The sequence below is a fragment of the Mchenga conophoros genome, linkage group LG19, assembly GCF_057382185.1.
Source record: "Mchenga conophoros isolate Kocher_MC1m ecotype Shallow Benthic linkage group LG19, M_conophoros_male_GT1.1, whole genome shotgun sequence".
NCBI classification, from domain to species: domain Eukaryota; kingdom Metazoa; phylum Chordata; class Actinopteri; order Cichliformes; family Cichlidae; genus Mchenga; species Mchenga conophoros.
This window is the reverse complement of record NC_140544.1, coordinates 21,627,921-21,772,099: the sequence shown is the minus strand read 5'-3', so window position 1 is coordinate 21,772,099 and position 144,179 is coordinate 21,627,921. Positions and strand designations below refer to the sequence as shown.

The window sequence follows — 144,179 nt, the reverse complement described above, 5'->3', positions numbered from 1 at the left end:
AACTGCACTTGTTTTGTTTCACCTATTAATAACCAGAAAAACAATTTCCATCCTGATGTCACAATGACGTTTCCTGCCAGACATGAAGGGGAATAGAAACACAGAATGACACTGAATAAAACAGCTTTTATCAAAAATTCATAAAAATGGCATCTTTACTAACAAATAAGGATAGAAAGCAATCACTAGTGGAGGTTTTTCAACTTTGGCCACTGTTATGTCAGGTATACTCCTCTGCCTCTCTGAATGCAAAGCTAAACCAACCATGTTGGAGCTCTAGTGGTATCAATCTTCTCATCTACTTCTTATCTTGAACTTAAAGGCTTTTGTCACGATAAAAAAAGAACTATATCTCTGAACTGACTCATTAGTGACTAATGCCAGCCCAGCTTACGCCTTAAAGTGGAAGTTGTAATTCTGATCAACTGGAACCATTACAGTTTGTCTCAATGAACAGATAAAATTTTGTGACAATTTTGATCCGAGTTATTTTTTGAGTCAATTTACCTTTGTGCTTGGACACTAATCACTAGATTACATCTTGTTACTATTTCCAGAAAAACTTTGAGGCTGCTTAAAAGGACCGAATATGTGTATTTCCTCAAGTACTGTTTTCATTGTTTTTAAGTGTTTGAATTTTCAAGAACTCAGAGGAAATCTCCGTACACGGAAGCAGCTAGCACTTAAACACTGTTTTTATTGAGTTGACAGGCATATAAAAACCTCTGCAATAAAGGCAATATGACTACTATATCTGGACCCCCACGCAAACACGCAGACAACAACGACAAGGATTAGATCTTAGAATAAAAACACAAGCCAATGTTTCTCACCACCTACACCCCCCTGTGTTCACTCTCCAGTCCGGGATTTGGTGTGAATCTGGGTTCCAGCAGCTGTGTCGTGGGCTGCAGAGACCTCTTGGTCTCCAGGCCAAGTTCCATGTCCGCTCTGATTATAGCACTAGAACAATGCGGGCCATTGTGGAACAGTTAGTCTGGAGCCTTTTCAGTTTTCTCCATTTCCTTCAAACACAGTCATTCACACATATACACACAAAACAGCTGGAATGGACTAAAGCACTGAGAGAATCACTTTAGGGTAAAATGTATGGCATTTTTTCTTTCTTTCTTTTTTTCCCTTTTTCTGAATGAGCATGAAATATAGTTGACTTGGTCCCTGGTGCTCAGGCAACCTGCCAAGACTTGAAGCAGGCAGTTGAAATTCATCGCAGTTAGGCACACACAAAACATGTGCAGTCACATATACACGCACATGCGCTCATGCACATACACCCTCACTGCAGGAGACCTCAGGCCACAGGGGAAGAACAATCTCACATGCCACACAGTGAGGCTCTCTGCAATTAGACAGTCACTTTATCACACTACAAACTTCTCTCTTTCCATCGCTCTCCCTCCCTCACACACACACACATACACACCCAAACAAACACACAGAGGTGTAATCACTCACAAACACACTGCCAAACTCAAAACTGCTATTATCTGTCATTAGGGACTCACACACACACACACACACACACACACACACACGGTTAGAAACACATCTCGCAGCCTCACATTCTCCATAAGCAGTCAGCTTTGTGCCACTAGCCAGCACGTTACAGCAAAGTGCAGTAGCATGAGTACAGAGAATCCCCATTATGAACAGAGACGTTTTATGTTATGTCTGTCCCTCAAGGGGAAGAGAGGGGAGAGCAGTCATGACCCCTTTGCCCCATAGCCTTTGACCCCTTACCCTGGGGGTTCAGTGGTCATGCTGAGAGTCAATGATGTACACAGGGGTACATAGAAGCATTACCCTTTATATGTGTCCTCGTGTCTCCCCCTTCACCCGTATTTCCTGGAGCACATCTTGAGTTCTACTGTTCTGCATGTGGGCTCATTTCAACATGCAACCTAATGCACATAAGTCACTTTTAACACATGGTTACAGGCATGCAGGGTGTATTTATTTATGAAAAGACACAGTGTATCACTCACATTTGCTGTACCCTTGTATTTACAGAGTAAGCAACTCCATTCAAGCAGTCACTGGGAGATAGTTTCGGACCCAGAGAGCAAGGCTACGATTAAAATTGTTTACATGGTTTTTTTTTTCCCTTTCCAAAGACTAGTATGCACTTTTATTTTGATGTTTACTTTTGTAGGTGTTGGCCAAATTGCATCTGCTGCTTAGCAATTGATATTTTAGGAAATATATTTTATTTTTAGCTTCCTTTGACACCCAACACATGTGGCCGCAACTGAATAAATCATCAACTAAGAGACTCATAGTGTGAACACCGATAGTGATTGGTCAATGAGAGTCATCCTTTATTCTTTCAGCATGTTTTTGACTGCCGCAGCAAGAAATAAGAGTTGGACAGGACAGCACAGAAAGGCATGGTCAGACTCACTCTAAAGCATGGGCAACTGACTCTGTGTATTACCTGATGAAGCTCAGAGATTATTTGAGTTTAGCCACAGTAAATGTTGCATTTTTTCTGTGGACCGTGATACATCTTATAGAAGTAATTTAAAATAAATTCACTGTATTATTCTGAGAGAAACTTACTTTGGGCACAAAATGGAATTTTTAATCAATTTCAAAAGACCCAAGACAATAAAATAGGAAACACAAAGGTTAATAAACAACCCTTTTTTATGTTAGGTCACTAAAAAGCTTTAAAAATATGTAAAAGGGAGTACATCCTTAATTGTGAAGGGTTCAAATCCAAAAATGTACGGGAACAGCAGCTATTTTATTATAACCAGCTGCAACTGTTTAGTTTCTCACTTAACCTGCTACTTTGCAACTTTTTCTACTTCTTTTGCAACTTAATACAGTTAACTACTGATTCATATCTCAACTCTATATTATAATTATAGTGCTAATTTTCACTTACCTTCAGACTAAGCTATTTTTTAAAATCCAAAGTAGCTAGTGTAAGAGAACATGATCTGCCCAAGTAAAGGCTGATGATGTGCTCATCTGCTTCTTTCATATAAAACCAGTGTGTCTCAAAAAATGAACTCTCTCTGTGGAACAGGGAGCAAAGCATGGGGGAGTAAAGTTCAGGAGATGACGCCAGAAAAGATAAACAAATGCAATTCAACTTGACATCATTTCCTTTGGTGTAAACATGCAGATGCAAACAGTGCTAAGACCAGATGGGATGACTTGGAGTGATTTGAACAGATACATAAAATGTTTTACATAAGATGTATGGAGTGCATGTCTACATGTGTATATGATTATATAAAGCCGTCCATGTTTTCCAGTCTCTAATGATGCAAATGGAAGCGACTTTGAGTTGAACCTGCTGCCACTTCATATCAGTGTCTCCTTTCAGTCTTCTGATCCGTATAGTTGCCATTAAAGACACTAGAGTTGTCTGGCTGATGTTGGGATACGTCTGGCCCTGCCTGTACACCCTGAGCTATTTCTCTTACCCTATAAAGCTGGTTTGGTTTCAAACAGGCTGCTACAGGTCCCCGCATCTGGGATCAGGACTGGGAGACATGGAGCGAATCTTGCCTGTGCACTGCTCTGTGTGTGTGTGTCATTGTGTGATTGCAGATAGTGAAACAGATTTGCTAGAAAGGGCAAACGTGTTGCTGCATGCTGCTAGGATCTGCTGTTTTCTTTTCAGTGAGTAATACTGTAAAATAATCTTTATATAACATCTTCTCAAAAAAAAATAATACAAAAATAAAGGCATTTGGAATTAAACCCCTAAAGCAAATAAAAGCAAACCTTTGTATATATGTAGTAAATATATAAACCTCCAGTCAAGAAGGAAAAATGTGTATTCCCTGAATGGCTGTTGAGTTGTTTCTGGAGGTAACTGGCGGTTGATCAATGAAAGTAGAGACATAGAGCATGCTGCTTTGGTTGCCAACTGCTTGTTGCAGTCACTTGTAGTTGAATAAAGACACTGACATATGCGAAAAATCTCACGAGCTACTACAGTAGTTGTAGTAAAACTTGAAGAAGTGCAATGCAACCCAAAAAAGGAGGCTGCTTGAGTTTAATGTAAAAGCTGGAACTTTAGAAACACGATGGCTGGAGCACAGAGGCAAAACTTTTATATTCAAGGTGAACAGCTTCTGTTTCCAGTGTGTGTTGCACTTTTCAGTTTCACTACTGCTGGCAAATAGTTTGCGAATAAAGAGAAGTCAGCAACGTTCCATTCCAACTACTGGTGGCCGCAGTAACTCATTAGTGACCAGTGTACAAAGCAATCATAGGGAAGGTGTCCGTGCAGCACCATATACCTCTTTGTGACCAGTTTTACACTAGTGACTTTCACAACCTCAAAGAACCCTCCCGAACTGGTCACAGAATGCATGTTTTTCTCTAGCACCTGGTAGTTTCTGGGCCTGAGGCTTTAAAGTTCTCTTTTTTCTTATCTCTCCCTTTGGCACTTTTTTCCATTAAAAAAACATAAAATAAATAAAGCTTAAATACTAACTAGCTAGTTAAGTGGTAACAAGCTTGCTAGCCCAATTAACACATTTACCATTATCCCCAAAGGGGCGGATGGGGCAGAGTGATGTATAAATAATATCCGAATTTAACAGGGAGCCAATGTTGTATCCTCCAAATGATACTAAGAATATTAGACAGTGAAAAGCCATATCTCTTCTGTGTTGGTTGATTTTGCTTTAATTATATAGGGATGCAGTAAATTACAGCATACAAAAATATGATTTATATCAGGGTTTCTTAAGAAATTAGGTCAACCAGCAGGGCGTGTTTTCTTGTTTTACTTGCCTTATCAGGAGAGCGATTAGAAGAATTGCTCACAACTTTCTTAGTATGAGTATGACTATCCTGCATGACAAAGCATAACATCTGCTAATAAAATTACAAATTTGCCACTAGGTGCATTTGTTAGATCCTGAAACCCTCGACTGGCACCTGATTGTTGTCTTTCACAGGAGGTTCCCCTTGTGTTGTGGAACACTAGCTGCTGAAATTTCCATTTTCCAACCACTTTAGAAATAATTCTGTCACACTGGTTTGACACCCGAGAGTGAAAGATGAACCTTGACCGTGGAAACGCCGGTAAACAAAACAACTTCACAACCACAAATTCCATTTCCTGACTAAGCTGGAGCATTAAACCATATCACAAAACCAAGATAAAAACAGCATTACAAACACTTTGAATGAAATCCAATTTAGCTAAATAACAAAGAGATTTTCCTCTTATGAATCAATCCATTGGACAATGAAGTCTATGCTTTTAAACACAGCTATAACTTGCCCCAAATGACTTTTTTCAACTATATTTTTGATTTAGTGTTTCTTTTTTAGTCACAAATGTTTACAGTAACTATGGATAAGCAGTTTTACAGGCTTCTTCTTCTGATAAACATGATGGAAAAGTATATTTGTGTATAAAGAGTCATATTTATATTGTATTATATGTAAGTAATACAATTTAAACTGGTAAACAGGTGTAAGCTGTGAGTGAAAATGAGAGAGTGTGGCTCCTAATATGTCTGTGGTGAAGATTAATAAGAATAAAAGCTGTAAACATATATTTCAACCTAATAATAACGACATAAAATCAGAGCTTAGCCTTTCTACTCCTCTGTCGGGAGGTGATTGTGCAAGGCACCCTTGCATCAGACACCCTATGACAGGTTTGATAAGAGTTGATGGACGTGATTGCACTTCATGCCTCAGGTCCTCGCAGTTTGGCAGGGTTGCAGTCAGGCAGGACCAGACAAGCTGCAGCTCACAAGAAAGGACATGATCACGTGATCGCAGGATAGGATTTGAGAAAGCGTACAATAAAACTGCCTTTTCTAGAAGGGTCAGAACACAGGGTCGTCTAACTCTGCAGCTGCCTCAAGTAGTTCAAGTGAGTTCAAGTGGAGTAATCACCTCATTTACCGCAAGCCCGTTTACCTCAAAGAAAACGTTTTTAATTACATGCAGTCACATGTTGCACGAGTAGCATGATGTGCACTGTGCTTGAACAGGATAAAAACAACACATGCAGTTGGGTGTGTCTGAGTTATTATTCTCTTCATAGAAATTTCTCTGACCACAATCAGCAAACACAGGTATCTTCTTCTGTTGCCAAAATTGTGTCATACTCTTTATTTGCACAGCTCATGAAGAAGTAACTGAAGCTTAATCTCCTACAATTAGGACATGAAAGATTCAGAATTCAGAAAAGTGCTAGCAGACAAGTGAAAGAGATTGTTGGTATATACAGACTGCATTCATTAGCTCATTACTGGCTTCATAACACCCAATTTATCATGTTTTAGATACATTATTTAAAAATACTACAAATACTGGTGACGATTTTCCACAGAGTAATTTAAAAATATTTAGGTTGTAGTTTCTAGATACATTTTTCTTTAGTAGGAATGTCAGCTGTTGGTGGCAAATTAATTTTCGATCTATAACTCAATCAAAAATGTGTCAGTGTTCCGTTTTAAGACTTCAAACCCTTAACGGAAAGAAAATGATGGCCACACGTGAGAAACTGAAGCGGGGTTGCCGACGCTCACACCTCAGATGTGTGAACAATGCTTTTAGTGTCATTCTCTTACAGTTATGCTGTTCTAACAAATTTCACATCATATAAAGAGATAAGAGAAGCATCAAAACAAAACTAGATAGACTTTAACAGATGTTTTTTTCCTTTTTTTTTTCTTGACATCAGGCTTGTTCCACTTTTCAGCACCAACACCGGTCACAGTCTGGTCTCTGGGGAAAAATTAGTATTCCCGCAACCCCCAGTAACCCCTCGACTGGTTGGCGAGAGGACAAGGGGGATGCTGCACGAAAAATCTCCATGCGATTATACGTTGGTTACTAGATGGTTGCCGTGGTCACCCGTGGTTTGCGTGAAAGACGCTGACTTGTCTGAAGACAGCATTCATTTACTCTTAAAGCTATAGTGAACCTGTGAAAAGTATGTTACAACGTGAAAACATCTGCTTTCAAAGTAAAACTTGGGCCTTACCACAGTGACCAACACATTTCAAAAGGCACAACTTGTACTTTGAAGTTTCACCACCACTTAGCGAGGAGTTTGCAGGTGTTTGCAGGCAAATTAGCATCTTTAATATGAACTATGAGTAACTACAGCAAACTACTGTGACTATGGTAGTCTTCTAGCAACCGAAGCAATCACCAGGAGGGTTTTCAGTACCTCTTTGCGAGCAATTGCATGCTAGTGACTCACAGTGACAATCGCCAACCAGTTGTGAAATATAGATTTTTTTTTACCTCAGAACTGGTGTTTGCCAAATAGTCGCTGACAGGTCTCTAGGCCTTGCAACTCATGACTCAAGGCAGCGAATTAGCTTAAGACCAAAAGGTAAATCACAGTCTACAACTGACAAGACAAGTGAGCTGTCACATACACAAACCTAGGTGTACAATTAAAGAAATTAACATTATTATAAACTAATAAACTGTTTAATGAGCAGATTTGAGCTGATAAACACTAATGAATTAACTGTGGTATTATTGTGCTGTGGAACATAGCATCAAGGCTAACATTACTAGCTTGACACAGCTAACAGAACAACTACAAAGTGGATGTGATGGCTCTAAGTGGGACTTTTTTTAAAATTTATCTTTCTTTATTTTTTAACATAACATTGTCCCAGTGTAATAAAATGTGAAGTGCCCTGGCTGGCAACAGTGGGTTAGCTTACTAGTACAGGTCAAAAGCTGGTTAGCCAGACATGCTAATGATTATAGATTTTACTACGTTAGAGCAAATCCAAACTAAAAAAGAAAAAAATTTGAAAATCGTAATTATATATAATTCCAAGCGGGCATGTTTAACATGTTTAACAAATCTGAAGTTGTTAAGCTGCAATCAGACACCTCCTGTAAAAGAGTGTTTAGTGAACACAACCGATAAACTAATTTCTCTAGCATAACTTTCAAGTAGGTAAAAGACCATTCCCAGAAAATTAGCTCTCTTTTTCTTTCGTGTAGCCAATTAACTCAAAAAGTAGGCCTGAGTAATTCTGCCATCGGTGTTACAGTTTATAGCCCCGAGACAGTTAAAGCTGGTGAGGGCGTTGCTCTTTTAAAGAAGAGATAACTCAGCCCATGACAAAGGTGTTTCAGTGCCGAAACATGCCTGTGTACGCTTCCTTTATTTTGACATAATAGAAAAATCAATCAACAGGAGACGGCCGCGAGGTTTAAGGTAGGAGTTTGTGAGGGTTTCAGCCAAGGAAACGTGTTTCAACAAGGAGATTGTATAAGCTTGTCACATATGACCTGGTTGCTAAACAAAATAACAGTTTCCACGCCCAAGATCTCCCATTCTGCCAAGTGTGTGTGTGTGTGTGTGTGTGTGTGTGCTGTAATTGGTTGGCAATGTGTGTTAGCATATATCTGGTTTCTAAATGTTTTCAGCCAGATTCTAGGGGCTTTGAAAAGAGAAAGAGAAAGAGACCGTGCCCATCCATCCTCCACCCGATTTCCACAGTACATTTCAGTTTCTTACCGTAAATGTGTGGTTAACCAGAAAAAGCTGTCTGTGGGGCCAGAGCAAATCTTGAGGGAAGTGCATTTTGAAAAATCTAATTTTTTGGTAAGATCGAGGGCATTGTGGATTTGCTCCTGCTAAGGCTGCGAATCACCCAGGGCTGTGATGATTATTATTATTTGAGTTGTGCATTTGTATGAGGATTACGCTCATATATGCTGCCTCTCTTTTGCTCCTTTGCTATACACGAGTGCAGATATTGAGGAGGCTAGAGCGTGGCTGGAAAGATAGAAGGCCAAAAACAAGTCTGTGAATGAAAGAAACAGATAGCAAAAGAAAAGGAGTGTGAAGAGGGAATGACAGAACCAGCACGAGTGCGCAGAGAAGGGGATGGGGGGTGGGTAGAGGAGGAGGGAGTGACTGAGCATTGCTTTTCAAGAGCACAGAGAACAAAGGCTCTTTTGTGCGTAGTGCTGAGAGAGTGAAGTGGAGCCAGGGCTTAGGGAGTGTTTAACAGTGTACACCGACTGCATTCCTGCAATGTGATTACAAGACGCTTTTAATTTATACTCAGGAAATGGACTTAACTCGTTCCTTTCCTTGCATTCCCTTACACTCTACCTGTTCTTGCTTCCCTTCTTAATTTTGGTTATTTGAGTCTTTTAATGAGCTCACTTTCATCCAGTTAAGTCCAAACAGAACAGAAATTCGTTTTATATCAAACTTAAAGAGGCTTAAAACTATAAACATCCATAAGCACAGTGTATTATCAAAGTTTAACGGACTTCTTGAATACATTTCCTTCCTCGTTCATGAGCCAGATATTCTTAAACATTTGCAGTGTTAATATTTGTGCACTTGCTGGCAGTAAATGCTGTGTTTCTTGGTCCATTACAGCCACCGCAATACGGATGCAACGCTGTGCTGTATAAAGCTGATACGGCTAACGTGTTACCTCATCAGACATCCTGCAGGAAACATTAACATTCACTTAATGGCGAATGCTGGTATAATAAACACATCAGCCGCAACATTACAACCATTAAACCCCGTCTGTGGTGTCCTGGATCTGGGGAGTTTCAAAGCCAGGTCAAGGGTTCTTGAGCACTTTTTGCAGAGCGGTGGTTATGAAGAGTGGATTTGTGTTAATACCATCAGCAGTCAGAGGTTTTAATGTTGTCGTTATTCAGTGTATGTGGCTGTTTAGATGTTTAATGCTTCACCAGCTTCACCACTTCATTGCAATCTTCAACTTTTAGTAGGCAAAGACAGACAGACAGACAGACAGACAGACAGACAGACAGACAGATAGATACATACATATTGAAAAACAACAGTTTCTCCTTCCACACTAAAAATATCCCAGCATTGTTTACAACCAGAGTGCCAAAACATATTTCTGCCTTCATTATCCAATTTAGCAAATGACATTTGGGCCTCACAGTCTCCTGACTTGGCTTGCCGAGTCAGATTTTCCTGCTGAAGGTGGAACAAGAGAGGGGAAATCTGGAGGATCTGAAGGCTGAGGTCAGGGCATGTGGATGTCAACCTATGGCCTTGCTGCTGCAAAAAAAAACAACCCAAAAAAACAGTCCCTGTCTGGAAGTGATCATCACAGCTGCTTGTTATCAGGAGGGAAACATCTGATCTCAGATCATTGGCTTTCCTCCTCCTTCTCATCACTCTCTGCTTCTCTATCGAGTTGGGACGGAGACAAAGGTAAAATCTTGGTGTGTCCTCCTTCCATGAGACTGGCCACTAACTGCTTCTTTTACAGCACACTTCCTTTCCTTTTTGTTATTCCACCCCTTACCCCACCACCCACTGTATTCATACATTCAGATGTAAGCTGAAACTCACATTTCTCCCTGCTTTAAATCCTCCCCCTTGCTGAGTGATTTACTTTTTTTTTCTTCCCTCCCCTTTCTCTCTCGACATCTTTGCTCAGACCTCGTTCCAGTAATGAGGCTCTGCATTGTCCAACTCAATCTCAATCTTCCATCAAACGCTGAGGAAAAAAAATATTTCACTCAAAGTAAAGAAAACCAGGGGTGGGCTGAGAAAGAGAATGCATGAAACAAGAACAGAAAAACTTTTTGAAAACTCTTTTAAAAGCAGAAATGGCCAGCTCCCCACCCACCACCAGATTAGCTTTTCTTCAGAAAGACGGTATAAAGATTTAATTAGCCAACCGTTTCTGTAAGGCTCAGTCTTTCCCCTCCTTTTTTCTTTTATCTGTATTTCAATATGCCCACTCTGCATTTTCCAGACCACCTAAAAACCTTAACTCCATCATTCTGTGTGTGTGTGTGTGTTCTTTTCTTTTGCCTAATCAGAAATCCAGGTCTTTCGTGAATGGAAGGTTTAAAAGGGTGATCTGGGTGAGGAGGGAAAGGGTTTCAAATTGGGAAGGAGGGTGAAGGGGGTGTTACAGTATATTGCCCATCAAAAACAATGCACGTTTTATATTCAGCAGGGATTAAGCATCCTATCAACACGTCTGGAGTGTGTGAAGAGCCACATGAGGAGCTTGTGATTGTGTATATGTCAGGCACATAAGTAGTTTTATATGTATGTTCATGTGACTGGACAGATTTCTCATTTATTTTGACTACACTGACACAAATGCAGCTATATCAGAAAATGCATGTTACTTTAAGCTTCTCTCATCTGCACTATTTAACCCCAATGATTTTATACATCAAAGGATCTTTATGTCTGTGGATGAGTACTATTTGCAAGGTAAAAGAACAAAGTTCCATAAAAACTTTCATAAAAGCCTCTGTAGCATGCTTTACAAAGCTGCTCAGGGCTAGGGGGCTCAAGGCTAGATTTAGCACTAATGGTAAAATATATGCAAATTGTCATGCAAACTGTCAGCAGTCAGGCATGATTTGGGGTAATGTATAGCCTTTTTCCACCAACATGGTGCAAGTGCCTAATCTAGAACCAGTTGCATCCATTTCCATCAAAAAGAAAAAGAAAAAAATCACTGGTGTGCCACAAAATTACTGGGGCCAAAGTTGAAACAACTAAAGTTAGTGGTTATGGTCTGGGCTACCACAAGAAATTCAGCATGATTGGCAGATGCACCGGGGCAGAACTGAAACTGGATGGGCACCATTCTGATGGAAGGAGGTGGTCTGCTTCGTGTCTTGAACAGATAGAAGGGTGTGTGAAATTAAAAAAGACAAGCCTCTGGGTTCTGCTCCATCAGACCCAGTATAGTTGTGCCAAAAATCTACGAACTCCTGATGTATGATTTTTCGCATAAGCTCAGAAGAGACTGTGGTGGCCTGTAGTGCCCTGACAGCATTGAACTCAAAGTGTTTTTACCTTGTAAAACAAAGCATTAGAGATCTGATCTGGTGTTTCCATAAGAATACCTAAATGTCCAACTAACTATAAGTGATTGATTGGTTAAAATAAAACAAAAAAGCAGATACAATAGTCATATAAACTTGGTAATGATACTTTGAAAGCTGAGTCACACATCCATTCCTTTACCTTAGTACCATATTTAGATTAATACTAAAACTGAAATATTTACAATGATGACATTTGATGAAATAGTTTGTTGCGTGCAATGCACCTACCACAAATGATCCTTTTCAGTCTGTTTTGTAATCTGTAGGTGTAGGAGAAGTATTTGTAGATCTAAAAAGGGCAAACCACAAATGGAGAATATAACATGCTGATGGTCATTCTCAAAATGTAGGTTTCCCTCCCCACCACTGAAGAGTCAAATCTTCAAAGAGTTTCCTTTAGGGACTTAAATAAGGGCCAGCATAGTTGTGATACACTGGATACCAGATAGTGCGGTTGGAGAAACACTAATAGGGGAGGAAAATCTCTACCAGACAATATAATGTTCAACATTTTTGCATCTGGAACTGGCAACCAAACTACTTGAGTTGTTCATCAACGCAGGACTTTTTCCCCGCTTTTGAAATTTTATGGTGCTAAGATAACCATGTTTCAACACTTTCATGGAAGCAATACATAAATTTGGGGGATTTGTGATTAAACCCCTTTGAATACAGTATGTGGAACAAATCCCATTTTAATAGGTGATTGTTTTTGTGCCCGTTGGAAAGTTCACAGTTTCTCAGCAAAGTCTAAATTGCAGCTGAGGTTAGAGGCCGAGAAGCAAAAGAGTGAAAGAAAGAAAAAAAAAAGCAAAGCGCCAAAAGAGCTGGACAAGTTTGGAGGAGACAGCTCAGTGTGCCGGAGGGTCTGTTTTGTCAGTTGAAGAGCAAAGCAATGAGGGAGTAAAGGCGGGAGGACGGTGGGTGGGAAGGAGGCACGGTGAAAGTTAGTCTGTATGAAAAGTTTTTTTTCTTTTTTTTTTCCACATCAAAGCTCGGCCTGGCAATAGAATTAAAAAGAGGCAATCTGCATTTCCATAAGCTCCTCTTGACCCTCCTGCAACCTCCCCTAACCACCACCCCCTCTTCCACCCCACCTTCATTATCCTCCCACACACCTCAGCTAACCAACAACCATTCTCCTATTTGCGCCAGCAAGACCATGGTCATTTATTATGTTATTTTACCCAAGAACTCCTGTCCTGATCCACGTCTTCCCTGACCTTTCACCTCTTCTGACACCTTTCTGAGGAGTTCAACCCTAAACCAGTTTTAGGTAAGTACTCTTGAATGGGAGAAACCTAAATCAATTAAAATCATCTCCATAGAAAAGTTCCCTTTTAATATATTAGATGCCTTCAGGAAAGAAAGAGAACAAGTCCAGTTGCAGAAGTGTATCCCTGCATCTGGATGATAATCTTCAGATAAGATATGTTGCCAAGGCACAAGCTTGATACCACATATCTATGCAATTTTCTAACTAAGCCCCATTCTGTAAATGAGCACATTTACCAGAACATAAACATTTCAGGATACAAAAATTGGATGGTTTGTGCATGTCTGTGTCTAACTCATCGCTTCATGGACTTAAATCTGTCTGTCATTCGTCTGCACACTGTAAGTGTCAACATGACATCTCCAAGACTACATTATCAAACAGTGGATAAATTAGAGAAAAGAGAAAAGAAAATTATTCCAATAATTTGCTTTACAGGAAACTGTTTGGCTGTAATGCTAATTAGTAAATGGTTGCAAACTAAAATGCTAACATGAAGTTGAAAACGGCAACATATAAGCTAAATATCTGCACATTAGTATGGTCACTGTCAAAATGTATATAGCATTTAGTTCAAAGCAGTGCAGTACCAAGGACGAGTTCAGAATTTGCTTTAAAATCTCTTCTGAATGTCTTGGTAGCTAGGTCGCCCATCATGCTGAAAGATGCTGACTAGCAGATTTTACTCTAAAGGTGAACATGCTATGTTTCCATATTGCGGCACATTTTTTTTCACTACAGCTTAGAAAGTAAATGTTTAGTGTCTGAAGACAGGTCGTCATCTTCCATGCAGACAAGCAACTGTAGCAACTAGCGACCATCTACTAGCGACCAAAGCAATCGCAAGCAAGCTTTTGATGAGGCACCGTCTTTGCCCACAATTTAACCTAGCGACGCACTCTCATGCAGTCATTCAAGATGCTGACTGCACACTGCTGGAAGCAGATGACTTAAGTAACTGCCGAATGGCGATTGGTTGACAAGTAGGGCGCAATAGAAAAAGGAGCGATAATGGAGTTTACTGGGAATAGGGGAACTACAAAAAAATCTCCAAAGATTAAAAAAACCACTTGGTTTCACAGCTCTTTTTGTGTCATAACTTCGGTCTCCTTCTGGATCACAGACCAACAACAACATGTAGAAATCAACCATGCTTTGTACACTGCCACCATCTGACAACAGAGCTCACTGCAGGCAAACGCCCAGTCGCTAAGCTGGAGCGGACAGTGAACGTGCTCCCTCTGCTCGACCATAAAATTAGCTTAACTAACATAACTTCCTCAACTGTTTCATTATAATTACAATGGCTGCTAGCATAGCTTTAGACTCTTAGTCCTTTTATCTCGTAAGTGAAATTTCTATATTTTAGCGTGAAGAAGATTATTAAAAAGAGAGATGACTAATCATCTAAACAGATAATTGGCAGTGTCACTGCTGTCTAGTTCTAAACTGCACATTTTTAACTGGATTAGACTGATTGTGCTGGAATTATTTTTCCATCCTCAACCGCAGTACTTATATCAGACACTCAAATATAAGACGGTTTATAATTTTTTTTATTTTTTTATTTAGATAGCACTGCAATTACTTGACAGGTGTAACCTGAAAAACCTGATCAACTGAACTCAATGGAAAACGCCACTCTAAATAAAGAGAATCCTCTGTACACATAGGTACAGTTACAGCTGTACATATTCATCTCAATACATGGCGGGTTTTAGCTGTGGGGGTTAAGGGGAGTGCTTGTTGAGGTAAATGACATCATGCTACAAAGTTACATGTCTGCTTGCTTATTTCCCCATACATGTTACATTTGTTTGTTCTGACTATTGCTGGATTGTACTGGTTTTTGTTTGTTTTGTTTGATTGATACTGTGGTTTCTGTTGGTCTACTTCAACATTTTGGGCCATAGCCAGCTCACGATTGCCACTGACTTTTTTGTTCACTGCATGTTAGTGGCTTCCAGATTAAAATCAGCCCCATTTTTCTCAGTTAAAATGTTAAGAGTAAAATGTTTTTGGCCACAGATTCACCTACTTGGGCCAATGTGACATCTAAAGTCTGACCATGTAGCAAAAATACTGCAACTGACTTCGCAAAGGTTATGCTAAGGTTATGCCTCGGATATGTTTTAAGATTTGAACGTGTACTTGAATATAATAGTTCTGTTAATCCCGTTTAGTGACTTTGCACAGCCATGTTTTGGCATATAAAAAAAGCCATGTTGCTATATTTGTCAACCTTTGCTGCCTGCAATGGGCCTCCCACACATCATCTTTTTCAAAGTCTGATCTTTCATTGTCTGTAGGTGCAGTAGACGTGTTTACAGATCTAGAAAGGGCAAACCACAAATGGAGACTATCTAAGAGAGGCTGATGGTCATGGCCAAAATGTGGGTTTCCATCCCCATCACTGGAGACTTAAACCTTGAAAGAACTTCCTTTGGGGGTCTAAAATAAGACCCAGCATAGCTGTGATGCATTGGGTACCACAGACTGTGGTTGGCTAGAGTGATGTGGTTGGAAAGCACAAACAGGAGACGACAAATGTCAAGAGAGAAAGTGTTTACGACACTACGGAGGTAGAAAGACAGCGAAGTAGGACGTACAAGACAAACACAAGTCAAAACGATACCATCACTGTATATTGTGACATTAAGTTATTAATTCAGTCAAGATGCTGAATAAGCATCATGTTTTATGGTTTAAGCTAACCAGAACTATACCATAAGAATAATAATCATTTGGTCTTAGAGTCCTTTTTCTAAATTTGAATGACCTTAAAAGCCTATGTACCCTTAGTCTTAAAAGCCTTGAATAAAAGATTATACACTTGATAATACTGAAAGTATAGTATTAGATTTTGAACTTTATGTGGATAACATGAATAAACATTTTTGTCATCACACAACAAACAGTTACCTGTATTACCCCCTGCCTCAGTTCATGGGAAAAGTCAGATGAACAGAAATAAACAGCTGCCGAGCTGTTTTGCACCAAAAAAGATGATTATGATATTTGGGAAGGTACATAAATCAAGAGTTTTATTGACATTTTAGAGAGATAATTTATCTGAAAATGACTCTGTAGTGCTTTTATAGTGAAATACACTGCTTGTCCGGGACTATGCTGTTTACTTTGTAGGAAAGATTATGCAAGTTGACTATGAAGATTACTGCAAGGGTTACTCTTTAATGAATTAGGTTTATATGGCCCACTAGAGGCAAACAGGCTTTTTTTTCTCTCTTCTTCTTTCCTCATGTTGTGCATTTTCCATTGTTACACCTCTCTGACCGGTCTTCCCCATGTGATGTTGTGTAATGTATGGCGCTGGCAAAAGGTCGGCAGCCTTAACCCAATTTCCTTCGGGGTCAACCTTCAGGATCAATAAAGTTTTATTGAATTGAATTGAATTTAATATTATATACAGCTATAATATACATGATATAATATTCAAATCCTTTATAAATCAAATATGCTAAATTGCAGCTAATTTATAAATCCAATATAAATCCACCAGCTATGGAGTAAAATATCTGCCTGTGCCGTTTCTAAATACGTTGAATAAGTTCACTGGGTAGTTACTAAGTTTGTGCTATAGAGATATTGTGGTTTATTTTTTTCTTGGTTTGGTTGGGTTTTTAGACTGTGGTTAGGAAAAGAGGGTTTGGACCCATGATGGTTAACCAGACTTAGAAAGCCCCTTATGAGTGAGGGGAACTGTAGAGGTCGGTTAATTTTTATATCTGATAATCACTATGAGTTGGCTCTTTCCTATTATTTCTTTGTTGTTTCTCTTTCCTATTCTAGTGTAAAATTACTCATTCAAGCAGTGTAAATGTAGAGCTAGGCTAATGTATGTAGACATGTTTCTGATATGCACTGATATTGCTTTTTTTCTTACATTACACACGCAAAGTTGCAAGATGGTGAAGTAGAGTCAAGTCGTGTCTTCGAGTTGCAAACTAGCTTCTGAAATACCTTAATGGAAACTTAATAAACAACAACCTCATCATGTTCAACTTTCAGTAAATCTCTGATACAAGAACTGCAAACATGTGACCTGGAAAGCGTAGCAATATGAAAGATCCTAAAACTGAAATGAAGATGTGTACACACTGATAATAGCGCTGCAGCAAGTTTTTCAGTTTCAGAAGTTTATCAAGTCAATGAAGTAGAATATGTATCTATCTCTGTGTGATTGTTTTGACAAGACAGAGTTGTGAAATCACCAAGTCCAATTTACATCACTGTGTCCCAGTAAAACAATGACCTCATGGTTCAATCGTTTTGTGTTCCACCTGGCAACATAATCACCTAACTTGCAGTTTTCAAAGCTATCATTTTCTTAAAGTGGTCTTATAGAGCAACAGTTTCACTGGGTTTCTGAAGGTCTTTCAGTGTGTTTCTTTGGACATGGACTGCTTTTTCAGTCCAGTCTGTGTACCTCACCAGTTTCAGACAAATATTTTATTATTTGTTAGGTCTTTTAATGCTGGCTTATGTATCATTAAAGCATATAAAAGACACCTCACTTAAGGGATGTTCAAGTGATTCGTCTCTTGAAGGTTCTGTCTATACATAACAAACAAAGAACCGATTTTAAACGATGTCTTTACGCACTTTGTTTAGATGAATCTACAAAACATACCAAAGATGACATAACTTGACGTAAAATTATGTCAGCACAAGTTGATTACCTGAAAGTGTGGCATACACCTGCGTTATCTGCAATGTGAATGCAATGAAACTGAATGAGTGGGGGGGGGGGGGAAAGAAGAAATTAAGGGTCTAAAAAATCTGTCTACAGCAGATGAAAATTATCCGAAGTAATGTCCTTAAGAAAAAAGACATCACAACCTGTGATCCAGCTAATGTTGTGGTGGTGTGGGGGATTCTGTCAAAGTCTTTGAAACTATGAAAAGTACCATCAGATTTTGATCTGACCTCAACATTATTGAAGCAGTGTGCCAGTATGTTGACAGAGAATTGAAAAAAAGGCAGCCAACATCCAAAGAAAAAAATTTAATGTCCTTCAGAAAGTGTGGAGAACTGTTCCTGAAGAATACTTAGAACATTACAAGAAAGCTTACTTAAGTGAGTTCAGGCTGTGTTGAAGTCTAAAGTTGGTCACACCAAGTCTTGACTTTCAAGTTCATTAGAAATGTACAAACTCAAAACAGAAGAAAATAGATGGATGGATGCGCATGTTTCACATGTTTTAAATCACTGCACCTAGTTTCCATTTTCCTAGGTAAATTTTCCAAAAAGGAAGCTTTTTAAAGCATCTGCTTTTTCTAAAGTTGTTTTTACATGTTTCTTTTAAAGACAATTACTAACATTATTAAATGAAGATGTCTGGTAAAACTAAAAGCACGTGCCTGGCACACTAACCTGATAAGGACATTTTGGAAACTCCAAGTGAAAGTCCCTCTTTATTTATTTTATGGCTAAGTCAGTAATCAGTCTTACATGTTAGATCTCTTTTGAAACACGGTGTACACATTTGAAAACACCCCCACAACCACTTCTCTGTTTAGACAATAGCAGGATTTGGAAAATACGGGTGCACTCGTCCAGATTTCATGCTTCCTCAATCACAGTGTAGAGGTGTTGACCCTGGCACTGCTGTGCTAGCTCTCGAGATACTGGGCTCAATTCAACCCTTAAGGCCCTAAAATATGAAACACCCCATTGTGTACAAAACAACTCTGTCCTCTGTGTCTTCTTCCTCCAAGCCGCTTTCGTCCTCTCTGTCTTTACAGTGTATTGAATTCTCAGCCATCACTCATGCGACTGACACTGGAATGTGTTGGTTGGCATAGTTCACTCAAGAGGGATTTTCAGGCAAAACATTATTCAAATGAGGTGCAGTTTTGTTTTGGAACTTCTAATACACCTGTCATTTATTAAGTGGCAGAATAGGTCAACAGACTTTTGTCTCTGGCATGTAATCATCCTTTGTGCCTCTCGCAGAGGCACAAAGGATGTCTTTAAATGACTCCAAATGAGATGAAATCGGTAAACTGCTGCAATTGTTCAGTTGCCTTTTAGTGACTCAACAGTTGGACTCTTTATTGACCACAACACTGATCAGAGCACTAATGATAAAAGAAATGAAGAGCAACAGACCTTGTACCAGCAGAGCAAAATGGGGTTTGCCAAGGCTCAGAAAAACCAGAAGTCTTTGTAATAAAAGACTCAAAACCCTTGTTTACTTCATCAAAACAACAGGCTGAAAACGCAAAATGTCCCGTTCCAAAAAGACAAAAGAGCCACATGTATTTTATTTACGAAAAGCTCAAACGGGAATGAATAATAGATCAGTTCAGGCTATCCTAACATAACCCCAATGAGGAAACGGGGACATTCTGGCTTTTAGACAACATTTTAAACAACAAGGATACCTGGTAGCTACCTTAGATGGTAGTGAAGCTCTAAAAATAGATATGAATCTTCATAAATAGGAGAGAGCGTTGTGGGCGTGTCTCGGTTTACCTCAGCTTGGAGTCCATTGGTTGAAGTGTGCCAAACCCTTGTATCGTACGAGATTAGGCAGGGCCAGGAAATCTAAGGGTGGCTTTAGTGTACAGATCAAAAACAAGGCTGAGCTCGGAGCCTACAATAATTGACTGCTCCCTCGCTGCTCTACATTTAACACCTGGTTATTGTTCTTGCTCAATGAGACTGTGGAAATGTTGACTGCGAGGACTTTTTTTATACATCTGACTCTTGTCATTAACTCTTAATAGCAGTTTTATGTTAAAAAAAAATATAAGGATGGATACAAAATTCAAGCAACAGGTGATACAGATCCTCGGAAGTTAGTGAGGATTTTTTTAAAGCAAAGAGAGTGTACATTTTGATTTAAAGTCATCAGGTTGCTGCAAACAAAAGTTCAAAATCTAATGCTGCACTTCCTTAAAACATGGCTTAGTTCAAAGCCTGGAGTAGTTTGAATTTAGGGGGTTTCTGATTGTTTTGTTTTATTTGCCATCACAGTGAAGGATTAAATGTTTACATTCACAGCATTTAAAGAGGGTACTGAAACCTCTCCCACTTGTTTTCACTTTACTGTAGTTCCTTTTCTCTTTCTCAGATTCACAAGAAACTTTTTCCACTGAAAGACCACAAAACACTTTACTGTGGGTGTGTTTTGTTCATCCCACCATAGTGATTAGTATCCTATAAAAAGCAACCAATATAGAGTATATCAAACATATATAAAAAAAAAACTGCCTCCAATTTCATGTTTAAGCATCATTTTTTTGATTCACAGTCTTACCCAGCAAATACAAATACAGCAAGTGGGAAGGGATGTGTTAAGTCAGACGTGCAATGCATATTGAATGCAAAGTAGTTTTTAAGGGTATTTGCAGCACACAGTGCAAGAAAAAGGAAAAGGTTTATGATTTGGAAAGCACTAATCACAGTAGTAACTCCAGCAGTGTCAGGAAGCTGGTTACTGGCACTTAAGGAGCTCTCTAAAAACTCTATCAAACGCTACACAACTGAGAATATTTTCTTATTTACCAGCGAGTGAAAGAGTGACATGAGCTTCACTCTCCAGTAACATCCTCTAAATCACCGCCCTACGCACACCTGGGAGTAATTTGCGAGCAGTATGGGCTCTGATGAATCCGTAACAGATTTAGATTTAACAATCCAAATTGGATGGATTACACAAACAGAAGACAAGTGCGCCTCCTCGCCTGGCTTTGCCCCATCTTTGTTTAACTGCGATACCGCTGCCACCTTCATCATCGCCATCATGCCCTTCCTCCCAACACTCAACTGACCTGTGACCCAATCTTCCACATCACTCACGGGTCATCAGTAAGAAGAAAGGAGATTTAACGGCTAAGTTGGCTCGTGAAGGCCCGTGGAGGCGGGGGCCGAGCATGTCTCGGAGAATTCCAATCTTCAGCTGACTCCCCCTTTTCTTCCCCTCCCACTGCGCTTTTCTGTTCCCAGTGAGCACCAGAGAGAAAACATCTCCCCTCATTTTTGAGGATGATTATTGGGGCTGGAAAGCACGTCTGTCAGGAGTCTACTGATGAGGAACAGAGACGCCAGCTCTCTCAATGCACGATCTTGGAGAGGCACAGCCAATGATCTGTGGGGAAAAATAACTTCAAAGAAGAGTCTGATATTTTAGAAAACACGCACATTTGCTTTCTATCAGCACCTCCTAAAGGGCAGTAATTAAGCTGAAGTAAGTTGTTCTATAACATTATTCTGTGATCAGTGTTGGGTAACTTAAACTCGAACACCCCTTCTTTTTTCTTGCCCACTTTAGTCATATTATCCATAAGTTGTGCAGCAGCTTGTAAATGTCCTTGATCAAATTTGAATTAGCGCTCATTGCAGTTGACAGACATTGAATGTTCTTCATGCACAATTGGCATTTCACTGCTCTTGCCTTTTATTTAGCCAAAAAATTTAAAGTAATGTGAATATTTCCAACACTGGCCCCTTTAATGCAGCTGCCTGCAACGTGCATAGAGTGCAACAGAAGCTAGTAGGGAACAAAGGGAAATACGGCAAAACTTTAAATTGTGTATCTAACAAAGTAACTACTAACTGATTAGTGCAAAACTAAAATGTTCCGTTACTAATGAGTTACTTTACAACAAGTTACTCCCCCCCAGTACTTTCTATTACCAAGTACGCCACCACAAAGTCTGGATGCAATCACAAACTAAGCCAGTTAAGATGTTACCCATCAAAGTGGCAAAAATGCACCATACTGAATTTAGGGGACCACAATTGTTAGTAGGCCTCAAGAAGTTACTGATCTCAGCCAAGAAGTCCGGTACACAGCTTTGTGGAAAATCCCAGCCTGTCATTTCTGCTCTTCAGGTTTCTATGGATTAAATTAAGAAGATTTTAGATATTTATATATGTAGCTTGTTTAATTCTTAGCAAGAAAGCAGATTTGCAGCGCTATTCCTTTCTGTAAATCAACAAGTGACTTTACTGAGCTGGATGGGCCAACTAAGCATCTGAGGAGTGAAATTATGTGTTGTTGTCTAAGAAAAGAGACCAAAAAGATTAAAGGATCAAGCAGGAAATCACAAATGCAATCCCATCTTTTCTCTAAAGAGCCTCACATCGCCCATTGAGAGGGAAAGTCATTGGAGGGTATTTGTTCCTGCCAGGATTCCTCAACTCACTGCTTCACTTCTGAAGCAGCGCTGGCATTGCAGAGGTAGGGGGGTTTAGCCTAGAAGCAGGAAGGAATAGTGAGAGGGGCTTGTACAATTATTCCAGCTTGATCAATAACGCTATTAAACGCTAATGCATTCAGTAGAGGCAGACTCAATTTGATTGTGAAGCTTTATTTGAACATGGCAGGAAGCAGCAGCAGCAGAATCACATCAAAGACGGGCTTTGTGAGGAGAGGACCAGATTAGGGCCTCTGACGCAAAGATGGACCTAGCCAAGAGGAGGCCATGAATGCATGAACACACACACACGCAAGCCAACACACTGCAAAGGCATTCAATCTATTTTCACATTTTCCGTTCGCCTTTGCTGGATGGCTACACACACAGCTATGCAGAAGCATATGTGCCTGCACATCATCTGCACCCCAACACACAATACACCACAAGATTTATGCTTGCTATTACAATCTAAAGATAGAGGCAGCTCTATCAATCTCCTTATCCGAAGCTCAGCAAACAAAAAAGGTTGTAAAACTTCAGCATCATTAACATTTTATTTAATTTATACTATGATTAGTGGTTGTAACAATCCTCTAGGTAATCATTTCAGTTATAAAAGTGCTTTTTATGTTAGTCTTGCATTCAAAAAACAACTTGAAACCAACATACGTTTGTTTTTTACACTTTAAGGAGCAGCTTCAGTGTGTTTTCCAGTACTTTCTTGTGTTTCCAACCCGCCTGCGGCACTTTGCTCCAAGTCCATCTGTTCATACTGATGACATAAAGGTTACAAATATATAGTTTCACATTTGTTAATAAAGGCTTTGTAATTTTATAAGACAGTTCGGCAACTAAGCTTCTAGCTAACATCAGCCAAATAGTGCATTTGCTGTGGACTGCACACATTAATAGACATTTGATGCTTCGGTGGCTATTCACAGCAGCATGCTGGGGAACAGCAACTAACTTCAAATTAACAACATTTGCCATGTTTATTGCAGTGCAGGAAGAAATCAACTGTGTTGCTCAGTGATGTGCTTTTTTTTGTGTACTAAAGAATATTTATGGCAAATGGGAATAAGATGTATCAGGTTTTTATTGTATATCTTGATCTTTGTGGTACTTGTTGCCCATAAGTATACAGATTCTTAATAGACAGAAGAATCTGGAAGAGTTTCTTTAATAGTCCCCGCATGATGATCGCACAAAGAAGGCCCTGCATTGGCTTTCATGGCTGCGGCCTATGTAGCGTTTGCATGTTGTTTGTGTACTCAGCCTTTACCCCACAGTCCATAGTTGTGAATTCAAGCATTGTCTCTTTATGTTGGACCTGTGATGGACTGGCAATCTGCCCAGGATGTACCCTGAATCTTTCCCAGTGGAAGCCGAGATACTTTCCAACCTCCCTGCAATCTTGAATTGGGTCAAGCAGTTGAAAAACTGTGTGGATAACCAGAACAACGAAGCTCCATGATTTAGATATACTGTGGCACAAATACCTTTAGCAATACTGGTATGGGAAAATCCACCGGTTCATTGTATTCTTTAGAATCAAACAGCATCCAATATACGGTCTGAAAGCAACTAGTCGAGCCTGACCAAGGTCATGTATAGTCATCCAGATGTTGTCATTAGATTTGCATCTGCCACACCAGAAAAGCTGTGCAGGAGAGGACAGAAAAAGAAAATGTTCATCTGAGAAGCTTATGAAGCACCTGGCTGTGCTAAAAATACAGACCCAGTAAAGTGGGTTAATGTCGCTAAAAATGAATATTCAACTACAACAAAACAGAAACCATGCACACTCCCACCCCTCCTCCCAATCACCCCTCACTCCCACCTCCGACGTACTTTACGATGCCCTGCTTCCTAATAAACATTTGTGGTGTTTGGAATCCATTAGGAGCAATATCCCACTTCTCAAAACATCCTGGCTCATTCTGGGGGAGTGGAGCAAGGAGACGGTGAGCCGCGGGAGGGGAGGGCCTCAAATTTCCATTTCTATTAAAGGCAGACGCAGGGGATTTCAGCCGAAAGAGCAGGAACGCAGAAGAACAGTGTACAGTCCGATACTGACGTGACAGAAAAGGTGATATGAGTGGGGTTGGTGCTGATAACAGGAAATGATCTTTGAATTTAAGTTTTTATGTACAGTGCAACAGTTTGATTACATATTATCATGGGTTTTCTTTCTGAAAAACACATTAAAGTGACTCTAAATTCAAAACACACTAGACTCACTAGGATCATAGAGCTCTTACTTTACATTTAACCCTATGGACAGGGTCATACTTTCGCACAGGGAAGCTGGTTGTAAAGAAACTTGGATCACAGCAACACCAAACTGTGAGAAGTCTTGCAGAGTTAAGAACCAAAGATCAAACTAACAGGAGCCACATGGAACAATGAAATGTTCCTCAAATAAAACAAATGAACCATGTAGGTGTTGACCCAGTCCTTCAGTTAGTGGCCATAAATCTGTTTAGCACCAGTTAGCCAAGGAACTTTTGTTTTCTTAGTGCAGTGTTTGTTGTGATTCTTGGTAAAGGACATTGAAACGTGTCTGATTTCTTTCCTCCTGGGTTGATTGGTTTTATCAGAATAAAACAACATAGAAGCAGAACTCAATGCCAAGGCCACGGGACTAAAACTGCTTTAAAGGATCTGAGAGTTCACGCTTGACAGAACTTCTATTTTCTTTTCTTTCTTTTATTATCTTCTCCTTCTCCCCTGCTTCCCCCTTTAAACTTACAGGTATTGTTAGGTACTGTCACACACTGCTCTTAGTCATATGTATTCCCACCATATCAGTTCTAGTGGGTGTTATCCAGCTCCAAACAAACCTTTAATCCAATTCAGATAGCAGGCACTCAAGTGTCGCAACAATTGTTCCCACTGTGTGAAAGTAAGCCACAATCTAAAAAACACAAGAGCTGCAAGACAAATGTGTGGCCAAGCGCCAACAGTGGGAGGTACAGGAGCGACGGGCCTGAGATTACAGACAAAGCAGGAGTAAACACTGCCTTCAGATAAAAACACAGTCGGGTACTTTTAACAATAGTTCTTTCCTGGTGGGGAGTAACACCAAAGCGCCTTCCTGCATGCGCGCCCCCTTGCATGCGCCCTCACTTCCTGTGGACGCTCAGACATGTGGCTCGCCGGAGACGCGTCAGCACTGACCGACTCTATGTCCCATCAACCTCTGACCTCTGAGCAGCTTTCTCACACACAACAATGGCGAAAACAGAAGAAGCACTTAAAAGCGACAATCCAGCAAAAACGAAAAGAGTCGCCTTGCATATACAGTACATGAACACAACGAACAAAATACAAAAAGTCTTTGTTCTTCGCATAAACTCCTCCTGTGGCAGGTGGGCTCGTCTGAATTTTCCCTGTTGTGTTGTGGTCATGGTGTCCAAAAGAAATACATTTTAGGCAAATAAGCCAATGCCATGATTTGAATCTCTGTGTGCTTATTTTTTGCAATGCCAAAAAAATCTCATTGATCAAGGTTTAGTTCATTAAACTCATTTTCTACAACAAAATAAAAATCCTAATCGTCTCTGTTCTGTTTTTAATTCAGTGACATCACATACTGACATTTTGCCAAAGCACTTTTGTCTAAAAGATATGAACAAGGTTGAGCTGATGCTGTGATGCACCTGGTCTTAGCGAGGCTGAAAGGAGTCTCACTTCCAGCTCGTCAAATATGGACATTTCTTAAGGATAGGGGTAAGGATAAAGGCGGGGTTTGCCTTTAAGCTTAAAGTGCAGAGTTAATGATGTAAAGAGCTATATTTTCACCACAGACAGTATAAAATATGGATGCAGCTTCCTTGTGCTTTAAACCTGCATTCTATATGAAGGCCACCAGATGGCGATGGCTGTGGTTGCCTATGGAAATACATCCTTTACAATTGTTTCCTAACAAGTTTATGGGCTCAGTCACCCATCTTGGGACAGGCTGAAAAAAAATCATTTTATAAAAACATTCAAAATTATGTTGGGGTTTTTTGCGGTATGAAACCATTATCCTCATTGGCTAACAACTTATTAATCACAATTTGACAGCCAATGAGAATGCAGCCGCACTGTCAGACCAGCCGCTCCTTGTCACATCCATTTTTTTGAAAGGAAAATGGCAGCAGACAAAACGCTACATTCATCTTTTTTTAGCCCAAACTATTATGTTTTTCTTAATCTAACCAAGTAGTTTGTGTTACCTAATCCTAACCAAGCAGTTAGTGAAAAACACACAAAATTTAAAAAAAAAACGAAATACTAGAAAAAAGGAACTTTTTAACACAGGGCAAAATCCCAAAGTTCAAAGCACAGATTGGATATTTTGGTGGAAAGTAGATGAAATACCTGTTCAACCAACAGTAAATTCTTTTGCCACTATGCTACTTGAAAGACCTGTTCCGAGGTTTCTTTCTGTAAAACACACGTTGCTTATTAGTTGTAGTTCTTTGTTTCTCGGGACACGTAAGATTAAAATCATCAGTGAAGTAGAGGTTAAACTCTTCTGTGGTGCAACAGCTTACAGTCCATGTCAAATGTGATTAGGGGCCAAACACCAAACAGTATTTTTTTGTGAGGTAACCAGCTTATCCTTTAACGTAATTCTTAAATATTACTGTAAACGTAACCAGCTGTAGCTATCAGATAAAAGCAGTGGAGTTTACAGCACAAAGAAGTCTTTCCTTTTGAAATAAAGTGGAGCACAAAATAGATATACTCAAGTAAAGTAAGTGCGTGAAAATGGCCCTTGAGTAAAGGTACCTAAATATAATTAATTTTCAACAGTGGAAAACACACACCAGGTCCCACAAGACATCCTTATCATCAGAAACTCTTCTCATTCCCACTCCCACTCACTGATTCCTGCTTTACTTGCCTCCCTTCCAAATAGCACAATCATCTCAAGGGGCAAACAGTTATCTAGAGAAGAAATTACAGTTCAAACTGGTTAACTGATTCATTATGTTTGTCTTGCTTTCATAAGTTCTGGCAACACATAGTCGACTGACATGAAAAAAAAAAGCATATTTCTGGATGGCACATCTCTACGGACAGCTAAAAGCCTCTTTGCTTCTAAATCATAACTATAAATGATGTTTGTGCGCTCCATGCTTTTATGATTTGGGCTGGGGAGGGGGCTGAGAATCGTAAAAAGAAAAGAGAAAAGGAGAACACAGGACTTGTGGGTAATTGTAGTGGAGGGTGGTGGGAGAGAGAGAGAGAGGGAGAGCGTATGGGAAAGACTCAGCAGCCAGATGTGTGAGGAATGTTCTGGCTGCTGCAGCGTGCAGAGAGGTGGGTGGATGCATGGGTGGGTGGGTCGGGTGAGCGAGCGAGCGGGGGGGAGGAATAGAAGACCGGTCGAATCGTTAAAGCCTGCAGATCGTTAAAGAGCTGTCAAGCCTCCAATGTTTCACTGTGTATTTCACATCATCTCATGATCAGCCTCACCTTACATGTTGGACTAGAAAGTGGGTACATTTACTCAGGTACTATAATAAGATACTTAGTATCTTAGTAGTATTTCCATATTATTTGAGTGGCCTTTAGATTGATTAGGCTAAATCCTTCCCCTGTTACTGAAGGTCAACAATGGTCTGAAATGTAAATCCCACCTGTCTTTTCCTTTTTCATAGTTAAAATGCACTAACAGTTATGCAGTGGAATTTGGTCGACTCACGTTGGAAAGTTAAGCAAAAAGTGTTACTTCTTGATATTTTAATTATATTTTGCCAATAATGATTTTGTGCTTCTCCTTAAGTACGATTTTTGGTATTTTAAGCCAGTGATAGTTCTCCCACTGATGCGCACAGCTGCATTACCGCAGGCAGCCTATGGCGATCAATCTGGAGCCACAAGAAGCTGGGCATGTATTTACACAGGCTACCCACAATGCACCTGGAGAGCTCAACCTGCGTCACAGTCTGATAGCGTTTTTAAGAAAAGAATAAAAAAAAGCACGCCCTCCATCTGCTTCTCATCATCGTCATCCATCTCGTCTTCCTCCCCCCGCTCTTGTCATCTAGACTCTCTGTTTCATGCTCTGCCTCACCAATTCATCCAACCCTCTACCACTACCACAACCTCTGGAGCTGTGGCATGGATAAATAGGCCGCAACAGCTGGGCCTGAGTCCTGAGCAGGACCACCCCTCCAGACTTGACCAACAACACACCCTTTTCTTTCCCACAATGACCACCAGCACCTCTATCAGTCTGAATCCACATGTTTTAAAGACAGAACTTGAGAGAAGGTTCCTTGTTACTGCCTTTGTTTATGTTATGATTTATTTGGGTGTGGGCGTATTTTTTATTTTTATTTTTTTCATTTTTATTCATTGAAATTTACCTTAGGTGTTGATAAATGAGCGTCCAACTGCGTAGTCTGAGCTCATAAAGGGTTTGTTTACACTTTCAAAATGAAGAAATAAAAGAAAAGATCCAGGTTTTGACTTACAACAACTGCACAAAAGAGTATTTTCCATGTTATCGCGCAAGTGCTTCAGGACCATACACAAATATACCCAAAACGTACATGGTTCCAATAAATTCTTGATTGCGCCTTTAAGTTGAGAGCGTGTTGTTTGTTCAGCTGCTGAGGGCCTCAGAGAAAAACCAGGGGAGGCCGCAGAGAATTCATACCTTCCATTCATCACACGGCGCGAGGGGGGGGGGTTAAGAAAGAGCAAGGAAATGAAGAGACAAGAGTGTGTGTGTGTGTGTTTTTTATGCTCTGCTGAGTAAGAAGAGAGGTGAGCTCAGCTTTCTGACAGCTGGCCTGAAACCTCTGCTTGGATGATCTGTTCATGTGACGGTTTTGCTATAAGTTTGCTTATATTTATAGCCGATGCCCTTAAAAGAAAGTGGGTCATTTTCGTGTTTAAGAAACTGATGAATCGGGCACAACAAATACAGGTAAATATGCTTTTTCACTACTTAACAACAGGATGCCACAATCATACTTGTACAGTATACATAAGGCTTTGTTGTGTGTCAAATCATATTTACACAGCTACATGAAGTGCACTACAAGAACTTGCATCAGGTGCTCATAATGCAAAAGACCTGAATGTTAAACTAGCTTCACCTCCAACTCTTTGGAAGTGTAAAATGGCCAGCTACGGGTGGTTACTGGCTTGCTAAAGGATTGCTAAAGCCGCATTAACACAGGCGTAAGGGCCTAACTGGTCAGTGACCACTGATTGCTAGAGAAAAGCGTGAATTCTGCAACTGATTGGTGAATGGTTGCTGGTTGCAAGCATGAACTTTGTCACAAGGAGTTACACCACGGTGCACCAAAAGCCTTCTTGAGAATGGCTTGTTTGCTAACATGTTCCAGCGTTTGTCACTTTTTTTTGCATGGAAGACTGATTTGTTTGCAAACACTTGCCATTTACTCTCTAAGCAATCTAGACACTTCAAAGTAAAAGCTGCACCTTTTAAACATGTTGGTTTCTGAGGTAAGGCACAACTTTTAATCTGAAGGCAAACATTCTCTGTTTCTAGCTTATGTTGCATTTCTGCTGTTTCACCACAGCTCAGAGTGTAAATGGGGTGTGTTTGCAATCTGCAGCTGGCCAAAGCAATCATAAGGTTTTCGGTGCAGAACCTTCTTTGTGATGGTTTTCACCTAGCAACAGCCACCTACCTCCAGCAACCACTCGCCAAATACACATTTACTCCAGAGGCTCTCAGGGGGGTCCCTTATTGGTCTCTAAGCCTGTTTGACTGAGACACAACACAACTGTCATACACAACTGCACAGTGCATCATGTCCTACAAGGGAGTGTCCCAACTGTTTAAACTGAGACACAGCTGTTTCAAGTCTTTGTACTATGCCAAACTAAGAAGCAGTTCGCTGTAGCTTTATGCAATCAATATGAGAGCGGTATCAATCTTCTCATATAATTCCCAGCAAGGAATTTTTCAAAGCAATAATTTTCATACGGAGCTGGAACGGAACGTGTTTAGTTTGGAATTGCATAAAGAAAAGAAGCCAGTGCGCACAGCTACGCTGGCTTACTCTGCTGTTCAAAATTAAACTTTACACCATTTGGAGCTTTTCTTAAAAAGAATTGAAGTCTAATAAAAGACTTCAATTCTTTTATTAGACACTGATGTCACAAAGTAACACACAAGTTGTCCTTTGGCACCGGCACACAGTGCTGGCTGTAGCAATATTGGACCATGAGGACTGAAGTTCCTTTTTCTTAAAGAGCAACAGACTCTGTTGGGGAATAGCTCCTTTCCAGAATTAACTTACAAGCTTAAAAACAAAACATAAGTGCATTTAAATCTGGCTTTCAAGGGTCCCAAAGAAGCACCACTGCGTTATTAGCTGTCTGTGAGGCCTCTCTTTGTAGTATGATGGCCTAGAATGTAACATCACCAACACCACAGGACCCATTATATCGCTCAGATGTGATGGGTGCATTGTTATAGTATGTTATAGTATTATAGGTATTATAAATCTTTGTAACTGCATAGCTGTATTAATGAGGAAACATACAGTCACCTTTTAAGTCTCTCTTAAAGTTATCAACTCAAAAGCTGGAACCACAACTTGTATATTATGTAAGCTTGGGTTATCACACAAAAGACTTGAAAATGCACACAAGCGAGTGATGAATAATCGCTGCTGGTTTGTTCATCTGTAATTTCAAGTAGCTCTCCCTTTACTGTCACTATGATTCAACCTGAGATGCATCTCCATTGTGTTCCCACTTCCCCAGTCATGTCCAAGCATTGCTTCATCTTGCTGTTACTCCATCTTGCTGTTACTCAGTTGCAGCAGTGCTTTTACACAGCTGTCTCATCAGCACTTCTCACTTCCTCAAAATCACAACTGAAAAAAAACACACACACAAAAAAAAAAACCAACAAGATGGCTGACCTTAGATCACGAAGAACACAGCCACTGTGGTAAAGAAATTATTCCAACCACGTGAACCACGCTGCGCCCAGAACAGCTGTGGGCTTTGCTGATTCAACACAATTCTAACGCTTTTAAGGTTTTCGTTCTATTTTTTTTTTTTTACCATGTTTGGAGTCAAATATTTTGACATAATCACATTTTCTATCATACCAGCGCCTGTCGGAGCCGAGCCCAGGCCAGGGAAAAGGAACTGGGACAGGAAAAATAAGGAAAGGGCGGGAAGCAAAAAAAACACACAGAGGAGTTGTTTTGAGAGCCCCAATCGTTTATTACCCTCGATTTTCAGTGGCTGAAATTTCAGCCTCGCTGTGAGGAGAAACTCGAACTGGTGGTCCAGCTGTCCACAGCCTGCCAGAGTCAAGAAAACCTCCACTGCACACGCTCTCGCAAACCCACTCCCACACTTTTCCCCCCCTCTCACGTCTCTCTCCCAGCCAGGTAATCAATGGGCAATGCACACCCAAACACAACATGGTACTCGGAGAGATCGGGGCAGGCTGTTGTGACATGTAGGCCATACAAACAAATCTGTCACACGGCTCGGTGACCATGTTCCCGGTTGTATGTTTTAGAGCAGGCGAAAAAAAAAAAACAACCCCACAAATATTCTTCAATATTCAAATAAATTAATATTCTGTGTTTTGCATTTCCCATTGTCGGGAATCTGTTTTTGCCACATGCAAATATAAAAAAAAGATCATATTGTTTACTGTTTTAGTATCATTTTAATTTGCCGCAGGAGAAGGTCTCAGGTGGTTTCAATACAGAGCGAATACAGTGGAAGTGAAGACAGAACAAGAAGCTCCTCTATTGAGCTACGGCTTTGTTTAATGGGGTCATGATCTGTTATCCCAGAAGCTCTCTCTTCTCTTCTCTATCTATCACAGAGTGAATAAAGAACACACTGACCATACAGTGACTCATCATCAAAGCCTCTGCCACACACTGGGAATTAGCGACCTTGGGCACCTGACAATAAGATGTTGTCCAATCTGCTTGTCTTATCAGTCTCCAAGCAGCCTTTCTATATCTGGGAAACTTATCATCAGGTCTTTTCAGGCTAAACTCTCCCACAGCCTCCGACAACTTTCCTCAGCTCAGACACAAGGAAAGATATGCAACCATGGCAATGTGGAGCTTAGCTTTGATCTGGGACATGGTACAGTAAATCAAATCAACTGCGTTCCTTCTTGTGCTACTTTATTTATCTTCAGCACTTTCCATTCACTGTTTAAAGTTACTTAAAGCTGTACAGGTATGCATCTTTTGAATGTAGGTATACCTTCTTCCTTTTTTTTTCAAACAGTTGCTATTTTAGCTTTTTTGGGAACAACTTGTACTTTCCTCCAAACTGGACATTACAGGCGAAGAATACGTGTGCATCTGGCTTTTGAAAGCAAGTGTGTAAGAGTTTAAAAATGCATCTGTTAATTTTTTGGCCACTTACCACTGTGATGTTATTCCCCTAAAAGCTGCTGTGAAGAAAACATTTCCCTATTTGCATATGCAGTAGACACAGAGCATTAATTTGGAATTGTGGTCACGTTCAGTTTCAAGTTTCCTTTGAGTGTTTGCTGTAGGTTTCAATAACTTGGAGGGAAATGCCATGTTTCACTGTTTTGGTGCCGCTAAAGGACAGCTGTTCAATCGGAACAGCTATGTCCTGGTGAAAAGGAGACAAAAATCACTGAAACAATCAGCTGAAAGGCACTCCTTTAAATGCTCTGCAAAGGGAAAGCTGGTCTGTCAATAACTTTCTGTGATTAAATCTACATGATTTCCTGTAATCTGATTCGTGTCACATTAAATCAGTGCGCCCAAGTGCAGGAGGCAGCTGCTCGGGAAGTTAAGCAACAGTTTAGCGGCGAGGATGCAGAGCTCAAGGTTGTTTAATTCGTACTGAATCAGCACAAAAATTTCTAAAGAAATCAGCTATTGCGAGAGAGGGGCACAAGACACGTGCATTTGGAACTGGTGACTTCAAAAGGACTTCTGCTTCAACTGCTGCTATTTGGTGATGACAGTGTGTCAAGTAAGGGGAAATTTATCAGCAAAATATAAGGAAGAAGAAAACTGGTAGCTGTGGCAATGGGTGATGAACAAACCCAATGCCAAATTAAGTACGAAAATTACTGCAAAAGCTTTATTCGGGCCTCCAGCTCTGTTACTGTGAAACACAGCTCTGTGCCTGGCAGTGTCCTAACAAAGCAGCCAACATGAAGCCAAAACTGCAGTTCCTTTGGTGACCACTTGGGAATGGTGCTATTATAAATGTTCATGTTAAAAGGCAAAAAATAAAGATAATTATGATTAGTTTCCCCTCAGGACAACTGCACTGGGGTGCATTTCTATATAATCCCATTCAAATTATATTAGAGGTTAAATTTAAACACTTTTAGATTTTTTTTTCATTAGCCAAAAGTAGCATTCTTTTCAATGCTAAAAGGAATTTGGGTTGTACTTTGCTAACCAGGCTAGCTAGCCAGTGCTAGCGAACATTTAAAACTAAATCTCTTTTGTGCGCCTTTGAAAAGCCAAGATGGTGACATTCAAGCTGCTCCATCAAATTAAGCTAATGGTGCCTACTTCCATCCTTTATTTACAGTTTATTTTATTTTCATTTTAATATAACAAAACCATTGTACTTTAACCTTTAGTCATTTTTTTCTTTTATTTCCATTATTATCAGCTTAATAACAGTAGTTGTTGATTCCTAATGACTTTATAATAATGATTACAGCGTGACATAAAATATGTCACATTGAGGCCATCTTACAATGGTGTCGTTTGCTGGTTTTAGAAGTTTGTGATGTCGGTAGTGGCAGAGCAAAATGCAGTGCGGAAGAGGGTACAGGGAGGAGGAACACGGTTCATGGTCCAGCAGATGTTTTAGCTTTTGGGTTTTGGCTAGAAAAGGGCAATTAAGAGCTGCTCTTAATGAGGCTGGCAGCCACCCCATAAACTGTCTGGTTCAGCGAAAGAATTGCTCATTAGACTGAAATGCCCAGAAAAACACCCACCTCCCCCGATCGCCTTTACCCACACTGGAACAGGAAGTGATGGATCAGACATTTGAAATATTGTAAGCCAGCATCAGACAAAGTTGCTTTCTGTTATGTCTGGCTTTAAAACACTAAGTCCTGTGCGTGTGTGTGTATGTTCATAAGTGCGCGTTTGAATGTGTGTCCTTGTCTGCTGGCATGTTTGTTGCACACCAAGCCAAGAGTGGTAATGATGCACATTTTCCATGAGGTAGCTAACTGCGTACCTCCAGGATTAAAAGGCCAGAACAGCCAACCGAACATTACTGATGAGATTGGTAACATTAAAATGCCAAACAACCAAAATAGACCCCGCTCTGATCTTCAGATGTTGTTTTCCCACCCCCTACCCCCAATTTCTGTGCGCCATAAATTTCTAATTTAGCTAATAAATAGTAAGAACCACAGCAAGGACTCCAGAGAGCTGGCTTACAGCTGGTTATCAGTCAGACACAAATACAAACACAGATTTTATTCCCTCCAGTCACCCACACACTTCCAAATCAGGACTCCACAACTGAAAAGTACATTAGTTACGTAGAACACAAATTTGGGGTACCCGAGTTTGTTTCATTCCACTGTATCCTTGTACTCCATTCAAAAGTGCTAATACAGTGATGGCTCTGCATAAATGTAGAAAAGTATTTATTGTTTCAGTAATATTTATGCAAAACGCCAAACATCTTTTTTCCCATCTAGCATTACAGCAAAATAATTTTTGACCAGTGATCAGACAAAGCAATAACAAAGATGTCACTTTAACTTTCTGTAGTTGTGATGTGCATTTCTCAGTATTCCATTCATGCATCCAGCCATCTATTTTCTTCTGCTTACCCAATTCAGGGTCAAAGGGAGGGGTTTGATCATATTCCAGCTGCCACAGGGCGAGAGGCAGGGCTCACCCTGGACAGATTGCCAGCCCGTTGCAGGGTTTCAGTATTCCCATAACAACAATCTGATGAATTGACAAAATATTCAGCAGATTAATGTTCCTCCATTGCTGAAGGATTCTCCACTCTCACGCTATCTGACGAGGCCTGTCCCCGGACCTGGCTGGCATCAGGAGCCCCTGGCACGATGCTCCCTATTGAGTCTTGACAAAAACTAGGTCACTTGCAAAGCTCCTGCTGGACACGCGCAGTGGAAAGAAAATAAACGGGGCAGATGAATGGAGCTCGACTGGAGGTGGACGGGCTTCCTGCGAGGGCCTCAGAGGGATGCTGAGAAGGAGGTTAAGATAATGCAAAGCGAGTAATGTAATGCTGTTTCTGTTATTCGCTATAGATGTGGAGATTATCGTCCTTCTGATATCTAAGTCTTCCGTTCATTGTTCCATATTTTGTGTGCGATGTAGCTGTCCAAACTTCCTCCTGTTGAGTTCAATAACATTTATCTGATCTCATAAATTATGCAGGAATTTCAAATCCCATGTCTCTTTTATAAGGCATCCTCCCTTCGCTCCAGTGGTTAATGTCTGATAGCAATTAAGCTTTGGGGAACAAACAAAGATACAACACATATGACCTATTGTTCACAGCACCGCGAAGCCTACAACAAGTTTGCTGCGCACATGTTGTTGTCAACACCACAAAGATGGGGCTTCTAGAAATATGGAGTGGAAACCAGCCGTACAGGAAGTGAGGAGAAAAATGCTCAGACGAAAGACAGGAAATCAGGTGACTTTTATTGTTTGGTTTTTTTGGAGGGTTTTTTCCCTTGTCGTGTCAAAGTAGGAAAAGATGCAGTAGTGCCAAACAAAACAGGACAAATAACACACCTGAAAGAGCCATATTCCTCCCAGTGAAAGTGAAGCACTGACGTTCTCAGTCAACAATCTGCAGAGTTATGGAATCGATCCCTGCCCCCACATCCTCCCTTCACCGTGAGCCTGAAGCGTATGTCTGCCAGATGTCCATAGCAGAGAGGGGGATATGAAAGAGCCAAAGACTGGCTAGAGGTGTCTTATATCGGAGGAATTATTATCCTAACAATATAACATGCCGTCAGTCCCTCCAGGAGTACCAACCCTAGATTTGCATTACAACCTCATCCCTATCACTGAGCTGACGTTTCAGAAGGACGACAGACAGATAGACAGATAGACAGATAGATAGATAGATAGATAGATAGATAGATAGATAGATAGATAGATAGATAGATAGATAGATAGATAGATAGATAGATAGATAGATAGATAGATAGATAGATAGATAGATAGATAGATGTGTGCTGAAGTTCAAGAAAAGCAATGCATAACTCCTACACTGAGCTAACATGCGCAGCTCAAAAAAAGATTCCTGAAATCTGTTCTTGAGCTTTTGCATGTTCTCGTAAGCTACATACACGTAGAGAAACCTGATCCACCGACTTGACTGGAGTTGTACTATGTTGCTCACATGTATACAGACCCTGCTAGATGGATATCTACCCCTCAGCCCCTAGAGCATTCAGTGAATAGATGAGGAGGAGGGTAGACAGTACCTGACATTTACTTAGTACTGCAGGATAGACAGGGCATTGTCTTTGCTGAAATGAGAAACTCTGCCACAGAAGGGCGAGCAGAGGAGAAAGAGGGCAGTGTCAGACAACCTGAGCTCAATCTAATGAAATAATAGCAAGTGCTCTGATGTGGATATCTGGGATATCTAGACTTTATACCCCATTGTCAAACTCTTTCTCGACCTTGGGAAGGGGGGTGACACAAATAGGGTGAACTCTGCTACACACACTCACTTTCACTGCCCCAAAAGGCGACACAGGTCGAATTAAACAAAACTACCTTTAACACGAAGCCTCTGTAAGTGTGAACACAGAGAAAGAGATTTCAAAGATTTGGCTGAGATGGCACTGATCAACCTCACAGGCTCATCAGGGCCCTGGGCTTGTTTTTCTGATTGTCTGTTGATAGCTAACAGAGAGGTAAACAGGCAGAAAGATGGAGACAAGCAGCACATGTGGCAAGCAGAAACAAACATACAATGTTAAGTCCAAGTCCAATAGCACACAATGTCTCCCGATCTGGATTACTTTCCCGCGTCTGTGGAGCAAGCCAGACCAACATGCTTCCACAAAAACAGCACGAACCACTCAGCATCCATCAGAGAAAAAAGAGGAAGGGAAAGAAGAAGTCAAGAGCTGGTGAAAGGAAGTGAGACTGAAGCCAGCAAAACATCTGTTCTAGATCCTTTTTAGAGAAGTCCGACCCCTTCTTACAGAGTGTTTTGTTTGTCCATAGGTCAAACACACACACACACACACACACACACACACACACACACACACACACACACACACACACACACACACACACACACACACACATACACACACACACACACAGATATATATCTATATAAATACACATGCACAATGAGGTGCTCGGAGATGTGTGCACACAGAGGGAGAAGTTAATAAGTCATCAGAACAAGGTTCCATATCTTATTGGGCCTTGTTTTAGCTGCTAGTCCAGGAGAATAATAAACGGGACTGACACAAATCAGTGTTATCTTTTCACTCATGGGGGTGGATGGAGCGAGCCAAAGAGACGAAAAGAGACAAAAAAAGAACACAGGAACAAAAAGGAGGAGAAAAAAGGAGTGAATAAGAGAATGAAAAGCCCCCTTCTGACTCGCAGTGACCCACATACATTTGCCCAGCTTTTCTGGGGCTCGCTCTCTCTTGGCAACCGGCAGCCTCTGTGAAAGAATCCCAGCGTTCAGCCAAAGGCAAAGCCCATGTGAGGGTAGGGGAGGGGAGGGGTGAACGGCAGAGAGCGAGAGAGATGTGGACGGATGGACACGAGGCCCCTCCTTCTTCTCCCAAAGGCCTGTTGCTACTGGTGACCAGCGCTCAATGGATTCCTCCAGATCCAAGAAGGCTAAACAAGCAGCGCCGCAGATTGCAAGCAAAAAAAAGTAAAACTAAACCATCAAAACACCCTGGTATGAATATATAAAATTAGAATTGAAACAAATAAAATGTTCATGTAAATGCATTTGTATTAAACACCCCCTGTTATAATATATCAATATGACATGATCAGACTTTTAAAAATCATCCTTTAAACTGTTTAAAGGTTACCAGAGGTAAAGGCTTTTTTTGATGAGTTTATGGCCTCAGACACAAAATTTCGGTCATACTGGGCAAATAATTAAGGCCATTTTGTGTCAGAAAAGAGGATTATCGGTGGTATACTCACTGACTAACGATCTATGAGTGACAAGGCACTAGTCAATGACCACAGGGTTTCACAGTTAGATCGATCCCTCAGTCATCTTGTCTGGTTTCAAAGCACCAAGACGGTGATGGTGAGAAGGCTCATCTTGAGGTTTCAGAGCTAGACTTCATTGACCAATGTGTGATATGCCCATCTTTTATGCTGCGTATGGCAGTCGGATTTGCTATGATCTATGGGTTGGAGATGGGGGCACTAACAAAGGATGTTGAATGTGGAGCTGCCAGGCAGGAGGAAAAGAGAAGAAAAACGAAGGACATGCAGAGGGTTGGTTGGTGTGACATACGAGGATACAAAAGATAGGTGAAGATGGACTGCGGGATGGACGGTGACTCCTAAAAGGAGGAGCTGAAAGAAAAAGCACAGAAGTGCCAAAACTGCAGTTCCGTACGTGGTCACTAGTCTCCAATACAAGTCTGCAGACTCCAGTGTTACCATATTTAACTTCTGTTACAAAAAGCAGTGTTTGTTTGTGTGTATAGCTAATTTCTCAAGTGTAGTGGGCTGTTTTTTATATTACTCAACACTTCAAATTAAATAAAAGCTTAAAGGTAACATTATTAATGGCGTGTAATTGGACCATCACAGTTGACTGCCCTAACACTCTCCAAGTAGCCGTGTTCTTGTAGAAGGAAATTCTAGTATTTCTATAAATCTATTAGCAAGAATTTGTATCTATCTTAATCTGTGTGATGGATCCAGACAGTCTGTAGATACAGCTTGCTATTAATTATATTATGGTAAAATAACAAGCTGCCTAAACTTCTTTAAATTCTTTAAAATTATCTGAATTTTTATTTACTTCCTGCTTTTAATCAGATGTTTAATGAAATCTGCATCCTAATTGCAGCTGTCAGATAGTGTGATGAAATAAAAGCTACACCTACATCTATCCATGTTCATCTTTATCTGATTCAAGGAGAGCAAAAAGAGACAAAACTGCATTATCTTGGCATACTGGTTTTCCCGGGACAGAGCAGCAGCTGCAATCAGTGAACAAACTGAAAAGAGACCAGTAGAAGGTTTTAATAGGGCGTTTGATTGGGGTGTCCAGACTTGTCGCCTAATGATGGATGAATGCGGAGCCTTCTAAGCAACAGTGACATAATCAGAGAACTGTAGGTCAGCTAGTGACAGCTGAGTGGCTGCGGCTGAGCAGGAGAATGGGCCCTTTCAGCTCCAACGCTCACGGACGCTGATCCAAGTTCATTAGCAGTCAGACTGGCTACAGGGCCTGTTGCAGGCTTCTCCAAGCGACACACATGACACACATACACATGTATCAGCAAGCACTGACACACTGAACATCACATAACAAGCAGCTTTTTCTTCTTAAAGTGAATCCGTTTTTGTTCTTAATGGTCCCAGGCTGTGAATTTTCTCCCCTCTGCTCGCCTTTTAATGGCTCTGGCAAAGCGTTTTATCTATAAACAATAAAAGGTTGGGGCTAAAACATTTTTCTCTGGTTTGGCCCCTTCACTACTAATCATCTATACACTCTCCCCTCTTTTCCTGCCATTAAGCTACAATTGAGCCAAAGCCGCAGCCCAGCCAAAGAACCTGATAGTCGTGGAACCCATGCAGCTCTCCCCCACCTTGGAATGCATTTCTGCTGCGCTGCACTTTTCGCCATCCAGCAGGGAATGGATGCAGCCCCCCCCAAAAAAACCCCACCCGCACCCACCCACTCAGACGCAAACACAACACCACTTGCTTTTGGCGAAATTGCCCCACAAACCTCGCTAGGCCAACAGTATATGCGCATGAACTGACTGACACCGAGCTGCAGAAAGCATCTGCGTACATTTCACTCATGCAACTGTCAGCTGTAATTAATTCGCTTTAATCTATTCATGCCCAAACCTTTTTTATAGCACTTTGCACTCATAGCACTAAGTCAAAGAGACATTTTCTTGTCTTCTGATTTTAGCTCTGAAATGATGATTCTAATTCTGCAATATTTTAGAAAAGTTAAAAAAAAAGAGCAAATTCTTGAAGCAGGGCATTGTTATTTTCATCCTATCCCACTACATATCTCCCAAACCACTGGGCTATACTTATCTTTACATTTTGGTGTTCATTCTCTTACACCAGGCCTCTCCCACCATTGCAGACTCCAAATATCAGGGTTTAATAGCACTAATTTAAACTCAAAAGCCTCACACAATCACGAAGAGCCACAAGCACTCACACCCTTCTCCTCATAAATGACCACAACTGAGTGGAGACAAATTCCTCCCCCGTTACACTTTTCAGCCTCCCTAAACCACAGCAGGAGTAATCATGAAGAAAACTACTCCTCTGGCCATAGAACATTTCACTTCATCTTCAACCCCCTCGCATTTCCTTTCTGGTGCATCTTTCACCATACTGTACTCGACTCACTTCTTCCATCACGCCCACAAAAAACGCCGACCTCGCACCCCTCATGAGTGGGCCTGCAACCCTGTAGCAGTTTAACTAGAGATGGAGGTGTTTGGACCAAGAATAGATGCGACGCATCAGTGCTCTGAAACTGAAAATGGCAAAGCAGAAAGTCCAGAAAACTGACATGCATTCCTACAGCGAAGCCCCCCCCCCCCCCCCCTTACCCCCTCCATCTCCTGCGGGAACTATTCTACTGCCCCCTGGTGGCACAAACCCACAATTAGTGACATTGCACACCTCTTTCCCACAGTACAGTAACACCAAACCGTCCTACACAGTTCATTCACTCTCTCTGTGATGACTCAAACTATACACCACATTCAATCTGTAATTACATATACCCTAATGTGTTTACCTCATATTAAAAGGCAACTCGCCCATGCTCAGGTAAAGTCAAAGGAGCTGCGGGGTCATCGTGTGACCAAGGTTTTCCACACCCTGCCACGCTATACCTCACACCCACACGCCTGCAGAGCAGCAGATTGTTTCATGAAGGCATCAACTGGGTTACGACCTGATTATAGGCGTAATGGATGTGGAGGCAAAGAAAAAAAACGACACCTGAGACTGCTCCCCTCACCCTGGGGCCTGCCATTCTGTAGTGGGACTGTGTATGTGCGTGTTTTTTACAGTCATTTGAGCGTGTGCTTGGATGTTCGCCTAAAAAAAGTTTTTCTCAATTTTAAGACTCACTTTAATACATAACATGAGCGAATTCAGCATTGTTTTACAGTAGCAGGACATAATAAAACCTCAAATCAATGAAAACCCACAAAGGCACCACCCAATAGGGCGAAGGAAGGTATGTTGGGAAAGTTTTGCTGCTCAGCAAACATCAGGCCCTTGGTTTGAATACCTTAACAGGAAGAAACCTCACTATAGACAGACATGCAATAGATGCTCTTTGTACAGAGCAGACAGCCAAACACTGTAAACACACATAAACAATAAGGATTTGGGACAACATTTAGCAACAGCCTCTTCTCCACTATCATCCCTGTTGCAGACGGTGGTAAATGAGGTAAACCTACGGCTGACAGTGTAGTTGCTTGTCACACTTAAACTGAACCAGATTATGGCCTATAGCCAAGCTGAAGTTGTGGGTGTGAGTTGTGCACATAACTTAGATTCTCCGCTCTGCTTGTGGAGTTGTTTTCTGAAAGACTTCCTGTATTACATACTCCACTTACATAGTCATTTCATTTGTTATGCTTAAAGGTAGTACTTGGAAAAGTAGACATTTCTACCAGCTTGAAGGCTTTGCATTCATCTATTGTTTTCACCTTTCTTAGAAAGATAGCAGGAAGATAATTTTGAGTGAGATGTCTATCTGCATATGTAATTTGTAAATGGAATAGCCACATACCACAACTAAAAACTGCACAGGTGCACAGCTCAACCAGGAATGAAGGGCGAACTCAAAGATAAGAGGGGTCTGACCCTTGACTACTGCGTAAAGGCAGAAAACAGTTAGGCCAAGAGGCCGTATAATAAACTATACACTCATCTGGTGTTTAAACCTTCAATAATTATCAGCTGTGATAGCCCAGCTGTTAGTCTTCATAATGTGTTTGTCTATGTGTGTGTGTGTAAGCGTGCCATCATGGGAAAATGTGGTCATAGAGACACTGTACCGAGAAATCCAGCAAAGACAGTTCTGAGTATTCGGCTGGTGTGCAGTGTCACGCTTGGATACCTCAGAATTGACTTGCTTTTACTCAAAGTGATAGCATCATAGCTACAAAGTGTGACAGCTCAAATTGAAAAGCAAGTATGAAATGCACTGACTCACAGATACTTTCTGACATTTCCCACAAACCCTGAAAGTCAGTGAGTGTATATTTAGATCGAATGCAGAGTGTGTCTGCATGTGTAGGTGTACATCTGTCTAAGTGCTAAAGCTGGCATGCTTAAACAATGCTAAAATGAGCATGTGTGTGTGTGTGTGTGTTGATTTTCCTACAGGCCCATAAGCACTGTGGGGTCTTTTCCCCAGCCTGCATTTGAGTAAGTTATAGGCTCTGGCTGCAGTATGGGGAACATAATAGTCTCATTGACTCAATCACAAGCTCTAACCTGCCAGCCTGCCAGCTTTGTGAGCAAGCTGCGGAGTGAGCATTATTGTAAAAAGCCTTTTAAAAGTGCTATTAGGCCACATTAGATGCATGTGTGGCGTGTTAGTTTGAATGGGTTTGTACTGAACAATGTTGTTTTCACACATTGGAAAGAAGGTAGTACATCATGTAGTATATCAGTTCAGACAAAGAGCAATTTCGCTGACAGACTTCATGGAAAAAGAAATCACGAATCAGTTTTCTGTGCTTCTTTTTCCCGTGTTCAATTTTGGGTTTCTGCTTTTATAGCTCTGAAAAATATAGAGGTATGCATTCCAGTCGCTGTTTGGTCACATACTGGGTGCATAAGTGCAAAATTAACACAGTGACAATAACAGGATACAGGATCGGGATAAACTAGGGCTGATACACCAACACGAGAGCAAAGAACTAGCTCCTCTGCGCACATCAGAGAGGCTACAGCTGGCCAATCTACATGCTCACAATACACCTGCATGAGTAGACATAGCTGGTTACTTATCAGTAACAAGATATACAAGGGGAAAAGAAGAGGTGTAGGTGAAACCAAAAGAAGAAAGTCCTCTATTACTTGTACAAATAGTCCTTTCCTATATTGAGCACACAGAGTTCACCAGCGATAACAATCTATTTAGACACACAGCAGCACAACAGGTAGATTGATAAAAAAAAAATGACCCCATAAAATGTTTTATTTTATTACTTTGTTATGCAAAAGTATAAACTCCCAGTTGGCAAAGCTTTAACTAAATGCAAAGTCGCCTAGTACCGGCCAATTAAAAAAAACTACTGCAGCTGCTTACGTCTTAAATGTCCCACTGTCACATAATCACCTGGTGACAGATAACAAGTAGTGATGATGCCACAAAAAACAAAAAAAAGTATGGTCTGTTGCTGGTACTATGATTTCCTGACCTTTTATGAACATTTCTGATTATTTGCTAATTTTGCTCATTGTGACTGTGAATTGTATACTTTGAAAGACAAGACGCACGTTTTTATGATGTGAAAAGAACGGCCACAAAACACAATAATAACTATAATACCAATCACAAAGACTCCTAGACTTTTCATGGGTATTCTGGGCAATGACTCATGTCATCACACACTCGTAAACTGAATGTGGGTTAGAAAATACACAGATTTATTGTTCTTCCTAGAATTGCTATCGCTGTCTACAGCAGTTAGACTTGCTAAATATTAACAAGATCTAAGAATAAAGAAGAAAATCTTTTGAAGTCTTTTGTGACTTTTGTGTGTTGTTAGAAATTTCACATAAGCTTAGTGCCAGTGCTGCCTTTATTGGAGATTATGTATGGGAATTTCAGGAGCGGGACCACGCCTCCAAACACGCTCCTTCCGGTTCTCATCTATATAGGTTCCCCCAGTTCTGCAAGCTGTTCATTCTCATTTACGTGCCCCACCCTCCCTCCCTCCCCTTTTCAATTCTTTAACTTCCTCACTTCTATTTAGTACATGGGGATCTGCCAGGCCCAGGAGCCGTCACCAGTCACCTTCGAGGCCTTCCCCAAACCGCAGCTCAAGTCATGTCCAAGCATTCACCTTCACCTACTAAAACGCTGTCAAACCTAAATGAGGACGTGGGCCCTGCTAGTGAAATTCTTATTGAAACTCCTTCACATTGATCATCCACTGGAATCTGGTTCCTTTTCTCTGTTGATATCACTTAAGTTACTTCCTTTTGTTCTGGTTTGTTTTGGGGGGGGGGTTTCATTCCTTGTATTTCACCCTTAATAAAAGTTTCTGCATGAAGATTTTAATTGATTTTTGCCAGCTATCACTCCCCTTTTGCCTTCAGCACAAAGCATTCTGGCCAATTTTTCTTTGACTTCCTGCATCAACAAGGAATCCTCTCACAGAGAACTGCTAGTCACTGGGTATTTTGTCTTTTTCAGACCATACTCTGTAAACCCTAGAGATGGTTGTGCAGGGAAATCCCAGTAGATGTGCAGATACTGAACTACTCAGACCAGGCTGTTTGGCATTAAAAGTAACTTAAATCACCTTTCTTCTCTATTCTAACACCCGGTTTGAACTTCAGCAGGTCTACATGCCTAAATACGCTGCCATGTGATCAGCTGATTAAATGAAAGTGAGTGCATACATTTAAATATTTGTATTGAGTGGTGCAGTTTTTTTCCTTTCCCATAAGGGAATCTCCCTGATTTCCCAAATCCATTTAGAAAATCTTTGAATGTATTTTTCAAATCTTTTTGAAAAAGTCTGGGTGGAGTTCTTCATCCTTCATAAGACGTTTAATTTAACTTTAACTTTAGAGTAAACGTTGCATGATCTGATAAAGTCCTTGCTCCAAAAGTGCACAGAATCTTTATAAAGATGCAATCTAGCCTCCTATATGGAGTAACAGATACAGTCTTTAGTGGTAATGTTTTCCATATATCTATAAGTAGAAGTGACTGTTTTTTCTCAGCCTTGTGAGTTCCAGCTATTGAATCCACACAGGACCTAAGGGCCAAGTAAAAGTCTGATTATGATTCCTTTTCCTTCTGTCTTTATCAACTTTATCATCTGAGTTACACATTCATGACCTCCCTCTTGAGGACAATAAACATTAGTCAGAGATATTTCAGGTTTTTTCTACAAACAAAACGAATCTTACTTCCTTATCCCCTGTGCAGCTTACCTTTTGTAAAGGCATGTGGACTTGCAATCATAGAAGCAATCTGTTTTTGAGTTAGGCAAGGACAGACATTCTCGTGCATATTCAAGTGATTAAAGAAACTATTTAATATAGGTATTAAACAGATCTAAACTTTCTACAACGGAGTGAGTGGAAGTTGTGCTGTGTTGTAGCTGAGAACTTAAGGCAGAGCAAAGTTAACACTTAACTATCTTTGCTTCGTGATTATCAGTTAGAATTAGGACAAAGATAATTAACTACATGTTTAACAAGGGGAAAATCCCAAATATTTACTGTTTCCTACTTTCCATATGTGAGGATCTGCTTATATATATGAGAACACAGAAAATAGTACTAGAAAACAAAAAAATCTCTATATGTCTTTCTGTTTCTTTGACCATAAACACCTCCACTGTGATCGGGAGTTAAGAAACCAAACCTGGCACAGAGGTAAACCTTGGGCCCCTGAATCGTCTTATCTAAATTAGATATTATTGTGTCATGTTACCCAGCAACCACCTAACAATGGGGCTAAAATGACCCATTTTTAGCATTTATGCACCTAAAACTTTATAAAAGCATTGTATAATTTGTATTTCATGATAATAACATCTCATCTACAACCATTTTTAAGTTGAACCACACATCATATTATACCATCGCACTACCTGACAACAATAACATAGCTAGGGACTAAAATGGCCTGATTCCAGCACCTACAACACCCTATGAAAGGATCCTATTGTTTAAAATTTATGACACTAACGTCTCATTTATGTCCCCAAAATTTGAATTATAATATCTAAATATGTAAATAAAGCACTGCATTAATATCTTACACATTGTTGTCCAGCACAGGAGAGAGAAATATACATTTTATATTTATATTGTATTTAAGGTAAAGCTTGCTTATATTTGAAAGGTGCCCTAAATGTGCTCTAAAAGGAACATTTATGACTAGAATACTCGCAGAAGCCCTCAAGTTGCTTCAGTATATCATTTTTAATGGACAATAAAATGACGAGTTCACAGAGTGCAAGCTAATATATTGTTAAACCGCCTCTGGCTGTTGTGACAGCGCTCAACCGTCGAAGCATTGACAAGATCAATTTCAGAACAGCTGATAGTTTGCGGTTCCAAATATGAATTGTTTCTCCCAAAGGTCTTTGGTTTCTGTACGAAATATCTCTGTGCACTTTTTAAGGTACGATGCACCACAACCACCAATAAACTTAAGTATTTTATTACATTCATTATTTTCTTACAGCAGGAATTTCACATTTGACCACACAGAAGCAACAGCACTGAGTCTGTGAAGCCAAGAAGTCGAATCTATCCAGAACCAAAGCTAAAGGTTTTATTTTCCAACAATCTGCCTGTCAACTTCACAAAACCTCTTATGTCATGTCTCTCCAGTGATCTCTCACCTGCACACACTGACACAGACAGGTGCAGCTTTAGTCTCGAGACGCAGTCGGGTTGATTGTGTCTTGACAACCGTCTTCCCTCCCTCCCTCATTTTTCACCTTATCTCCACAAACATGCACTTTACCTTTGATCTGCGTCTTTAAGAGCCTTTAGCATTTCACATCTGTTCCGACAAACTCCAATAAACACTATCAAATGCTTCCCATATCAACGTCAATCACCTGCCGTTAGTCTGAATAAACAAGCGAAGAAGACTTTGGCCTGAAAGCATAACGGTAAACTGGGGTTAAAGTACTCCAAATTAAGAACGGGCACTGTAAAGAGGAAAGTACCTTTAATCTGCTCTGTCTAATCTATCTTCACCCTGCACTGACCCAGTCTTTGTCACAAGTATTCATGTGTGTGCCTAATATGAAAGAATGAGCATGTATGAGAGAGCACACGATGGATCACTGAATCATTTATTGACTTTGCACGAGCGAGCACATGTGAATTTCTTTAGATGATATTGAGCCTTTGGAATTAACTTACAGAGGCTCTCAATTGTCCCCAATGACGAGGCCACACACTCAGAGAGCGCCACACACTTAACACGGAGGCTGCAATCATGGCAGAGTTTCCCAGGTTAAGAGGGGTCCAGATGGGCTGGGGGATGCTCAGATGGACCACATTCTTGAGAAAATTTAAACCTGCCAGGACATTTTTTAAGATTTGGGTGGTCTGGCAGAGTAATGTTGAGCAGGCAAAGACGCAGAAAAGCACCAACTGTCGGCGAGGTACGATGAGCAGACATCAAAGCAGTCGGGCGCCCGGTGGAAAGTGACCCGCAGTCCAGTCTGGCTAAGTCTGTCACCCTGAGCACTCCGGACCTGCTAAGATCACAGCCGCACTGTCGAGATCTGCTTCACGCCATCCCAGAGGAGTAATGCTTGAATGCTCACATTCCCAGCAACCCAGAATCCCAGTCAAGGTCGCACGGTGACACCTGCTGAACACAGCTCGCGGAGAGGGTTATGTGCAGGAGAGTGTGAACTCTTAACCCTGTAACCCCGTGACCTTTGCAGCGCCATTTTGGCCTTTCTTTAAACAGCTGCAGGGGACCGATCACAGCTTTCCTTTGAGACCTAACTATTGTATAAAATCAATTATAAAAAAGGAATTTTCCAAATGAATGATATTTAGGAGCTGTATGTATAATAAACAGTTTTGAGATGGAGTTAATCTGGATTCATTGCAGGCAATGTGTTGCTCCCATAAAACTGTAGATACTCATCAGAGCTATGGGATTTATGTGCTTGGTACAATCAAAGCTCATTACTGATCGCCTGAGCTGTACTCTGGGTGTAGTGCTTATTAGCATGCATGCTAATGTGCTAAATTAGAGTGGGAAAATAATAAAAAGGCTTCTGCCCGAACACAGAATAAAGGCGCTACAGAATCGTCGCCCTTTTGGTTTGGGGGTGGGAAAAAATGGTTTTCATTGGATTTGTTTTGGAAACATTATCAAATATTATGGTAGAAACCTAAAAGAAACACAACCACATCATCTTTTGTGGCTAAGGCGAAGGACTGGAAAAAATACATTAATATGGGATATTCCTCACTGCCATATTTTTCACTTTGAGTTTGTTTTCCTCTGAATTTCCTTCCTCACAATTGGTGGCTGACATGACAACAGGATTCCTTGCAATCAGCATTACCACTTAGCCTCGCTGGTTTCCCAGTCATTGTCTAGACCTGGTAATCTTGGCTCCATGTGATCCTGACCATGTTGTTTTCCAGGGAAATTAAGGGAATGAGGTCAGTGATGAACTCACAAACAATGAGACAGACCTGGTTACTCACTCTGCCTTTGCACAGCCATTCACACAGCACACTGCTACTGCAGAAAACCCCCAAACCTGTAATTCCAGTTCTCCTAACCTATTTTCCATCTAGTTCACTCGAAAGGTCTGTGTATGTGTGCGTGCCTCTTTGCTCGTTTGATTGACAAGTCAGAACAGCCTGAGCAAACGTTAAAAGATCCCTGTGAGCGGTAAAGAAAGGTTGAAGGGTGTGTGTGTGTGTGTGTGCTTGTGTGATATCAATCACTAGCGTAAAGCATGCTGACTCACAAAGGTCAAAAACAGCTCAGTAGAAACAAAAAAGGAGCCTCAGGTAAAGTTCCCACTGTTACATCACAACGACCGTCTACTGTCTGGCCACTGGATCTGAGCCAGTGAGCTTGATGGAGGGTAGGGCATGCCAAGATGATGGATGAGAATTAAAGACTATTAGGAACTGGCATCAGTCTAGGAAAGAAAAAGACACGTGCTCAATAACAGGTCAGATCATGCCTCAGTTGTTTCTGTCTCCTGTGAGCTTGGAGATTTAGTGGTGCTTTATAGTCATGTAAAAAAGAACGTTTTTTCACAGGACTGTAAAAAACCTCCACCCCAGGATTTAAGAACCACCTTTAGCAGCAGTAACTTGAAGTAATCATTTTCTATATGACTTCATCAGTCTCTCACATTCTTGTGGAGGAATTTTGGCTGATTCTTCTTTACAACACTGCTGAATTCATTGAGAGTTGTAGGCATTCGTTTATAGGCAGCTCTCTTATGGTTCCACCACAGCATTTCAGTTAGAATGAGGTCTGGACTTTGACTGGGACATTGCAACACCTCAATCCTTTTTGTTTTATTGTGCTTCACAGTTGGTTTGAGGCATTTTTGCTGATATGCTGTGTTTGGTTTTCTCTTTAATTATGGGGCTGTTCAATGGCTAAACATTTCCACTTTGGCCTTATCTGTCCAAAGTACATTGTTTCAGAAGTCTCTTGTTTTTTTGTTGGTTTTTTTGGTGGGGTGGGGGGGGTTCAGATGCATCTTTGCAAACATAAACAATGCTGGCATGATCTTTTTAGAGAGACCTTTTCCAAACATGAAATACTTATCCATTATTTTCCGATCGTGCTATAAATGTTAATGGTAACTACTATTTTTTGCATTTTCTCTGAGCATTGCATGGTATGACCTTGCAAAGGGCCAGTTTGCTGGGACTGCCTCTCCTGGTAAGACTGAGCCATTCGGGTGTGTTTCAGGCTAGCAAAACATCTGCCTTCATGATGGAGGTCACGCTTGCTGATGTTCAGTAGCTCTAGCAGCTGACTGCTACCTACTCTCTTATTTCCTATGGAAGCAATAAGAGAGTGCTCAGTTTTTACAGGACTGCAAAGAATCCTGGGAAAACTTTGTTTTTCACGACTGTATAATAGATGAAATATCAATCCTAAAATAAGGTCAATATTTTTTTCAAGTACATTTGAAAGGTTTTTGCGGTATTACAGCTTTTTTTCTTCTTTTAAAGTTCTGAGCACTAGATATGCATTTCAGTTAACCTGCCAAAGGCTGTAACTCTCCCAAAACTTTTAATTCGTATGTCAAACTGAACACTTCGTGTTAGTGAATAAGGAAGATAAGCATGTATAATATGTAAAAAATATATTATGATCTAATAACATATAGCCCTATGACCACATCAGCCTTAAACCTAATGCAATCCTTTGCAATGGAACAGGAGAAGCCAGCACGTATGCCACAGCCATCTTCCGCACTCTTCTGCATCTTGTGTGTATCAGTGCAGGCTGGTGACTCATAAAACTGAACAGGAGGAAAGCCAAGCCACAACGTTATGTTATTTCCATTAGTTGGCTACGTATCTACACTCCTTATGTTCAAATGAAAACTTGGAAAAAGCAGCATGACGTTTTAAAAAATATATATATTAATATGGGTTGAGGAGAGGAATGAACTCCATGAGAGGTTTTTGTGTCACTAGAAGCCTGGCAGCCTTATAAACTTAATAGTCGGCGCTAAAATTTAGAGAACCTGGCCCTTTAAATAGCCGAGATGAAGAGATATCACTCTGTATTTGAGAGTAAACATCACTTTTATAAAGCCAGAAGTGCCCAATTTTAGGTAATACGTAATGATAAGCAGACATGACTGCTATATATATATATAACTATAATGACACCATATTAACAACTATATATACTAACTTTGGATTAAAGAGGGAAAAAATGGGGGGAAAAGTTAAAAGTCATTACAGCAGTGGATAAATTGGGGCTTACTCTAAAGATGCATGCTGTGGACCAAAGTATTAATGTGCTGCACAGCAGATCTACACATCTAAGGTGCTCACATAACCTGTATATAAATGATGGATGTAGCCACAGTTGCATCACCAGTAGGTTAAGGAAGTGCCAGTTTTGGTGCCAGTGCCAAGTGCTTGTATTTTTTTTTTTTAATCATGGTCTGTAAGTTTGTTGTTGTGAACGTACTTCAGGTTTATCCTGTAGTTTATTATTTCCTGTTAGGATTCCAATGCTTAGTTATAGTTTGTTTTTAGCATGTGTCCTCTTTGTCTCCCTTAGTGTTGAGCTTCTGTGTGCATGTACGTATGGCCTCTCATTACTTAGTCTTACTTACTTACTTGTCTCTAGCGTCTTGTGTTTAGTTTTACTTCCCTTATCATCTCATTATATTGGATTATTATCACTTGTATCGTGTTACTCTGCTGTGTCCGCTTCTCCAAATTACCTTCATGTGTACAAACAGTCCTATTTTCAATGTTCATCCTCCTGTTTCTCAGCATTACTCTTGCATGTATCTTCTTTTTTTCATGAACATTGATTTTTGGACTGGCTTCTCATCCACCAATAAAGGTGTGCTTTTTGTTCACTCTGCCTGCAGAGTCTGCATTTGGGTCCTAGTTACACACTTTGTGAGTGTTTTCACTGTTATACGGGAACTCTGTGTGCTCATTGGCTGATATCTTGTGATGAAACATTAGTCAATGAGCATACCCTGTTTTTTCTTACCCTGTTGTTGTTGTTTTTTGTCACAAACAACTACAAATTACAAGTTAATTTCATGTTGTAGTTGGTGTAAGCTGCAGCTTGTGACTGAGTCATTAGTAAATATGGAAACAGGTCTCTGTCACTGAGAAAAAAATTTTGTCCATCCATAAGTCAATAAGAGGGGGTTGGGCTATCTCAAAATGTAATAATTTTTTTAAAGAACTTGAAATTTTCAAAAAATTTTGTTATTTTCTCTTATATTTGTCTTATATTTTGAGACAAAACCTCCAAATTTTGACTTATACAGGGTGTTTTTTTCTGTGTCAGAAAAACTTTTCTTTACATGAGGACACAGGGCAAGGGCGCCAAGGGAAGTTTTATCATACTCCTCTTTCCGGTCTTTAAGCGATGACATGAAGAACCCTGCTTCTGGGCCCAAACTACTCTGCGTTTAATAAGGCTGTTGTGTTTTTAACATGTTTTAATGCTTTGTATCTTGTCCTACGTAATCTCAACAAGCCCCTAAAAACAGTCAGTGATCACTGTTGGCCTCTCTCGGTTTTTATTACCACTGTTCATTTTAAAGCCCAGTTTTTAAAACCTTACGATGTAACTACAGCCCAGCCCATGCAGCAGTATATTAATGATTAATCTTATATTGCAGTTGTTTTCCTGACTGAAGTTTGGTCCATTTACAGCATCCTGCCATGCAACTGCATTTGTCCCTAACCATCAGGAACCCTCCCGTTAACTTTTATCGAGTGGAAAAAAGTCAGCATTCATCCTCCAGCTTCACTGTTTATATTATGTTAACACAGCTATGTCGCTAGCGATCACGTAGCACATCATTATATACCAGCTAGCCAAACTTCAGTAACCCCACAAACATCACTGCTGTTTACTTTGCTGTCTTCATTTATGTCGGAAATGGAAGCTAACTCTCTGCTAACTTCTAACTCCGTTAAATTTCATAAATTCTGTTTTCATGGATGCCTGGATGTTAAACTTGAGTGTTACACCTGGTAGAGCAGCCACACTGATCATTTTATTAGAGATGAAAGAATTTAGACAGGTTTTCTACTTTCAGTAACGCCACAGTGATCATTTGACTTTGGGACCTGCAGTGGAGTTTGGGACCAGACACGTCTAATGACATCAGACTAAAAGACCAGATACAAGTGGAAATCATCTGGTAACTAGAAGAGATCAGAAAGAATTTGATTTGGTCTTTTTTGTTTTTCCTCAAAAAGAAGTGGAGGATCAGCCTGTCTGTGGAGCAAATGTTACCATACTCACAGGAGCATTAAGTCCATTAACATAGCTATAGAATTGTCGTGCAATAAAACTATATTTGAGAAGCAGCTGAACAACAGCTGCTATCATTTATTATAGTTGTGTTTAGGCTGCTGTCATATGAATTTAGGAGACTTAAGCAGAACGATTTTAGTGTCAGTGGATGGGACTTTCTGCCGCTAACTATGTGACAAGCACGTCTCACGAAGCCCACTCAGTCATGCTGAGCTTTCCCTTTGACTGGATTTCCAATCTTACTATAATAATGTGTAGTTTGCCTTCTTTGAAAATGTAATCATAATAAAAAGTGTTTAATTTGATTTTGTATTTTTCATTATGCTTTCATTCACTTGTTTATTCTTCTGAGTTTTATTTTGCAATTTTCTTAAGGTGTCTGTATAATAACTGTGTTGTTTAAATTTGTTCTTAATGTCTGTGATGCAAAGCAAAGTAAAAGTAGCTTTATAAAATGACAGCGAAATGTAGCTTTTTGAATGCTGATCTTTACAGATGTGACTGGAAGGCATGTGTAACATCTGTTTTTTTTTTCTTTCCTAATGCTGAATAGTTCCCGCATGAAGCTTTCAAAAGGACATCTGAGCTGTGACCTCGGCCATTTGTCATAATTACACCCGACACTGGAAACTTCACCTGTCACCCTGAAAACGGCTTCTATCGAGCACTTTGTACAGCAGTCACCTGCGAGCAATCACTCATCCACCTTCTCCTGTTCCTTCAAAAATCACACTTCTGCACACACTCGCAGCCATACAGTACCCAAGTCGTGGCCCACAGAGGGCCATTCTATTGCCAGATGCTGGCGTGCAAAGCTTCAGCTTAGGACTATTTTCATAATGACAAGAGAGATTTGTAGAAAGGGGGAGAGTTGTTTGGGAGAGTAGACATGATGTAAAATAACTTAACTGCTTCATAAAATGCATTAGGGGAGGTGGGAGGCAAGTGAGGAGCGTGCAAGAAGAAGGAGAAGCTCCCATGAGAGGAACATGCGAGCTGAGGACCACATTAAGACTACAAAAACCAAGCTGCAGTTTGGGCCAAAATCAACACGAGTAAACTGACCAGATGGCGTTTTTGCTTTGGCCAAATTAAACTTTTTTGGTGCTTGATGTTTTTGGTAGCTGGGTAAACATGTACGACCATTTTTCACCCTCTACTTTAACCCCCTGTTACTCATTTACAGGAGGTATAAAAATAATTGATAAATGTTTTTTAATTCTAATTAAGCTGAAAACATAGCTTTTTTACTGTATTAATTGCTATCCTAGTGCATACTGCCAACCTATTAATAGTTAATTAAGTAAATATTGAAGTTATCATAAAGAGTTCTACAACAAAGTTTAAAACCATATAGGGTGCTAATTACATTAAGCCCTGCAGCGCTACAGCAAAGTGTGTCAGGGATAGCTCAGTAGGTAAAGTGGTCGCCCCATGATCGGAAGGTCGGCGGTTCGAATCCACTTAACGGCTACCCTGAGGTACCCCTGAGCAAGGTACCGTCCCTACACACTGCTCCCCGGGCGCCTGCTTAGTGGGCTGCCCGCTGCTTCACTGAGTGAATGGGTCAAATGCAGAGAAAAACAAGTAATTTCCCCATGGGGATCAATAAAGTATCCATTATTATTATTATTATTATTATTATAAAGTTGTCTTCTCCTGTGATGAACATTTGTTCTGACAGCTCAACTGTGGCCTGATGCCAGCAGTACAGTACAAGCTTCCTCCCCACATCGCCACGGCCGCGAGAGGAGGAATAACCAAGCAGCATAGCTCACAGGTGGCTCTCCGCAGAGTTCAGCGGGTCGCCCACAGTTTAACATTGTACCTTGGAAATATCAGCTGTCAGTCTGCACACCAAAGCAGCTCCATAAATAAACGCTGACTGTGCCCCTCTGCGTTCCCCTTCCCCAACTTGAGAAGGTGAAGGGGGGTTCTGGCGGTGCAGGAGTGGTTGGAGGCTAAACCACAAAATTGACCCATGCCGGAAATCACACTGTTTTCCTTTACTCTCAAATGGGGGCTTTTCTGATCACAGTAAATGGTTGAACAAACAAGGGCAATGAATGTCCAGCATATTTCATAATCACACGTCATACTGCAGCACACCTGCATAAACAGCGGCCGCACTGTAGCCTCCTGCAGAGCAGCTCCAATGCCAGTGGCTCATATACACAACATACAGTAATAGCCGTATTTGGGCCTCAGGCATGCTCCTATATAGTTTCAATACTGAGTGAAAACAGAGCAGAGCTGCAGCGCTCACTCCTACATATCCCAATCAGTGCCATGTTAAGACTTTAGAGCAGAAATAAATATGCTTACACACTGGAATATAAGCAGCTTTGGTCTCCATAGGTAACTGTGCCGTTCATGTACAACGTTTGCAACGGTGAATTTTTGTTTTTGTTTTTTTGATCATAGACTGTACATAAAAGATGGGCACAGTCACTGTAGCATTAGATTTTCAAAGGCAGTAAAAGACAAGCTTGCTTAGCAACGTAAATATCTGCTAATTAATGCTAAAACAAAACAAAACAATTTCATTCACGAAACTTGGAGCAAAGACATCTTGGATGGGTTTTAGTGCAGTTAATGAGAGCAGGTTATATTATTTGTAAAATGTTTCATTTAAAAATGCTACCAAAAAGCACCAACACCGCACACAAGGTCGAGTGATCCAGTTCAGTGACTTAAACTAGCTGAGTTGACCCACTAACTTTAGGCCTTCATGAGGTTTAAAGGTGCGAGTTAATCTTTACTAATAATAAAATCATTCTTTTATTTTTAACAGAAGACAAAAAGGCAGAATTAAGGTTCTAGTGTCAGATAAGAATCAGCTACCATAATTAGTATCACAAAGAGCACTATCTGTCAAGTTCTTCTTATCCAAATATGGTCACATGCTTAAAAAACAAAAAGCTTTGCCATTGTCATATGAAACACCAGACCACAAACCAGTGGATGATGTCACGGTGGCTACATCTATTCTTTACGTACAGCCTGTGATCTTTACTCATGCTCTTCCTGTTGGTCACATGAAAAAAATCTAAGAGAGATTTTTTTTCTTTTTCTTTGATGATTCTGTTTATCAGGCTTCAAAAGACATTATTTTTATATTTTCATGTAAAATCTGGATTTAAGAAAATACAAACTTATTAAGATTTTCATAAGGCAAGTGTGATTTCTATGTGATTTCTATAAAACACAGCTTCACCTTTTAAAAGTAGCTCAAAGAAAAAAGGTTTGACATTTCTCAGACGTTTCCACTACATTATAATGTAATGCAGTGGAAACCTAAAGTAGCATAAAAAAAAACATAAAAGTCAAATTTTCATTCAGAGTTTAAGTGTCTCGACATGAAACTTAAGAGCAGTACTTTAAATGCAGGTAGCTGCCCTCGTGCTGTGCATATAATGTACCCACAGCTGCAGTAACAAATATATTTGTACAGTATATCAAAAGCTAGTTAGTTGTTTCTACACCTGGGTGACAAAAATAAAATCAGGTCATGGGTGCCGAGTGGTGCAGCGGCAATGATCCAACATAGCAGAGACCCAAACACACACATACATACAAATAGACACACAGTTATAGCCACAGTCACTCAGCCTAATAGTATCCTGGAGTTCCTCAAGAGGCCTGTGTCAAACTTTGCCAAAACCACTGCCAGCGGCTTGGAAGCGCCACATGGAAAACACAAACGCTTGCCTCTACGGGCGAGTCATTCCACAGTTGGAAAACATGAGAGGAGGAGTATGACCCAAGAGGCTTATGCAACAAAAAGCATCTGCATCACCTCTGTGGGGGATAAGTAATACTGTTAGATTCTTATCTTAGATTGTTTGAATAAGAAAATAATGTGCACGGCCACATACGCGTATCTGCACCCCAGCTGTAATTAGTGTAAACAGACAGGGGAGAAGATAGTGTTGCCGTTAAATACAGTTAAGTTGTAATGTCGAAGTGGCAGTTTGCTTGTACCTGTATGCGTGCACGTTCACGGTGCTGCTGTTGGTCTTTCAAGTCAAGTCAAGTCAAGTTGGCTTTATTGTCACTTCAACCATATACAGTTTAACAGCACACAGTGAAGTGAAACAACGTTCCTCCAGGAACCAAGGTGCTACATGCAACATAAATTTACAACATAAATTAACAGAAAACACTAAACTAGCTAACTAAGAGGCCTAGTTAGCTGGCTAGCAGAGACAAGACAGACTGACCGAACATAAATTACAACGTAAATTAACAAAAAAAAAACAAAAAAACTTTCATAACATAAAGGGAGAAAAGTGAGTGGGATGTTTGTGCAAGTGCACAGAAACCTGTTCCACCACATCCCAAAGCTGCTCTACTGAACTGAAATCTCGTGGCTGTTTTAGTACAGTGAACCCATCCGTCATATTAAAGAAACCAGTTTGAGGTGGTCTGAGCTTTGTGATGTGGCGTCTTATCCTGCTGGAAGCAGGCATCAGAAGATGGATCCACCGCCAATAGCCTGAACCTTGAACCTGAAACATGATGGATCCATGCTTTCATGCTGTTTATGCCAAACACTAACTCTAACATCTGAATGTTTCAGTGGAAATCAAACTCATCAAACCAAGCGACATTTTTCCAATCTTCAATTCCCCAATTTTTGGTGATCCCATCTAAACTGCAGCCTTTGCTGAAAGGAGTAGCATCCACTGTGGTCTTCTGCTGCTGGAACCCACCTTCGTTAAGGTTTGGCTTGCCGTGCATTCAGAGATGCTTTACTTTATATCTTAGTTGTACACATTGTTTACAGTTGTTTTTCTCTCACTTTGCAGTTATCCCAGCAGATCAGCAGTTTCTGAAAGACTAAAACCAGCCTGTGTGATAACATCATCCATGCCACATTCAAATTTGCTAGAGTTTGCTCAGATTTGCTTCTTCCTCATTCCCCATGATAAAGGATTCACAATAAATATATTATTCATCAGTGATAGAGGAACTGGTTAAAGAGTATTTGGTTGTAACATTGTTTGTTTTTTTACCCTTTGTAACTGTTAAAACTCATCTGAGCTTCGGGGAAACAGTCAAGGAGAACAGTAGACTAAGAGGACACATCAGCTACATAAGCTAACTTAAAAAACAAATCTAATATGACAGAATTCCTGGAAGGTCTCACATTTTCATAGGACTGCCAAATTCTGTGGCAGTTCATCCAGTACATCCTGAAATATTTCACTTTAAGCTGCATGTAACACCGACACAAAGCATGTGCTTGACTCATAAGCAAAAATGACACAAAAGCCTTTTTAGTCACCATATTTTTGTAGTTATTTGTTGAGATGAAAATGAAAAATGTCACTGCTAACTGGCATAGCGAGAGCGAGCCATCTCTACTCCATCTTAGGTGGCCAAATGAGTGTCGAAGGTCATGTTTGGTAGGTGGAAAACTGTAGTGTAGTTCAAAAGGAGCAAACACAACAGAGCCAGACTCTCCAGTTGGATGCCATCAAAACCAAACTATGATGGTACGACGTCCTAAGTGCAAGAATTCCCACTTCAAAGTCGAGAGCAAGGAAGAACCCGGGCTCCAGCACAATGTGGCGTCTGTTTGAAACTTAGCGGAACATACTAAGACACAACGCAGACTGGGGCCCTTGGGCCTGCTGGTGTGGGGGAAATTGGCATCGGTTGTGTTGGACAGCTAAGACACTCTGATCGGTGCCCAAAAAGCTGGATTTGAAAAGGCCAAGTGGAAACAAAGTTAGACTTGAGATTAAGCAGGGATGACACATGTAAGTGCAAAATAAAGAAGCATACACACCAAAGCTTCTGAAGTAGAGGAGGGGATATATGTTGAATGTGCATCCAAACACAGCCACATCCTCGGCCCAAATGAGAAGCAACAGCATTCATTTTAATAACTGCTCCCATTTTCCTTCTTGCCAGCAGCTATTACCATAATTCATGCTCCGCTTCGTACCTGGAGAGCAGAGCTGCTGTTAATTGTCCCGGACATAGAGAAACTACACAAACAGAGAGCAGGAAAATTAAGGTAGGGTGGTTTTAATATCTTTCACAGTATATAATTAAAACAATGCAACAATGTTTCGCTACACTATAGAAGACCCTGCAGTCATGTTTAAGAGTTTTAACAGAAAATTTGACTTACTTACAAAAGTCCCTATTCTGCAGAAAAACAAACATTAAAAATCAAGGAACAACCAACACTGAAACTGTAATTAGGTTCAGTAGTCAAATAAATGCTCTTTTTAAACAAAAGGCCTGAGTCCTTTTCAAACATGCACAGTCAGGAATTAATGCAAGAGGATTCATTGAAGACATATGAGAAAAATTTGACATTATTTTCCTCTGGTGCTTGCTTTGTTGTGGGATTATGATTAATGACATCTCTTTTCTGAAGGTATTTGAGAAGTTTACAAGGAAAAGCACTCAACACTCAACAACATCCGATCTCTTTTGTAAAGGATTATAAGCTCAAAGAACTGGGAAACCGATGGTTTAAACATTAACAATCCATTGTGTTTTAAGATTATTGGTCTTTCAAAATGAAAAGTAACCAGAGTTAATAATAAATGTGATTTCTGACCTCCATAATATAGTAGTGGAAGTGTTCGAAACGAACTAAAAGTAAAGGAAAAGAAAATCCTTCACCGCTTGTTTCAAACATGTATTTACTATCTGATATACTAAAATACAGGATGTTATAAATTGCTTATTTATAGTGCAAACAATGTGAGTTTGAATATGGAAAACAGTTTGCGCAAAAATAAGCAGGGCGTTGGAACATTTCTTCATCTTGGCAGCTTCTCCTTTGACCCCGGGCCTAGATCCGTTGTGCTTGAATGTTGCCTGGTTATGAAAGCACGTTTCACCCGTGCTTACACTGACACAGTACATTGCTTAAATCGGATTGCCTGCGAGTTCACAAGAAGGCTTTGTAGCTGTGAGGTTGTTTATGTTGTTTGTATCCCTCCTACCACCTCTGAATCAGAGTTTCACATACTGTAATAATTCAATAATAGCTCACTTAAGTGTTTGGTAATAACACCTTATCTTCAGTGGTTAACTCTGCACTTTTAACTACATTACAGGGACTCATGATAGCTCCTCCACACTTTCATTTCAAACAATTACCTTTGATATAAATACATGTAAAGCAGCGTGGGAAAGCGCTGTTCCATCTCGTTATGCAAAGCCTCGTAGTAGATAAGCTGTGACCGTTAACAAAACGGCAGGTTTCTAGAGCGCTGCAGATGGAAGTTCAAACCGTCAACATCAAGTATGCACAAACCCCTGTTGTGGTTTTACACAGGAGCTTTGCCAGGTACTAACTGGCAGGCTCAGAGGCAAGCTGATTATCCTGACAATCCGAAATACAGATAGTTTTTATTCAGGATGTGTCATCACACAGCTCTGGGACACAGCTCTCAAAGTGTCTCATTTCACATGCCTTAAGATGGGATATAAATAATGAGTGCATCTGTTTTAAAAGGGACCTCAGGGAGCACAGCACACCTGGGAAGGAGGAAAGGTAATCAAGACAATCTCCGAGGTGATTAAAACTATGCTGGAGCACTTTTTAGACCAAAATATAAATACGTCTATTTGTTTCTATTTATTACAAAGCTCCCCCAAATAACTGTATATCAGTGGCTGTGCCTTTTAGTTATAGTGAGGAATCTGCAGCCTGGCATGCCATGCATTACTAAACCAGATTGCATAATAAATGTTAAATCTGGGTTTTTCCTGGATTAAAGTAGGTCTTTGGGGCTGTGCATGTGTGCACAATTCAGCTGCATATTAGTAAAATAATAGCCTATATATTAATTTTTTTGAAAGAAAAATTAAATTAAATTTGATGTTGTGATTGAAATCCATCATCCTGTTCAACTTGAAAACATTCAAGACAGCTGTCAGTCTTCCCAGGAATGGACATCCAGGGAACTTCACAATAAGGTCATATGATGTAAAAAAGAGCTACATGTCAGAATCTACAGGCTTTAGTTAGCATGTTAAATGTTAAAATTCATGACATACAACTGGAAAAACACTGCTCTTATGATAGCACAGTTTAGGTTTGCAAAATTGCATCTGAACAAACCACAGGAGTCCTTTTGATAGGAAGTGGAGATTTTTGGACATAATGCATAGGTGAAAACTAAACACAGCATATCAGCACAAAACCATGTGTCAAGCACAATAGTGGACAGTACTTATTTGGGCTTGTTTTGCAGGCAGGACCTGGGCAGTCGAATATGAACTCCTCTGTATACCAAAGGTCATGTGAGGCCATCTGTCTGACAGCTAAAGTCTGGCAAAAACTGTGTCATGCCACAGGACAATGATCCTAAGCACACCAACAAATATCCAACAAGCCAACTGAATGGCTGAAAAAGATATGAATGATTGTGTTGCAATGAACTAGACAAAGTCCAGACGTCAACCTTATTGAAATCCCCTGTGACAGACTGACCGGTATGTCAAACAGAACATCATTATTGCTGCTAAAGGTGGTTCTACAAGGTGTATTTTTACACACAGCTTCTGCATTTTGGGTTAGTTTTTGCTAAATAAACAATGACATGGTGTAATACGGCATGTGTTGTTACTGTTTATCAAATTTTTAGGCCTACTAAAGACTAGATTTTTAAATTTCTTTATATGTATACTTTAGAATCAGCACTATATATATATATATATATATATATATATATATATATATATATATATATATATATAACATAATTTTGGCAACCTGGTGGCACTAGAGGCTTAACAAAGTCAATAGTATCCATCTAGTACTTGATAATACTAAATAAATAACAAAATAAAATTGAATTGAACATTGAAAATTGAATTAAATTGATACATAAATGCAACTACAGCAGTGGCCCACTTTTTAGCTTATTAAATGGAAAAGAGAAACATATGATTAGATGACAAAACTTTATGTTCCCAGTTGCTCTTGGTCACTGGTGTTAACTTGTATCCTAATATGTGGACCAAAGGATTGAAGTTTCCATATTGCATATGGAAGCTGCATATTTAAATATGGTAGCCCTCCAAATTCCAGCATCTAGCCCAAGACCTCAGTCATCATGCCATGTGGATGCCATGGCAAAATCAAACATCCAAGTGAGCAGATTTATTTGGCCTCTCTATTGCAGCGTGAAGACACAGGAGTACAGTAAGGTCAAGGAAAAGAAAAGTGATGAACATGTAGCTCTTCATCCTGTGCTGGTCCAACCCTGACTGCAGGAGGGCCTGACTGCCAAGCAGCCTACATGAGAGGAAAAAGTGACTAAAAAGGTCTGCGATTTCCAGCAAAAGACCTAAACTCTGTCCAAAGCTGTGAAGGCATGAATGTGCTTTAGCAAAAGCCTGATGCATTCGCTCATTCACACGTCAAACAAGTTTCCCTTCAATGGAGAGCTCTTTCTTCACTGGCTCTGATTCAGTGGAAATGCAAATGTTAAGGCCTTGCCTTGATTTGATGGAACGATTCGTTTTGTCAGTCTGCCTTCCCAACCAAACCTCGGCCTCCGACCCCACCCCCAACACCCTTAATGACGCTCACTAAATGAACCATAGCGTTGTCATTCAGCCCAGTGCTTCTCAATGCCAACCTGACATTCAGCTGCCATCAGTCCCTTCCCTACATGTACACATAGTCAGTTTAGCAAATTCAGTATTGCAATTTAAAAAAAATGTAACATCAGACTGCCAGCTATGCTTTGAGAAATGTGTTAAAAGACAGCAAGAAGGTTCTCAAAGTAAACTTACATTACTCTATCTTGATCATTTCATTTACTAATGTTAAACTACCTCATAGAGACCCAGCTTAGTACCCTAATATATTCTCTTAGGAGAGGACTGGGAGTGAAATCTTTTCCTCCTTCAGCCCCCAAAAAAGATGCTTGCCCAGAATCGGTGAGTGTATTTTAAAAGCTTGTTTAGCTATAAACACTGTAAGAATTTGGAATGGTACAAGCAAACAAAAATCAACCAAGAAGAGTTTTCGCCAAATCTTTGAGGAGGGCCTCAGTAGAGGTTGGAGAAACTTTAAGCCCATTTTCACATTCATACAAAATATAACTAATAAACAGAGCTAAGTCAGATTTCATAATTTGCACCTATAAAGACTACTAGCCTGCTTAAGAGTTCTGATTTCTCTCCGGCAATGTAGTTTCAGTGGACTTTAATCCACTTCCTGTTAAGCAAACTCTAGACCTGACACAGAGAACAATGAAGTCACACAAGAAAAGCCCGGTGAAACTTAAGCTTAACAAAGTGCGGGGCGCACGCACACGAGCAACACAACACACTCACAAGACAGGTCTTAAATTCCCGCCTTAGGCAGCACACTCACAGGTTCTGAATGTCCTTATTTGGAGTGCGAGAGAGTGATTGGAAGAAGGGTGATGAAGCCACTTGCCGACAGTGCCGATTGAGGCAGGGCCACAGCAGCTTTGTGCCAATTAGTGCATTCGGGCGTGTGAAGAAGACAAACCCTCTTACAGGTAGGTAGGCATGGCTCTGCTGAAGGGCCCCAGGGCCAATTGGAACTCAAAGCCAATTGATTTGACAAGGCATGTTAATGACCCATATTCTCAGTAGCTGGTGCAAGGTGTGGTAGCAAGGAGGGAGGAGATGGAAAATTTTTTCTCTACTTCTCTTCTACAAACACAAATCTGTCAGCGCACCATCATGTAACTAAACAAACTCCAGTTTTATTATGCTTACATAAAATGCTGAAGTCAGAGCCTGTCATAAATAAATTACAGGTTAAAAACAAAGATGAGTGAAACCTTCATATTTGATGGGCAACTCAACTGCTATAAAATCCTACGAGTGTGCATCATGAAAAGTTACATTTTAAACCCATCTTTGTCCCGTTGCTTGGAAAGCACAGCCATAAAAACTGCCTACTCGACAACCTAATCTTTCAGCAGACTGATGACTCAGGATCAACCTGTGTCCTCAAGCTGCCTGTCCGCTCGCCTGTCGTTGTTGGTGAAAAAGAGCCATCGTGTGGTTAAAGAAGTGAGCTGCAGCTTGCTGTGAACACATGAAAAGTACCTGCTATAATATAAACACCTATAGGCCAGGGGTTTACACTTTATAAAGGCAACAGTGAAGATTTTTGGCAGTAATTCAGAGGATTGCTTGCATAATTAACCATGATCCTGATAACTGTGATAGAGGCATGCACTCAGAAACACGGAGTGTATAATCTAGGTCACTGCAATTTACACTCTAAAAATAGGCTAAAAATATAGTATTAAAAACAATAATGCTATAAGACTAAGGTTCTGTGTTACATTACATTTACTACTGTGATTTAGATGGAAATTTGCCCTGAAAACAGGAAATAGGTGCAGTGATTCACTGAAAGCTGTGCAAATATAAATGTGTATAAAGTATATAAGGTCAAATCAAAAAGGTTTGTGGATTTCAAATCAGCTTGAAAGTCAATATCTGGTATGATCTGTGACCATTATTCTTCCACACAGCCTGAACTCTCGCATTGTCATTTCTTTTAGTAGTGTTCAGAAATAGTTCTCCAGGTGTCTTGTAGGACAATCAAAGTTGGCATTTTTCTAGATTCAACTAGAGAAATGTGAACAAATTGTATGTTTTTGCAACAGGCTGCAAGTACTAGTACTAGTTGGTTGCTATGTTCTTAGGTGTAGACACAACACTGCTTTATGGTCCTGTTTTTATGCTTAAATGAGTCATAGGTCAGTGTTAAGTGGCTCAACAAACAAAAGGCATTCCTCTGAAAATGGTCAAGTACAACGACTGGACTAAAAATGAGTGAAAAGGAGTCCAAAGAAAAACTTCAAAAAACCTTTGGACAGCCTGGAGTACCACTGAGTTGATGTGTGTTTAAGGTCTCTTAACTGTAGACTGTAGGCTTGTGCTCTGCCATGAAAAGTCGTTTTAATTTGAATGTTTTTTTTTTAAACTTTTCATCACCTCACCTGCTTAATCATAACAACCTTGAAAAATGAAGAAAACCATGACGAATACCGGTCTCAGTCATACGTGTTTATTTGTTGCTAATTTGCATATAGTTGGTGTTTGGGCATGTTAGCATGCTAAAGTTAGCATTCCGCTAACAAGCCAATCCGGTTGTTCAGTCTGACGTCACTAGCCGTGTCTGGACCTAAACTCTGCTGCAGGTCCATTTTGTTTATTTATGTTCCCCTTAATTTATTTTATTTTTTGTACTCACTTTTGTCTCACTGTCCTTGTCACTCTTTCTGTTCTTCATTGTACTACCACAATGTCATCTTTTATGTGATCCCTGTTTTACTTGACTGTATGTCTAAAATGTGATAAATAAAGTTAAAAAAAAAAAAAATCCGCTGCAGGTCCATATATCAAACGATCACTATGGCATTACTGAGAGTAGAAAAACTGTCTAAATTCTTTCATCTTTAATAAAATGATCAGCGTTCTGCTCTACCAGGTATAACAATTGAGTTTAACATCCAGGCATCCATGAAAACGGAATTTATGACATTTAACGGAGTTAGAAGTTAGCAGGGAGTTAGCTCGCTAGCTTCTATCTAAATACAATATAGCATGTCCTGACTGCAGGGTTTTGGAAACAAATTAAAACGTACAGCTCTGCTATCACTTCCAGCATAAATGAAGACAGAAAACTAAACAGCAGTGACGTTTGTAGGGTTACTGAAGTTGGGCTAGCTGGTATATAATGATGTGCTACGTGACCGCTAGTGATACAGCTATGTTATGGTAAATGGCCTGTATTTATATAGCGCTTTACTAGTCCCTAAGGACCCCAAAGCGCTTTACATATCCAGTCATCCACCCATTCACACACACTGGTGATGGCAAGCTACATTGTAGCCACCCTGGGGCGCACTGACAGAGGCGAGGCTGCCGGACACTGGCGCCACCGGACCCTCTGACCACCACCAGTAGGCAACGGGTGAAGTGTCTTGCCCAAGGACACAACGACCGAGACTGTCCAAGCCGGGGCTCGAACCGGCAACCTTCCGATTACAAGGCGAACTCCCAACTCTTGAGCCACAATCGCCCCTTTAGCATAATATAAACAAGCTAACTTTTTTCCCCACTCGATAAAAGTTAACGTGAGTGTTCTCGGTGGTCAGGAACAAATGTAATCGCATGGCAGGATGCTGTAAAAGGACCAAACTTCAGCCAGGAGAACAACTGAGATAATCCATCCACAATACGAGGTTAGTCATTCATATACTGCTGCATGGGCTGGGCTGTAGTTACATCCTAAGGTTTTAAAAACTGAGCTTAAATAAATGATTAGCGGTAATAAAAGCCGAGGTAGGTCAACAGTGATCACTGACTGTTTTAGGAGCTTTTTGAGATTAAATAGAAGAAAATACAAAACATTAAACATGTTAACAACACAAAAGCCATATTAAACGACTACTTTAGGCCCGGAAGTAGAATTCGTCACGTCATCACTTAACAATCGGATAGTCTTATTAAAGCATCCCTTTGCTGTCTCTCTATAGCAGGTACAAAACCAAGAAGGTTTTCCACAGAATACTCACCCTTATTCTACAGATTTTGAAGTATCCTGAAAAACTTTACTCATTCCCTGGATGGAAAATATTTCGCAAGATTAAAACTATATAAAAATAAAGACAATGACAGAGAGGAGGAGGGATAGCAGATAGTGAACCAGGAAGTGAAGAGGATTAGTAAGGAGGAAGTAGGGAAGCTATGAAGAGGATGAAAAACGGAAAGGTGGTTGACTCAAATGACATGCCTATGGAGATATGGAGATTTCTGGGAGAGGGGGCAGTGGGCTTTCTAACCAGACTGTTTAAAAACAATCTTAGAAAGTGAGATAATGTTTGAGAAATAGAGAAATAGTGTACTGGTACAGAGTTTTTAAGAGTGAGATGATGTGCAGAGCTGCAATAACTACAGAGGGATAAAAGTGATGATACCATGAAGCTATGGGAAAGAGTTACTGATGCTGAGGATGTTGACGGTGAAGTATAGAGGTTAGAATAAATTACACTGTCTTTGTGGATCTAGAGAAAGAATGTGATTGTGTCTGCTACAGTTTCAGATGTGACCCTGTGAAAATCTTCCTGAAGGAAAGCACTAGAACATGTAGTGACCTAGAAGTTCTCACTCAGAGCACCAGTTACTCAATCACAGGGAAAGTTGCTCATCCCTTGAGGATATGAGCATTTTTGTAAAGCACGTTTGATGGCCTGCTCTGTGATTTCGCATAAGCAGCAATTAGCTCGATGTAAAGAAGTCAAATGTTCAAACAAAGACTTACACCTGCTTAATCTCAGACTGCAGATGTTTTCCAACACTGAGGGGGGGTTTAATGTGTGCGCTGTTCCCCCCCAAAAAAACCTTTTATATAAGTTTGTTTTATGTTCAAACTGTATGGATGTAAAACAACTAATTTCATCGTCCTATTTACTTTTAATTCTGGGTCTTTAGCCAAGCAGGAGAAAAGATTTAGTTGTATTACTTTTCAGGAGTAGCCATGACCTGATCCAGAGGGAAATCTCTGCTGTGAGCTACTGTACAGATATTCATTGTACCCCGAGGATGAACCCTGAAGAATCCAGAGTTGTCTTTGAGTGAAATGTGGGTAAATGTATACATTTTTGTTGACATAGATCATTAAAAAAAGGTTCCATACAAACAAATATCAAGATCCAATAAATATATTTAATCCCAGCAACTGATAAATCATACATGAACAAAAAACAAAATGATTGATATACAGTACAGTGATTTCACTAAAAACCTGTACATTTCTTTTTTTGTTTGTTTCTTTAAAGCAACTGTTACAGTGCATGGGGGGCTAATAATCAGCAGGTTAAAATCTGAGTTTGACGAGATAATTTTTGCACTTGCACATGCACACTGGAGGTAAAAATACCAGAGTATCAACTTTAACACACTTTACATGCACACACAGAGACAGTGTCTCTGTACAACACCCTATGCACACTCAGCACGCCTTCATTCACATATTGCGGAGAATACACTTGCATTTTCTTGTAATTTCTTCCATTAAAGCAGTAGTACTAATTAGCTGCATACCATATTGTAGTTCATTGGATTTTAAAGAGAAGTTAAACATAGCTGGGGCATAGATTATATTGCTTTTAAGCCTTTTGAGTCACATATGAAATAAACATGTTAAAGTTAGATAAAAATGCCATGGGGTTAAAACCACAACATGTTTTTTGTTTTTTTCACAAGTTTTTCTCTACACATTATAGTTTCCATTGTAGCATAATAAAAGTTGTTTTCAGTGTATCCACCGGGTGGCAGCACTTCATCCCAGCTTAGACAGTGAAGGGAAGCCACTGCATTTCAGTGACACAACACAGATGAAGGTCACCGTTTTACAGAGTCCATCAGTTTCTAATAACTGCTCAAGTCTAAGTTGATCAAGCACAGTGTGTCTTTCCTGTAGAACATATACTTTTCAGCAATCATATTCTATATGACATGCTATCAGTATATGCTATCAGTCCTCCAGTACATTGAAATCAAAGTGAAGTGTTTTACCTCTTTTACATTTAAACAGTTAGCACCACATAGAAAGAATGCCATCGCTTCCTGCATATGGAGGCAAGTGTATGCACTTCTTGATCCTTCTACGTCTAGAACTACCATTATTCTGTGTGGGTTACCTGCTTTTAAGACATGAATGTTAAAAAGTGTCAGAGTTTTGAGCATTTTAACCTAGTTGCGCTGATAATACGGCTCCACTGATGCACTCTGCCTCACATGGAAACATCCAGCGTAATACCAAAGAGGTCAAATTACACATCATGAATTTATAAAACACATGAGCAACTAATTCCATTTTGGCTGAAAAGTGAGTGTTTCTTCAGTAAATTATTAACAAATTCTGCTGTGAACTTCCTCTCCTTCACTTAAGTCGGCAACAAAAACAACGGGGACAGAAATGGAAACCTAAAGACCAATAATTCGATGACTCTTTGTAAATAAAATAAAAAAGTTTTTTTCTTGGAATTCAATACTTCACCTTCGGTGTCCATCCATGAGATTCTCCATTCACAGGCTTCACTTGTTCAGCAAACATATTCATACGTGTGCACTGTAACTGGACAGGAAGGAGTATTGTGTTCCAGTGAATGACAGTTACATACATACATGAGGCATGTGTGGCCTCGACAACATTAAAGAAAACAAAATGCAGACAGCGAGCCGTGTGCACGTTTTTGAACAGCTGCAAAAAAAAAAAAAAGCACATTACCGAGAAGCTTTGTGCTTTATGCTGATGGTCGTGACTCGTAACCATGACAGCAGAAAGGCGTCCCTGCATTTATTTAGTGCCATCATATAAGCTTGCAGACACACACACCTACAGTCACACACAGTGGCGGAGAAGCTGCCATGCAAGGCCATGACCTGCTCAACGGGAGCAGTTTGGGTATCAACGTCTCACTCAAGGACACTTCATCATGCAGTAAGGAGACAACAGGCAATCAACCCTGATAGCTGGTGGACCAGCTCCACCTTCTGAGCTACTGTCATTAACACACAAGCAGCAGACTGATTGTGGAGACACACAGTATGGCTGCTGAATGAGCTCTGTAAAAAAAATGTCACATTATATTGGAAGACAATTTTTTCATGCATTGTTTTTGTTTTTTGTTTTTTAGGCATTGTGGGTATTCTCTAACTGCAGAGAAACATTCGTCGTGACATAAGCTGACAGATGGCGCATTGCTTCCTGGGTGGACAGTATACTCTTAAGGTGTTGAATACAAGTATTTTATTTTGAAAGTTCAGTCACTGCTAACCACCTCACTCAGGCAAGCACATATATAGTGGTATCATACCAGCAGGCTGTTTCCTGTCACACGCAAAAGCTCCTTATTTTTAGCCGTGAATGACCTTTCAAAATAAAATGCTGGTATACAGCACCTTTATGGATCCTTTTGTAGCTACATTACTACAGTACTTTGAATAATACTAAAGGACAATATGTACATTTTAAAAAAGGACATTTCACAACCAAGCTACTTTTTACTATGATTTCTACACAGCAAGCATTCTGCTTTAATATAGACTGATGTGCCCCTGAAAAACATTAATAATGTATTTGTTCGTGAATTAATTCTTCCACAGGACAATCACACATACTCTTTGCAACAGTAGTTCTTTTACCCAAACACTGTGGGACAGGAGAGAGAGCCCTGATCTCCTTAAGGTCAAGCCCACATGGAAATGGGTGGTGCGTTATGAAATGCAGCAAACACAGCAGCATGTAGTTAACGGTACCCCTGTGTTAACAGTGTGTGATTTGGGCATTTAAAGCCCCAGTTAGGTGTTTGTTGTCTGGCTGTCTGCATACCAGCCCAGTCTGCACAGCTGTGTGTCTTCATCTCACACAGCTGAGGGGTAGGACTGCTTATGAAAAGGAGGGTCGGATTGGGCTGGTTTGGATTGTGTCATTCTATCAATTCCTTGATTCATTCTGCTTTAAGGTAGCCATTAGAATTATTTCCCATCCCTCTGCTCCTCTCTCTCCTTCTCCCACCCCCCACAGTTCCTCCATTCCCTCGGCCACCCCCAGCATCAGATTGATGGTTTGACCAACCATCCTCGGGCCCTTCATGAAAGCGCAGCCTCAGCGTTTTGCGGATGACGAGGCGCTCCACAATGAAGGATGCGCAGAACCAGGGCACCGCGTACTCAGCCGTGATCAGTCCCTTAAAGTTGTAGCGGAACTCAGAGTAGTCCCAAGGGCAGGCGTTGAATTGGCGCAGCAGCAGCCCCGTACCAAACTCCCACAGGTAGGTCCATAAAGTGTAGATGATGCAGCGCAGCAGCACGGGGCAGCGACCGCGCAGCTTTAGGTACATCTGCTCCACAATGAGGATGCAGGTGCCATAGATGAAGAGCGCCCATACACTGGTCACGCCAGGGAACTTCCAGTTGCAGTTGACCACAAACTCCCAGGCTGCAGTAAACATCACCTCACAGAAGTAACCATGGATGGCGTACAGGTACCAGCGTGACAGCGCTGTCAGAGGAACGGGAGCCTCTGGGGTTTCCGATGTCACCATCCTTCCTCCTCTCGCCTTCACACAGACTTTACTGTAGCAAAAAAACAAAGATCTGAAGGAAAAGGAGAGAAAGAAAGAGGCAGAAAGATGACAAGCAGGCAGCAAGACACTGATCAGGATACATATTAATTCTAACAATTTTCAAGTTGTACTCTTTAGATTCTATTTATAGTTGGCATTCGTTCTGCTATAGTTATTCAATGTATTAACATCCATTTCTCGTTTTTATTGTTAGTGTCTCTTTCCATCATATCAGAGCTGTACTGACTTTTTGATCATGCAAACGTCAAGGTACGCAGGTTTTTGTGTAGGAAGGAGATAAATCAGTCGACCGGAGCAGCGGAACTATTGAGGAGTGGAGATTTGGATATTAATTAAAACAAGAGCGAAATGTGAAAGTGCAAAATGTTCAGGACAGAAACAGCTGCATAAAACTGATAACACAACTTCAGCTCTGCACAGACAGCATGCTAACACAAAGGTAGCAAAGAAGCATGCAGACTCTGGTCCAGCATCCAGAGCCTGTTCTTCAGTTGGTAACAAGGCAGCGATATCAGGCGTGTGACCTTCATTTCTATCTGCACATATTTTGAAAGTAGAATCGCTTTGAAAACTCTTTAGGCTTGTTTTCAAATTTGCTTTGTTTTTGTCCGTTTTGCGTTTATATTTAAAAACTAAAAAAGATCTTGTGTGTCCTCTTTAGGATAAAGATGTAATGGTGTGTGGGGCTGTAGCCTCAGGTTTATGTTGCTAACTGATAATTATGTGATAATGTATTTCAAGTAATATAATAATCAGTGTAACACATTATTTTCTCCGGCAAGTAATTACATAGTAATTACAGTAATTTGTAATATACTACAGGGTTTCTTTTTAGTGAAACTCCAACCCTGGGTGTGTTGAAAACTATTCACACATGTGTCTCCTGTACTGTTTGACTTTCTACATTCACACCTATTTTTCATTGCAACTTGACCACAGTGTGGAGGTAAGACAGCAGGGATTATATTGTTTTCCAGTTTCCTTTTCATTTGTTTATGAACTTGTCTGCACTCTTTATGAGTTTGGCCCCCAAAGAAACTCTATCAGTATCTTACTGGAGAGTCTGAAAACAACATACAACAACAAACATACATTACTTTTCCTGATTTTAAATATTACAGTTCCTGCCAACTTCTGAAGTAGTGATGACACAAGTGTAAGCTGTCTGGGGTCTACAGCTATTTGCTGTTATCTTTATTAACAACAGTTTGCCAGGACTGTAATCTTGGATTACAACTTTAATTGTAAATGGTACCAAGCCATAGTTCAATTAAGGACAAGGTGATGAAATAGTGTACTGACATCAGGAAGATTAAATTAGAGACTAGAGGGCTGCAGAGCACTTAAACTCTACGCCCTTCCCTCAGCTGATGCTATTTACTGAGTGACTGCGGGTGTTTCTTATGTAAGGTATAGCTTCATCATCTGACTACCTACATCATGTGCTCTTTTTCTAAATCCTGCAGCTTGACACACACACACAGGCTTTGGTATCAGGTATCAGAAGGCCCACGCAGGGCTAGATCCTTCCTCTATTTAAACACTGCACGTCCAATAAAAAAACACACAAAAGGAAAACAGCTCCATACTGGCAGGTTCAAGGACTACATAGTTTATAAGACCACTGTGTGTATATATCATCTGCTATACAATGTTTCCAGAGGAAACTGTGTCATAGTGGCAGTTATTATACAATAGCTCATAACCGGTCTGTTAAATACAAGCTCTGACAGAGGTTAGGAGTACAAAAGCTGGTTTGAAGAACAAAAGCTGATTTTTTGGGGCTATTTATTCCTTCAAAGGTTTGCTGGGGCCCAGAGTGAGTCCCTGGGGATTAACACATTTCTCCCAAACAAGAAACAAGGGTTTCATGTGAGGAACTGGGCCACAGCAATGGACCAACTGACCTCCCTAAACCCTTTATACCATCTTTTTGTGGCTCCCTGGGAAATACTCTCCTTCTCATCCCTTCCAGCATGACTGGGTCAGCCAATAGTTGTCAAATATTGTGAGCACAAGCTTTAGCCTTTTGCAAGAACTGGTTCCCGTTAAAGGGTTTACTGCATCAGAACAGCTCCTTGTGACCTTTATGAAAATAATCAAGTAAATTTCCCTTTAGCGCCTGAAAGATAAGGACATTAATGAAATCTTAGCACTTATCCTTAAAGTGGAAAAAACACTGAAGATTCAACACATTCTCACGTTCAGGGTTCTGAAATGACACTGACCTATCGAACATGTAGCGAGTGAATGGTGCTGATGGGTATATGTTATTTGGATGGAGCCAGGCTAGCAGGTTCCACTTCTTTCCACTCTTTGTGCTGAGTATGCTGACTTGATTCAAGCTTAAGCCGTATAGCGGGGTGGGCAACTCCAGGCCTCGAGGGCTGGTGTCCTGCAGGTTTTAGATGTGTCCTTGATCCAACACAGCTGATTCAAACGGCTAAATGACCTCCTCATCATGTCCTGAAGTTCTCTAGAGGCCTGGTAAGGAACTGATCATGTGATTCAGATGTGCTGACCCAAGGTGATATCTAAAACCTGCAGTACACCGGCACTCGAGGCCTGGAGTTGCCCACCTCTGCCATATAGTCTGTGATCAGACATGAGTCGAATGGATCTTCTAATCTCACTCTCGACGTGATAGTGACTTTACCAAAATGTTAAATGTAAAGTGCTATGTTGCACTGTATTCACAGACTATGTGTGCAGGATTAGAGATGACCACTTGGTCTGAAAAAATGCACCATTGCCCAAGTGCACAAACTTGCATTATTTTTAATAACCAGCAGGGGGCAATACCTGCAGATGAAGCCTATGATAATAGGCTTCCTAATGCTATATTGACTTACTTTCTCAGTAGAGCAGACAGGGGTAAGGTGAGAGCAAGATGAGTATGCCTCCTATCTGTCTCCTTCCAAGAGAAACGAGACAGATAGTCCATGGCACCACCTATACCTGACACTTGACCCAGTTTACTTTCCATGTAATTTACAGCTTTTCCTTCTAAAACACTTCAAAACAAAAGTCATCCTTCAGGAGTGGGTTAAATACCTGTATACATACAGTGGTTAGCTTAATGCATTTTATTCATAGCATCACGTAGTGTAATCAGGCACTCATGAACCTATATCCAAAAAGGATTTAAAATCAATTCTGCGTGAGATGACCAAATCACAAAAGTATTGCATACTGTATATATACAGTGGGGCAAAAAAGTATTTAGTCAGCCACCGATTGTGCAAGTTCCCCCACTTAAAATGATGACAGAGGTCAGTAATTTGCACCAGAGGTACACTTCAACTGTGAGAGACAGAATGTGAAAAAAAAATCCATGAATCCACATGGTAGGATTTGTAAAGAATTTATTCGTAAATCAGGGTGGAAAATAAGTATTTGGTCACCTCAAACAAGGAAAATCTCTGGCTCTCACAGACCTGTAACGTCTTCTGTAAGAAGCTTTTCTGTCCCCCACTCGTTACCCGTATGAATGGCACCTGTTTGAACTCATCATCTGTATAAAAGACACCTGTCCACAGCCTCAAACAGTCAGACTCCAAACTCCGCCATGGCCAAGACCAAAGAGCTTTCGAAGGACACCAGGAAAAGTATTGTAGACCTGCACCAGACTGGGAAGAGTGAATCTACAATAGGCAAGCAGCTTGGTGTGAAAAAATCAACTGTGGGAGCAATCATCAGAAAATGGAAGACATACAAGACCACTGATAATCTCCCTCGATCTGGGGCTCCACGCAAGATCTCATCTCGTGGGGTCAAAATGATCATGAGAACGGTGAGCAAAGATCCCAGAACCACACGGGGGGACCTGGTGAATGACCTGCAGAGAGCTGGGACCAAAGTAACAAAGGTCACCATCAGTAACACACTACAACGGCAGGGAATCAAATCCCGCAGTGCCAGGCGTGTTCCGCTGCTGAAGCCAGTGCATGTCCAGGCCCGTCTGAAGTTTGCCAGAGAGCACATGGATGATACAGCAGAGGATTGGGAGAATGTCATGTGGTCAGATGAAACCAAAGTAGAACTTTTTGGTATAAACTCAACTCGTCGTGTTTGGAGGAAGAAGAATACTGAGTTGCATCCCAAGAACACCATACCTACTGTGAAGCATGGGGGTGGAAACATCATGCTATGGGGCTGTTTTTCTGCCAAGGGGACAGGACGACTGATCCGTGTTAAGGACAGAATGAATGGGGCCATGTATCGTGAGATTTTGAGCCAAAACCTCCTTCCATCAGTGAGAACTTTGAAGATGAAACGAGGCTGGGTCTTCCAACATGACAATGATCCAAAACACACCGCCCGGGCAACAAAGGAGTGGCTCCGTAAGAAGCATTTGAAAGTCCTGGAGTGGCCTAGCCAGTCTCCAGACCTCAACCCCATAGAAAATCTGTGGCGGGAGTTGAAAGTCCGTGTTGCTCGGCGACAGCCCCAAAACATCACTGCTCTCGAGAAGATCTGCATGGAGGAATGGGCCAAAATACCAGCTACTGTGTGTGCAAACCTGGTAAAGACTTATAGTAAACGTTTGACCTCTGTTATTGCCAACAAAGGTTATGTTACAAAGTATTGAGTTGTATTTTTGTTATTGACCAAATACTTATTTTCCACCCAGATTTACAAATAAATTCTTTACAAATCCTACCATGTGGATTCATGGATTTTTTTTTCACATTCTGTCTCTCACAGTTGAAGTGTACCTCTGGTGCAAATTACTGACCTCTGTCATCATTTTAGGTGGGGGAACTTGCACAATCGGTGGCTGACTAAATACTTTTTTGCCCCACTGTATATCCCACTGTGGCCAAAGCACATGCCCATGTTTTCTCTGTATTATTGTTGGGTCTTTAAACTAAAATGTAACACGCCTTGTTGCGATTTGGTGCTATATAAATAAAACTGAATTAAATTGAAATGAATTATTCTACTGTCAAGAGGATGAGGGAACATTCAGTAAAGATGCTGTTATTAAGAAACCTTGACTTTCTGGTCTGAATATATTAGAACTTATAAAAAAATATGATAGCACTAATCTTTACCACTGGTGACTGGTTTTTATTGGATTTAAGATTTGTGGCCACTGCTGATACCTTTAAAAAGAAGCTTAAGACCCACTTTTGCAGGCTTGCTTTTATTTAGTTTGATCTATTTATGCCATTTATACCACACATGGGGGAACCTGGATACTAAGGTTTATTGATGAATGCGGGTATAAGTAGCAGGATGAATTCTGTGTGTACAGGAATATACACTCTGCTCAGATTTAGCCAAATGCTGCAAAACTGATCAGACTGTGCTTCACTGGGCAAATAAATAATGACTCAAAGCAAAGTGCAAAAAGCAACATAAGTTTGCAACTTGTCCATTGGCTCTGGGCTTCAGGCAGGCATTGGCTGTGAAAGATTTGCATCCAAATTGAATCTTATTGAAGCTTCTGAAAATGAGGCACTATGCATGAAGATGGATGTAAATCTTTATACTTTTGTTAAAGCTCTTGAATAAAAGCTGAGATCATATTTTTATAGAATGTATGTAGAGGAAAATTTTTTACAAATGTGACATAAACACATGGACCTAAATGTAAATCGTGGTCCTATTTAAAATAAAATTCGCAGGATTTCTTTGAGATATTTTTACTTTCTCACTGAAAAGTCAGCATAATAAGACCACATCCTCAGTTTCTCAGTTGATCCCCCTCCCACTTATGGTAGAGGGGGAAATAAAGAACAAGGCTGTGGTGATGGTCAAAATGTTGAACTGAAAATGGCCTTAAAAGAGTTCACAAACTAATAAGCTTCCCATTCTCACTCGAGTATCACATGCCTTAATTCTATTCCCACACTTTCTTCTTTCAGTTCAGTTCCCCCTTCTCTCTTCTCTCTTTTTTTTTTTTTGCTTCACTGACAGCAGTCTCATGCCCACTAAGCCGCTAATGACGAAAAATATGTGAGACGACATTCAGCCGTCTAACCCTGGACTTTGTGCCAAAGGGCCTGTAGATATATTCGGGGGTGAAAGAAAAGGCTTAAAATGATTAGTAGAGTAGTGCAGCAAACATGACTTGCTCTTAGCTTTATATAAAAAGAAATCATTTTCATTGAAAGTACTGAAAATATGTGGGTTGTTTCTTTCTCTTCAGTAGGTTCCTGTCTCTTGGAAATATATAACAGGGACGTTAATATTATCAGACTCGCTGAAATATTCAGCCGCTCAACCCGTTCTTTACACTACATTTTAGAGAGTTATCACAAAGATAAGATTACAATGGAAATTCTCTGATTGTTTACTGTGCAATACTTGCTTATGCAGTTTCGTAATAGTGCAATCCTTTTTCTTTGTTTTTTGTACCATATTGTGATGAACGTGGGGAACATCCTCATCCACCTTCACTACCTCTGCTCCATGTAGCCTCACTGTTACACCTGCCTACCGCTAATTCACACACAGCTTCTACTGAGCTTGATTTCTCACACTTGCACATACTTCTCTGCCACTCCTGACTTCCTCATGCAGTACCACAGTTTCTCTCTTGACATCCTATCTTATGCGTTCTCTAGGAAGCATATGATGGCGCCCTCCCACCAGTGTGTCATTTGGCACACCATGACAAAGAATACCCAGGACTTTTGAGTAGCTATAATGATATATCAGATGAGAATGGGACAACATTCCCTCCCAGACATCCTACAACTGGTCTCTTCAGTTCGCAGATGATTATGTTGAAACAAGAAAGAAACATGAGATGTTACACAGATATGGCCTAACCTTTGTGAGACATGTTGCTGTCATCAAATTCAAAATGAGCTAGTATTTTTTTTTTCCTCAAAAGCTTTTCTGGAATTGAAAACATTAAACTATGACATGAAAAAAAAACTTATTTGGTTCAATCTTTTGTTACTTTGTTCATTTGAATCAATTTTAAATTTGGTGTCTGGTATCCCTAAAATCGCAGGGAGGTTGTTTTATTATACGTTGAATGTTAACACTGGACACCACAGACATTGCTACCTGACCTTTTTGCTCCACTTTTGCTTTTTAAGGCAAACAGTGGGGAGGCTGATGGGAAATCGGGGGAGAGTTACTGGTGATGACACATACAAAGCTCCCTTGCTGGTTGATGTGATTACATTGTCAGCATCTTAAAAGCTGACAGGACACCTCTGCTCCCTCCTTTAAATGTGTGTGCGTGTAGGAATATCTATTGACTTGTTGCCTCAGCATGACACAGTTCACACACTGGGTGCTATTTGATTCTGCTGCTGTTGCAGTCGTTGTAGGATATCGCCCACCAACCCGCAACCCCAACGGTTCTCTCATCGGGCCAAAGTATTGACCAGCAGGACTCTTTCCAGCTCCTGCTGCTGGGACCCGCATCGCCGTTGCACTCTATTGAGCCCCGCGACGGGACATCACAGTCTGATGGTGATCAGAATGGCAGATGTGATGGAGCTGCCTGCTTTGTAAACCTCAGTATGACCATGGGGAGACACAACACAGGCAGGGTGCTCTCTGAACTGAAAGAGGGGGAAGTGATTAAGACGGGTTTGCCTGAGGACACGAGGGTAAACACCAGCCATGTGTGAGCTTTTAAATGAAAAAAAGCTGAGGGTCTGGTTGAAAACAAGGGTGTCAAGTCTCTGAGATGCATCTCTTGACAGCAGTGAAAAAACAGAAGAACGGCACAAATAAAACACACCAAATGAGAATTCAGCCAAAGTCAATTTGAAAAAGAAAAGATACACACAGATACCTTTACATTGCTAACAGTATGCTGACAGCTGTGAACTCTGACACCATATCAGAAACACACCACGTTGCAGCACAGGATAATCCCTTCATGCACTATATATCTCCCCGTGGCACGGATCCCAGGCCTATGCAGACTTTTAGAAGGTCACTTTTTGAAGGCTGCAGTGGAGTGTATAGAAACCAGCAATATCCATTGCAGCTAAGCGTCAGTCACCAAGGTGACCTAACCACTGCTTCATCTCCACTGATGGAAACAGCACTGCAGGCGACATGCCCTTGATGTAATCAACTTGAAAATACTGACGCTTTAAAGCAAATGTATTTATGTTTTGTGCCTTCTTCTGCTGAAATACACCAGTCAGAATTGCAATGAGCACACATGATTAGCCACTGGTGCTAAAAATCCAAACAAGTTCCAGCTTCTTAAGTGAGATTTTCTAAATGATTATTAGCCCGTTAATTCCCCAAGAGTGTACAGAATGCTGCTAGTTCTATGACTGGGAATCTGTAGGACTGCTGTCCCTTCCTTGATCACCATTAGCTGATCCTGGTCAATACTGCTTTTTTAGAAGCACGATGAGCAAGCGGCAAGAAGTGTGTGTTTAACAGGGCCTACGTAAAAATGTCCGATAAGAGTTAGGGGTGAAAGAAGGGGGATGTGCAAACCTACTGAGGTATTGCAAAATAAACTGATCCCAAATGATTCCAGAAGGCAGGTCGATTACCCCTGAAACAACAAACTGTCACTCTCCTAAATATCACATCTACCTTTTCTGTAAGATGAAGCAAATAAAAGTTCCAAAACACGCTCAACAAGCCACATCTATGTGGACTGATCTATTTACAGCTGATACCAGTGCCTGCACTTAAAAGGCAGTGTATAAAACCTGGCATCAGTAAGACAAGTGCAGCCTCATCTGGAGCATCTTCAACAACTGTTGCTGCTAATGGTGAAAACCACAAACTTGTTTCACCACTTGAGGCAAAAAAGTACAAACAGGCTGCAGAGGAGATATTAACAGCTGGTGATGTAAAAATATGACTGATATATATTATATCATGATATATATTATATATATTGATATATATATATTGATATAATATATATTTATATATTGATATAATATAATTGACATGATTATATATATATATATATATATATATATATATATATATATATATATCATGATATATATTATAAACATATTATTTATTACATATTACATAACATATTATTTATATGTTTATATATAAACAAATAATAAACAAATAATATATAAACATATTATTTATATGTTTATATAAACATATTGTTTATAAATATTAGAAACAAATGAAAACAGATGGAATTACGAGACAATGATACCTCGATGCTAAAGACAAAGACACACTTCTCCCTCCTTCCTTCACAGCATCCCCCTAATTCCAGAGATTCCCCGGGGGCACGTAAAGTATCCGAGCTGCTGATAGAGCGGGAGAGACGCCACGAGGACTAAAAGCCTGGACACAGCAGTGCCAACAGAGGCTCGTATAACTTTATAGTAGGCATTCTTTCTATATCTGCAAGGTGAAAGCCTGAACAAAACAAACAGAGCGGTGGGGGAGGAGTGCACTCAATAAACCGAGTGGTATGAACGCTGAAGGGTTCATTCTCACTGATAGAAACAAATATACCTGATTACCTCTCAATGACCTGATGAAGACTGCAATGAAGACTTTATTACACAAATCAGGTATTACTCAGATTTGTTGATAGAAAACTTTTTTTAAAGAAGAAAAGGTGTTTTTTTCTATATAAGGATGTTTGGTTGCTGCAGTGTTTAGATATGTCTCCAGGGTCGCCTCTTTAAGTTATAGTTCCTGAAATTCATTAAATTGACAGTTACATTCTCGATTATATAAGCTTACAGTTATTCTGAATGGCCACACATAAAACGGGAACACAGAGTGCAGACTCTCCTGTAAAAGCACTTGCAGTGTTTCATTCAGTTGTACTCCTGGAAAGTGACAGAAATAGCTGAGGAGCGTCATGAATGAAACAGGAGAGCCTGACAAGAGGAGTGACTTCAACTCTTTACTGCTTTCTCAGCTCATGCGGTGACGTGGGATTTCCAAAGTTATCTGGCAATCAACGCGCAGTGCAGAGGAAGCGTACTCTGTGCTGCTGGTAGGAATAACATTACGGAGAATGATGTCTAAAGATAAGTGTGTTTGGGTATCCCGGAGGATGGAAATGCACTGGGTTGTTTTCTGTATAGTTAAACTGCATGTCCTTCTGTCATTCTTCTTCTCTGCCAGCTTATATGTCAGTTTATCATCGTTCCTTATTACCCAATAAATATCTTAAGAATTACCCTTCACAATCCCGAAAATACTCTCATATTGTTTTCACAACCTTCCTCCAATCACATTCATTCCAGCTCTTGAGCTTTTTGCAATTTAGTAAGAGGCCCTGAGATATTGGAGCTAAGCCCTCTATCCAGGGTAGCATAGGGGTCATGGACCATAGATTAGAAATCGTGGAGCAGCTGTAAAGAAAGCAGGAGATTTACTGACATGGTCATCATGCTGCAATGGAGAGTAATGTCTATAATGGAGGGGTGCAGGCGCATGTTAATCTTCTATCAGACAGCTTCGTAATCAATCTTTGACAGCGCATAATTGAGATTGGTCTCGGTGCACAGGTTTTAGAAGGGAAGAGATCTTTGAAAAACAAAAGAAGCTGAGTGCTGGACTGGCACCTGCTCTGATCAGAGTTTAATACTTGAGTTTTTTTAAAACCTTAAACTCCGTAAATCAAGATGTATCCAATAATGATAAACATGACACTAATGTGCTTAGTCCAGAACACAAAGACAACTTAATGGAAACGCACGTTTTTCACCAGCATATACCAAAGTGCATAAGTGCAAATACAGAATGAACCCATGCCTTGCTCCTCTTTTGTGCATGTATTATAGATGCCTCTACGTGGATGTAATTTGCGATCAATATCTTCAGTTCTCTTGCTCAGTGGTGGTTCTTTTTAACTAATTGAAGAGTTTTAACGCAACCCTAAAAATATAAACTTACACTTAGCGGCCACATCATTAGGTATATCTGTTCAACCGTTCGTAAACACAAATATCCAATCAGCCATCACATGACAGCAATAATGGAAGTAGACATGGTCAAGATGATCTTTTGAAGTTCAAAGTGAGTATCAGAATGGTTGTTGATGCCAGTATTTCAGAAACTGTTCATCTATTTTTCTGCGCAACCATCTCTGGGGTTTACAGTGACAGTTGTATGAAAAAGAGAAAATGTCCAGTGAACAGCAGTTCTCAAATAACCCCTGTAGCAGAAGACCACCCCAGCGGCCACTTTGGCCAGCTAAGAACATTAAACGAAGGCTAAAGTTTGCACAGGCTCACCAAAACTGGACAACAGAAGGCTGGAAACTGCTGCCTGGTCTGATGAGTGTTCATTTCTGCTAAGACATTTACATGGTAGGCTCAGGATTCACGGAAACAAAACGAAAGCATGGATCCATCCTGCTTCGTGGATGACCAGTGGAAAAAATATAAAGTGAAACTAGGTTAAATGAACTTTAATGAGTGGTGAAAATGACAACAACAACAAAAACACTGACACTGCTGTGCTGGTGTTGACTGAAATTCACTTTTTTTATTGTCTTTAAAAAATGTGGGGCTGTGACGTTTCCTTCACGCGTCTTAAAAAGCCTGATAACTCAAGAGGTTAGCAATTCATATATGTGTATGAAAACAGGTAACAGGTCCATTTGTACAGCTACGTTAATTTAGATGCCCACACGCTGATAAATGCAGTTTTTTCAAGCATTTGCATTTATATTAACGGGTCATTCGGGGAATCCTCACTGTGAAATCTAGTGAATGGCTTATAAATAGGTCCAAAATGTCAATAGAGTCAGTGTAAAAGGCTGAGGCGGGATATAGGCTACAGAGGCTGCAGCAGCAGGGATTATCTCACCCCAAATGATAGTGAACTGCAGGCCTTACATGGAATAAATCAATGAGGGATTTTGAAAATCCAAACCCCATATGGCACCGTGTTTCTGTAAAAACACATCCTACAGTGTGACCATGATCCAGAAGAGAAGTCATGACAGAAAAGAATCGCTTGTCTACTTGTAATTAGATGTCCAAAGTCATCTTATCCTGTCCCTGGAAAACTACGGGCCACTGCGCAGGCCCGGCTGCCGAGACTCCGCTGCAGCATCACGCCTCCTTCCTACTGAGCAGTGCGGTATGGTTATCCTTGACAAATAATAATTAAAAAGGCCAGATTCAAAACAGAGAGGGTTTGAAAACACTTGCTTTCCTCTGACAAAGCCTCCGCGTAATGAAAAAGACACACTTATACGCGCAGGCTGCTTTTATAATGCGCTCGTGTACGCTTACATATCCTTATTTTAACAGGTGCAACAGCCTAACTGTGCACAAAACATGTTAAGTGATGACCGATTCGACCAGTTTTGACACAGGATGTCCAGCTGTTTTTTCCAGCCTCGGTGTACTAAATTTGCGGCACGGTTAACAGAAACGCGGCTGCACAACTATCAACTTGCAAGGAAACACTCATTAGTAACAAGCGGGTGAAATTCCCACGGTTGGATACATTACAAAAACCTGCAAAAATAATAACTAGGGAGCCTCACGAATACTTGTTTTGATCATGGCTATTTCTACTAAATCCTAACATGTTGGCTACATGTCGCTGAGCTCCAGCACACCGACGTGAATCATCGTCTGTGCATTTCGTTTACCTTTCGGCTGAGCTCTGCGGTGTCCCTCAGCACACAAGCCGGACGATCAAATGCATCTCCCCCGGAGAGATTGTCCTGGTTGACTCGGTGTCCGCTTCCTGCCGCTCATCTGCTGTCCCCGGCTTCTCCTCCACGGTGTCTCTACTGTCCGATGAAAATTGACACATTTTACTTCACTGCAGCAGCAGCGGCACCAGCAGCACATGCTCAGACAGACTCACGCAGTTCTTGCATCTTTTGGTTAACCGTTTCTGCACCGGAGCTCAGCGTGTGCGTGGCTTCAGGTTGTTTATTATTGGGCTGGAAGTCAGGTGGAAGCCCTCTCATTCAGGTAATGTAGTGTGAAGTCACAGGACGGAAGAAAACCATACACACACGCCCAGTTGGACAATGAATGGCCTACTTTAACAATTTAACTGTGTTAACCTATATGTAAACAACACAGGTAAAGACTTTTATGAAGGAATAGTTCTGCAAACACTGACTTGGAATAATAGATCGACATTTCCGAGGTTTAGTCCTGACTTTCACTGAAGTTGGATTAAAAGTTTTAAATGCAGTTTTGTTCTTGATATCCATACCCTGGCAAAATACTTGAAGAGTCACGCTTTTATGCTTGCCCACCATTTTCAAATCCTACATTATAGCAGGTCTCACTATTATCTTATAAAAACCTTCCATTTCACTGTTGCTGCTATCTGTCTGTCACAAATTAGGCTTGACAGTAGTCTCCACCCTGTCTGCACTCACTTCTACACCTCTCTTCTGCATCCTCCATTGCTTATTTAAACCCAGTTATTTAAACTCATCTACCTTCACCGCCTCCTTCATTGTCTCCTTCTCATTCACACACATATATTCTGTCTTGCTTCTACTTCTACTTTTCCCACTTTTCTCTAGAGCATACCTCCACCTCTCCAGGATTTCCTCCAGCTGCTTCCTATTCTCAATACAGATGACAAAGTCATCTGCAAACACCATAGTCCACAGAGACTCCTGCTTTCCCTCCATTTGTCCATCATCACTGCAAACTGGAACCGAAGCAGATATTTGATGTAAACCCCACCTTGAACCCACTGAACTGTCTTGCTGTCCTCATACGTGTCCTGCACCACCCTCACATACTTCTTCTCTGTCACTCTGGACTTCCTCATGCAATATCACAGTTCCTGTCTTGGCCCCCTATCATATGCTTTATCTAGATCCACAAAATGCACACTGATTCTGACCTTTTCTCTACTTCTCCATCAACACTCTTAATGCAAACATTGCATTAAAGGTTGCAAATTGTACTTCTTATGCCCTCTTGTCCTGCTAGATCTCAGTGCATTGCTCAGTAGCATTTACCATAATATTTCATTGCACATGAAATATTATGGTGCAGTATAGTGCAGTATCTTTAATGTTGTAGGAATTAAAGATACTGCACTACCCTTTGAATCTTAATTATCTAATAGACTCCAATTTGTTCATGTAAATGGAAAGTCCTCATTACACACTAATGTTAATTATGGAGTGCCACAGGGTTCTGTGCGAGGACCAATTCTGTTTACATTATGCCTGCTTCCCATACCATGCATTTTCATTCCTATGCAGATGATACACAGCTCTATCTATCAATGAAGCCTGATAACGTACGCAAATTAGTTAAACTGCAGAAATGTCTTGAAGACATAAAGACCTGGATGACCTTAGTGAAAAGACTTTTTTCCCATTTTAGACCAGAATCTGTTATTCAGTGTCCATATTAAACAAATATGTAAAACTGCTTTTTTGCATTTGCGCAAAATCTTTAAAGATTAAAAACATCCTGTCTCAGAGTGATGCTAAAAAACCAGTTCATGAATTTATTATTTATAGGACTATTGTAATTTATTACTAGTGGGCTGTCCCAAAAACTACCCGAAAAGCATTCAGCTGGTCCAGAATGCTAAAAAAGGGGGCTAAAAAGAGAGAATATTTCTCCCGTATTGGCTTCCTGTTGAATCTAGAATCAAATATAAAGTCCTTATTTGATTAATCAGGCCCATCTTATCTTAGAGACCTCATAGAGAACTTTGCTCTCAGACTGCTGGCTTACTTGTGGTTCCTAGGATATTTTAAAGTGGAATGGGAGGCAGAGCCTTCAGCTTTCAGGTCTCTCTTCACAGTTTGGATTTGGGGAACAGAACACCTCTCTACTTCAAAGATTAGGCTTAAAACCTTCCCTTTTTTAAAAAAACATATCCCTTAATTATGCTGTAATAGTCCTAGACTGCTGTGGTTCCCTATGAGTGTTTCTTCTTTAACCCTTTTCAGTCACTATGTGTTTATAGATCACTCCGCATTTCATTTAGTTAATTAGTTATTATGAAGTGCTTGACATGACTGTTGTTATGATTTAGCTCTATATAAACAAAACTGAATTCGATTGAATTATTACAGCTCACCCTTGTTCTTCACACTCAGTACAAGTACAAATGTTCTCCATTACATTCTCTTAATCTCCAGGATGGTGTAAAACAATCTTGTCGATCCCTGTCCTCTCTTCTAAACATCTCCATACCATCACAGGTATGTCATCCAGACCTACCACCTTTCCACTCTTCAAAACTAATCCTCTGCACTTTCTGATTTACTCAATGTCCTCCATCCATTCTCCTCTCTCTCATTTTCTTCATTCGTGAACTTCTAAAAGTATTCCTTGCATCTTCTCAACACACTCTCTTCACTTGTTAGCACATTTCGATCTCTGTCCTTTAATCACCCTAAGCTGCTGCACATCCCTTCCCACTCAGTCTCTCTGTCTAGCCAGCCAATACAAGTCTTCTTCTCTTTCCTGAGTGTCCAGCCTGACATATAATTCACTTTAAGCTTTTTCCTTTGCCATCTGTCTTTTTGTTATACACCTAGTCCTAATTTCTTTATGCTCCTGGTCTTACTTCCCTTCCACCTGCACGCACAATATATCTATCTATCGCTCCTTTATATCAGCCAGCTCTCCCCCTTTAGTCCCTAGTCTCACTTCTACCTGATCTCTCACTGCCTCCTAACATTCCTTACCCCGTCCTCTTTTTCTCTTGCTTCTTTGTCTTCAGCCAACAGTAGCACAGTTTCCATTGGCACCCAGTTGGCCAACACCACTAGAGGTGGTCATTGTTAATGCAGACCTCGATTGATCCAGTACGGAAATCTTATTCTTGATGATCCAAATGGCTTGGTTGTATTTATTTACAAACAGTATATAAAAAGAAACATATTTGGCTCATTTGTGCTTTGTTTTCCCGCTCCCTGAAACACAGACAGGAAGCATTATGTTAAAAGTGGATAATATAAAAGTTGCATCCAAAGAAAAATCACCTGTTTTTATTTTAGTTCTGTAGTTAAAAAATTTTCACAACAAAAGTGAATTACTTTAAGTAATTGCTGCTGCAATATGATGTAAACTGTGGCGCTGACCTCCGTTTCAGCCTAAAACATATTTAATTCTCAGAAAACACATGCAGTACATAAACATAATTTCCAAACATCCATTGTTACTCGTTCCTGTTTAGACCTTTGATCTTAAACTAATGGACATGAGAGGATTTTCCCACAGGCTTCCAGCTGAATGAATATTTTAGGAGTTTGCTGAGGTATGAACCCTCACACATATCCAGTGACATCTGCATGTCTTTCTCTTTCAGTTAAAAGAAACCAGTCACAGTGTTTAGGGGCATGTGGTAACTTGAGTCTTATTGCCAAACAATTTACTTCAGCAGAAGAAAAGGTGCTCCAGGCACATGATGAAGCTGCTGTGTAGTCACAATCCAAGACATACATATAGTTCACAAACAAGAGCTTAAGTAAGGACTTTCCATGAGTCATTATAGGATTTATGAAAACTAATTTAATTCAATGTGCTGGCCAAGAAATATATGAGTCGGGGAGTGTGAATTGTACTGGAAAAATACAGTATGTAAAGTAGATGATACAGTCTAAACAACAGATAATGCACTGCCTGACCCCACGCAGTAACAACAGTAATATTATGTACAATCATTAAACCTGACATGATGCACTACAGGACATAATTGAAATATTAATACGAACTCTAAGTGGTCTTCAAAGTACCTATAACAAGATTTGAAAGGCCATTCAGTGTTTTGAAAAACTTTATTATATGATTATGGTAATCTTATCTGTATGCTTGGGCACATCACTAACCAGGTATGATTTCAACTGGACATTAACGGCAGAGGCTAAAATACCACATAGACGGGATTTTCCATGAGGCCACATAAAGTAAGGAGGGATGCTCTTGCAGAATCGTTATGTTGGCAATCAGCATCGATCTCATGCTGACAAAAAAACATGCTGATCATCTTCCTCTTATCAGATAAGGAAAGCTAGGTGAAATAGCTTGAATAAAGCTGTAAAGGTGTCACAATATGGCTAGCAAAGAGCTGTTTGATTTGCTTTAGCGACAAGTTCTTTACCTCAATATTGTGATTTATTAGCGATTTCTCCCTGTTAACATGTTCCTCCTGTTATTACTAAACAAGTTTTTATTACAACGTACCAACTTGAAATCAGTGATCTCCTTTCCCAGATTTTAAATACTTCATTTTTTTTACTGTGTAGATTATTGCATGGATTTGATTTTGAGTCTGTAACATCAACATGGATTTTAACATATCAGTATTAAAAATACAGCAGTACCACTTCTCAGTTTCTCTGCTGATTGGGTGTCCTCCCTGAGGAGCTACTTTAGTTAAATATGTAGTTTTCATTCAACTTTGGCTTTACACTAAGAACAGTTGAAAGTATATAGGGGTATTGTGCTTTTTATTATTGACATTTTTGAGTCTTCATAACTTTGAACCTGGATGTCAGTAAAAAGGAGAGCTGTCATATTCTTACACTTAGTTAGATCAGCCATCAACCCTACATGGCGATGGCTTTCAAATGTTTACCCAAAATGCCAAATTTATTTTAGTTTTCACCTGTGAATGCTCAAAAATCAGATAAAACAGCCAGGTGTACCAAACCCTGTTTCTGCTAATACCCTGTACTTCACTTAATGACTTCTTTTACTACAGAAAGTTGACAGTCTTGTTTCCCCTTATTAGTCCTATAATTTAAATTTTTTACCAATTAGACTGGAATAGTGCAGCAGATAAATCTACATTTCCAGGTGAATACAAGTTGCAAAATTTGTACACATACTCTTTTATTGCTTTTTTGATGAAGCCAAAATTCTATTAGCTAACTGAAAATTCAAGATGAATGTCAACAAAGGCAAAAAGTTCCTCTTTTTTAAAGATTATGTAAACTACACTTCCCTTTTTGAATGATCTTTGTGTCAAATGATACACATTCAACTTTGTAGAAGTCAACTTTAAAAGTCATTTTGTGATTTTATATATATATATATATATATATATATATATATATATATATATATATATATTTTTTTTTTTTTTTTTTTTTTTTTTTTTTAGTTTTTTACATTTTCAAACAGGGTGTGGTGTGCAATAGTATAAATGTGATTTGTCTCAGTTGCATTTCCTGAATGGATTCAGCCTTGAACCCCCAAATCTCGTTTATTTCTCTTATTTATATTTAGAGCAGATTGTCTCCTTGAAGGTCTGCAATTCAAACCCCAGATTCTGCATCCATGTATTGCTTGTCAGGTAAACTGGTGGTTCTAAAATTGTTTTTGGAGTGACTGTTTAAGCCTTCAAAAAAAAAAAAAAAAAAAAAAAAAAAAAAAAAGGAAGGAAGGAAGAGGCCGATAGCATGCTGTGCCAGCACAGGAGAGATGAGCCAAGTGTGTGCATCAAATATGTAAAATTCAAATGAACTACACAGAAATATAATGACATGAATATTAAAGGTGTGCTTTCAGTGGTGTAAAGGGGTTTTAAGTTATACATTTTGATTTGCTTGAAGTCAAAAATGTAAAAATCAAGAGTAACATTTCTTAAATGTATCCAGTGGTTGAAATTCTGTAGTTGTTTCTAAGGTTGAAATGACGGTCAAGATGGAAAATGCAGAAGTTCAAGTAGCTAATAGGATTTTTCACACTTCTCCAAGTGGACAAACCTGCAAATTCTGCTGCTTGTATCCACTTTTGAAAGATTGTTTCAGTTATCTGCTGCACTACAATACTGTAAACTGTACATGTGCTGTGTCCAACTTTCTAAAGCATTTTATTGTTAGCATCATTACTAAAAAGTGAGTTCAGCCCACCATCACCTAAAGACAATGATGCAAATTCACTAAATTGGTCAGCAAAACCACCAGCTTTACCCAGCCACTTGATTAGAGACTTTAAGGCTCAGATATGTTCTGATATAAGGCTAAAAAGCCAGCACAGGTTGTCAGGCGTCTACAGAGCCTAGGATGTTACCCCAAAGTGAAAAATGTTTGCAGGAGAAGAGATGTAATCTGCAAAGCTGCTAGCAAACATACAATAAACACACAAAGGACAGGACATGAAAGCAGAGCACACTCCTGCTTTTTTTTTTTTTTTTAGTTTTCAGATGTTTGCTTACAAAACATGTTTCTGGTTGTGCATGAAATCTTTTCTAATACTAATCATATAACATATAAAGCAATTAGGAATGAAAAATTCTCCATTATTTTTTGCATATACCCTGTTTGCATACCTGCAGGAGTAAGAAAGACGGGTAAACACCAGCTTGAAAACAGAACATTCAGTGCAACTTTCACCTCCGTGCACAGACACCAAAGGAAGAGGGGGGAAAAAATCAATTACCTCTTTTTTTCCTTTTTTAATTACACTTTAGAAGCATAGATGCATTACTTATGAAAAAGGTAGAAAAAACACCAAGTCTTTCTCAATAAGTTAAACCTCTCTGGGCGAAGAGCAGGGCCGACTCACACAACAGAAAATTTCCTAGAAAGCATTCAAATTCAGAAAAACAAAAGACATTTTGAACTCGTGTCACTGAAATCAAAGTGCGTCTCTCTCTTTTTTTTTTTTTTTCTTTTTAAACTTGAGAAAAAGAAAAACAGAAGATGCAAGTGGCTTTTGTTACGTTCCTTCCACCCTTTTCCACAGGGTTTTTTGCAAGCATTTTTCTTGAAACTTCAAGTTTCAACGTTTGATCGACAAACAAATAAGCTGAGTTATAACTGGTAAAAAAAGAAAAAAGAAAAACATTAAAATAACAATAACAATAATTACAAAGACAGTAATAACGAGAAATGTAAGTAATAAACACAGTCCTGTACAGTCAGGCTCATTTTCTGATTGACCACAGCCAAACTGATCGATTAGTCTTCAGAAGTCTGATAGACTCATACTGATTGAAGAAAAGTAGCCAATGCTGTCGTCTCCTTTCAGCTGCCCTCGGCTATGGTTATAGTGGGAAAAGCCTCATCCAATTCATATCCCCCGCTGCTGTGGAAGAAACACACGAGGGAAAGGTTTTACACACAGTTAATGACAGCTGACAGCAAAAACTCTCAAAACTGGGCAAAAACCATAATGTTTTACCTCTCATTAAAACGTTAAAGTTTTCATACCCCTTAAACTCTTCTTGGCTTTAAAAATAATACTGAGTATTTAGTTTAACTGCTCCTTACCTTTAATGAAAGCACAAATTGTTTTTGATCTAATGCAACATCAAAACCAGTGTTAATTTTGACAACAAAGCTTAATTAGGTTTTATTCATCATTTAGGCATCTAGATTCTTTTAGCTTTAGATTATAGTTGACTGAATCGAAAGTTTATTTAGTTGACCAAAATATAAAGTGTAACAGTTTACAAAGCACCTTATTTTCATTGACATCAAATTCAAAAGGAGTCTACATTTCAACTCTTCTCTCCCTCCAACCCTGTTTATCGGGGGCAGACGTGACAACCTTCCTATGCAAGGAGATCAATTCTGATTGACTGAACGTAATTAGTTCTGATTGGAGTAAACTTATTTTCAAAAAATAAAAAAAATACAAAAATTAACACAGGTCAGAACATTTATTTCCATCTGGAATTGCATAAATCCCCCCCCCCAGCTGCCGATTGTTTTGAAGATGGGAGAGTCAGACCACTGTATGAGGTCTTCTCCAGCACATCCAAAACATTCTCAAAGGCCTTAAGGTCCGGATTTAGTTGTGGCTAGTCCTATTCCCTGAACTACTAATCATAATTTGAGTCTGATGAATCCTAACATTGGTATCTTCCAATATCCCTGAAAGAAAAAAAATCCACTGCTGGGAAAAATCTGGTCACTCAGTATATGGTAGTCAGCTGATATTGACCTGACCACATGGAGCAACCCCTGATCATAGCACTGCTTTCACAGGTTTGTAGGGTAGGCACCAAGCATGATGGGTGCATTCGCCTCTCTTCTTACCCTGATGCACTCATTACAGACCACATGACCTTCCTCCATTGCTCCATAGTCTAATCTCTGTTACCTAACAAACTGAACCCTTATTAGCCCAAGTTTAAGGCTACACAGCCACTTAGTCTCAATGCCTCTCTCTTCACACTGTGTTTGTGGAAATGCTCTTACTTTCATCATTAAAACACAGCTGTGACTTCTACTGTTGCCTTTTTTTAGGATTTAAATTCACCAAACATTGAAGTGATGCAACACAGTCATTAACAAAGATTTCCTGATCATATTTCTCCCTCAGTGAGAAGTTCACCACTATTCTTCAAAGCAATGTATCTGTAGGTTTGTATCCTAGTTGTAATAGATACAAGCGCCTTAGATGCTTTCTTTGCTTTGATTTTTTTGATTTGTATTTTACTTTCGTAGCGTCTCAGGTTATAGGGGTAGCTGGATAGGCGTATGTTTTTCCTTTCCTCGTTTTTGGCAAAACAACATTGTTAGACAGAACAGCAAAACTATTAACACAAAGGCAATTAAAAATAAGCATCCTCACGGGTAAGTGGGGATTTCTCACCTCACTGAGGTTCGCAGTGAAGGTTGTCCCGCAGAGTGCTCAGTCCAGTTCATGTACCTCGTCCTGGAGGGACGATGAGGGCCGCACTGCTTCACTCATTCGTTTGGCCATAATGTCCCACTGTGGAGCCAATACTTTGGATTTGGCACCTAAAAAAAAAAAAAAAAAAAAAAAAAAAGAAGACCATGAGAGATGTCACGGGAGAAAACTAAAATAAATACAGCTCTAGTTTTTTAGTCTACAGGCAAACAACAGTATTTTCAGATGCTCCCTTATTAGTAAGGGGCTGCACAAAATTATTGCTTTCTTCTGCCCTCTGCTGGCTTCCTAAAGTACTTCAGCACAGAGGAAAAACAACACCAAACCTTATTTTTGCTGCGCTTTAGAAAACAACGTGTGCCTCCACATCTTCCACTTCACTACTTTTTATACGCTTCAATCAAAGCCCATCAGGCCAACACCATTAACATTCACATTTAGTTGGCAGCAACACAAAGTAGCAATAAAATGATGTAATATTCAAGTTAATTGATGTTCTAAATTGAAATTAAAAACTCTAAATGCACTCATGCTTGCTAGAGAAGCAATGAAGGCTATTTTGCAAATACTTGTTAGTGAGATTTCATGGCAGACTGTCATTCAGACACAAAGTTTTGTAAGAAGTTATATTTCTGCATTGAGGTCTGAGCGCCTCTCCTCAGCATTTACATGCTACTATTACATAATATTGTTCCTATGCTGTTTTGTGGTCTCAGTTTCTTCTTTTCTTTCTACTTTTCTACTCCTCAAACGATTTCAGCAAATCATCGCAATTCTTGACGCTAGAAGGAGACTTTACTCGTCCCTTTCACCAGCTTTTTACTCACAGTAGAAGCTTCTATTCACAATGATGCAGCATATCTCCAACTTCATACATATAGAAACATACTAAAGAATTTAATTGGCTGTTCCATATGTATAGTGTTGTCTGGGTTAAGCAAACAAGACAAAACGTAGCAAATTTTATAAGTAGCAAAGTTGGATGAAAGAAGTTTCTTTTACCACTTGGGGGCAGCAAACACAAACTTGCCATTTAGACAGACAACAAATACAAAAGTCAAGATTTAAGCCTCTTTTGGTCCCCTTTGTGGTCTCTACCAGCTCCTAAGGGAAATACAGCCCTTAGGTTGTTAACGCCTCGCTACTTTCATCAGCTCCTCACTGTGCCTGCTCGCAGCCAAAAAGATGCTGTGAGAGCGTGACAGTAAACCAAAACAGTAAACCTGCAGGCGAAACAGCTGAACAACGAGCTGAAACTCATTACGACGCTCCATAAACTCAATTTGAGCAGCAGACTTGGGTCACAATTTCGTGTGCGTTCTGACCACAAATGATCCCTTTCACTCTGCCACAAAACACAGTCATTTAATAAGACAAATAAATAACGATGTTTAAAAGTAATGAAAATAAACATGCAACAGAAACCCTTTCTGTCCTCTGATATGATTGAGTCAGCTAGTTGGAAGTGAAACAAATGAAAACTAATCCTCGAACCTGGACGATTTCCAACTCCGATCTCCTCCTGGTGTGTTATCCCAGCATGGGCCTGAGGTGGGCTCATAGAGCAGTGGAGATACTCTCCCTCAGGATACACTTACCGAACCCTCCTGATCCTCCTTTCTCCCGTTACCATGACAACATAGACCGTAGCCTCCAGCTAAAGAAGCAAGGCCGATCGGATCCTGTTGCAATCTCCCTCTTGCTCTCTCCTCTTTCCATCCTTCCCTGGCATTCTCTCCCTCTCTTCATTTCCCAGTCTGTCTCTACCCATCTCCCATTTCACAGGGGAGAAAGAAAGTGGGACATAACGCCCCAAAAAATAAATAAATAACATATAACAACATAAGAGCCCCACTCAAACTGTTAACCCTTCGGCAGTGGATCGTAACTATGTGCTGTAGCCGCAGAGGTCGCAGGTGTAGATTTATATTCTGCTTAAATAATCTGCGTTAAATGATTCACAATAATGAGATAATAAATGTAAATGTGACATAATTGCAATAATTTAAATATTTTCATTTTGAGAAACAAAGGGGATTTTGATTAAAATGCATATTGATGGTACAAGTCTTTAACAACCAAAAAACAAAACAATGTTCAACATATCAAGCATAACTTGGGCATGTGCTGAATTCAAGCTTACAGACTTAAATGCTGATATATTTCTGCCTGCCCACAGATGCTGCACATCTGCAAGCCACATTGCAACCCACCCCCATCCCAGCCTGCTCTGTTCTATACGAAAGCCTTGATGCCGCTGCTGCTCTCCCTGCTTTTGGTTTTCCACATATCAGTGAGGAAGGGTGGAGAGGTGCAAGAACAAAGACATGCTGCCAAATATATACCACTGCAGATGGAAATAATCTTCTATGGTGGTTGTGACAAATAGGAGTTCGGTGAAGATGACATTCTTTGACGCTGACGAGGCAAACACATGCAGATTGTATATGTGCTTCAAAGTTTCTAGTCTGTCTGGCTCACCATCCAGTCCATTGTGCTGCTCATAGGTACGCTTGCCCAGGATGGTGGGAGAGCCGTTGTTGAGGATGGGAGAGGACTTTATAGGTGTCAGACTGCCTGTAGAGATTGACCCTCCGCGAGTCGGTGGATTGGGCTTGGATGGACGGGGATGTGCTTCTGAAACATGATCAGAGACACATGAAGAAAATGACAGAGGAAATAAATTCATTTTGTCATAATACCTAGCTCAAGGTATCACACCCAGTTAAAAGTGACCTGAAAAACTAGAAACTGAAAAATGAACATGTAGTGGCGAATTGATCTCACCTAAATACCGAACAACAGACTCCAGAGGTTTACGTTCCACAGGTTTCAGTGGCAAAGGCTTTTTTGGCCTGTCTGGTAATCGCAGAGCACCTGCACACATTCAGTGAAACAACACTGTCATTAGAAATATGAGGACGTGTACAGAGCGCCCAAATGTTATAACATGTCATAGTTATGCATGAGGGAAACGGTTCCTTACATTCTGCTTTGATGGCTGCTGTGTTGACTGGGAGGTAGGGGTGCCTGGCCATATATCGAGGTCTGATGATGTCCTGGCAGGTGCGACGTGCCATCCGTGTTAGGCTGGTGGTCTGCAGGTAAAAAGCCTGCCGGGTCTTTACAGCAAACTTGGGGCTGCCGCTGTGGCGAAGGGGCAGGCCATGGGGGCTCTAGAGAAGGTTTAGAGGATGAGAAACTTCTTTTGTAACCAAAATGTTGAACAGCCTGTACTAGTAGAAATGTGTATTTACAGTTGAATGCTAAATGATGGATTAGGGAGAGATCAATTTATCACAGGACTAAAGACAAGGAAAACATCTGGACTACAATCATTGCCTGATAGGAATTTAATGGCTACCAAAGGGAAAGACAGATGCCTAGAGTGCTTTTTAACTCCCCCCATAAAGTACCCGTGAAAGACAGTTAAGTTCTGACACGTCAGTATATGTCCGTAAAGTTGCGGTCCAATGACCATTAGAATAGGTCCTGTTTTTTCCCAGGGTAGCTGCACAGACAGAGATCACCCTCATTTAATTTCTGATGCAAACCCAGTCATTTTGTTCTATAAGCAGACCTGAAATATGCCAGAAAGTCCCTCAGTTCAGAAGAGAGCTCTCAGGGTTACTCCTAGTAGGCTTTCAAAGGGTATAGATTTAAAATGCACAACACAACACTCTGTGCTGTAGGGATTTTACTGAAAACTCAACAGGATTGTAATAAAAAATATTTAAAATAAAATAGGATACACTGCTCTTTATTAAAAAGGACAAAAACCACAAGAAGAGAAATGCATAGATGTATGGTGTGTTTGGCATCTGTAGACCCCAAATTAGGACACTGTGGTACTTTCTCTCTTGAAGTAATAAATATTACTTTTTCACAGGTTGTGGTTGCCGCACTCAAAGATGGAAAGACCTACTTTCCACCTTTGATTCATTCTCGAGGCTTACTGGGACACTTAATGGAACTGGGCTGTGATTAACTCCACCTTTGCTTTTCCTACTGTCATAAGACAAAATGTTTGCTTTAAAAGAGCATCATTTGGACCATTTTCCCCCAAACAATAATATCATACTGATTCAAGCGTCTCAGATGTCATTTTCATTTTATACAATGACTGGGTTAATTTAAAAAGGCTAAATTAACTTAACTAATAACCAACATTAGATTTTTCTCTGGAAGATGAACTTTTGGTGAACTGCAAGGTTTCCGGCAGACAGTAAGGCTGTTATTTGTAGAAAGGAAACAAAGTCAATATCTAGTGAAGCGTGTGTGAGCTTGTACCATGTTGTTACGGTTGGGTCCGGGCCTCTCGCCATCCAACCTCGTGGGCATCTTCAGCCCTCCGTATTTCTTCCAGTAGGTCCAGCATGAGGCGCACAGGCGACATTGCATGTTGGGAGGTCCCCACGAGTACCACTGGTAGGAGCTGCTGGCTATACACACAAACACACAGCACAAAATCACATGGCTAAGCAGAGATGATTACAAAAAAACCAAAAATGGGTGTAGTAAGCCCTAGCTTTAATCATTCATCGTTAAATTAAGTACAGCCTCTAAAATAATTCAAACAATACTTTGCTGCAGGGCACATAAGGCCATTTTCTCTTCTCTCTATTATGGAAATCCAATATCAAATGTGTGCCGCATACAAAGAGCACAGAACAGATCTTTAAATTATCTGTATTAGATTGAAAATACACCGATCTGAAGACAAGGATGATGGAGATCAACATAGGCTGATGATCTTGGATGCTAGCTAAATAAAAATTAGGAAAATCAGTACAAAAGGATGTTGTCATCACGTATACTAAAACTACAGACGCAGCACCCAAGATCCATACCAGGTTAATTATCGAGCGCAATTAAAGAAGCAAATAGATTTTCACACCGAGACTGAAAGATGTTTAATTGTCGCATCAAAACTGATTAGGATTTGCAAACATCTGAGGCTTTGACTGTATATCTATCACGACAATCTCATTTCCTCTAAGGAGGAGAAAGAACTCTTACATCAGGACAGTAGCTACTGCATTTGCGCAATAACAGGACACAACAGAATGACTTACTGTAGCAGCTTTCACAGGCTCTACCCAAGCCTGGGGTCGGCACTGAGCCTGGAGGTCCTGGGACCGCTGTACCCGCTGTACCCGCTGTACCCACTGTACCCGCTGTACCCGCTGCTCCATTTACCAGAGCTGGCTTTACATTGTTACTCAGCTGGTTAGGGTTTGGCTTGTTACTGATATAAGAAGAGATACAGAGACAAGACATTCACCAAGAGAACAAATAATATTCATCAGCCTGCAACCAGAGACAGTAGTTCCACTGATCCAGTACTGAGAGCGTTTGTGAATAATAAAAAGAAGAGTTTGTACTGTATAATGAGCGACAAGTGCTGAACTTTAAAATACCAGAGTTGTTGCTGTGACCTTCTCCGCAGCATCGACTGATTTAATACTTGATAATATGTAGGAAAATGAAAGCAGGCTGATAAAATGCTGCATCAAAGTACTCACTAGTTGGGGATGTAGACCTGCTTCAACTTGCTTTCTGCCTCGGCTGCTTTTAATCGTTTCTGGAGCAGAAAAGGAGGTTGTTGACGAGAAGTGCAGTTAGACCTAGTGAATTTCTAACCTTTAGGTACCAACAACAGATTTGTGAATCGCATGCAAATATAAAATTAATTAATATGGGTCACTTAGTTTTCTTTTTTCCTTAAGAAATATATAAAGGAAGTTGTTACCTGCTGTACATATCTATCTGTGGTCTTCCACATGTAGTAATACTCAATAATACTCGTCAGGGATTTCCAGGGCAACTACACAGGGACAGAAGAGGAAAATAATTATGGTTTTAGTTGAGGTGATGTTATGGGAACAGATAGAAAGAGAGGAAATCTTGCTGAAGGCAGGGAATGTAAAATTAAAGCTGAAACTCTTGATTACATGATCATTAACGACTTTAACTAACTGAGAAATTAAGATTGGTACTCAAATAAGATGATTCTCCCTTTCGTGACATTTATAATTATGAATGCTAAAATATCTGTGTATTTCTTTCACATTTTAAGGAACACACACGCATTCAACCTGATGTAGTACTCGCTCATTAAAAAGGTAAAGATACGATTAAAAAACTGAAGCTAAATCGTTACATTGCCTCTATGAAGTTTGAAAGAATATGAGCCTTTAAGTGGTGGCCCCACCCATACTGATGGTGTAGTCTTGTTGTTGGAAAAAAACCTCAAGTAGAAACAAAAGTCTGCAGCACTGACAGCAGATGGCCACCAGGTGGCGGACTGATGCACACAGTGAGAGAACACTAAAGGCAGCGCCACTCTTCTCAGCACTGAAGAACATGAGGCGCTTCAGCAGAGAAGAGGCAGCTTTCACTGGATGTTTGTTTAAAAATGCTCACTATTCATTCTTACCATGGGGCTGGACACAGTGCTTCTTTACAAGACTACTGTTATGCTTGAAAGTTGCATAAAAGGAAAATCAGCTGAACACCTAAACGAAGTCTAAAATGGGGAGAATCATAGGACTGGTTTGAGCTGTAAAGGTGTTGGCAAGTTAACTTCTAGAGGGTACGTATTACAGCCAGAGCTCTCTCCAGGATATTCCTTTATGTTTTCTGTACATAAAATTCACAATTTAATTTCAGTGCAAATTGCTGCATAAGTTGATAATTATAAAGCTTGATGAGCTGAGAAAAATCTGTAAAATGAAATGAATTCAAGTGGCTGTATTTGCAGCTCTTAAATAAACCAAGGACACTTTGCAATACATTTTGTTATTCCATTTGAAACCCAAAGTGGAAAACAGCACTTCTATGTCTGTCTGCCCGGTTCTCAGCTTACAGTCTTTATGTAGTTTCATATACTGCACACAAATATGACAGAACAAAAGCATGTTTCCTAAAATCAAATCCTACTGTTTTCCCACTTACAAAATCCTGCTGGATGTCAGTAAAGTCTTTGCCGTATTTCTCGAGGGCCTCCTCAAAGAGGTTGGCCTCCGAGGCGCTCCACTCCTCCATTTCATCCCTGCAGAGGACGGGTCCACCCTGAGGAACCAGTGCTGCGATGGCTCGAGTCATGTCGTAGCCTGTAGCATGGAGGGTGTCCATGGCATGAAACTAAATGCAAGACAAATCCATGTCAGTGCATGAGTTGAACCAATCATGCATTTCATTGCAGCTATATGATTATAGTTTACCAGTTTAGAGTGTGTAGACACAGCCTCCATGAGAGTATCTGAGCTGTTTCTGTGTGTCTGCATGTGTGTTTGTGTACATGTGGGTAGCTAGGGCTCTCATCCATGTTTTATATATGAGGAAAGGATCTAGGGCAGAATAGACCCACACTAGGCTGGCTAGGTTTTGGGGCCAAATGCTTGTTAAGGATAACCAGACACAGGCTTCAACAATCACTAACAGACTCACGCGCAAGGATTTTCTGATTAACAGTCCTCCTTCTCCACAACACCTTTCACATGTCATGTGTTAACAGTTTAAATCAAATCATATATATGTCTATCTCACCAAGGTGATGTCCCTGGAGGCTGCAGCAGCACTCATATGTAGGCTGGGCTGTCGGACAGAGCTACTGCAGTCCAAAGCTCTGGCAAAGGTACCTACTGACCTGTGGGACACATGAGAAACTACTGATATAGTTCCCTTTACAGAACAAACATGGAAGTCATATCAGCAAAGTCCTAACTTTGGTTCTTCCAAATAAAATATTCAAGTCTGTAGTGTGGTCAGACAGATAATGCACCTCAAGCAAATTTAGACCTCAACAGGCTAAAACTGCTTAGCAACCAAATATGGCTTGAAAACTAGATATTCACAGATTTTAGGAAAGGTTTGTAGTACTTATTAGTTTTAGTGAATTCATGTATTTTCTCTCACGCTGAGAATTAAATAACTGCAGCATCTTTACCAGGTGCAATCATAGCGTTTCACAACAAATCAAAAGTTCTACCACATTTAAATCTTCAATCTTCCTGAGCAGCAGTGCGCCGCTTTCAGTGCGGCGGCTATTTTATTTTCTATTTCTCATTCCCTGCAAGTCCCACTCAGATTACTTGCACTTGTGTGTCCATAATGTGCACTGGATCTGCTCAGCTGTGTAAAAACAATGACTCCTCAACTTGAATTACATAAAGGGGAATAGAATGAAGTCTCAGGGAGCCGTAGTTGAGACCATTTGTTGTAAATCTTCTCCCTCAACCACCTCAGGACAGAAAATACAACAACAACAAGCATGCTTCTGGTGCCACTCCTCGCTGATGTGCCCTCGCTCTCTCCACCAGTTATGGGGGTTGGGCTGGGTCAGCTTGACAGAGAAATTGATGTTTGCTCTCTGGCAAGTCAGAGCTCCACGGTAAAATAATGTGCCCATACAAGTAGTCAGAAACGGACTTCCAGGAAGCGATGTAAAAATAGCAGCTGAGCTGGAACCGGTCCAGATGTGCACAAAGACATGATGTCAAAGAGAAAATTGGAACAATTTAAAGAGGTGAGGTTTTTAAATTTAATGACTCAAAAAACTTCTTTATGGCACCCCATAATGCCCGTTCAGCATGATGGGTGTTTTTATTTTTTTTTAACCTTGCCTTGACCTTTCTAGTGACCTTTAGGAAGTTTTAGACTAGCTCTTGGATTCACTTCGGATTCAAGTACACCTGATTAAATGTAGTGCACTCCCTGAAAAAAAAAAAAAAAAGTATGCATGTGTTTTATAATAACTGTCATAATTGTTTTTAGATGCACACAAATAAAAGCCAGACGTCACGGCTCTAAGACTGGATGGATTAAGTTTACTTGACACAGTTTTTTAATAAGTGAGGCAAATTTACCTTAGCATAACTAACTTTACAGCTAACTCTCTCTGAAATTGAAAGAAATTACAAAAATCAGATTTGTTTTTGTTATTGTTATACATTTCATGTCTGAGCTGACTTACCGTGCTACTACTAAAAACTGATCAATCTGTTTCTCTGTCAGTGAGCTGTTGGGGTCCCAGATCTTCTCCTCCATTTTCTCCAGGTCCCTGCCATCATCCTCACCTAAATGCACCACAAGACAAACAAATGTGGATGCAAGTCCATTTTTAATGCTCTCCAAGATTGCCATGGGTCTTTATCGGGGGGAAAAAAACAACAGCAAACACAAAAAACTCAAGTTCAATTGTCTGCAATTTTCCTTTTAGATTAAAATAATAAATAAATCCTGCTTTGTGTGGGGCTTTAATGAATCCCAGAGTTGAAGAGGTAGGCTCTGTCAAGTTGCCAGCCTTCAACCAACGAGCCAGCCTGCCTGAGATTCTAACACATGTAGAAGAATTCATTAACATGGGTTTAATTAGCAAGCCTAGTGTCCCATGGTGCTTTAATTGCAATTTCAGATGCATCCCACCTGCTAAGAATAAAATTCTGGCAAAACACAGGATGCCAGCAAAACACCATAATCTGGCAGAAAAACAGTCACATTTGAAAATGATTACCTGATTAATGATTACCTTACAAACTATTGGCAGAGAATGCCCGGAAAATATCCTTCTGCTCATCTAAATGGAAATAATAGTGGATTTGTGTTACTAACAAGTTGGATTTAAAAACATTACAGTTTGTACAAAACTGTCAAGTCCCAGTTATTAAAATGAATGCTTACAAATATTTTGCTACACTTTACGACCTATTATATTTCATCGTGGGTGTATACCTCAATGACAGCTTTTTTGATGTCAGATTTGGGATGCGTTATGAACAGTTGTCTTCTCTGCGGGTGACTGTAAAGTCATCAATTGTGCAACACGAATGCAATAAACTGTTATTTCAAATGCTGTGATTATGTATAATCATTGTTAGTCCACAGTGTGATTGCCATGGAAACCCAACTTGGTTGTTCTCTCAACTTTACTCGTAACAGAAAAGAGGAAAAAAAAGTGGTGTATTAAGGCAGAAAAGTCATAAAAGTTCATGACATGTTCCTGAAATTTGAGCAGTTGCACAAATATTAAAAAGTTTGACAGTCGTGGCTCAGACTGTTAAACTTTTCCCATTAATGCAGACATATTGCTAAAAAAATAATCAGTCCACTGCAGGGTAAAAAGTGCCCTGCAGAAAATGGATACAGTGCTTCTAAGCGAATAAGTCATTTTTAAAAAGCAGCCAAAAATTTTAAGCACAACGTACCTTCCTTCAGGAGGTCGGTGATGTCGGCCTGGTACTTGTTCCCAACACGGATCTCCCCCTTATCAGCCAGCAGGGTCTTCTGCTGAGGGTCGTATACCAGCGAGTAGAAGAAGGCATCCTGGGAAATACAGATGACAGGAAGGTGTGAGGATGCAATGAAAGGAACAGGAAGCGGGATGGGCGAGCGGAGAGGCGAAAGAGTGGGGTGTATCAGTTGGTCTGCGTGCGTGTGTGTTTGTGTCTGTGTATTTCCCCCCTCTCCTAGTCTCTCGTCTCCTCATTACAGTACGTGAAAAGAACATTCTAGGTCAACACATTGAATAATTCATCTGGAAACAAGAATCTTTAACTCATAAGATTCTTACTCTCCTCTTCTCTCTCTCTCACTCACACACTCACACACTCTCACACACACACACACACACACACACACACACACACACACACACTGAAATCTAAAACCTAATTACAGTTGAGACTCCATCATGACCACATACCTCTCTGTCCAGGTAGGACTTCAGGGCTTCTGTCTCGTTCAGCAGCGTCACACAGCACTTTCCCCTGAAGGATGTAAGAAACACAGTTAAGGAAGAAGTGAGAGAAAAAGAAAGAAGAAAAAAATTAAGAAAGACACAGGAGGAAGTCATAGAGGAGAAAAGTATGAGCCAATATTTGACATGTGAAACATTGAAAAGCAGACGGGGCTTAAAGTCCATGGGATTTTAAGTGGTTATGTAAGTGCAAGATGAAAGCTGCTCTCTGGTCCAAACTCCTCTGCAAGAGAAATGTAGGATACAGCTCAGAATCTCCAATGATGGTATTGATTCAGGTCCAGTTTGCCCAGCTTGGTTTTTTGGAGTTTTTTTGGGATAAATCCTGGTCCCGTGTGTTGACACCAACAGCACTCATCCCTGTCCCCAAACTGCTACAGTCTGAACTGGGATTATTTACCAGCTAATTAGTCATACCTCTCTAGCCTGAAGCAAATACGATTTGGCAGGGTAATAAACTCAAGCACACTGTGTAACCTCACCACACACTGTTAAGTTAGAAAACTTAATCAAGCTTGAATTCTCACTAAACAAACTGCTCATCAGAGCATTTTTATTCGAGCAGATGTCAGTTTGCTCTTCTTGTGATTTCAGGAATGTCAAGTAATAATATGCTAATGATTAGGTAGGTTTGCCTCGAGCTTACTGATGAGCAGAGGTAGGTTTATATCTAGAAACAGCTTTCTGTTGACATTTACTGCTCAGCGTGTACCCTGCATATGAGTGGATTACTTTGTGTCTGTCTTTCTCGCCAGCACAGCTTCACGTATAGCAGGCAATGTGACATCAAGGAAATTGCAGTATTTGCATCAAAAAGCATGAATACACATTATAACAGTATAAATGAGTCCATGCAATGCATGTAAATAAAAAATTGCAACATGGAAATGGGAATAATCAGAAGAAATTTGCAAATATTTGTTATACTGTAGGTCTTAACATTATGATGCCATCAAGATTTGCTTTTTAGTATTCGAAAATTATCTTATTAATCAATGCAAACAACGTAAACTGCATTAGTGATGTGAATAAGTCCACCTTTCCTACACTTGATCTAAATTTCCTACTTAAGCAAAAGGTGATTCACAGTCAATAATGCTGCAATCCATCTAAATTTTAGGGTCGAGTTACACAGGCCCAGAGACCAGTTACCAATCATCTGGCAAATCACTCGACATGGGGGAAAAACAAATGTTCCTCAATCTGGTCCAAGTGGTTGCTGACCTACACTGGCTGCAAAAAGGTGCTGCACCAAAAACCTCCGTGTGATTTCTGCGGTCGCTAGCAGACTGCTGCAGTCGCACAAGAGCAGTCTCCAGCAATCACTTGCAGCCACTGGAGGTATACACATTTTTTATCCCCCTCACAACTGGTGGTTGCCAGATGGTTACTAACCGGTCTCTAGGCCTGCGTAACTGAGGTGTTAATCAGCCTAAATTTTTACTCATTTACAGTATCAATGCTACATTAAGCCACTGCTCATTAGCTGAAAATTTCTAACCACTACCAATTTTTATTAACCCCCTATTGGCTTGAAGCCAACACAGAAAAACGACAAAGCATTCATCCATGATAGTATTCATAAAAAAAAGACAACAAAACAAAAAATGAGCTGCCATTTTTTCATCTTGTTATTACCATAAATTTATAACTACTTTTTCTAAAAACAAGTCGGTTCTGTCTGTCTTGTTTTCTCTTCACCGACCCCGTACCGTCTAGGAAAATTTCATCAGAAATGTTCTGTTTGGAGAAAAAGTTGGGTTTGTTGAATCAACTGTAACCCAAAAGATTTGGATGAAAAGATGAAGAAACATTTAGTGAACAGAACTTCAGTCACAGCATGAGATGGGTATTTGAAACCAAAATAGAATGTCAAGTAGGTGGGTGGGTTTAGAAGTTGCACAAGCAAGTCCCACAAAAAGAAGGTAAATAAAGCATCTAGTCCTGTGACACAAATGAAGTGTACCTGATGTGTGTGGCTGGTAAAGACTCCAGCTGGCGAGAAAGGAAGAGCTCTCTGTGTCTGAGCTGGTGTTTCTGTTTCTCCGGGAGATCCCGCATCTCTGGATTCTCCATCTCCTCCTCCAGCTCCCCTAGGTGAAGAAAAAGAAAAGAAAAAAGGAGGAGGAGTGTCAAACATAAGTACTTTAGATGAGGCAGAACGATGAAGTCCATAAGCGGGGGGGAAAAAAAGTGAGAATGGCAAGTGAATCGGCTGAAGCCACACACTCCACACAGAGGATGCACATTTGATGAGCTGCAACGATGGAGCCCCCAAGGACAGGGAGAGCTGTGCATATATACAGATATTTTACATAAAGTGGTATGAATCAAACAGGATGTCAAGTGGACTGAGATCACTTGGCTCAGCTCTACAAAAAGTGAAGTAAAAGGCCCAATCCAGCCTTTGAGGGTGTAAGGTAGCACAGAGTGACACAATTTAATGTGCTATTGTTGGTAGTTATTCCTGCTATAATACAATCAGAAATCTAATCAAAATATAATCAAGAATCAATAAAATCCAATAAGAAAATAATCACTACAATGATAAATATTTAAATCTTTCAACCCAGACTTTCTTTGTGTGTGTGCACTCGTTCTGTGCAGCCGCGACCTTGAGCTCTGTTTGTGTGCGTAAGGAGTTAGCCTAAACAATCGTCTGAGTGACAGAAAAGTGGAGCAGGCAGAGAGACAGATGCAGAAAAGGGTTTGGATTTTATTGTGCACGAATAGCAGAAGAAGTAATTTTTAAGTCTATTTCACCTCAAATCCTGCAACATCCCAGGTATCGCTGTTACCTTAGGACTGTTCATGCTTTTAATGCCCTTCTGATATGCTGTTTGTTATGTCCTGTATTTTTAAGCAAAAAAATGTAATTCAAAAGTTAAGAGCATGAGAAAAATTACAGAAAATATACACCTGTAAAGAGATTCTGATGTTAAATCTTTGATGTCAATATAGAACAGAAACACAAAAGGGTTTTTTGTTTGTTTTGAAATTTGAAGCCATCCATAAATGATCAATAAAACAGTCCAAACATATGCAGTTAGTGGGGTTGGGTTAACAGGTGATACTAAGCTGGCCATAGGTGTGAATGTGAGCGTGAATGGTTTCGTAATCTCCGTGTTAGCCCTGTGAGACTGGCAACCTGTCCAAGGTGTACACCCTGCCTCTTGCCCTATGGCAGCTGGATAGGCTCCAGCCCTGTGCAACTCTGAACTGGACAAGTGGAAGAAGACTGGTGGATGCATACATGGATGGACATTGTTTCAATTGCATTTTTGAATATTAAGATAAGTTTCCAAAACAATTTGTTGGGTTTAAAAATCTTCAAAAAAAAATTTGTACTGCAACTTTTGTACTACACTTGCAAAAAGATAAAGTATTCCAGGATATATATATATATATATACACACACACACACACAAAAAATACATAATTTTTAAAATTCCCTCTCCCACTAAAAACACAAGGTCCAGATAAGCAAAATCAATGCTTTGGAATGTTTCTGGGTTCAAACCTGCTGGGCAACTGGTGTCTGCCTGTTTGGGATTCTAAATTGGCCATAGGTGTGAGCTAGGGGTGGGCGATAGAAACGATATACAATAGAAACGATATCGTATACCGGTGGCGCCAGTGTCCGGCAGCCTCGCCTCTGTCAGTGCACCCCAGGGTGGCTGTGGCTACAATGTAGCTTGCCGTAATGCTCTGACAATCCATCAAGCAGTGCGGCTAACCAAAGTTGTACTAAAACATTTTTTAACAGATTTCTGCACGCCCAAATCGGTTCGAGGTCAGTAAGCACAACCAGAATTCATACATAAGGCACACTCTAGATTTTTGAGAAAATTCAAGGATTTTAAGTGTGCTTTATAGTGTGGAAAATACGTTATACAGAAGAAAAGAATATATCGTGATATATATCGTTACCGCACATGCTTCAAATTATATTGCGATATGAATTTTAGGCCATATCGCCCAGCCCTAGTGTGAGCATGATCATAAATGATTGTCTGTCTCTCTGTGTTAGCCTGCTATCCTCCCCAGGGTAAACCTTGTCTCTAATCAAATGTCAAATAGGACATGCTCCAGCCTCTCCCATGACCCTGAATTAGATAATAGGTTAAGAAACTGACTGAATGGATGGCTGACTGGATAAAAGAACGGCTGGGTTGTATATTTCCCAGAACACAACCAATAAAATCTTTCTGTTAGTCTCTCTCACCTTGTTACCGTTATTTTTAAGACTTGATAAAAGCCCTTTTTTTTTTTTTTTTTTTTCTTTTTTTTTTAAATCACAGAAGACATTTATTTAACTGTTCTCACAAATTGGATAGTATATTGACTGACTAATAAGCTGAACTTGAGGTGTACAATTCAGGAGTTACACTTTAGTTGCGTGCTGCTGATTGAGCTAATTTCTCTTGAGTCAGAAGCTGAGCTCAAAGATTTGTCTTCTATTAGTTGTTATCTCTCTCCCCCTCGCTCTCCCTCTCACTCTCTCCCTCATGTTTGCATGTAGAAAAAGCAAAAATCAAAGGGCACCAGGTGAGATGAAGGGGAAGGAAAAAAAAAAAAAGAGAAAAGAATAGTTCTAGTAAAGAGGTCCAAGAATGACTGGACAGAGAGATTGCTGAAGAGATGTCTGCCTGTTTAAGTGAGCCATGTATCTGAGTCATCCTTTAGTAAAAGATTGAGCCATGGCTAGTGGGTTAGTACATTTCCAATATTAATTCCTATTCCCATGGATGTGGATGAATGAGGGAAACGCAGAGGGAAAAGGAGACGAGATGGATGGTAAAATAAACAGAGACAGAAAACAGTAGAGAAGAGCACAGGAGAAAAATGTGACAAAAGTGATAAAGAGAATGGGAGCTTAAGATGTAGGCCGAGCAACATAAACACATCGAGGAAACGAGAGAGGGGTAGAAGGGGAGCAATAGAGAAATCAGCAGGGAGAGCCGGAGTGAGAGAGTGAGGAAGGAGGCCGATGAGAGAGCAGAAGTGAAACGAAGAGCGGGAGAGCAGTCAGTACGTGCTCCAATTCATTTGGAGTTTCATTAGAGGAAGCGAGACAGAAAGAGGGAGACAGGGAGCAGAACAAAAGCAATCAAGGGATTTTCAGGAGAAGAGATGTGTGGCCAAAATCAATAAGTACTCCATCTCTCCCTCACTCTGCCCAGCACTCAGCACCCAGCAGACACACTATCAATGCCCAGGCAGAGCAACGCAGAGGCACGCACACACACTCACACACAGCGTTCACCATCTTCTTCCATGTGAAGGCAGGAAAATATGGACCAAGATCCAAACAGGAAAAGTACCAGAGATTAACCTGAGAGATGTTTTGTGAATCTCATTTCTATAAAGATATTGTACTGATGTTCCCAGCAGTTACCATGAATCAGATGTTAAAAACTGGAAGTACACGTCGGTTGTCCTTTACAAGACATTGCTCTGGCAATTAAAAAATAAATAAATAAATCAAACTTATATTGTGCAAATAAAGTTGTGTTGAATATCAGTGAAACTGGCTTTACTGTGATGCAAAAGTATGCATAGAAAATATTTAAGAGTAAATCAATGTTTTGGGTATTTTTTTTTGGACAGTAAATACATTTAAAACTAGTAATTAGACTCAGTGTTACCTCTGATTGAATATAGCAATAAAGTACTGTTACTAGAATGGATGAAGAAAGAAAGAAAGCAAAGTGAGGAAACAGAGGAATTATATACAATAAGATCCAAAGCCGGAGTACTTTAATTAACCCCTGATCCTCCAGGATATATTACTGCTCATTTTATCTGTCTCTCAATAATATCCCATTATATAAACAAATATAGCCACAATTAGTCCCAGTTGACCTAAAAAACATACATGTGAAGTATATAAGAGGATTTCTTACACTAAAGAATATCTGGAGTTGTGGGGTATTATTCTAATGTCAAAATAGGCCTTATTAGAAGGAAAGGAATAAGGATGCAGAATAAGAGATTAGATTTGAGGTTTGAGTTGGTAGGGGAAAAAAAATGTGAAGCCCTGTCAAAGACCAGGAGTTCTGTTGGAGACTAAAAACCTGAAACTTTGTATGCCTTTAAATAAGAAAAAAAAAAAGCCTAAATAAATTAAATTTGGCTGTTGTCCCCTTTGAGGTCGTCTCCTTTTGCACTCTTGAACCACTTCGAGCATTCCTGCCAATTTAGGATCACAGTGGACTCACAAAGCCTGCCTGTATTTAATGCCTACCTCCCTGTTTGTGTTTTGTGAAACTGTTCCCTGTAATAGATTACTGGTGAATTTACCGATGGTGACCTTCATGTTATCCAGATTGACCTTGAAGAAAATGTATGTTTCTTGATTTTACAATATAAATAGTATTTGCTTGACTTCAAAGCTAAGTCTCAATATGTGGGTGTGAGTGTTTGGATGTGTGTTACTCTGCTTCTGCATCCCCATATCTATTACTTCATACACACACACACTCTAGCAGGATTATGTAGTGGTCCATCAGCAGGGCTGGTCCTTCCAGCTGGCCCCTGGCTGTGAGTCCTTGAGAAGCAATTCAACTCCCCAACCTCAGTCCTCCTCCTCGGAGCCAATCTCCTGGCAGTGCACCCACACCATACTCTACAAATTGCCTCTCCATCTCACCTGTCCCAGCCAATTATCAATTATTGATGAATGGGTCGCCTTACTGTGTTGAGATGGTGAGAGGAGAGGAGAGAGCAGGCTTCAGGGCAAGTTGAGGAGGTGAGGAAAGCATAGCTGATTGGTGTTAACTTAACCAACTGACTACATCTTTATGAAACAGACCACTTTTTATGATATACTGAACTGCAAACAGCTGCAGAGAGGCTCATGTAATTACTAAAATACCACTGGTAAACCTCTTATAACCAACCCATCATATCCATGACTATTAAGTTTAAAAAATGAAACTTTATTTAATTAACTGAATTTAAATTTCAGTCATAATCCTAATTTCAAAGGTTGGAGGCTGTCTAAAATAACAGACATCAATGACTTGCAGAGCTATTAAATCCGTATTGACAGCAGAAAAAAGAAAATTAAGAAAATGTAACATGTTCGGAACAAAATGCTTCTGGGGGCGGGGCAACAAAAGAATGGAAAAGTGGTACTCAAAAGGAATGTGTGGTGGAGTATTTTGCAAATAAGTAGGTTTGTTGGGAAAAGGTCAGTAAGACTGGTTATAAAAAGTCTTATTGAGGGACAGACTTTCGTAGAGGTAAAGGTGAACAAAGGTTCCTTAATCTGCCAAAAAGGAAAAAAATTGATCTGCAAAATTGTGGAAGAAATTTCTGAGCTATGTTCCTCCATGTAATACTGTGAAAACTTGGAATATCTCATCATCAACAATACATAATGTCATCAAAGGTTTCCAGGAATCTGGAGAAATCTCTGTGCACAAGGCTGATAATCATTACTGGATACTCGTGACCTTCGGGCCCTAAGACAGCACTGCATTAAAAAACAGCCATGATTCTGTCACAGAAATCCCTGCATGGGCTCAGAAACACTTCCTGAAATCATGGTCTGTGAACACAGTTTGGCATGTCATTCACAAATGCAGTTTAAAGTTCTATCAATGCTAAAAAGGAACCATGTGTGAACACGATCCAGAAATGCTGTGGTGTTCTGTGGCCCAAAGCTCACTTACAATGGACTGACGCAAAGTGAAAAACTATGAAGCAGAATCCAGGTGCTGAACTAAGAACTCTCTCTGAGCCTTAAGATACCTCCACACACATACCTTTGCAGACATCCAACAGTGGCCTGGTACAAGGTACACTAATCTTAGCCCAACTCCATCATTCTTCACATCACATCACCCTTATCCTGCCTCATGTCCTCCTCTGCCTCCTCATTAACTCAAATGACTAATAAAGTTCTATTTACAGTTACAGTAAAAGTTCAACAAAGGCCTGTTTTGATCAATATAATATATATAACAATTACTCACCAAAACTCACCAAAATAATTCTGATTATGGTTTTGGCAATGAACCAAATGCCCAACATTAAACTGAGATGATATTTTCTACACTTATCTAACTGCCCTGTCCTCCATTAGCCGTTTACTTTTAAAATGTGATATTAATTAACTTGGGCTGCGGCTGTTGATTATTTCAATAATCACTGGATATAACGTCTGTCAAAATAACAAAATCCTTTCATTTCATTTACATACCATCCTAAAACCAGATTTATTTTTTTTCTTAAATAAAATAAGGTATACATATATTCTAAACTAAGGCATTGGGGGGGGAGAGCCTTTGTCTTCTTAAAAGACTTTCTAACATTAAAATAAGGCAAAAAGGCAACTCACAATATTGTATTTTGGTGTGTGTTCATGAGTATTTGTGTCTTCATGTTTAAGTGTACCAGTGAGTGACTTTGTGTGTCTATAAGCCTTTAAGCATGTGGTAGCTTCATCTGACCGTTCTCAGAACTGAGGACTGCCATGTGCTCTTAAGAAGCGCCTCCTGCTGCAGAAAGCAGAGGTTGTGATGGTGTAGATGTTAATAATTAATGTTAATAATAATTCAGTGTCCTGAGTAACAGCACCAGGTCATTGGCTCAGAGTTTTACTGTGAAATTCAGTTTAATTCAATTCAATTTTATTTATATAGCGCCAAATCACAACAAAAGTCGCCTCAAGGCGCTTCATAGATACAGAGAAAAACCCAACAATCATATGACCCCCTATGAGCAAACACTTTGGCGACAGTGGGAAGGAAAAACTCCCTTTTAACAAGAAGAAACCTCCGGCAGAACCAGGCTCAGGGAGGGGCGGTCATCTGCTGCGACCAGTTGGGGTGAGAGAAGGAAGACAGGATAAAAGACATGCTGTGGAAGAGAGACAGAGGTTAATAAAAGATATGATTCAATGCAGAGAGGTCTGTTAACACATAGTGAGTGAGAAAGGTGACTGGAAAGGAAAAACTCAATGCATCATGGGAATCCCCCGGCAGCCTACGTCTATTGCAGCATAACTAAGGGAGGATTCAGGGTCACCTGGTCCAGCCCTAACTATATGCTTTAGCAAAAAGGAAAGTTTTAAGCCTAATCTTAAAAGTAGAGATAGTGTCTGTCTCCCGAATCCAAACTGGAAGCTGGTTCCACAGAAGAGGGGCCTGAAAACTGAAGGCTGTCCCTCCCATTCTACTTTTAAATACTCTAGGAACAACAAGTAAGCCTGCAGAGCGAGAGCGAAGTGCTCTAATAGAGTGATATGGTACTACAAGGTCATTAAGATAAGATGGGGCCTGATTATTTAAGACCTTGTATGTGAGGAGCAGGGTTTTGAATTCAATTCTGGATTTAACAGGAAGCCAATGAAGGGAAGCCAAAACAGGAGAAATCTGCTCTCTCTTTCTAGTCCCTGTCAGTACTCTTGCTGCAGCATTTTGGATTAGTTGAAGGCTTTTCAGGGAGTTTTTTGGACATCCTGATAATAATGAATTACAGTAGTCCAGCCTGGAAGTAATAAATGCATGAACTAGTTTTTCAGCGTCACTCTGAGACAGGATATTTCTAACTTTAGAGATGTTGCGCAAATGGAAGAGAGCAGTCTTACATATTTGTTTAATATGTGCATTGAAGGACATATCCTGGTCAAAAATGACTCCAAGGTTCCTCACAGCGTTACTGGAGGCCAAGGTAATGCCATCCAGAGTAAGAATCTGGTTAGATACCATATTTCTAAGCTTTTCAGGGCCGAGTACAGTAACCTCAGTTTTATCTGAATTAAGAAGCAGAAAGTTAGCAGCCATCCAGGTCTTTATGTCTTCAAGACATTCCTGCAGTTTAACTAATTGGTGTGTGTTATCTGGCTTCATGGATAGATAGAGCTGGTTGTCATCTGCATAGCAGTGAAAATTTATTCTATGTCTTCTAATGATGCTGCCAAAGGGAAGCATGTATAATGTAAACAGTATTGGTCCTAGCACCAAACCCTGTGGAACTCCATAATTAACCTCAGTGTGTGAAAAGGACTCTCCATTTACATGTACAAATTGTAGTCTATTAGATAGATATGATACAAACCACTGGAGTGCAGTACCTGTAATACCTACAGCATGTTCTAATCGCTCTAATAGGATATTATGATCAACAGTATCGAACGCTGCACTAAGGTCTAGCAGGACAAGCACAGAGATGAGTCCACTGTCAGAGGCCATATAAAGGTCGTTTGTAACCTTCACTAAAGCTGTTTCTGTGCTGTGATGAGTTCTGAAAGCTGACTGAAACTCTTCAAATAACCCATTCCTCTGCAGATGATCTGTTAGCTGTTTGACAACTACTCTTTCAAGGATGTTTGATATGAAAGGAAGGTTGGAGATTGGCCTATAATTAGCTAAGACTGCTGGGTCTAGAGATGGCTTTTTGAGTAAAGGTTTAACTACAGCCAGCTTGAAGGCCTGTGGTACATAGCCGATTATTAGAGATAGGTTGATCATATTTAAGATCGAAGAATTAATGAAAGGATTTCTTTGAGCAGTTTTGTAGGAATGGGGTGTAAAAGACACGTTGATGGTTTGGAGGAAGTAATTATTGAAGTTAACTCAGAAAGATCAATTGGAGAAAAAGAGTCTAACTTAACATCAGTGGTACTAAGAGTAGCTGTAGATAATATTACATCTGTGGGATGATTATTGGTAATTTTTCCTCTAATTATAAAAATTTTATTAGTGAAGAAGTTCATGAAGTCATTACTAGTTAACATTAAAGGGATGGTTGGCTCAAAAGTGCTCTGACTTTTTGTCAGCCTGGCTACAGTGCTGAAGAGAAACCTGGGGTTGTTCTTATTGTCTTCAATCAGTGATGAATAGTAAGATGTTCTGGCTTTGCGGAGGGCTTTCTTATAAAGCAGCAAACTATTTCTCCAGGCTAAATGATGATCCTCTAAATTTGTGACACGCCATTTCCTCTCCAGCTTACGAGTCATCTGCTTTAGGGTACGTGTTTGAGAATTATACCACGGAGTCAGGTACTTCTGATTAGAGACCTTAGTTTTCACTGGAGCTACAGTATCCAGAGTTGTACGTAGTGAGGAAGTAAAATTATTAACAAGATGATCGACCTCTGTTGGAGTAGCGTTCAGATAGCTGCTCTGCTCTGTGTTGGTACAGGGCATTGAAGATGATAACAGTGGGTGGATTATATTCTTAAACTTAGTTACAGCGCTTTCAGAAAGACATCTACTGTGACAAAGTCTACTCTCCACTGCTGTGTAATCAATTATTGTAAAATGTAAATGTTATCAGGAAATGATCAGACGGGAGAGGGCTTTCAGGAAACACTGTTAAAAGTTCAGTTTCTATGCCATATGTTAAAACAAGGTCTAGAGCAGACCATCCCAAAGTGTGGGGCCCGCAGGGGGGGGCGCGGGATGAAAAGGGGGGGGAGGGGGGTGGGGGACAAAACGCTTGGACACTGCTAGCATGGGCGTATACAGAAACGCAAAGCAGGAGATGAAGCATAGCTGAATATGTTTCCAAACCAACTTCATTCTAAGCCAAAGACTAGAAAATATAGTGAAGCATATCTTCCCTTTGGCTTCACCTGCACAAGTGCCAAGGTAGGTCTCCCCTGCAGGATTGCTTTTCCCTTCGTCGGGAGCAGCGCTGGTCTGTTTAAATCACGGACAAACAGTATGCCACATCTGTGATTTTTAGTTCACAAACACTTCTTGTAATGACTAACGACTCCTGACATTTTGGAGATGTTAGCTCTTTATACAGTAAAGTTACAGCGGGATACAAATAATGTCAGGCTGATCCTGCCACGATTTGTGATCTGAAAAATGTATTGATAGCAATGTTGAATATTTTTACACAGGAAAAAAAACAACTACACGTAAAATAATCACATCGTGACACCTCTGCCTTTGTAAATGAAGGGACATTAACTTCGTGTGTATGTAAGCGTGTAAAACCTGCAGATAGTCAGATTAACAGTATTTTGTCTCCATCTGCCATTCTGCAATTCATCTCATGTAAACAATAACGTGGCGTACAGCGTGCCATGAAAAAAGGCACATACCTTTGACGTTGCGTGGCGAACTCTGTATTCCTCGTCCACATGTAAACTCAAAAAAGGAGTTTTTAAAAAAAAAATCTCAGTTTTCGGTGAGTCCAAACACCGTTTACTTGTGGACGAAACAGCTGCGTTTTCAAAAATACGTCTGAAAAGTCTGAGAAATCAGACAGAAACTCTGTGTAAGGCCAAGGTGGACGATAGAAACCAGTCTTACTTGTTATCATCTGAGTTTTACAGCTGGGGTGGGCAAGGCTAAGCATCAGGCTTTCAAATGAATTAAAAGTCTGTCTTTGTCTTTCATTAATTAATAGGCTGGTGTGAAAAATTGCTGCCACACCGCCCCCTCGGCCTGTGCTTCGAGATTTCTGGTAGTTAGAATGACTCGGGGGTGTTGATTCATTTAAACTAACATAATCATCCTGCTGCAACCAGGTTTCTGTAAGGCAGAGTAAATTGATTTGTTGATCAATTATTAAGTCATGTACTAACAGAGACTTGGAGGAGAGAGAGACCTAATATTTAACCCTCTGGGGTCCAGGGTATAATTGGCCGTTTTTGACTACTTTTGATTTTACCTCTATATTTCACCTTTAAAATATGTTTTTCTTGCCTTGTTTGGTATCATTATTTTCTGCACAATCTCAAATATCTGAAATTTGAGTTATTTTTTCATTTTGGTATACTATATTATGACAGTTGATCTAAATTAGGACAAAAAATTCAAAATTTGAGTAGAAAAAAGTTAGATTTTTTACTGTAAAACCCACAAACATGTTTAACGAATCAATTTCATAACTTGAAATGCAAATAGAAATTGTACATTTCTAAAAATCTAAAAAGTTTTGCAAACAAAGTTATATGGTACTATTTACCTAAAAATGCAGCCAAGGCCTCAGGCATTTTTTATATAACCATTTAAATCTATTTACAGAACAATCAGGTGTGCTGCATCAAATAAGAAGGCACACAAATTATTTGTGCCAGTCCAAAAAATGTAGTTTGTGTTCAGTATAAGACAGAGTAGAACACCAAAGGCCTAAACCCTACAGGTCTGACAGCAGGAGGTGGATCAGTCCTGTTTTCCATGTGGGAACAGCGTTTACACTGGAATCTGCCTTTGACGGCTTTTTTAGAGCAAATATGAAATTCAGCAGTATAACTGACACACAATACAAAACAATAACTACACAGCACACTAACTACAGCCTCCAAACACGCTAAACGTCACTAATGTCTCACATATGAAAACTCGCTCTCTCTCTCGTTCTTTCGCTCACCTGCTTTCCGTCAGGGGTGTCACTCCTAAAAATCTTCCCCTTCTTCCTAAACCACCAAGTGTCACATGTTGCCAAATCATTTTTTTGATTGGCTGACATGGTAAACTAACACCAATAGGGAAGGGGTATTTTTTTCTTTTTTCACACACAAGTAGAGAGTGTTTGCTAGCGATGTCTGTAGAAAACGCTGTTTTTACCGTCCTTCCCGCTGTAAACACCACTGTTTTGTTCAGGAAAAAAAACGTGTATTTTTCATCATAACTGGTTTTACGTAGCCCATCGACACAATTCAAAAACTGGTATATAGTTTGAAGTCCGCACTTTCGACCCAAGTTGAAACGGAGACTCTGACTCGCTGCATCTTGTAGTTGTGTCGTCTTAAATTGGTCATGTGATTTTGACGCGCCAGCGCGTCTGGCGACCCCAGAGGGTTAACAATCCACATTTCACTGTTTCACTCTTTGGTTCAGATGTGGATACTGTATTGTTCTTTCTTTGTGATTTTTTATGTTTAAGTTGTTTGTTGCTGGTTTTTAGTTTGTTTTTTGTATTTTTGGGAGCTGACACAGTCTCTATGGAGATGGGTTTTTGGGGGGGGTAGCAGGATGAGAGAAGCTGCAGAGAGGCGTGTAAAACTGCAACTCTGCTTCCTGGTCCCAACTCTGGATAGTCATATTTTGGTGGGTTTAATAAATTTGTCCATATTTCTAGAAATGAGAGTTGCTCCATCCAAAGTGGGATGGATGCCGTCTCTCCTAACAAGACCAGGTTTCCTCCAGAAGGTTTGCCAATTATCTATGAAGCCCACATCGTTTCCGGGACACCACTCAGACAGCCAGCAATTTAAGGAGAACATGCAGCTGAACATGCACTCCTGGTCTGATTGGGGAGGGGACCAGAGAAAACTACAGAGTCCGACATTGTTTTGACAAAGTTGCACACCGATTCAATATTGATTTTAGTGACCTCCGATTGGCGTAACCGGGTGTCATTACTGCCGAAGTGAATTATGATTCACGTTGTCATTACTGCCGTAATATATTAGTATATATTAAAAATATATACTTTCAATGGCCTGTGGAAAAAAACATTATTTAACTTTATTCAGCAGACCTATTATATAAAGATAATAATGTTACAAAACCCTTGAAATAAAAGTGTACACCCCATATCCCCCTTTAGATTTTGCTTTTCTTCTTTGCTTTTCTTCACTTTGGAGTTTTTTGAACAGTTGTTTTTTTCCCAGTAAAGATTTTAAAGTTGATTCCAATTGCAAGTGCTGTTTTTTCCCTCCACCTGAGCTCACTGTCTCAGTAACAGCTCCGCCTCTTTACTCTACACTATTTGTGTGTAGACAGACTCCACATTAAACAATGACAGCATTGTCACTGCTGTTGCTGTATTTCAGTTTTTTGTTGAGAAACCTGGGGCCTACTTGTGCTCAATGTTGTACTACTTTATGTTCATACATGTGTTCCCAAAAAAAAAATCTATTTTTATTTGCAAATGTGGGTGAAACCCTCACGCTTACATGGTGAGCTGCTCTACAACATCTTTTTGCAATCTAGTCATTCAAGTTACTTGAATTTTTGCTATTGTTGTTAACTGCTACTACAAAAATAGCAGTAACCACACCTAAACTCCCACCACATGATCAATGACTAGACACAGCATTTTATGTGCTGCGTAACACCCATTTCAAATAAATCTTGAGATAGACATCTTTAGATCTGCCTCGTCATAGGTTAAGATGAACAAGAAAAAGTACTGTGATTTTGAACGCCTTTCCCACTCACTCAAGCGCACGATCAAGATGATGTTCCCACCCCCCGTTTTACAGCACAGTCCAAGTAAGAGTAACAACAACAACACAGTCAGCTGAAGAAAAAAAAAAAAAAAAAAAAAAAAAAGAAAGAAAGAAAGGAAGAAGACGACATCGCAGTGTTGGAGTGCCGATCATTTTTTTGTGCCGGTTGCATAACGGTTACAATGGGACTTCAGCTCCAGAATGCATTCACTCAAGTTCTGCTTGTGCATTGTTTTGTTTTTTCCCCCTCAAACCACAAAAATCATCCTGGATGTTGTTCAGTCGTTGCAGCAGACCACATTTTATCCCTATAGCTCAAGGAAAGTGTTAAGGATACAACAGACAAGTGTTCTACAGTGAATGAAGAGATTCAGAAATTCAAGCACATGTAACTACCAAGAGACATAAGAAGCAAATCCCCATGTACATTGTTTTAAATTATGTGGTTTGACTGGTTAATGTTCATTTGACTCTGGCTGGAAGGAAAAACCACAAAAGTGCCTTTACAGTCACAAAATAATAAATCATGTCTTCTAGAGATTCAAGCCATGACTGCAACATGGAGGCCCCCCCTTCTCACATTTCAAAGGCTTAGGAACAAGTGATGCATGTATGTGAGCTTAAGATGTACCATTTGAATAAGGTATGTACAGCGCTGCATATAGATTGACCTTCTTCCAGTAAAATAAACTATTAAAATGACTAGAATAACTTATTCAATCAGATGTTGAGAAAGAAAAATATGCCATCAACAATACATCGATCCACTTTAGGGTCACAAGGGGTTGGAGACTATTTCACCTGACTCTAGGTTAGAGGTCAAGTAAACCATGTACAGCACACCAGCCCATCACAAAGCTAATATAGAGAAACATGCAATCATTCAAGCTTAAAGCCAACACCTAAAGCCAATACAGAATTAGCAGTTCACCTAACAAGGATGTCTTTAGACTGTGTGCCCAAATACAGTACACCTAGCCAATAGGTTCCAACCCAGAATCTTCTCACTGCGCCACCCGTTTAAACGTGGTCACATGTTTAAGATCATTTCTACAGCAGTGCAGTAGACACGGTGAACAGTGTCTTTCAAACTGCTATGCAGTGTCAATAGCATATCTAAAGACTACCAGCTTTTGTAGGAAACATAAGGAAGTAGGAAACAGAATTAGAATAATCTGGCTGTTGCTGTGTGTGCAAAAGTTTGAATAGCTGACGAAATGCAGTTTTGGCAGATATTTCTTTTCGTGCGTGCTTGTAAATACATGCAGAAAACAAGGTCATTAAAAATAAAAAGCAGTTATGTTCATTCCAGAGGCATATCTTTCAGCAACAAACAGTAAACCACTTGAACCAGGTTGAAGAAAAAGGAGATACGAATTTAATTTCATAGGTTTTCATTTATTTGTTTACAGCATATTGAAAATGACTGCTACCTGCATTATTCTGCAAAATCCATATGGTATACAACCATCTGTACAGCTACATGTCAGCATTTCATGAAGGCAAAAAGAATAAATATTCCTATAGACTATACACTTTTTCATAAAATATACATTTCTTTTGTTTATTATTTGCTTACAGTAGGTAACGTGCGAGTCCTGCAGTGGGTTAAGTCACTGCTGTACAAAGAAACAAGCCAAAAACAGTCTGAATAGCTACAGTTGATCAGGCTATTACTCACAGTAAAAGCTTATGACTTTCTAACTGTGTAAGTGACGATGTGCAAACTCCTATACCATGCACTTAGTTATTCGACATTAAAACATAATAAAAAGAATATTCCATTGTTTTTGAACATTATTTTAGCCTTTAAAAAAAAAAAAAAAAAAAAAAAAAAAAAAAAAGGGGGGAGGTTGATGTAACATAACGTTAGCCGAAGACCTGCTTGATTTTAGTCAAGCTGATTCAACTTTCTGTGCATCATTTCACTGGCAACAGTGTTTCCTATTGTTTATAGAAGCAAGGAGCGACATCTCCAAAATAGAAAAAAGGTTTGAGTCATGGCAAATTCAAATGTGTGGAAGGAGGGGCCGTGGAGGTAAAATGCCAAATCTGCCACAGAGTCTGACCACTCAGGAGCCTGCTTCACTCACAGGGGAGGGGCTACCACTGGATTCGGAGGCCCCATTGAGGGAGTGCTCTGAATCTTTGCAAGCAAAATATTTGATCAATGACTCACAGCAGACACACATTAAAAGCACACACACACACCACCGCCATCCTCCGCTGGTCCACAACGAAACTGAATTAAATGCACCCCTTCAGCAATTCCTCCGACAGGGCCCAGAGCTAAAAACTCAAGTACATCATGCACATATAACACGCGGACCCACACAAGCATGCAGACGCACATATACACTCAGCCAAAGTGGGGCTGCAGCTACATAAATGCAGACAGGATGCAGCCCACACCCATGGGGTGCACAGCAATTCCTTACATGCATTTTTTTTTACATATTGAAAATGTCTAGAAGCCCCCTCACTGAACTGCAGCTGGTAGAGAGCTCTATATAGGAACAGTCCACTGATGCAACATTCATAATGCAATATCCATCAGCACAGTGCAACTTCCATATAACGCTAGCTTTATTGGAGTATTGTTTTTAACACTGCAACCCTGATTATACATTCATATTTATTTATCAAGAAACCAGAGAGAGGATACAAGCGATCCACAAAAATACCGAAATAGCAATATTTAATGACTCTTTCCAATATACAATAAGAGCATATTTCCTTTTCAATCAACACCAGAGCAAGAACAAAAACATCAAAAATAATCAGACCTTCTTAAGAGAATGCCACACTAAGAAGCTGATGCTGTGTGGTCCAGCAGAATAAACAATCCCCTTCTGCCATGGTTACAACCCCCAGGCCTCCTCAGTAGACGCTGTGGTTAAGACACAGACACACACACACACACATACATTCACACACTAACAGGATACTAGCTCTCAGACACGCACGCACACGCACACACACTTTCACACCCGAAGAGCTAACATTTATCCTGCCACACCCAGACAAAGTCTGGTGGCTGGTTTTGCTGGTCTCGACTAAAGGATGTCAGTGTTTCCACTGCTGGTTATCACAAGAAAAAATGGACGTCAAATAACATGCAAAGATTTTTTCTATTTGCTTTAGCCGGATCTGTTTTACGAGTGCTTTCTAGAGCAGGGCGATATGACCAAAAATATTTATCATGATATACATTTGAAAATTTGCGATAACGATATAATTGACACTAGACAAAATACTTTATAACTCCACAACTTTATTAGTGCAAAAAAAAAACCAAAAAAAAAACCATCAAGCATCTGTTTTTTATGGGTTATGTCAAAAATTTAACAGTGCAAATGCAAATTGCTGACAGTTTAACCAAAAGGCATTTCCAGTGGAAACTGGCCAACAGATCCTCAGCATAAACATGTATAATATCTACAAAACTTTTCGAGCGCCGTGTACGACATAAAATCGTTTCGAGGTCAGTAAACACAACCAGAATTCATACATAAGGCACACGGGATTATAAGGGGCACTGTCGATTTTCAGAAAAATCAAAGGATTGATTTTAAGTGTGCCGTATTTTCCAAAGAACACGGTAATAACGACGGCCTCTAGCATGCTCTACCAAAAATAGTGCTTTGTTGTGTGTCTGACAGACGAAAGCTAAACCAGTTCCACACCACTGAAGTTGCAGCATTTTTACAAACCAATTCTGGTTCATCCGTTTCATTCAACAATCCGCTTTCGCCCTTCTCATTCTCCGTCGCCGCCATCCTTTTTCGGCCATGTGCGTATGAAAACAAAGGCACTGCGTATGCACGTTTTACCCATCTTATCGTTGCCCAACATTATACCGGTATTACCGTGAACGGTATGATATGGCCCAGCCCTAGTGCTTTCATATTAATGTTAAGTCTACCTGATAAAACTGGCCACACTGCTCTGGACACCAAGTGTACCTGCTTTAGCCAAAAGTCTTTTTGAGCCTCCAAAAGAACCTGAGTATGTCAGGAGTGTGGACCGTTGTTAATGAAACACTCCATTACATAGAGAAAGCAAGTGCTAATGTGTTATTCTACTTAGCTATATCGGCTCTTTTGTATAACAGGTATAGTAGAAACCAGCTGAGTATGTTGCCTTCTGTCAGTCACCTTGGAAAGTACATCAGTAATTCAGGATTACAAGCGGGTCAAAAACACATGCAATAAAAATGGAGTGACGTCAGAGAAATTACTTGTTCGAAGAAACGGAAAAAAATAATAAAACTGTAACTGATGAGTACAGAATGAACCATTTGATTTGCTTGATTCTTTTACATTGCTGCCACATGACCACTGACATAGGAGAATGTCATATTCCTGATGAGAGACGATATGAAAAATAACTGTTCATAGATCTATTTAGCCTCTATTTAACCAGTGAGAACCCATGAGATTAAGAACCTCTTACATTGGCTGCATTAGCCTTCCTGGGTTTGAACCCAGGTCCATCTTGTTGCGAGGCAACCAAATGCTCCGCTGTGGCAGCATGGATACAGATTGCTAACTTAAGTAGTGGGTAGTAGTGGGCGATTATATTTTCTCACAAGACTAAACACACAATAGATAGACAACAGTTTCAAATGAGGATGAACTCAGGTCTTTTCAAGTTACATTTAAAATAGATATAACCTTCCAAGGCAAGGTTGGCTTGCAGACAAGGTTTACAACCGTATTCAACTAACAAGCAAACTGCACAGGTTTTTATTCAGTTAAAATATGTCTAGAAAATTACAATAAAATAAGAAGAAAATGCAAAGATTAAAGGAAAACAGACTAAGTGCCTTAAATATATGTAGCCAAACTGCATAGTTACCTCATAAAAGGCCCATAGTGGGACCTCGATGTACCTCCATGAGCCAAAAAAAAGGCACCTTTTACATGGTCAAACAGGTAATATGGAAGAAGAGGTGGTCATGCCAAAAGCAATATCTCTAAGTGGCAATAAATCCTGTATCCTTCTCTTCTTCTTTGGAGCACTCTGGAGCAGTGCCCTGAAGGCGTAATTTCCAACTGACCACGAGGGACGTGACCTAGTAGTCTCAATAGTTTGGCCTTTAAATGACATACTTGTGTTACCTGTTAACAGTTTTCATTTACACTACTTTCTTTTACTGTTATCAAAGCTACCATCACATTCTATGTCTCTCTGACGGAGCTTCTATATTTCCTGTTCCCTATTTTTAAAACCACCGCTTGAAGGCGCTTCTCTCAGACTAAACTTCCTGGTAGCCAGAACTTAAAAAGAAAAAAATAATAATAAAAACATACGAAAGGCACCTGAGATGGAGCCCAAGCAGCAATGCTCCAAGCTCTGAAGGACAGGAGCATATTCAAGCACAAACTAAACTCACCCAAACACTCAGACGTTACCATATTGATATACATAACTTATCGAATGCTTTCTGCAAGTAGGTCTATCAGAGGAGGGGCTAAAGTCTGGACCAGCTTGGTAAAAGAAAACAAACTTCAATTTTGTATCACCCCTTGATAAAATCTGAAGTGCAAACAAGCTTACAATCAAGCCAAACAACAAGCAGAGCTGTATTTTTCTGTTCAGGGAAATCTTGTTCGATTGGATGTGAAAGTACCACAAGTTTGCAGTGGAATATGACTGCAGAGGGTTGTCAGAAAGAAATGTTTCATGTCCTGGTTGACAGTTTTGTTTGTTGCATGATTTTGGCTGGCTGGGTTATGGTCGGTCACTCACTTGCATGTTTGTCTGCCAGAGCGATGAGTGTGCTGGAGATGTCCCTGCGCCGGTAAAAACACACCACTTTGGCCTCCACATTCCCATTGGCTGTCTGCAAACCAGAGACAATCAGCGTTACCATGGCAACAAGTGGTGCCTCACACAGAGAACCAACACGCGCATGCACGGGCACGCGCACACAGATGAAAAACCCATAACTGAGGCTAGCTTTTTAACTTTGCCTGAAAACAAAGTGGCCACAGCAATCCTCCAAAAAAAGAAAAAAGAAAAAAAAAAATCACGTGTTGCAGTGATGAGGACTGTCTGTGCAAGCCCAGCTCTTTTCCCTTTACATTAATTCCTACATAGATGTTTTCACACAGAACTGTTTTTAAATTAAAATCTGCATGACAATATTTTATTGAATACTACCTAAAAACAGAAACGAATACTCCTAGTAAGATTATTTAAAGTGTAAAAGATACTAAGTATAATTTAGACACCAAGTTATAGCTTTTACCTTTTTTCAAATCACTATGCATTAAGTTTTGAGCACTGACTAACTTTTTTATGAGTTTATTGTGTACTGTATCAGGAACGAAGGGATGACAAACAAAGTGAACACCTAACATAGATTTACATTCTGTAGACACTTCAGCTCTGCAGACTTTCTACTTTCCCAATCATCAAATAATTAAAATCCAATTTTCCAGTTCCATTTTTGAAAAAAAGGCCATAGAACAGAGGAGAGATAAATGGCCCATTTATGGCTACAAAATAAAACATTTTCTTTGAAAATGAAGAAAGTTTTGAAAAAAATAAAACTCCCACAGCACCCTGTGACAGCACATACCACAGTGAACCACATGAACCACAGTTAATCTTAACATTTCCAGTATCACTTCATAAATGATGTATGTGCACATTTAAGCTGTAAGAGCTGTATTTAGTGTACTACAGCCATTTATGGTCAGCACTATCATTGGAGTTTGTGTGTAAGAAACGAAAAACAAGGCCTATCTAGGATTTTTTTTTTTTTTAAATGGATCAGAGTTTAAATATAGGACAGCAGAATGAGGAGTGTTTCATACTGAATTAGATATTCTTGGGGGTGCATGTGCCCCATTGCAAATATTCTACTTGCTAAGTACTTTGCAACCAACAAATAATTAAGCAACACAATCAGCTGCTTCTCTTGTCTCTGGTCTTGCTGGGAGACTCCAAATCCACCTTGCAGCTAGCTCATAGCAGTCATTGTTCTGCTCTGTAGCCTCCATGAGGTGGCACAAGAACCAGCACTTCACCTGATGCAGGTTTTGGGTAGAGTGGCCCTGGAGCTCACACAGTACCTCAAGAGCAGAACAAGAAATACTGGTGTATACAGAATGATGGAGCATCCTGGAGAGTAGGTTGGGAAAAACGATGAGGCTTCAAATATAATTTGGCTGCTGTTAATATACCTGAGCAACACGCCCAAGTAAGATCTGTGATTTTAACAGTGAAATATACAGTTTCCTTTCACAATAGTATCATAAATAGACACAGAGAAATGTGCATGCAAGTTACATGAAAGCTATACACTGCATATTTATTTCACATTTTAATCAGCAGGCAAACCAACTGATTTGCAGCTTGTTGGGGCACAAAGATTTTCAGACTAAACTGTTAACTTGATCAGTTATCAGTTTTGATCAATGGAAATGTTTTCCCTCAGACACTGTATTTTCTAAACCAGCATCTCAGGCCGTATGGAAGAGAAACCCAAAGATCCCCGAGGAGCAGAGAGACTGACAGTGACAGACAGAATAGAAGGCCGACTCTGAGCTCTGTGTCAATCACATTAAACACTCTCCATATTATTCAGCGCAGGCCTGGAACAGGGGACAGACAGCCGGCACCTGTAACTAGTCTACAGAGACATCTCTTTTTCTGCTTCTTTAACTGAACAACGTACCAAATAGCAGGCTGGGATTTACCCAACACCTTAACAGCAACATCATCATTAATGTGACACTACAACGCAATACTGCTTTCACTACTGCATTATGCTGAATAAAAACATACCATTTACTATATGAACCACATAAATCATACATTTAAAAGTATAATAAAAATCTGTCTACTAACATTTGGTTTCTCTTTTCATTAAGATCTAGTTTGTAGAATTTGTCAAGACTAGCATCCCATATTCAAGTAGTGCATTGTCTAAAAACACACTAACAGTAAAAAATAAAAGTACACCCATTGTTAATTCTAAGGCTTTACATATCTGGGCATTAAAAAAAAAACAATGTAGTCCATAACAAGGCTTAAGAACCAGGTAAATTTAACCTCAGATGAAAAACAGCACAAGGCATTTACAATGTGTCATTATTTAATTAAGCCAAAATGCAGAAACAGTGTGTGAAAAACTAATTGCACACCATGATTCAATAGCTTTAAGAACCACTTTTAGCAATAATAACTTGAAGAAATCATTTTAAGTACGACTTAATCAGTCTGTCACATTGTTGTGGTGGAACTTGGGCTCACTCTTCGTACAGTGTTACTTCAGTTCATTGAGGTTTGTGGGCATTAATTTATGCACAGCTCTTTTAAGGTCCCACCACAGCATTTTAATCAGGCTGAGGTCTGGACTTTGTCTGGATCATTGAATCACTTGGATTTTTTCACTTTTCAGCCACTCTGGAAGAGATTTGCTAGTGTGCTTGGGATCACTGTCCTGGTGACACAATTTTAGCCAAGCTTTAGATGACCTCACATTTAACTCTAGAATACTTTGGTATACAAAAGGAGTTGACTCAATGACTGCAAAGCATGCCAAAATCACTACCCTTCTACCACCGTGCTTGACAGTTTGTCTCACTATAGTCTCATCTGTCCAAATGATATTGTTCCTGAAGTCCTGGCGATTTGTTCAGATGTGACTTTCCTTCTCCAAGCCATGCTGCCATGTTCTCTCTTCAAGATAAGAGGCAAATTTCCAAACAAGCCATACTTGTCCAGTCAATTACTGAAGCCTATATAGTGTCTTAAATGTGCCTCTTGGATTGTCTGCAATTCCTCCAAGCGTTACATGGTCTGACCTTGAAGTGAGTTTATTGGGATGTCCACTTTAGTGTAGACTGGCAACTGTGAATAATCTTTCTCGCTGTCGCACGATGGACTTCAAAGTGTTTGGAAATTGACTTTTAACCCTACTCAGATTGATGGACAGCAACATTTGATTCATTAAGATCATTGCTGACATCTTTCTTCCTTGGCACTGTGTTAACACACACACCTGAATCCTTCAGACCAAAAAACTGACAAAGCTTCTGCTTTTATAGAGGTGACCATACTTGATGATGATCAAGTGAATTTGATTAGGAGCACCTGGCTGATACTTCCCCTTTTAATCCCCGTGGACACAGTTAGCACATACTTAGTCTTTCCACATGCTGCTCCCGCATTTTGGCTTAATATTTGCTAAATAATGACATGGTGTAATATGTTTTGTTTTTCTTCTGGGGTTACATTTACCTAATTTTAAGACCCGTAAAAGACCAAGTTTTTCTGATGCCCTGATATATAAAACTTATAATTTTAAGAGGCTGTATTTTCTTTTTTTAATGACTGTAAGTCTGAAGCCGAATGAAAGCCTATTTGCTGTCGCATACGCAATAAAAATCTGCAAATCATCACACTTCAGAAGCTGGGACACTTCAGCACAGATAATGATTTCGTTTCTCTCAATAAATAAATCAGCCTATCATTACATGCCTCTTTTCAACATTCCCCAAACCAAAATTTGCATTGTAATCAAAGTGCAATTTGTTCAGATGTTATGTTCACTCTAATAAATTATGAAGTGAAATGACACATGTACAGTGAAAGAAATAATTAGGCAGTTTAATATATTCCCCTCCTACCTAAGAGGAGTTTTGCACTGAACAAGCTGTAGAAAGTATAAAGTAGCTTCAGATATCAAAAAAGCTAATGAAAATAGATTTTAATGGCAAAACTATTCTACATTACAAGATACATTTATTTATTTTTACTTAAATATACAAAAAAAGCACCTAATATTAGTTAAAATGTGCCTTCATTAAAGTGTATTTGAATGTTTGAGATAGAGACATTAATATCCGATTTGCAGTGCTGGGATATGTGCTGCATTCAAGGGTATAAATTCAACCTCAGACACCCACTCACACTCACCTTGTTCAGCTCCTCTATCCTCCTGATCAGCAGTGGGTTACTGGACGAGTTCTCAAAATAAACATAATCTGCAGAGGAACAGTAAGAAGGAGAAGGAGGAACAGAAAGAAACAGAGTGGGGAATGGAAAGAGAAAGACAAAGAAGTGTCAGTTAGCAATGTGAGGTCAGTCAAACGTTCAGGGCAATTTCCAATTGGACCACACAACGACAGCTTGATTAGTCAAGAGGAAAGTGCAGCAGAGACATACACAAAATGTTGATTTAACTCGATTAGGCTAATTTCATACACAGCAGTTGCTGTTGTAGTTGGGAAGTCTGACAGAATGAGATGTTGACGTGCTAATGCACACTCGCACATAAACAACAAAACTGGCTCTCCAACCCTTCCATTCAAATAGCAAACCTTGTATTTCCCCAGCCCTCATGCTTTCTTTGTCTTATTGCTCCATTCATTCTCCCCATGTGTGGTGGTGTTTGTATGCGCAGTGTGTCTGCATTTGTGTGTGGGTGTACGAGAGACACTGCACAGGCTTTACCACGCGTGTGTGGATTTACTATGCATTCGTGTTAACGTGTATGCGTGTGTGTGTGTGTTGCTCCTGGCACCACTCCAGGCCCATTGGAGGCTTAGCTCTCACCAGGATGTCCCCACAGGCCCCAGTCTTGGTAGGGTGCCTGGTCTTAGCCCTGCATGTGTCTTGGCTGAGTGCTGTCAGATTATACCCCACACTTGATATGTTGCCTGGAGCTGGAGCTATCCTCCCTTCACCCTAAATCTGCCCCCTCCCATCCCCCCACGCTCCCCTAAGACCCGTCTTCTTGACCGACTAGGCCAGAGATCGCCCAAAATTCCACCAGCACAACCGCAACATACACTGACTCTTGCCTTCATTTCTTGCTCCTCCTGTGTCCAACACTTAACTGGTTTAGGCATGCACCCATCCTGTTAGCACACCCATAATCTGCAACGACATCCAAGTCTAACCCGCACAATAATAAGTGCCACAGTTAAAGGAAAAATCCTCATACAAAACATTGTAAACACAATTAAAACAATTATCTAAGACGCATTTATCAAGCCGTTCTGTTCCAGCTTCCTTTTAAAACCCAAAGGTGACTTTCAAACAGTTTTGTGGTTGGTCAAATGGTTTTGCCCAACCAAAAAGTTCAACCAATATGGAAGATATTCCATTTTTGACTCTAAAGTTGTTAGCCATCATCTTTGAAAACCAACTGAATAAATTATTCAGACATTGATAAAGTTTTTTTCTGCTGAAATCGTAAATGTAGTCTCAGTGCATTAGTCTCAGTCTTGCCTCTCCCTCCCCGTCCTCAGTCCAGAGGACTCATTTGGCTTTTTTTTTTTTTTTTAAACTAATGACAAGTATGACTAGAAAGGCATTTTGTAACTTTGTGTAAGATGATATCATGTTTCCATCTACATAACAACCTATAGATGGTTTACACAACACACATTATCCAAGCAGGAAATGAAGCTTTCACTACTGGATATAAGATCTCTTCAAAGCTTTGCAACAGAAAAAGCTGCAGCGCTTATATGCTGGAACTTCCAACACTGAATTCTTTGAGGTTTCATTGATCATTTATACAACTACTTATCTGGGGTCCTTATTGGGTGAAGGTAGGGGTGCTCAGAGAGACCGCAAGACACACAGTCAGCTGAAGAATTGGTTTTGCTAAAGAATTATTTTTGCAATTCATTTTCTCTGCATTGCATTTTCTTTTCTGTCTTGAGCTTTATTTTCATACGTATGCCTGGCATGCATAAATTGCAGTATTTAATGTGTTTCTGCAAACATACTGTATGCTTTCAGTACTCCCCATGCAACGGCCAGGATGCATTTATGTCATAGGGCACCGAGGATACAAAACAAACTTTTGCCTGTTGAATACCAGAGGAGCATACTGAGAGCTCCTTCCCATGAACGACAGTATGAACAAAGTTTAGTGTTTTTTTATGGTTTTTTTTCTCTTTACTCAGTTTTCAAACTAATCTGTACCAATTCACAGAATTTCTTTGTCTCGTCTTGGGTGTTCTTAACTGCAACTCTGTTGAGGAAAAAACGGCATGTAAAGACACTGTCTTTGGCGCAGAGGAACCCGAGTGAAAACAGTTTCCTAACAATTCACAAACAACCAAAATAAACTGAACTACCAATGACATCACATCTGACATGTATATATTTAATATGTCTGCTGACTGTAACATTTCCAATAATCAACAGTCAAACGTTGAAAGTTTATCTCAGAGACAGTCTCGCCCACGCTAATCTTTAACACATAATAATGCAAAGCAACCACTGCATCTGCATAGGGGGCACACCTTGACTTCTCCACTGGAAAACCTTTTGCTCCACTATGCTCATTGGTATTCTTCTCTCCACCCACACTTATAACTGAATACAAGAGGTTCACGCCCAGTCTGAAGTTTTGTAATGCAAGATAACTCTAATTTCCAGAGCTACGGTTGGCAGATAACGTTTATTTTATTTAAACCCTTGAAAAAATTTTCTATGCATTAAGCCACTGAACAATCATCATTTGCATGAAGATGTAAAACTTTAGCACTTCCTCCAAGTAGCAAAAGCAATTCAGAAGGCATACACAGTGCAAATTTTATGACTTGCGTCTTCCAGCAACCCTCTTTTTACTGTTGAACATTGCTACAAGATGGGAAAAGATCGTCACATCATGCCTGTCTACTCTTCACCCTGTAACAGCTTGTTACTAGACTCCGCTGCCACTGTGACATCTCCGTCCCGCTGCTGAATATCAAATAGGCCAAGCTGAAATTGAGCGGCACACAGAGAAAGAAAATGAAGACGAGATATCCGACTTGCTCGCTTTCAGACACACATGTGAGTCAGCAGCACGGAGGTCAGGGGTTGAAGAAACTGGCTTGTGACTAGTTGTGATCACCAGATTGGCTGTGAAACTGCGAGAAAGTGACCAAGACACTATCCTTTTATTAAGCACGGTCAAGTCATCCTTGAACAAAAAAAAAAAAAACTTGTTCAGCATGAACAGAAACTGAATAGCTAATTAAACTACCGGTAATCAGAAACAGTTTTTTGATTTAATACTGCTTGAAACTTATTTTAGCTTCTGAAACGTGACTTACGCCTTTCACATGTAGTCTTACATCACAAAACGTGAAATATCTATTTCGGTTTTAATCTCTTTAAAGACATATTTTCCCATTTTAAGTTTGAAATCATTTAATGTTCAATGAAAGAATTTTCAGAATATAATGAAAGTAATCCTTGACTGCTGCGGCCATTATTCCTACCTGCCTGTAACAGAACAAGCTGTACTGTAGTGCAGCCATGAATCAATTAGTTATTTCATACACATTTAGAAACAGTTATTTAGATTCAATTATAAGCTTTGGCTCTTTTTTTCTCAGGGAAATTGGCAAGAAAGGATTTTAAATTTATTTACATAAACAAACAAAACCTTTCCCTTTTGGACTATTGATTAGGAAACAAAACATTCCAGGACACCAACTTGCTGTGGGACGCTGTGATAGCCATGCTGTAAATAATCAATCAACTAATCATCACATGAATTACTACTGAGAACGGAAAATCCCTTTGTTGCAAAAAAATGAAAAGGAAAAAAAGTCCATGTTTACAAGAAGAATCCTAATTTACCAAAAAAAAATAAAAAAAATAGGGACAAGTCTCTTGGCAAAGCGTGGGGAGAAATGATGACGTGTAGCTGCGGCCCTCAAACGCTCACCAGCTCAGAGGGACCCATTAATCAGGAGCCAAAATGCGTCATAACCATTTTAGAAAATGAAGCAGAACCACATGTTGAACATTCGGTTTGATGTGGTGTTGGGTGTGAATCGCCACTACATGCTAAGATTTTTTTTTTTCCCCCCTTGGTTGGTGACAGCACGTCTCCCGCTACATTTAGAGAAGGTGGGACTTTGGGCAAAGCTCAACGTGTTCTTTTTTTTCCTGGCACGGAAATTTAAGTTACCAAGAATGGAAACACTTAAGTTCAACCCGTGTCCCTTCCTGCCACCTCCAGAAGAAGAAAAAAAATTGTAATAAAATAACCATGGGAGGAAAATGGCTCAGTGACTGTCCAGAACAGCCTGGTTGAATGTTGGAGTTTCTACATGTGAGGAGCTGAAGCCTGTTGAAGAGCAAGCTGGAGAGGAACTCAAAATGAGAGCAACAGAAAGAGAGAGCCTGTAGGCAATGAGCAGCATCAGTCTCTCGGTTTCCCATCAGCCCTCCCGTCACATCAGCCCGCGTACAACCACCCCGCTCTCCATCCCCCACTTTCAGCGTCAGCCAATCGGCAGGCTCCGGCGGCCATGATGTCATAGTGCAGTCAAATTTTCTGTGAGCCAATCAAGGCACGTTATTGAGCCCCGAAAGAGAGAGTCTGCTGGGCTGATTCAAACCAGGCCAGAGAGACAGACTGGCAGAGACGCAATGATGAGAGAGACAGAGAGAAAGAAAACATGAGATAAATAATCAACCAGAAAGAGATAAAATCTAATATAAGTGGAACAGGTGTGCGAATTACAATCAAAATAACCTGTATCCAAACATTCACTGTAAACTTCGGTTAAGGTGACCAGGATAATCCAAGATGCACATTGTAAGGGCCTAAAGTCCAAATCCCACAGCTCTGGCTGAAAACTATACTGTATTGGTGGTCTCATCGAGACACACTTTACATAGTCGTAGTGGTTTATTATGTTAAATATGCCCTCCAGAAAGTACAATTCACCAACACTATGCTCATCTTATTACCTAAATCTCTGTTTTCAAACAACTTTGTCATTGAGAGTTTCTTAAAGCAATTTAAATTAAGCAATCCCAGAGGGAACATCACTTGTCGAACAGCTCAGAGACACACCCTGCAACACACTCCTAGTTAAAGGCATTTGAGTAGGCACAGTCATGAGACAAACAGCTGGGAATCTGTGTATTAGCATATTATAACTTATGTAGTACATTAAAGCTGCAGTGATTAGCCATTTGAATTATTAGATTAGTTAACAAAAAGCAAATTAACATGTGAAATTCATTACATTTCTGATTGTAGCTTCTACAGATCGCAGACATCACAAAGAGGATACAAGAATGCTGAACCGAAATCTGTGACCAACACCAACAGACAGCAGTTCCCCACAGCCAATCATCTACTTTATAACAGCTGAAGTGGGAAACATAATAAGAAAACCACACTGTTGCAATGATGCAAGAGGTTCAAAACAATTTTAACAGGGATCATTACTGTAGTGAAGATGTAGACAAGTACAGCTGCAGTTTCCTTTTTTGCCTTAGTGTATCCAGAACATAAATTGGCTCAGCAATCGTTCGAGTACTCTAACCCTGACTCGCTGATCCTGTCGGCACTTTTAAGCAGAGTCTAAAATTAAGCGGTCATAAAACTTTGTTCATACCTAGTAAAGGGTATGAACCTTTTTTTTTTTTAACAAATTTGACTGTTGATTCTGTGTATGTGTTTTCTTGTACGTCTCACTGACTACTGAAATCAAAGTTACACCTCTCTCCTCATGTATCCATGACTTGGGATGGGACTATTTTCTGAACTTCTACAGACTACGTGGTGAATCATCAAATTCGTAGACATTTCAAACGATAGCTGGAAGTCTGCCTGTACATCCCTAAAAGACAGCTCTACCAACACTGTGATTATGTGACAGAAAAACCAACAACGCAGTGACCAACTGATCTTTGCTTCCATTTAGTCTGCAATATGCTAGCCCCAATAAAGCTGCACCATGGCATATCCAAATATTTCAACTTAATGAAATGATGCAATTTATTTCAAATTCAAAAAGTGCTCCAGCTTCAAACTCATCTCTAGAGAACTCAATGTCTACACGTAGTACAGCATACTTTAGTCATATTTCTCTTTTTTTCCAAAGGCTGGGCTAGAGCTAGAAAGGGAGCTGGAGAGGCAGCAGAGGAAGAGCATGAACATCTGCCCACGTTAGTCCAAGCAAACACACGCCCTCCACAGCTCACACCCCATCCGATGCTTACTCATGCAGTCACACGGACAGGTGTGTCTGTTGTCAGAAGCAGCAACCGCAGACAAGATAGACTGCCATAGTATGGATGAAGGTTTCTATGGTAATAGAAGCTAATTTAATATCCTAAAGTCAAACTCGCACCTTATTTTCACACTTTGATATCACTCACAATCAAGTACGATCTGCTGTATGCACAGATGCATACACCTCTGTACAGTCTATACAATCTACCTGGCCTGCTAGTATCTGCTAGGATTCCTGGCAAAAGCAGGAAAGAGACAAAAATATGTCTTTCATATCCCGTCCCGCTCACTTTTCTGACATATTATAATATTTTACACAGAGGAATAAAAAAATGTTTAAAAAGCAGTTTTGCATAAAGTCAGCAGTGGTGTTAAGGCTGAGATGGATTTGATCTTATAATAATTAGATCACAACTCCCATGACACCTTGCAATCATACTGCAGCAGCCACTGCAGCTTGCACTTAACAAATGCGATAAATCAGCAAATTTTTCCACTCTTTTCTCAAACATTCATTCTAGTGAAGTTTATACAACCAGACCCTTAAGTCCATAGGAAACACAAGGAAGCTAGCAAACAGGGGTTATTGTGATTGGCGTTCGGGCAGTTTGACCCCCTCAGAAACACAATGATACTTTGCTGAATGGATGTAAAAAGGTTGTCATGCATCTGTCCAACTAGTTGTCCTGAACTTGGCAGGATTGAAGCAAAGAAGCCTCAGCTCGCCACTCAGCGAGTACACCCACCAGACCCTGCAAGAGACACAACTGCCAGCGTGGGAGATTAACACCAGCCATGAGCCAAACAAAGTGTGGGCACTGTCAAAGTTTGTAATTTAGTCAGTTTGTAGATTAGTAAACAGTGCAACACCTTCAGGCACATTCTGAATAATTACTGTAGAAAATCCTCACCATCCAAAGGAAATGTGGGCATTAACACCCAAGTTTCTCACTTTTTAAGTTAGTAAACAATGCAACACATTTTGCAAACTCTGTGCAAGAGCTGTCACAATCCAAACATTTCAATACAAGTTCTTATTTAAAGGATGGATCCCGTATTTTCCAATTATTTCTTTAAATAACAGACCTCTACCCATATGACGACCGAAGAAGTGTTTGCATCCTGTAATCATTCCTCGTGATCATAACATCCTCGGATATGGCCTCATACTGCAGTTCCGATGCAGGTGATGGGGGAATAAAACCCACACTCCTCATTCTAGGTAGAAATATATTTTGACCAGAGCAACACAGTTTCAGAAAATACAAACAGGACATCTTTTACTATATTTTGGAACATCTCTATCACAGTAGGTCCTCATTCAGAAGCCTGTTGTACAAATTCATTTTAAAAGAAACAAACAGAGGATGACCTGGCCAAAAACTGAACCTGGCTTAACACCACCAAGCAACTTACTGTAATATTGACTACAAAATCAAAGCTCCACAGTTTTAAAAGCCTGTCCGCTTTTTTCAATGATAGGTCTGAATACCCACTAGCAAAAATTGTAGTAAACTTTCTAAACAACTTGACAACCAAATTTAGAACATCATGATCTCAGGAAAGCATTGTTTTCACTTGGGGAAAACAAGTCGTCAGCAAGTCTTAGAGGCTTTTTTAAAATTTCACTGCATTCATAAAAACGTCTTCCAACCGCTGAAATGGTTAAAAGTTATCGTGTAGCCTACACTTAGTCACCAACACTTTCCTGCACATGAGGGAAAGCACTAGGAAGAAGTGCTGCAGGCACCGGAAGAGTGGCTTGTGGCCTGGATGGTGAAAACAAAGACATCAAGACCTTTTGTCTTTTGTCCACTGCTCATTCAAGGGGACTCATTGCTTTCCCAAGATGATCCTGCATTGTCTTGCAAAGCAGCAGCCATCTTTGTGTGGGCTTCTGCTTTGTTCTGGTGTTGGCCTGGAGAAGCTTCAGTCAATTATGAGGCCTATTTTTAGGCCAAACTAGAACTGTGATTTTATTTTTTTAAACTAGAAGTGTGGTTGTAGGACGAATTAAGACTATGCTTATTAAATTGTGTTTTGTAGTTTTAAATTGAATTGTGAAGGTTGAGCTTACTTTTTACTTTTTCACTTTTCCAAAAAAGTAATCAACTTTGCTTTGATGACTGAGCATTAAATGTTTAAGCCATTCTGATTGATTAGATTTCACAAATTAGTCAAACTACACAACCTTAAAGCTGCGAGGTAGATATGAAATAAATGAAACAATCTTTTTTACTGCAAATTAGTGTGCTACAAACAAGACATACAAGCTTAACTGGTTGGTATGTCAGTGTAAGAGACTGACAGCGTAAACAGAAATACTAAACTAAGTAACATCTGGCTGGTAAAGTGTTAACTTTTTACCCTGCTCCAACATAATCCAGCTCTCACTCAGGTAGGCTTTGTTTCATTTGACTAAATAACAATGCCATTATCTTCAGCATAGGCTATTTTTGATTCATGCTCCAAGCCAACTGCAATCACATCAGTCATATTTCAAATGACATTAGTACTTAATAATCTTAAAAACATAATCAGTTTGCTTTCCCTCCCTTTTCTACTGACAAATGGCCACAGAGTCCAAAAAGACATTAAAGTGGATGAATAAAGAAAGAATAAAGAAACTGTCCTGCAAATGCTTAGGACTGCCATCTCCATTACAGTCGTCACATCAAACCTCTGTGTGGTGACACTTTTTGACAGCTAAATTTGAAGTTTTTTGAAGACACATCTAAAAAGCTCTCCATTTTTTATGCATCTCCACTGCAAACCCCCTCAAAACAGCACATTCTATTTAAAATACAGTGCAGCTATAGTGGTTATCGTGTTTTCATTTTCACACAGTACCTACGGGATGTAAATCAGGGGAATATATGCAGGGGAAAAATGAGTGGGAGGGGAAATCAGGATTTTTAATTTGGTATTAAGTTGAATTGCCTGCACAAAAGAAGCGAAGACACACTGGTTATAAATGTGTAAAACGGATCTCTACGCATGCTTTGAGAATTTTAGTGGTTCCTGCATGTAAAGTGTTGTCTTTAACTTTTTGTTCCACTCCTTCCCTGCATTTTAAAAGCATGCACTCCTTGCTGCTGTCTTGTGAGCACTGAGAGGTTTCTGCAGGACACTTAAAGCACTTACGACGTTACTTATGGCTGTGAGCGTATAGTCCGGGCTGTAGCTGAATGGCACGCAAAACTTTTAGAATATATCCACTACGTTACATCAAAATATATAGAAGCGCAATGCATGTTACTCAGAGTGCATCGTTGCACTAAAGTACTTGTTTGCTAAGTTGCAAGAAAAACGCAAAAAGAAGCGAGGAAATCCGGGGAGCAGTTTTGTAAAGAGAACCACTACTCTTCATCACCATCCTCCTCTTCACAGTCACCATCATCATCATCTGTGAAGCACAAGGCTCTTTAGCTTTAGGGAAATAAAAGAAGGGAAGCAAAAGACGGACCACGCGCTGTAAATACATAAAAGAACCGACGTTAATCATGGCGAGTCCGCCATAAAAAATTACAGGAAGGTCTTAAAATACTACCCCCTCCACCTTACCTCCAACCCGGTACATGTTCGCTGCCATGACTGCCCCCGGTCCCTGGCTTCCTCTCCAGGTAGAGGGGTGGCTCTCTTCTCTCTCGCGCTGCCGGAGCTGTGTTAGCACTGCCGCCGCTCTGTGTTGGAAAATGGTGGATTGATCAATACGAAGAGACTGGCTGGCTGCCTTAAAGAGACAGTACGCCTTTTTTCTTTTAGCCCACAACTTTGGCGCTGGTAAATGGGAATCAGCACTGTAACAAATTAACGATTTAATTAAACAAATTTCTTTAACTTAAAATAAAATTTAATAAATAAATAAATAAATATTTGCCTTTTTAAACTGTACCTACGTCACTGTTAGCAACCAAGCACGCGCTCGTCCGAAAAGAAGCGTTTTCCTATTAACTTTGCTTAACTTTACTACTCGGTTAACCTTACATAAGTAGTTCATTTACCTTTTACTTGCCAGTTTAGATTATAAACGGAAGGGTACATTTCTTGGAAATGGACCTGTATTTATTATTAAGACATGAAACTTGGATACTAGCTTAAAGTTTTATTTATTTATGATAATTATACAGCTCTTTAATCAACTAATCGACAAGTATCGCGATAACTTACGGTGGAAAGCAAGTCTTTAAGTAAGAGCTCGATGTGAAAACTTCCAGGGCCTACCAGGCCTACTTCGGACTGTATAAACTCCCACATTGGATGACTCATGAATTGTGGACAGGTTCCAGAGCTGGTTTTAAAATAAGCCTTTTACCTGGAACTGTATAGCTGTGTAAAAATGCATCAGCCCTAAAAATAAACCAGTGCTGTGATCCTAAATCCCTCAATGCTCACAGTGTCAGTGAGGGTCAGAGGTCAGTGGACCGGCAGGGGAGGGATGCACGGGCTTAAATGTAAAAATAACAAAGTATGTTAAATATAATTCATGTATATTAGAAAGACACCGGGTCATCCCTGTGGTCTAATTTTTAGGGTGGTTTATAGTGGTGGTTTTGGGGCTGTCATGATAGGGCACACTGTCGTGTAGCTATATAGTTTTGTCTTTTAATGTTAAACATTTATTTAACATTTGTCCTTAAATACATAATTTTATTAACAAAAGAAAGGAAGACATATGCAAATTCTTCCAATCTAAAAAGGTGTATTAAAGTTAGGATTGGTGGTTTATGTATAAGATAGCATAGCTCTTTTTTGTCTCACTGTATAGGACTACATTATAACCACAGCATGCAGTGAAGGCAGAAACATGCAGTGAATTATGGTATGATAATATGAGATATATTTTGGATTCTGGAAATACTATGGAGATTTAGGATTATTAAGCTTATTACAATGACATGGTTAGTCCACAGTACAACTCTATGTGCACGTGGTTAGGAGAACAAGCTAATAATCTGCCATTAAAATAGGATGTTGGTTCTGCAACATGGACTAGCAGCAGTGTTTCTGTTCTTATCAGTAGCCTGTGTGTGAGTGTGTTTATATTATTCTTTCAATCTTACCAAAAACAAACCATACAGTACCATATCACCTTGGATAAGGCACAATAAATTGTCAATCAAACCACAGAATGCTTAAAAAAACCCTCACATGAGCATAGCTTTTTTTCTACATGGCTACCCGTCTTTTATGGAAAGGTATCTACAATGTGTGATTCTGAGTGACCAGATATTTGTTTGATTGGCTCACTTTTTTTGTAGGTAGCATAGGGCCTCTGTGACAGAGGAATGCGTGGTGAAGGCTACGTCTGATCTATACCATATGGAAGCGTCAATTACTGTGACCTAACACAGGGGATCACAGTCTGCAGTCACATGACTGTTATAGGCCAATCATGTGTACTTACAGTATGCACTCCTACTCAAGTGTGCAGTTGGAACTGTGCTGCATTGGAGGGATTCTGTATTATGTCCCGGGGCTCTTTTATGAAAAGGAACGAGAGACAAGGAGTGTGTGCTTTGTGTGTTTTTTGTGCATGTGTGTGTTTATGTATGGATGTGTACAAGGATTTACATCTACACTGTGTCATTCAAATTTAATTACATTGAATTTGCGATGTTTTTCAATGCCAGTGAATGGTACACTGCACAATATTTTGATTTGTAGTATAGTTGCATGCTCACTGATGAAAGAGCATCACTATACTGTACATTTATTTTTAAGTATACACTGCTATGTGCAACAAACAGTGCATTTCTGCATAAATGCTTATTTTTGTGCATATTATATTGCTGTCTTGTGGAATATTTCAAGTGTAAAGCATAATCCAGCATATCCCTGCACATTATGTGTTATTTGTTAAGCATATGGAGACACACGTGAACAGTCTTTTGAGCTGTTGTAATTTTCCCCAATGGGCTCAGAAGAAAACACTGCCAGTGCTTAATATGCCTTTAATTAAAGGAAAATAGGTGGTCGACAATGCACCCTTGTATTTGGGAACTGTTACCACTTTCATTAGGGCTGTTTGTTTACTTGGCTGCTTGATGCTGTGCAGATGTTCCTTTTTTTTTAATACACTTGCTCCTCTGCCAGATGTTGCTGCAGGCAGAGCTCTGTACAGAGCAGTGCAGTGCAGGTGTTCTCCCTGATGACTCTCAGTCTGTGGAGATGGATTGGCTCAAGACGCAGAGCGTCTGCAGAACCTCCCTTCACTTTGGAAGAAGACCTCTGATGGCCTCTCTTCCTACTTCTCTTCCTCCCTCGTCCTCTTTCTTTCCTCCGCTCCTCCATGGAGCAGGTGATTGCACAGGAGAGACAAAGACACAGAGGAAATCAGTTAGACCTGTTTTCTTGCAGAAACTATTTCATATATTTTTAATTCTCTTTCTGAAACCTATGCTTGGATCTAGACACACTATGGGTGGTGCATGAATAAAGGGAATAATGTTAGAGCTCTCGCTCCTCCACACCTAACTTTGTATGGGTGTATTCCTTATTAAAAGTGAATTACCTATACTTTGGAACAGTCTGTAACACTGCTCTCTAGAGGATGCTTGAATATATTCCCTTCCCAGAAGGTTAGTGCCAGTGACCTTCTGCTGTGAGTCCTGCTATAGATATAAGACATATGTATAAGTATATAAAGCAGGATAAATATTACCGATAATAATCCAGTGAGCTACTGTACAACATCACAGATGCCTAGATTCCTGTATGGAGACTGCTCTGCACATCCATCTAAAACACATTCACCACCACTGCTGTTGATTTTAAAGACAATATTCTTTTTTTTTCTTTAGTCTATGAAGCCATGTTCTCAGTCCTCTGAGAGCTGTGGGAGGAGATAGCGCTGACTTATTGCAAGTAAAAGAAAATACTAGGAGTTTGTATTTATTTTCAGTCACCATTAGGGGGAGCTATTGTCTAGCTTTTTATAAAAATGACCACTTAAGACAAAGGCTTGCCTGCCTTAAACCGATGCAAATTCAGACATACTGTTATCCATTATCTTTAGCTCATACAAAACACAAAATTGAGCTCTGAAACCATTCCTTAACAATGCCTGATCTTTCCAATACTCACTGAAAAAAAAAATGCTCCAAGTTGCACTAAACATAGTCTGCCAGTAGGGGACATCATGTGCACAGCTATTTCTATTGTCCCCATTTGCTCCATGAAAAACAGTCATGCTGTGGGAAGAAAAAAGAACCGTGATGTGGCCATCGCTAACAGCGAAAACGTCACTTCAGTGAGTTGTGATTTTTGGGTTGATGCCTGCTATTTGCATCTAAAGCTGCAACACAGAGCTGTAGATCAGAAGCATAAGATTATCAAATGTTGCCATTAAGTCAATATTATTGTGTCTTTTCTGGGTGTGTGTGTTTCTATTGGAAGACATCCCTCAGTCTGTCATCTGTCACACAGCTTTGAATGAAACACTCAGCCTCCCAAGAATGCTTTGCACTAATCCAGAGGGATTAAGAATATTGCAGTTGTGGGTTATTGATACTGACCCGTACGAATAGGGTGTTACTGCGAGACTGTCTCACACATGGAAATATGTGGCACTCCAAAAGTTATCCCTTGCATATTCTGAACCTCAACTTGTAAGACACTCCTGTCACTGAGTGTCCACCCTTAACCACAGAACCATTTGCCAAAATGCCAGGAGCTGCCAGACAAGTGCAACTGCCTTTTCTTTCTCTTTTTTTTCTTAGAGAAACAGCTGGTTGAACTGCTAAAAATGTCTCAATCTTCAGAGAGGCTCTGGCATTTGGTGACTGTGCCATGTGGGGAAAAACCCACAACAGTTAGACGGAAGAAAAAAAAATGAGTGACTGGAATGGCAAGCACTTGCTCAGCAACTTGAGATGCATGTTTTTTTATATATGTATCACATAAATCATCAAACAAATGTCAGGAAAAACAACGGGCACATAATAATAAAGCCATGGTCAGTGCAAGAGTAGACGGACATAATGGGCAATGATACCACCTTTGCAGCCTACATGACAAATTCAAGATTACACAACCTATCTAAAACCACATCATGAACCAATATGCATTTATAATAACCATAAATGCCCAGTATGCTCATAGCGAATATATTTTGCAAGTTTCAAGTGAGATCGCGCTTCCATGCTTCCAAGACAGCCTTATAAACTAATAATAGCTGTTTTTAGTTGGAAGGAGTTTGTGCAGACATGTTACAGTATGTTACTATTAACTGAATAATTAACATGATTGTTATTACAGTGTAATGTGGGTGTTTTAACATTTTTATTACCAAATCATAGGTCTTATTTTTAAATTGTGTTGGAATTCAGCTGAGGGGTGATAGTAGCTTTTTGGATGAGCCTGAGCTACAGGGGCCTGTCCATGATGCTGACGCTGGCCATGGACAAACCTACGTGTCTAAAGTGATAATACGCTTAGCAGGTCAAGGCAGTCATATTGAAGAAACAGCTTTGCTGCTGGGTTAAATACTTGTTAACTATTTATTCATATGTCTGTGATGTTTAATTGTAACATTCAATATACCCCAAATAAAATATTAGTACATAAACAGTACTAATTGGCTAAATTAGCGTTATGGTTAGCAGTTTGCAGATAATATATGTGGCTTTATAGTGTCTAGGATGATTGATTGATGTGAAAATCCATTAAACACAAGATATATGAATTATGTACTTGTGACTGCACCTTGTGAGACAAATATCAAAGCATGTCTCTTAAGGCTCCATGGAATACCTAAAATCAGGGTGGGACCTGGTAGATCATGTTTTGTTTTCCATTGCAGCACCACCCATGTCGAGAGGGTCTAATTATACACCACAAAAGTGCACAGCAAAGTCTCTTTACATCGTCAGTTAGTTTGACTTGGCAAGAGAACTCCATCTGAAATGTCTGTGCTCATGTGGAGGAAACAGGCAGGCTTTGTTATATACTGAGGTAAAGAACATTTTCAAGTTATTGTTGTAAATATGGGCTGGGGAGGGTTAAGCAGGCAAGATCTTGTCACAGTGACTCTTTGGTAGGCCTGTTTTGTTTGTGAGCAAACTGGGAGATGAAAGAAAGGAAGATATAGATGGCTGCTCTGGGAGATTTCACCCATTTCAAAGATTTCTGCCTTTTGTGTGTTCACAACAACAATAAAGAGCTTATCTTGGAAAAACAATAATCCAATGATTGTTTTCGTGACCAAGAAACCAAATATTAGTCTTTAAAAAACATGCCCAAATAGTTGTTTGTGAACAGGAAGTGCATGCAGTGAACTTTCTGCACAGAGAAGAACAAGAAAATAAACTTTATGCATCTTTATGTAAACA

The 144,179-nt window shown here is 40.0% G+C and overlaps 2 protein-coding genes across 3 annotated transcripts; both read right to left on the bottom strand.

Annotated features, from left to right (window-relative positions):
• Positions 1–67,987: 67,987 nt before the first annotated feature.
• Positions 67,988–84,979, bottom strand: tmem229b (transmembrane protein 229B). Its single transcript, XM_085257877.1, has 3 exons — positions 84,896–84,979; positions 83,989–84,132; positions 67,988–71,445 (listed from the first exon to the last, which is right to left on the bottom strand). Exon 3 carries the CDS (start codon positions 71,391–71,393, stop codon positions 70,797–70,799), a length of 597 nt encoding a protein of 198 aa, XP_085114003.1. The 5' UTR covers positions 71,394–71,445; positions 83,989–84,132; positions 84,896–84,979; the 3' UTR covers positions 67,988–70,796.
• A 5,611-nt stretch (positions 84,980–90,590) lies between these two features.
• Positions 90,591–138,530, bottom strand: mta1 (metastasis associated 1). 2 transcript variants are annotated; one of them, XM_085257125.1, is made up of 18 exons: positions 138,412–138,530; positions 128,775–128,842; positions 124,593–124,686; positions 105,658–105,784; positions 103,638–103,701; positions 103,141–103,258; positions 101,910–102,012; positions 100,484–100,583; positions 99,890–100,078; positions 98,685–98,759; positions 98,458–98,516; positions 98,008–98,180; positions 97,223–97,374; positions 95,919–96,108; positions 95,720–95,809; positions 95,414–95,569; positions 92,894–93,042; positions 90,591–91,378 (listed from the first exon to the last, which is right to left on the bottom strand). In XM_085257125.1, the coding sequence occupies exons 1-17, from the start codon at positions 138,437–138,439 to the stop codon at positions 92,933–92,935; spliced, it is 1,896 nt and encodes a 631-aa protein (XP_085113251.1). In that variant the 5' UTR covers positions 138,440–138,530; the 3' UTR covers positions 90,591–91,378; positions 92,894–92,932. The 2 variants fall into 2 exon arrangements, with proteins under 2 accessions (XP_085113251.1, XP_085113252.1); XM_085257126.1 differs by having other exon boundaries at positions 90,591–91,375.
• Between the last annotated feature and the right edge of the window lie 5,649 nt (positions 138,531–144,179).

Bases quoted from the DNA above. Each gene is read 5' to 3' on its own strand.
- mta1 (XM_085257125.1), bottom strand. From the start codon at position 138,439: ATGGCAGCGAACATGTACCGGGTTGGAG. The intron at 128,843-138,411 runs GTAAGGTGGAGG...GTTCCTCTGCAG, and splicing joins GAACATGTACCGGGTTGGAG to ATTATGTTTATTTTGAGAAC. The intron at 102,013-103,140 runs GTACGTTGTGCT...TGGTGCATTTAG, and splicing joins CACCGACCTCCTGAAGGAAG to GTGAGGATGATGGCAGGGAC.
- tmem229b (XM_085257877.1), bottom strand. From the start codon at position 71,393: ATGGTGACATCGGAAACCCCAGAGGCTCCCGTTCCTCTGACAGCGCTG.